The sequence below is a fragment of the Tripterygium wilfordii genome, chromosome 11 (genome assembly GCF_013401445.1).
Source record: "Tripterygium wilfordii isolate XIE 37 chromosome 11, ASM1340144v1, whole genome shotgun sequence".
NCBI classification, from domain to species: domain Eukaryota; kingdom Viridiplantae; phylum Streptophyta; class Magnoliopsida; order Celastrales; family Celastraceae; genus Tripterygium; species Tripterygium wilfordii.
In genome coordinates, this window is record NC_052242.1 from 12,309,120 (window position 1) to 12,442,876 (window position 133,757).

Below are 133,757 nucleotides of genomic sequence, written 5' to 3' on the forward strand. Positions count from 1 at the left end.
CGAGCAACTCTAAGCGGACAATATAATTGATTGTATGGGAATAGGAGGACCAAGAGTTTTTTGAGGTCAAATTTTGTATCGAAATTGAGGGAAAAGGATTTGCTGGAATGATTCCAGCAATTTCACCTCATCTCCACCATTGAATGCATTAGGTGTAGTGTTGCCAAATCAATGCATTGTTGTATTGGATGGTGGAGATGAGGTGAAATTGCTAGAATAATTCCAGCCCCTTATCCCGAAATTGAGTCACTTATTAAGGTCTATTCCAATATTCTATTGGGTCTTCCGTGCTTGAAACGGATTTAATTTGATCCCTTGATTTTTCTTCTTTGCGTTTTCAAGCGGGGTCTTAATGCGACAATTCTACGGGCTGCTTGTGACTTGTGAGATGCGAATACTCAAGAAATTGTTCAGAAGATGCCTATAAATATGACTGGATAACCTCCAGTTTCTACAGACAAACAAGAACCAGAATGAGTTTTCTCACTTCACTTGGCTTCTTCCTCTCTATTTTCCTTCCTCTCACTTCTGCAACCTTACTATTCCAGGTATTTCATGAACAAAACACAAGAAACAAGCCTGCTCTGTTAGCTATAAATGCAGGAACTTTGCATAATTTGTTAATTCAACTGCTGCAATATTTTTCTTGACAGGGTTTCAATTGGGAATCAGCTAACAAGGCTGGAGGATGGTACAATTCACTGAAGAGCACAATTCCTGATCTGGCTAATGCTGGAATCACCCATGTCTGGCTTCCTCCTGCCTCCCAGTCAGCTGCACCCCAAGGATATTTGCCTGGAAGGCTATACGATCTGGATGCCTCCAAGTATGGATCGGAGGCGGAGCTAAAATCGCTGATCGGGGCATTCCATGCGAAGGGTATCAAAGTGGTAGCTGACATAGTTATAAACCACAGAACTGCTGAGAAAAAAGATGGCAGAGGAATTTGGTGCATATTTGAAGGTGGAACTCCGGACGACCGTCTTGACTGGGGTCCATCCTTCATTTGCAAGGATGACACTGCCTATTCTGATGGAACAGGAAATCTTGACTCTGGAGAAGGCTATGATGCCGCACCAGACATCGACCATCTCAATCCGAGAGTGCAGAGGGAGCTGTCAGATTGGATGAACTGGTTGAAATCCGAAATCGGATTCGATGGATGGAGATTTGATTTTGTTAAAGGGTATGCACCAAGTATTCTCAAGTTCTATGTGCAACAAACTAAGCCAGATTTCGCAGTTGGGGAGAATTGGAATGCAGACAGAGAAGCCTTGAAAGATTGGGTGAGTGCTGCTGGTGGGGTGGTTACAGCATTCGATTTCGCCACGAAAGGGATTCTTCAAGCTGCCGTGCAAGGCGAGTTACAGCGGTTGAAGGACCAAAACGGGAAACCTTCAGGACTCATTGGCATTTTACCTCAAAATGCTGTGACTTTCATTGACAATCATGATACTGGTTCTACTCAAAAAATTTGGCCATTCCCATCAGACAAAGTCATGCAGGGTTATGCATACATTCTCACACATCCTGGTACTCCGACCGTAGTAAGTAACTTTGCCGTAATGGTTACTCAGATTGTGACTACTTTTATATATGTCTAGACTGAGACATAAATTATTGAAATGTTTTGTTTATTTTTTGGCAGTTTTATGATCACTTCTTTGACTGGGGATTGAAGGAAGAGATTAGTAAATTGACTGCAATCAGGAAGAACAATGGGATTAGTAGCACAAGCACTGTGAAAATCTTGGCAGCTGAATCTGACCTTTATGTGGCAGCCATTGATGACAAGATCATGATGAAGATTGGGCCAAAGATGGATCTTGGAAACCTTATTCCTTCAACCTTCCAGGTTGCTACTTCTGGAAATAATTACGCTGTATGGGTGAAAAAATGAAGAACATCAATTCTTCTTCTATGAATTGTATAATAATCTCGCAAAGCCCTTCTTGAAATAAAATAAGAGATGATTAATTTACGCTTGCATAGAACATATAACCACCTAGTCTGCTAAAAAACGACATCGTTTGAACAGTGTACGGCGTCGTATTTGCCAAAAAAACTTTTAACATTCTAAACGGCCCGCAAGAGAGTCGTGCACGATAACTAGAAGCAGTTGATGGCAACGGTCAAATATAGCGCCAGAGGCAGGGGATTATGAGCTTAGCCTCCACGATCCGTCTCTCCTACTTCCACTCTTCGCTGAAATCTTACATTGAAAGGCAAGACTCAAAATCTGCACTGCTTCTTTTGCGCCAGTTTTTGCAGTCCACCGTGAAACCAAATGACTTCACGTTCTCTTTACTTCTTAAATCCTATGCGTCATCTTCCTCGGCTTTGAATCCGATAATTGCGAAAATAGAAGTCAATCAAACCCGAAACCACTTGGTTAAATCGGGTATTGATCAGTTCGTGTATGTGAGCACTGCTCTGCTCGACTTGTACATGAAACTGGGATGCGTGGAAAGTGCACGGGGAGTGTTCGGCGAGATGCCACAAAGAGATGTTGTGTCGTGGAATGCTTTGCTTTGTGGGTACTCGCGAAATGGGTATGATATTGATGCCTTGGATCTCTTTGTTCAAATGCTTAGGGAGGGTTTGGCTCCTCAGATTACCACATTGGTTGGCTTGATTCCTTCTTGTGGGAGGTGTGATAATTTGTTTCCAGGAATGTGCATTCATGGAATGGGGATTAAGGCTGGCATTGATTTTGATTCTCAAGTAAAGAATGCACTAACTTCGATGTATGCTAAATGTGGGGACTTGGGAGCCGCAAAACTCTTGTTCGAAGAGATGGAGGAGAAAACTGTTGTTTCTTGGAATACCATGATTGGTGCCTATGGCCAAAATGGTTTCTTTGATGAGGCTTTGCTTATGTTCAAGCGGATGCTGGAGGAAAGTTTTGAAGTAAATTCTGTTACAGTACTGAATCTTCTGTCAACAAGTAATTGTGCAGAACTAATTCACTGTTATGTGATTAAATCTGGACTTAACAATGATGTTTTTGTAATTACTTCGTTAGTCTGTGTGTATGCAAAATGTGGGGATACAGTATCTGCAGAACTGCTTAATATGTTGTCGCCACATGATAATTTGGTATCCTTGACTGCAATTATCTCCAGCTACGGTGAGAAAGGAAATATAGGTTTGGTAGTGGAGTATTTTTCTCGAGTTCAGAAGTCGGGCTTGAAAATGGATGCCATTGCTATGGTTAGTATCCTTCATGGGATTAAAGACCCTGCTCATTCAAATGTTGGGATTGCTTTTCATTGTTATGCAATAAAGAGTGGGTTGTGCATCAAAACTCTGGTTGCAAATGGCCTGATAAGCATGTACTCCAACTTCAATGACATAGATGCTGCTTTGTCTTTGTTCTATGAGATGCCTGAAAAACCTTTGATTACTTGGAACTCTGTTATCTCTGGCTGTGTGCAGGCTGGAATGGCCAGAGAGGCCATGGAGGTCTTCTGTCAGATGATGATGTTCGGACAATCTTCTGACTCCGTTACAATTGCTAGTTTACTGTCCGGTTGCTCTCAGCTTGCATACTTGCAGTTTGGGAAGAGACTTCATAGCTATGTCCTTAGACACGATCTGGAAACAGAAGATTTTGTAGAAACTTCGCTTATAGACATGTACACCAAGTGTGGCAGTATAGAGTGTGCTGAAAGGGTTTTCAAAAGCATAAACGAGCCATGTTTGGCTACATGGAACACAATGATCTCATGCTACAGCTTAAATGGGTTTGAACGTAAAGCTCTCACTTGTTACATTGAAATGCTGGAGCAGAGGATAGAACCTGATAAAATAACATTTCTGGGGGTGTTAGCTGCTTGCACTCATGGAGGTCTTGTTCATGAAGGGAAAACATGCTTCCAGGTCATGACAGAGCAAGTTGGATTGGTTCCAAATTTGCAACATTGTGCATGCATGGTTGGTCTTCTTGGTCGCGCAGGCTTATTTGAGGAGGCAATGTCCTTTATCCAGAATATGGACATTGAGCCTGATTCTGCTGTGTGGGGTGCTTTGTTGAATGCTTGCCGCATCCACCAAGAAATCAGGCTCGGGGAAAGTTTGGCCAAGAAGTTATATTTACTGGACTACAGAAATGGGGGCCTCTATGTGTTGATGTCAAATCTTTATGCAGCAACAGGGAGATGGGATGATGTAGAAAGGGTGAGGAAGATGATGAAAGGCACTGAAGGAGATGGATGTACCGGTGTTAGCCAAATTGAGGTGACTTCATTTTATGAAATAAATAGAACTTATACAGCAGTGACATGAACATTTTAGGTGAGATTTAGGTACCGTCTGTTGTCAAGTTGAACCCACTAATCCTCTGGCTTCGGGTATTTTCACGTTCATCTCAACTACTCAAATTTTCCGCTGGAGTTCTTCCTATTCGACTGTAAGTTTTCAGCCAATTTTCAGTTAGATTTGGGAATTAGTCAGCAATTAGTTGTATTACTTCCTTTGTAGTGTTAGTTCTTTCAGATAATTTAACCATTTGACAGTAAAATATATTATTGTAATATTGTCTTGGTAGCGACACTGTACATATAAGATTAATAAATTTAGTAATTTAGGTGTTTGTGTTCCCCAGGTACATGCTTGACAGGCTGAGAGATGCTCAAACGGGTGATAAACGGTATTTGTAGGTAACCGGTCAAACAAAACTACCACCTGCATTCAAAACCCTACAAACAGTGAAACGAAGCCAAAACTGATTTGGTGATCATGATATTGGAGAAACCTATACATAGGAGTGAAGGTATTATTTCACTGTACCTGGTGTCTATTAAGAAGGACGTCATATATGGTCTTGCTGCATTTGAAGATGCAAGGATGGTGATTGTAAGATGGAATACGTTGTGCAATTAAAGAACACTATAATTTGTTAATAATTATAGAGACAGGGGTAAAAGTTTGTTATTAGATGGTTTATTCCTAGGACCTGATTCTGATTAGCCAGCAAATACTCTCTCTCTCTCAGACACACACATACACATTTAATTTGGAATGTTTTCCTGAAGAAGTTTCGCCATTATTGCTCCTTGTCTAACTTGGTCTGTTCTTGGCTTAATGCATACTGATTTTTATTGCTGGCAGAGAACAGGAAGTGATGTGGTATATTGATTAGCATTAAATGCTTGATGGAAATTACGTCTGTAAGCGCATGGAATTTCATTTTCTTGAGAATCTTGTTTCCTGCTGTTCAGTTATATGGTAAACAAATAGTTTTATTTAATCATTTGACAAAAATTACTCCGTTTACCTGGCAATAGTTATATGCACTCTTTCTAGGGTCAGAAACATTCCTGCACAGCTTATTCCTCTTATGGCAGTCTCACATTTTCGTTGCATTCTGGTCGTTGTGCTTTCCTGCCATTACTTTGGAGTAGTAGTACAGTTTGTACCTGCAGTTGCTCGATTCTGAAAGAACGTTTTATCCATAAGTTTTGTCTAAACTCTATAGTGTGTTTTGATGGATCGAATACTTTTTTCTTTTCTTTTTTTCATCTTGATAAGTATAGAGATGAAAACCATCCTGGGTTTTGCAGATATCTTTTTTAGCCTGTCTTGTTTTTGAGGACAAATGTATCCCTATGGTTTCAAGTTATACATCATTTGTCCTCTGAAAAAAACTTGAAGACTAAATCAGTGTGAGGGAAAACCTTTTCTAATCTGTTGTGTTAACTTGTGTTGCAAAAAAAAAATACTCAGGCTACTGAAAATGGGAAGCAGGAGCGCCATTTGGTTGCAACTGTGGGCTAGTTTAGTTGATATGGAACTTCCAGCAGGTGAAGAATGGTTCTCCAGAGTACCATCGCAACCAGGAGGGCCAAAAAAGCTGCTACTACTAGCAGATAGTAGCCAAAAGAATATATAGAAAAATTTCCGACCTGCCGGATTCGAACCAGCGACCTAAGGATAACAGTTGACCACTACAGTCCTCCGCTCTACCAACTGAGCTAAGGTCGGTTTGCTGTTTGCTCCTCAGAATAATAAACTAATAATTTGACCGTAATATCTGTCGATATGTGTAATACAACTCCATATAGGTGTCATCTTTAATGTGGCGAACTTACGAGATGATCGCTATATGTCTTGCTTTCCCTACTTCAGGTTTTGAATCTTTTGATTGACCTAAAACATATAGAGAAAATAAGAATATTTATCACAAAATAACATTAACATAAAGCTTTTGGTCTAGAACAACACTGACAATAATATTCTTGTACCATCGCAATTCAGAACATGGAAAGAACTAGGAATAATCCCACACAAACAGGAACCTGCAAGGAGCCACAATTCCTTCTTAAAGCACTGTCATGGAGATTTTACAAGAGTTGAGATTAATATGGTACAAAACCTATATATACATCACAGGATCACTTTATTATGCCTCCTCCAAACCCACCCCAACACATTCCTTCCAGTGAGCAATAATAGAATTCAGACCACATATCATACATGAAATAATCACCAGCATTTACATTTCAATAAAATTCTGAGATCTCATCCACCACTGGAATGCTGAGAACAAATCCCAACAAAAAGACGTAAACTCACAAAAGATACATTATTGGCTTTATATGAAGAGTTATGACTTATTTGACTGTGCCCTTCTTCTGCCCAAAAACATAAAAATTCGAGGGAAAAATGATTTCTTCTTTTTCTTCAAGGCTCTCACTTCTGGGGAGGAATCATTTTCACTGTTACTTGTCTGAACATATGCATTTGGGCTCGGTGCATAAGTAGCAGTAGCATCTGCTGCCTGGTCAAAGCTCTTCGATTCTTTTTTCCCCTCAAAACTTGGTATTGGGCTCTTAATGGGGTTTGCAACTCCATGACCAGCTTCACTAGCCTTTCGTCGTTGCTCGTTCTCCGCCCTCCACTTCCTTAGTTCCTGCTCGACACCCAGCTTTCCTTCCTTGGCCTTCTCCGCTTTGTCCATTGCGTTTCTTAATGCTTCCTTTCTTGCAGCTATCTCCTGATTCACTTCTTCCAACTTCTCAGAGGTTTTCAACTCGGACTCCTTAGCCACCTCAATTTGCGACATGGCAGCTGCCACCCTCATGTTAGCCTGCTCCTCTGCCTCATGGGCACGTTTGCTGAGTTCATAGTATTCATCTAAAGAAAGCGTTACGCCTGTGGGTGAATCCACATCATTTGTGCTTTGGGCAGATTCACTTTCTTGCAATGCTTTGATAGCAGCTAAAGCCAACTTTTCTGAAGCCTTAGCAGCCTCTGTCTCCTTTTGGGCTGCAAGTAGTCTGCTTTCCATTGTACTTGCTCCAGCCTTTGCTTGCTCTGCCTCTTCCTTTGCCTTGCGCAGCTCCTCACGGGCTATTTGAGCTAGTGACTTGGCCTCATCAGCCTTCAGTGCAGCTTCCTGTAGCTTCTTTGGAAGCTCCACCATCTTTTCTCTGGCTTCTTTCTCCTTCATCTGCACTAAAGCAGTTTCGGACTTGGTTTTATCCAGCTCAGCTTCCAGTGATGCAACTGTCACTGATGCCATACCTTCTCTTTGCCTAATGGTGGCAATAGCTGACTTTTCACTTTCTAGTTCTGTTTGTAGTGACACGGCAGCTACCTTGAGGATATCTACTTCAGCAGTTGCTTTCTCAATTTTAAGTTTCACTTCTTCAAGTTCTTTCTTCGCTGAAGCAACTGCCGCTTGTATATCAGTGTGAGTTTTCTTCTCCAGTCCTTCTGTCTCATCTTTTGAGTGCCCTTCATCACCTTCTTCATTCAACTTTGACTCCATATAAGCTGCTAGTTCAGCTTTTAAATCAAGAAGCAAGGCTGAAGCAGTGTCTAATTTTGTTTTGAGATCCTTGGATGAAAGAATCTGCTGGTTAAGTCTTTGGAGTTCCTCTTCTGCCTGCTTCAACTCCTTCTCCCAGTGAAGGGCATCTTGTTCTCTGGCCAGGGCAGCTCCTATTCTTTGTTCTTCTGCCTCCAGATGGGTAGCATGTGCAGACTCCAGGGTCTCTTTTGTGGCAATCAGCTCAATGGTAAGTTCTTCTACTGTCCTCTCAACCTCTTTTGATGCAGAAATGGCCTCTTCAGCTTTTTTCATTGCGACATCTTTCTCAATCACCAAAGAAGCATATTCCTTTCGCAGTGAGTCCAGTTCGTTTTTGACCGATGTTAGCTCTGAAACTGCAGAAGCATACCTGGCTTTGGCAACCTCAAGCTGTGCTTTTGCTGCAACACTAGCATCATCAGCAATCCCTTGTTCCATTTCTTCCACCCTGAGCTTAGCAAGTTCAGAGTCTTGTTTTGCTTGATGCTCTTCTGTCTGCACCCTCTCCAGGTTCAGCTTTAGTTCTTCGATAAGCCTCTTCGTGCTATCCAGCTCCTGAAGAACTTGTCGTTTTGACTCTTCAGCAGCCTCGGATCGTTTCTTATACTCAGGCATCTCCTCCTGCATTTGCTCAAGTTCTTCCTCCACAAGCTTGCGTCTCTGTACAGTCAGAAGAGAAATTCAAAGTCAGATTTTTAGAGAGTGAAGATGAAGATCTGCATTAATCATGTTCATGCAAAAGGACTCATTGAATACTTGAAATTTCGAGTGAAAAATGCAATGAAATAAAGTAAGATCTATTTGTAGGGAAAATCTGAACAGATGCTGTTATCATGAAGCAAATCCAGAGTAGATCAACTAATAACACTCCCTTGGACTGGTAATACTTGAGAGGCACCTTTCCTGCATGAAATTGAGTATCTATTCCCTTACTGGGTATGTTCCCTCTTGTTTCCCCTTTAATACCGTTCCTTTTCTTTCAAACGAAAAAGAAAAAGAAAAAGAAATTATCAATCCATCTTGAACTTTTCCATTTTCAGTTAAGTAAAAATTAAAGTAACCAATCAGAAAAAAAGATGAAGAAAGAAAGCAAAAGACATTATTGGCAACAATTTGCAATGATTATTTCCAGTAGCAAAAGGTGACATAAATTGCTCATCAGTTGAAGCAGTAAATCATTGCTTTTAAAAGCATATGTTTCACTGACTATACCCCTCACTAATGCAGCAACACCAAGACCAGCTACATACCATCATATCCACAACCAACAGCAACTCTGCTGTTGCAACTTCTACAGCAGAATACAGATGTTACCGCAAAACCCTATTATCAGGATTAACAAGACCATCGCAGCTCATGTAGACAACCACAGTACCTTTTTCTTTTTTGAACGCGAATACCACAGTGTCTTGTCCCCGAAACATTGATTCTCCTTTAACTACATCATGCTAGTGATATAATTTTTCATGTACTTCATCCAAGAAGTCCTTGTAAAAGATTAGCTTGATAAGAAGTCTCATATATGGTTCCGTATTTAACAACAGAAGAGAACTCACATGGAAACATTTCAGGTGCAACCTTTCCATTTTTCCAGAAGTATGTGGGTGGTGGGGAGATCTATGATCACAAACAAGAACTTTAAAGTACCAATAAATAGCTATTACATTGACATTTTTCTTAAGCAAAATGATTCAGAACCAGAAGAATATGTCAAACAATTTTCTCTCCCATCAATACTTCTCACCAGCCTCCCACAGCTTGATACATATATATGCCATCAGGATTGCCACCGTAATAGGCTTAGTTCCCATGCTAGAACTTTTGCTACCATCCTTACTTATCCAGAACTATTTTGAAAACCTATAATGAATTAATGATATCAAATTATCAATACCCAAGATTGCCACCAGCGCTATTCTACAGCCAATGTTCCATGGCACTTTAATATTTTCCATGATCGTAAAAACAAACAATGTGACAAAGCAGTTCCTTCTCATTTCACACCATACCACAAAGAACAGCATAGGAATCTAAATTAAAAAAAAAAGCTAAAAACGTAGCATTCCTTTGCATGCCACAACAAGAATGCGAGAAAGCAAAAGCATATATACGAGAATGAAGCATGAAATCTCCACCAAACGATGATCAAAGGATTCACCAATAAAATGCGCAAAATGATTTTACTAATAATGGAAAAGCAAATGTACCTCTACAGTTTGGAGCCTATGTGCTTTCCAATCTACAATTCCTCCAAACTTGGAAACTGCTTGTTTGACCGATTCAAAAGGAGCTGTTGTATCAATAAGACCTCTTTTCGCATCCATCTGTCTCACTTGTTTAGGAGAATCAATAGATTTTGGTGTACTGATACCGATACTTGCAACCTTATGGGGCAAACCAATGTCACTCGACTTCACTCTTACCTTAGGAGAGGAAGCAGAAGGTGTAGCCGTTTCACCAATGGTGGGGCTTCCAATAGAACAAGCATCTTGATTTGTGGTTCTGACGGCAATACCAGGAAGCTCGACATGTGGCAGAGCGAGCTCATCAGCTTCAACTCTTATGTCAGGAGAGGAAACAGAAGGAATATTCATGTCATCAATATTACCCTCAGGGATTTCACTGGAGGAATTCTCAGCGGCAGTAGTTTTTGAATCTTGCATTTGAGTGCCCTGATGATCTGTCAACATCCCATCAATGGTTGAAGTTGACACGGAACTTTCCTTTGCAATTTGATTTTGATCAACATCTAGATTGTTTGTGCCATCTTGTGAAGTTTCCTCAATAGAAAAATGACTTTCAGATACTACTTGTCCATTTGTAACAGGAATCAATGGAGCTTCACTATGGTCATCATGATGGGGAGATAGAGTAGTTTCTCGAGGATGCATCTCCCCAGCAATTGTCACATCCTCCATGCCAGGAAGTGGTTATCTGAATTGATGAATACAGAAACTACATTAGCAAAAAGCTGAATATGTCTCAATTGCTTAATTTTCAGACAAGCTAACATTTATACTTTGAGAATTTCTCGCCATAAATTTGAATGAAAAAGTCGGAAGTTTAGTTAAGGGAGCTCATTGTCTAGAATTAGGACTTTGAAACTGGAAGTTAAAAAGAGTATCTGAGATAGACGGGATGGCGCAGTAAGACAGATCCCGGAGTTCAAATTTCAAAACTATTTTTTGCTTCGTCATTCATCATGTCTTGGGATTAAACAATTCTTTGAAAGGAAAAGGCCTTTTTCAAATACTTTATGCCCTAGGTCGAAACGAAGATGGCTCAAGACAAATGCAGAGAAATCACACATTTTGCTTTTGAGTCAAAGCATAAGCCATGGAATAAAATGAACAAACAAACATAAAGCCAGATATTGAATGTGAGAGGGGGTTGTTCAGGCATTTGAATCCCTCATCTCTTGCGGAATGCATCTTTTAATTACAGTTACAAAACTATTATAGAATATTCACATCATGTAGGGGTTCAAAATTTTAAATATGGTCAAGTAAAACTTTCGTTAAGAAATTGCCAAGGAATCCATGCTCAAGGTCTGAACTGTCAAAGAATACATTACTCAGCAGCTTACTACTTAAAACTAATAATAGCACTGAGAGCAAAACCTATATTTCGTAAGGCAAACGATGGTCATATGGGATTTTTAATTTACAAACACAAGTCAGCTATTACAAATACTGATGAACACACTTCAATCCAAATGGCTATAGTATAATCTTCTATTTTAGCACTGAACGAATACATGTTAGAATGTTTAACCATTTAAATGCAGCAAACCCAACTTCAGTAAGTGATTTGAAAGATTTTCCAGCCTTATTAAAATTTAGTCAATGAACCAATGTTTCCTGAAAATAAAATTAATACCAGAAGCTGAAGATAATGTTCACAAATTAACCCCGAAGTTGAACAACAAAACATTGTGCATAATCTAGTCCTATTCATTTCAATTAAAATCAAATTCAAATAACAAAAATAATGAAAGATATAATTACATTGAAAATCATTTGGCTGAAATAGCCAATAATTCAGTTAACACCTTCTTCAGACCATATTGTCTCACGAATCCGAATTGCAGGTTTTTAGCATATGATTAAGAGAATTGGATGCCCATAATTTCCAATGGAACATTCCAGATAGTTCATTGCTGTATCAAAAGCAGTTAACCTCCTATGTACGCAGCTAAAGTAGAAAGCACAAACATTGTCATACCTATTGTAAATCCAAATCAGCTGTTTATGCTTTATACCCATACTTTATTGAGATTCCACATCCACTACAATTCCTAAATTCTAAACATCAATTCAAACATCAACAGAAATTCAAACCAACAAACTAAGCTTCTTTTACACAATCCACCCAAAATTTCAATCTCTCCAATCCATAATAAATCTTTAGAGTCAACGTTCATGGAATTTCAAATCCCAGAATACCCATCTACAGCCTTCCAAACCGAATTCTCAATACAGAGATGCATACCGAATGAAAACTCCAGAATTCAAGCACAGATTACATGGAAAACAAACTAATAGTAGGCATAATCACAAAACAAAACGAAAAAAGAAGAAGAAGAAGAGGAACGTACCCGGAGTAAAACCAGAAACAAGATTGAGAGACAGAGAGAGAAGAGGTGATTGGAAATCAATGAAGTCTGGAGAAACGGAGATTAATTCAAGATCAAAATTAGAAACTTAAAAATGGAGTAGGCTATATTTAGAAAAAATTAACGGACAGAAACACAACAACACGTGGAGCCTTACCTCATCAGACAGACTACTCCTAGATCCATCTATGCCCACCGTTTCTCTCCCTTGAGAATTATTGTTCTATTTTCTTGTCTCGATTTGCTTTTTTTATGGATGGGAAAAGAAAATCCGTTCACTGAATTTGTTACCGTGAGGACCCAGGAAGGAATAATATTAGGGAGTAGGGAGCGGAGTGGCCTGTCCTTCCTCCTTCCGTGTAATCCGTGAGCCGGAGCGTTATTGGCAGCTGGAGCTATCAAAACAAACTCGAAAAGTCAAACCATTGAAAGGTTAATTGTGTAATTTTGAAGGCCAACAGTGACGCGCAACTATTTGTCTATTTCTGTGCTTTACTGCTGACGTCCTTTAATTCTAGAAAGTTAAGGATCCTTCTTAAAACTATCAATTACGGGAATGACAAAGGAATTGGTTTGAGAGTGTGTTATGTTTTGATCTCGGGTGAGATGAGTTTTCTAAAATTGTGGGGAGTGGTTATATGACAAAAATATTTGGCACGATGAGAGAGGGTAAAATTGAATATTTTCATTAATATCAACTAATTTTTTGAAGAATTTACTTTTATAAAAATATAAATAGAATAATAAAATTGATTGATGCAAAATTTTTAAAAAAAATCTCGTATTTTGACATTAAAAATGCAATGATCTGTTTTCTATAGATTCAAATTCACCGTAGTATCAAAGGATATGATAATATAGTAACACACCACTCAACGAAACAAATTTTTATCCGAAAACGATCCGTTTGGGAGGGGTAAACTCATGTAGTAGGGGCACCACCATTCGCGTGTACTGTTATAAGGCCGCCATGCTTTCGAAAATGGTAAACTTTAGTCACACCTCTATATTTACTCAAGACACCCCGTCAATTGATTTTTATAAGGGATGGTCAACTTAAATTAATGTATTTTTAATAAACTTAAGGGTGTGACTAAAGTTTACCTTTGAAAATATCAGGGCCGTTGGATAAAGTGTTGCACTTGAGGCCAACTGGCTGGTCCATTGGACGTCGTGGCCCATTGGTCTATCAATTGGCAAGCCCATTAAAAGGCAGCCCAATTTTTATCAGGCCTTTAGGTCCATTGCTGAATGAATCTCTATTAAAGTCACATACTGTGATTTGTGAGAGAGACAGAGAAACAGAATGGTATATATTAATGGTTTGAATTAGTTGTAGAATTGATGTTAGTCAATTAAATTCTCTAACCACTTGTTAGAAGATAATATTTTATTTAAACCTAATTGTTTGAATTATTTACAAATCATAGTCAGGACAGAACAAGTCCCTACATCAACAAGAACATGAAGTTCTGGATTATATATATAATATTAGGTATACCTAACAAATATATTGCGCCAATTAGTTCAAATTTCTTTCATTGTCATCCATAATCCTTTCCTTGTACCTCATCATTTTCTTGAGTTGTAGATGTTGGCATCTTCCCTCCATTGATAGAGACCCACCATCACAAATATATTCACCAACCTAAGTTGGTTAGTGAAGCTTAAAATCTTCAATTTCAGAGGCAAAATCCTCTTCTGGTCACCAAAAACATGTGTTTCTACTCTCTCCCTAGTCAATTGGGTGAGGTGAAACATTTCTGGCATAATTCAGCCCGAGTGGTTTATCGGAAAAACCCTACTTTACTCACATTGAAAACGTATTTTCTGGGCCTAAGTACCAATAAAAACACCTCATGAAAAACAAATCTGTGAGAGTTTGTGGTCTACAACGGACAATATGTTTGAACTGAGAATATGAACGTAGAGGAGTCGCCATAAACCAAAAGCTTAGGCTCATTTTCATTTCCTACACGTTATTTATTTATTCCCAATTCTCTGAATTAATGGTGCATTCTACCTATTCACACATAAATTATACAGTACAAACATCCATGAAAGGACATTTCTATAGAGAAATTTTTAAAAAAAGGAAAATGAAAATAAAAACCAAAAAAATTCCATCACAAATTCTAGACTAGGTGTTTTCTTCTAGGATCAGTAATATTGATCTTCCAATGCTGATCGCTGAACCCCATAATTCTAGCCTTCCTTCTCTCCCAATTCAATGCAGTCTTCCTCTCTTTAGTCAATGCACAAAACCTCTGCAGCTTCTCATCCATGGAGTCATGAACCTTCCACCACCTCTCATGTGCCACATCACTAGCATACACATGTTGATCACTCACATCCCAATTACAATCATAGTCTCTGTAACACAACCATGGCTTCCAACCCAAGTAATGGATTGCATAAAGCTTTGGTGGGTCTGCCCCAAATAGCTGGTTCTTCACACTTGCCTCTGCAGTTGTATTAGCCCAAAAATTCTTAAGGAAGTTCATTCTTCTTGGCAATCTATGCCACCAAACAAATACTTCATTCAGAAAACCTTGGTCACCACCATTGTAGGACACTATGTGTTTCCTTTCATTCATCAGTATCTTGAATATGCATTTTGATGGTTCAATCACCATAACACCCGAGTTGAAGATCCAAATATCGTTCCCGGACGCTGACATTTGAGGGAAATGGAAGAGAATGTCGAGGTTTCGTAGAACAATTATGTCTGAGTCTATGAAGATGAGCTTGTCATAGTCTGTGAGCTGCCACAGTCTGAATTTACTGTAGTTATACTCATTGTATGAGTATTTCTCTGCTTTAGGGTTTCGGATCCTCTTAATAATTCGGATCTTCCACCCTGCTGCGGACAGGGCCTGGCGTTTTTCCTCGGAGATGGAGTTGTCCATGAGGAGGATAAGGTCACGCTTGGTCCCGGTTAGGAGGAGGCTCTGAGCCAGTGTAATTGCCCCACAGACATAGGCCTCAGAGGAGTGGATTACTGTTACATAAGCTTCTCGTTTGGGTGTCTTGGCAGGGGTTTTGATCTTGGAGAGATCATAAACTTCATCGATTCCTGTATATATCAATGTTATACTACCGTTATGTGAATGATATATATTAAATCCTTGTACTATGTTTATATAATATGAATGGTTGTTCTGACGGCTCGAGGTTTACGCTGTCCGAAGGGCATACTGGACTGAGTAGTTCCTCGGTCCCCAAAAAAAAAAGTTAAGAAACCAACAAAAAAACACCCATCAAAATCACAACTACCACACCATTGATGACTTTGCAATTAAGCAAAGCATATAATTAATTGTGTGATTGGAGTCAACTAGCAAGCTAATTACTTACCAAGACATCACCAACAGACCTAATTTAATTCTTCAAGAAATACAAGAAAATAAAATCTAGGAGTTTGGAAATTAAGGCATTACCTTGTCCCCAAAGAGGCAAAGACAACTTGCAAGAACCAGACGGCAGTGACACTTTCTGCTCCAACCTTGCCATGTCTGGCTGGTAGAACCACCAGTCACCTTCCCTTCTGACCAAGTCATCGCATCGGAACAGCTCCAACATTGGCCTGCATTTGCTAAGCATCACCACTTTTGTCCTCCAATTCCAATCCCTCTTCCCTTTCTTCACTGCCATGTTTGCCAGCACAAGATGAACTTGAAGCCTCAACACCTCCCTTGACCACCCTTCTTTTGAGTAATTACATGGCAATTTAGCCACTATCATGTCCATGCTTTCATAGGCTGCGAAGTCTGGCATTGGAATTTCAGGACAAGTTGAACCATCATCCTCTTCTTCCTCATCAATCCACTCTGGGAAAAGATCTTTCCATTCGAAAAACTCCGAAACCCATTCAAACTTGATGGGAATCACTTCTCCATGTGTTCTCCATTCACTTACATCTTCTTCTTCCATGTTCACCATCCCAATCTTTATTCTTTTCCCTATTTTGTCCATAAAGCTTGGCACCTCTAGCTTGATCACATTTCTCGTTGGCCTAATTGGTGGTTCCCCTTGAGTCTCCTCAAGAACAGCTTTCATTTTAAGACCCTTCTCCACCTAACAACACTCACAACCAGAAGCTTAATTAATCAATAACCAGATGGACAATCATAAGCTAACTTATTCATTTGAGCACATTCCAACAACAGAGTCGTGGAAGGATATATGATCAAGAACATGATATGCATTAATTATTACTGAGTAGGCTCACCTTACCTTGTGATTGCACTCCCGCAACGAGCATCTGACAATGGTTGCTGCATTTTCAAAATAGACTGAAGACGATGGCCGGAGAAGAAGAGAGGCATAGATGACAAGAAAGACAGCAAGGAAGAACAGGTTGATCTTGACAAACAAAGCTTTAGAAGGAGTGGCCTTCATCATCTTTTGAAGACTAAATCCCTCACCCATCTTTGCAGGTAGGAACTGCTACAGATATACCTCAAATAGGGGTTTCTGTAATATGTATCTCAACAACCTCTAGAGTCTAGACTCTAGTATACTTTTTGGAGCTTATTTATACTTGTTAATGATGACAACTAATTAGCATTTTTTAGGAAGGACTCGGCTATGGTGGTTAGAGAGTTTAGAGGGCGAAATTAGAGTAAACTAAACACAATGGAGACACAGGGCCATTCACCGAGCTCCATGTGTATTTTTTCCTGACTAAGAATTTCCTGACGGGCCAGAGCAGATGAAAGCTTTTCTTAATGTGTTTCCCATGCAGTTGGTGCCAATACTTTCACAAGAAAATATAATATTCAGTGGTATGATAGTCATATTATACGTTGACGTGGTGTACCAAGACCAATAACATTATGACATTTTATAAGAGGTTGATGTCAAATTAGAGTGATTGACGATGATTTTAAATTTAAATATTTCCACCTCTAACCACCCATGATTTGGCATCACAACTCATAAAATGTCACAATGTCATTAGTCTTGGTACGCCACATCAGCATGAGACGTTACATACCAAGACAACTAAATATTTTCTCAATACTTCTAGACTTCAAATTCAAAGACCCAATATGCCCTGTCACGTTTACGCTCACTCAGCTGTCTGAATGACATGTTGGGCTAAGTAATTCCTCGGTTACCGAAAAAAAATGTCCTTGCCATATGTTTACGCAAAAACTATCACCATTAAACGCCATTTTTTTAACCTGCCTACATAAATATTTCATTTTAATTCAATCAACTTACCTAATACGGATTCATGTGGAGTAGCAGAAGGTGTACATTGCACTTGGATAAAATGGTAAGAATAGGAGAAGTTGCTTACGCTATCTAGAAATTAAGCAAATAGGAATCTTGTTAATTAGGAGAAACAGCAAAGTATGCCTTCCAACCACTAAATGGTTGCGCCGTCAACTTCGTCAAATGTCGCTATTATTCGTTACACAATTGCGAGGCTCCACCAATTGCGTTCATCATTTTTTGCACTTGTTTAAATAAATCACAATTGCTAATATATACATACAGGCATATATATATATGTATGTATGTATGTGTATAGGTTTTAGGTTAAATATCAACTCAGCAAATGATTTCGTATCATGTTTAAAACGACCAATGCTGTGCAAACTGGTGAACAATCAAAAATTTCAAGCGATGTCAACAGGTGGATGATTAGACTAACTCCGAGCCTGCCAAGTATATTAGGCAAATGGGCTATTAGCCTACCATATCATCATGATTGGGTGAATAATTAGGTCTGATATTGCTTCAACCATATACCAGATTATATACTTCTATACATAACATAATACATGGTTGTTATGACACCTTAGAGTTTTGAACACGTTGAGACCTTCAACACGCTAAATTAACAAACATTAAAATTAATATATGTTCATAAAAACAGATAATACAAGATTGCATGTGCACCAATAATAAGGAAATAATGCAGCCACCGCACGTTAAATTAACAAACATTAAAATTAATATACCAATAATAAGGAAATAATGCAGCCACCAAGAAATATGATGCAGGAACTTTTGCAATAATGCCTTTTTTATGACTTTTTAGTCTTGGGAATTACCTAATCTTTTGGTGTACCAATCTGTCTTGGTATCTTGCTTGGTCTTGCGCAAAGGCAAGAAAGAGGAAATTGAAAAGCAGGGGCGGGGTCGGGGTTGGGGGCGGGGGCCGGAGCAGGCGGGAAGGGGTTGGTGGTGTGGGGGAAACCAACTTATGATGCATGATGCATGCCCATCCAAAGTGCACTCAGGCAGTTCCTTTGGATTGATGCTTATAGCATGCATAGTTGGAAACTATAAAATTTGTGCAAACTAGAACGGGCAATTTGATAATAACGATAGATGTAATATGATCACAGTAGATATCAATGCAACAACAACGCAATTACAAGAATTACCTCAACAATCACATTGTAATATTACATTTAATTGACATTGTTAGTTCTTCATAAATGATTATATCCATTGATTATATAATCCTTTATGAAGAACTAATAATAATTAAAAAACAGCTTGACATGGCATCAACATTTGCAAGCATGCTTTCAAAGTAAAATTCCCCTACTCATGTCCTAATGACACTTCACTAGCATCAAGGAAACCAAAAGTTCAGAATTAAAAGCTGCTTCCCAAAAAAACTGCTCATAACTTTTATTCCAGAAAATCAGGTAATCTAAAGAACACTATAAGAGAGACATTATCACACAAACAGAAGTTCATATGGAGTGCGTTTAAGATTCGACATCCAATAGAATGGAAGGTCACTTTTTCTTCTACATTTTCATTTTAAATATTCAAATATATATTTCTTGGAAGATTAAAGAGAGATTATACACTGATTATTTATCATTTTAATCTTAAATTACAAGGCATCCCTTCTCTGGATGATAAAGCTCTCACTGATCATAACTGCAAGAATAAAATTTTCCACCATAAGATCTTGTGAGAGAGTCAAACAAGGAGAAGTAGGAAACCTGAAGTGTGGGGATAGGGTGGCATGGAAGTCCACAGATGGCAAGCAGCGAGCAGTGAAGTTAGCAGCTTTCAGCTGATAAACAGTATAAGTCTTGTTAGCCATATTGATATGCATATAAAAATGGATAACCATTTAATGTTCCATGATTAGAAACAGCATGAGTCGATGTTATGACTCTACTTCCTGCAATGTAGCTAGCTGCCTGTTCCATCACAAGTCACAACCCCCTCCAACACCACATGGCAAGTTGAACCTAGAGATATGAAAACCATGTTCTCAGCTTTCTTCCCCACCATCCAACCCTCTTCTACTCTTCAATTTATGAATAAGTGGATACATGTCAACTAAATGGAATTATGGAAGAGGTCCATGATTCTGAGTAGCATAGGAGGATTTTGGAACAACATGATTGTCCAAGGACTATGTACAGGCGAACATGTGACCCAATGGTAGGACTATATTCAATTCCTGGAAACATCAAACATCATCTCCAATCTCCATATATTATGTGATGGTAAGATGAGAGTTTTTTACTATTATGATTTTCCAAAGTCCATTAGAAGAGGAAAGAAATATGAGATTCTCATAGTCAATGAACATGAGATTTAAGCGATAAAGGACCCACTATCAAGCAGAGATGCTTCGAGATCCAAAGATGAGGACACATGCTAAAAGATAAACTAAATCATATGTAATCTAAAACCAAAGAGCCACTAAAAGAATATACTTCAACACAGACTGATGAAAATGTGAATTATGAGTTGTATAGACATAGGAATAGTTCATGCATTTCAGAATTTCAGTAGACAGCAAGAGGACCAAGTTTGATGGCACGATGATGGTTTTGAAGCGAAATAAGTAATGAAGGCCAGTTGCATTTGTGGCCACAATTTTGATAGCCTGACGTTGCTTTTAAGACAGAAACATGCAAGTAAGGTTTCCAGCATAATGCTCACAGCTACTGATATGTGTAATCTATTACACACTCTCAAAACTTGGCAATCTTTCCCACTCAAATTAAAATCCTACACATGCAAAAACTGACCTCAGGTGCATTATTTATTTAGAGAGGATAAGGCAGAAAATGTAACGTAATTCCTTCAACCTTCAGCATATATACCTAAAGGATGTCAAGGAAGGATCTCAACATTATTGTACCAGATACAGAAATTGATAGCTGCACAAAATTGGGTCGTTACACAAGTGGAGAGTAATCACTATTTGGTTTACTATCTAACATCACAAATTTTAACAACTGAAATAGATAAATGCTCACTTTAATTGTAGATAATTTGCCACACATGTTGTAGATGCTGTTTCTTTATACGCAATCATGATTTTCTATCGCTTCTCTAGCATAAAACTACATCCGTTCACCAACATCTACCCAACAAAATAAAGAGAAGAAACATAATTTAACATTAATAAAGCACCAACGAGTCACCTGATCAAGAGCAATGGGCACAACTTTAGCCTGAAATGTCAGCTCTCTTCTACTGAGCCGAACCTAGGAACGCCGCATATCAACTTAAATCCACGAAACGATCAAATTGAAAGATATAATCACACCTAAAAGAACAAGTGCATTTAAATACTAACTTGAGCTAGAAAGGTATTGGTCCTTGGGCGTTCTCTTGTCGAAAGCAAAGTAAGCCAATCGATTTAGCTCCATTGGGATCAGATATGAGCACGAACTCATTATTGGAAGTCCTCACAGTGTACACAACACTGCCAGCGAATGTTCTGGCCAACTGATCGGAGAGGTGCCGGATGGAGGCGCCTGGTGGCGGCAATACTCTCGGCGAGTCGCCTTGTCTCGTCTAGTCGAGCGGTGAGTCCTGCGCCGAGTTGGAGGCATTGATTGTGATTGAGAATAGAGAAGGACAATTGAGGGCTTAATGGAATCCATAACGAAATGCTAGACGATGAAGCGAAATGACCCAACCACGATATATCATGAGAAATGTTGAATTGCGCGGACCAATTAGATTTGGACCATTTGGTGGCCCGATGGTAAAAGGCCTCAACTAGTATAAAAGCCAAGCCCAATTCCTTTCAGTTCCCAACAGCATGAAAACTGAAAAGCTTAACATCGGGCCCAGATTATGTAGTTTATTCACAAACCAGTAGTGGTACTCGTCCCAGCAATTGGGATCCCAGTGCAGCCCATCGCAGGGCATGGACAGCATTCAAAGTATATATGGAGCCTATGACATGCATTTTTTATTTTCGTTCATACACCACAGCAATTGAGAAACTGAATTCTGGAATCTTTTAATAAATGAAAGAGAGATACAATTCCTTTGATACAATCAAACAAATTGAGCAAGGGATACCGAGGTTAAGGAAACAAGATACTTTTTGGTCTACAGGAAAATGATCATTCAGCGGACTGGTCAAGCAACATTCTCCTATTGACAACATTAATCTTCAAAGTTAGCTCTATAAAGTGGACTGGTATGTAATGGGAATGATATGAAACATAAACTTAGTAATTCCCAATCTGTCATTATTCGGGGCGACTATACCAAAGCCTTCAACAAGCCCTTCTACAAGAGACAAGCTTAATTGCCATACTACTTCAGTCAAGAATGGGGGTAACTGCAAGAGCTCCTGATTTCTGACATCTTAGCAAACGAAGATCAAAATGAATGCTGAAGTTCATGCCACAATGGATTGAAATCACAGTTACCCCACTTAAGAAACTAAGGGAATTAATTAATACTTGAGAAAGCTTCGTCTTCTGATAGCGATCAACTTTGGGATAATTGTTAGTGTTTGCAAAATGCAAATACCGTCGTGAGCGCTAGCTAGTCACTTTCACTACTATGTCTATCTGAAAACAACAGAAAAATGAACAGACAGCAATAATTTAGGTACACAGAATTTTCAAGTAATTCACAAACGTGGGGGGTATAGAGAGGTGGCATACCTCCTGACGGTCTTCTTCCTTCCATTGCTTCTTTCTTCTCGTGGCAACTACAACATAGGAAAGGGCCATCCCATGGACGGAGCTTTGTTGAGTCAGATGACCCAGAATGTATTGAAATGCCCTCTCCAAATTTAAGCTCTGCTTGGCAGACTGCACACATTAACAACTTAAACATGTTGCATATTGGGTATTTTGCATCTAACCTGCATACCACACAAACAACCCATTTCAGGCGATAACGAAGTCTCACAATAAGTCTTTAAATGAAGGTAGACTGGTTCCCATTAAGGGAAGAATATCAAAGTGAAAATGCTTCAAGCACACAAAGCATGTTTATCAAAGGTTTTTTAGCCAGCAACGATCTTAGTAGCACAAACCTTTCTGAAAGCAATGCAGATCCTTCCTCAAATAATTCCTCTACTATGTCTGGCTCAATGTAATCTTTATCTACTTGAGAAGATGATTCGGAGGACTTTCTGCGAAACATGGACTTGAATACTCCTTTCCCTTGCTTCTTTGTTGGCGGAAAAGGCACAGGTGCCTTTTCTTGTGGTTGTACGTCAATGACAATGCATGTGGTATCATCTCTAAGTCCTTTAGCTTGTACAGCTTCCTGAGTATGTAACAAAGATTCAGAGAAAGTTTATTGAAAAATGGCGTATATTAAGCGCTGGAAAAAAAGGTGTTCCAGTTTAAGGCATCTGGTAAGTGTAGGACTTCTTAAACTGTTTTCATAGTTGACCAAACTAAAAGCAATTAAATAATTTATTAAGTAAAGTAGTTATTTGCATACTTTAACAATTTGTGCAGCAGCAGCTTCTGGTGGCATCCCACGACAACAATCAAGAGCCACTTCTGCTGATATTGCATCCCAGACACCATCACTTGAAATAATGAGTCTACCACCAGCTGAAGACAACTGCCAGAACAAATAATAATGTATTAACAAGAAATAAGTTTCAAAACACAAATGTTGGAATATTTCCGGCTATCATAAACGATGTTTAGACAATAAAACATAGGAAAATTTTAAGGCCACTGAAAGAACAGTCATCCTGTACAAATGGCTCCCCAAGCCCTCCAGCATCATGCAATTAGAAATCTAAGAAAAAGCTTTCCCTCTCTGCCCGAAGCAAAAATATGGAAGTTGATCCTCAACTTAGTTTCTTTTATGCTGAATGTAATATAATACCCACCTAAGCCCCCAATGACCTCAACTGTTTGAGATAAGATGGGAATCACGTTCACAACAATAGTCTGACTACCTAAGTCTAAATATACAGAAGTTCACTATAATGCAGAGGTATGAAGATAGAAGCATGAGTTGTTTACTGAAAGGTCCATAAGGAACTACATTACAGTCATGGAGTTTCATCAAACTTCCAGTTCCCAGCAAGTAAAAAGTTCAGTAGTTGTAATAGCACAAATACGTTCCTATGATAAACAAAATTATCTATTTGGCAACCATTAAAGTTTCCATTTTAGCATCTTATTTCTTGGCTTCAAAATATGAAATATAGAATATGCATCTCTCCCCCCAAAAAAAAATCTCAACACTCATGCCCCCACGAGTAAAGATTACAATGTGTTCAATTTAGCAAAGAGTTACCAAGAAATTGATGCTGGAGTCCACCAGCAATGCTCAGGCCCACAAGGAAAACTCGAAAAGGGAAAGGAGGAAGAAAATACATCGACATCAATGTACACATAAGAATTGTTAGAAACAAACCTTCACTTGCTTCACATAAGGAACAGAAACAATGAACTCGCCAACATCCCTATCCCCAATGGATCGTGAAAGGCACAAACCACCAGGCCAACATCTCAATGGACCAATCTACAAAAGAGTAGTTCTCATAAAACAAGCCCGCTTTGATCCATAAATAAAAGTAATGCAGTTCTCACAATAACTTGCACTAGATCCAAAGAGTAGTAACTGTCTATCATCATAAACAAGCAGATTCATATTTTTAGAATAACAATTTTAAGCTATAGGCTTTTACATGTTCTTTACAACTGTTATAATCAAACAGATCTGGATTCATGCATTAAAAAGAATGTCACCAATAGAACTAAGCTCTTCCATTCTATGTTAATGATGGCAGCAAAAAAAAGTTTGACAAGATGATGCAGAGGACAAACAGAAGAAAATTCAAGGATCATAGGATTCTAGATTCAAGGTTTATTTGGGACCTCAGAGTCTTTTCTTGCAAGTCTTGGGTCTCATTTATGTTTTCTTAAGTTTGTTTATTGTTAGTACTGGGTCTGATCTTAAATCAATAGTACATTCTAATGGAAAAGTTCGCAGAGAAAAAAGGTACCTCCGCACCACCTCCTGTATTAAGCCGACCAACCTCACCCCCACTTGCAGTAATACGATTCCTCCTGATAAAATTACAAAGAGTTAACAACTTGACAAAAAGTGACAATTCTCAAGTACGTGACCAAACATAATATCACTTACTCCTCTTCATCACATTCAAGTCTATGATCAGCTGACAGGTAATAAATATCGCCTTCAGCAGATTCTAGTATGCAACGGGAATCACCAACAGATGCAACAGTTATAATCCATCCTTCTATTATCATAAAGGTGACAGTTGTTCCTGATGTTCGAACTGAAATTAAGGATAGCAAATACTTAGAGTTTTGAATTGTACAACAAATACAAACGATAAAGGGATTATTACAATACATAAGACACAACAAAATGCACAATACATTTACTCTTCAAGTCTTCAACCCATCATCACTCTTCAAACTACACCACCACCATAACGTGCAAATAACACACAAGTAGAACATGTAGTGCACAATTTAAGCAGCAGATAAGAGAAAGAGAAACTCACAACTAGACATGCAAAAATGAGTAGATTTAATGTTGGGGTCGGGATATTTAGTAAGCTTGTATGCCAAAATTACTAATTCATCAATAAATAGAGCAGGAACTTATGGAATCGCAAAGCTGCCAGTGGCCATACAGTTGTTTGTCAATGTTATAACTTGATCAGACTAAATTTTGCATCAAAAACGTAATTACTCTTTAAATCAAATTCACTTTTGAATCTAGTTCCCTGAGAAATGATAGCTAAAACAAAAAATTTTTGCAAGCAAACATTCGTAAGTTTCTATTTGAATATGAAAGTTGAAACAACCCCATGGAAGTGAAGACGCTAGCTGCCTTACCCCAGCATCAGGAAGAAACTATTTATAGCATTAGGAAATGTGGAGACTAGGCAGCAATATAGCAACATTACCAATGCACAAAGATTCATTTTTGTTGAAATTCCTATATATCCTCTCAATAACCGAATGCACACAACAAATCCTGAAATAAGTATGAATTCACAGGAAATTTGGCCAGCACCTTTCTCCACGAAATCTTTATCCGTTTTTACGAAGCCTGCAACCAAAGCCCTAGGCAGGGCTGCCACCCATTCATCTCTGTTAAGATCAGGAGGAATAGCAGCTATAACATTATTTAGGAGATTCTCCTTCGAATAGATAGCAGCTGCAGACCCATTGTGCCCATCAAAAAGCTGCAAAATGTGGTATATTGAGAGTGCAATCAAATGAAATAAAAACTGAATTCCATTTTTCATACAAGCAGAAAATTAGGGAACTGGTGAAAAGTTTTAATTAGATAGAATGAAGTAATCATACATCATGAGTAGATTACTGGGAAATCGAATTATTGTATTATGCAAATGTATTTCCATCGATAAACCTCTCAAGAAACACCCTTCGAATCTTTACTTAAAATAAATATTGTGAAGAACAATGCACTTCTTGGCCAAGCAAAAAGTCCAGCTAGATAAGTGTATCTTGACATGACAAAAGACCTCCTGAGAGGAAAGGAAGTTCGTCTTTGCCATCAAATATACCTCATCAGCAGTATCTCAGATAACAACAACAATCCATTTGGAATCAAGTTATGCACTTATGCAAAAAGAATAATGTGGGTTTTCCATGAAAAGTTATTAAGCATGAACAAATTTCCCTTGTCACCATGTTTGACCAATAAAAACTACTGCACTGATGATCAATCCATCAAAAGGGGAAAAATGATGGTTTATTTATGTCTTTTGTACCCCTACACACAGAGACCAAAGTTCAATTATGTTAGAGATTCTGTTCTGTCCCCATGGCATATTTAAGGCATAAACGGTTGCAAACACACAATATGATCCAATAGTCAGATGGTATGTAACCCGGAAATTTTCTGATTAGTAGAGAAACAAAACATACCCCGAAAACTGAATATGTGCTGACTCCATCTCTTAACACCCTCTGACATTCTGTCTTAACCAAAGTGAAATCCTCCCCTTTCTTGCTTTGATTGGCCTGGCCATGGACAATCTCAGGCATCTCAATCTTCTCATTGGCTAATTCTCTCTTGAGCAACACAGAAAGTGGGACCGTGTGGTGCTCGCTCCTCGTTGACATTGTTTGTTCTCAGCCTCAAATACCACGATACCTCCTCCAAGAGATTGCGCCCAACCGTTCTAATAGTTCATCTCTTTGTCTATTACTCCGGTAATCCTGGAAAAAATATCAAAATCAAATCCAATCAAATCAAACCATTCCTTGAGGAATACACTTAATAACCATGTATTAGAAAATAAGTATAAGAGATCTGTAGATGTATTTTTTATAATAGAAAAATTATATCAAATTTTGTACGATCGAATAAACCAATCCGCGGCGGGTGATCAAACTAGACAGAATCAAAAATCAAGTCAATGTGGATTGTCAATCGTCTATAAAATTACCTAAAGCCATAACAAAAACCTAAATCCCGACGAATTGGATTCGGGAAATCGCAAAAAGCAGTGGAAATTAAATAGAGAGGTATTTACAGAGAGAGAAAGAGAATCTTGGCGGCAATGGAGATTACGCGCGAAGAAGAGAATGAGATGCGAAAGCGAATTCGTTAAATCGTCTCTGTGATCAAGAAACACGGCTCCCGTCGTCGTCCTGCAAAAATTCCATCGCTGAAACAGAAAGAACTCCTTACATTGACAATATAACGCAAATAAAGCCGTTTCTCTTCTCCAATTTTCTTCTCCAATTTTATTTTTTTGTTTTATTTTCGCTTAACGCCCACCCCGCGCTGACATGCCAAAAACGCACCGTCGCGCTCGGCCGTTTTCAAGGGGTCCACACAGTTAGTGGCGCGTTACTGACAGTTGGATGAGAACAGCCTGGCCCCACTAACACATGAAAAACACATACATATACGTGGTATTAGGGGTAGAAAAAAATGGCTCTAATCCGACAACAAGAAAGAAGTTTGTTTTTACCAAATATTTCTATGTGTATATTCAAATTTAGATTTAAAATCGGAACAAGTTATCAAATAAATCAGATAAGATTTTTATGTTTTCACCCGAATCCGATTTTAAATTGGATAAAAATTTTATATTTAAACCCAAATTTCGAATACATAATTTATGTCCAAATTTAATTTAATTGGAATCGGATAAATTCAATCATTTTAACAGGAGAGTGTTTTGTTACTCTTGCATGAGACCTACTTTCTCGGCGCCGGTTAAATGATGTAACGCGGATGAGCAATATAGCAGAATATAGAATGACAAGAGGGTGTCCAAATCAAACGGGTCTCCTACAGCCTACAGGACGGAGGGACATGCAAAAAGCAAAATTATGGATAATTAAACACATAATTAACGTTTTAAAGTCAATCATTAATTACAGAATAATTCCTTCGTTTATTACAAGTGCCAAGGGGTAGATACTAAGATAGGTCACAGCAGCCCACGACTATATTGCTCAAATTTTTTTATTTTTAAAAATTATATTTATATTTTGATCGGTTTAATGATTTCAACCACATTTTTTAAGCTCAATCAATAATTAAAAATAATTCGTTTGCGTATTACAAGTGTCGAGGGATTGATAGGTTACTGGCTCAATATTTTTTTTAGTTTTGAAAAATTATATAAAGAAAGAAAAATATGAATTCAAAAAGTACATGACACTTCTGAATAGTTAGACACAAACCAAAAATATTCTCCTATATTTTTGATATTGAATTTAATTTTTATTTTAATCAAAAAATATATGGTTGAATTTATAAAATCGATCAAAATAAAAATATAAATTTTCAAAATTTAAAAAGTAAAAAAAAACACAGCAACAACACTGTCAATGTCATGGGCCATGGGCCCACCATTCTGCAAAAAAGCGTTTATGAGACGTAACCATTTGACCTCGGCTTGGACGATCCCGTAAGTCTCGGGGTCAATTGATACCGAATATCTAGAAATCGAAGTTATTGGGCAGACTGCGCGTGAAAGTAGGGAGTAATTTATTTTAGTAAGCAGCAAGCAACCCATACAAATAATATAGAACAACATATGAAAGACCACGCAGAATTCGATCAATCAGACAACCACAATAATATGTGTATATATATAATTGTAAGAAATTAATGTGTCTTTAGGGCATTTGGGGTTGACAATAGAGAACCTAAAAAAATGCTAGCTGGGAAATGTCCATGTGTTCTTCTTCCACATCACAGCTCATCAAAAATTGGTCGGTCAGTCAAGTCGTTGCAGCCCACAAATTTAAAATACTTTAATAGTTTTAAGGCAAAAGGGTTATTTTTAATTCCTCAATTATTGTTCGAATTTCATTGTCGTCCCTTAATTTCTTTTTTGCTCTCTTTTTCATCCCCCAACTATGAAAAAATATCTCATTTGTCCCTCGAATAAATCCGGCGAAAGAAAAATCCAACGTGACATCCTATTGTTAGTCAGATCAAATTTCTCCGACGTGTCACGCAAGCATTTCCTGACCCCAATCTCACTTGAATGACGAAAATGGTACTTTCCAATAGTTGAGGGACCAAAATGGGAGGAAAAAAAGTTTAGGGACGAAAATGAAACTCGCCCCATTGCTGAGGAAAAAACCGTAACATGGGCTTTGGTATTATTTTTCGTATCTTCGAATGTATAATAAATAACTAACCCAAAAAAAATCAAGGACGATGTTCTCGAACCCCGCTTAGCTTTACTCATCCTAATATAAAATCTTGCGTCCGCCCCTTATCCCAACTATTAAATTGGATGCACATCATCCAAATGAATTCGTAGGTTTCACATGATGCACAAAAAATTCGTGTGTGAGTACAATTGAGCAGCTAGGACACCAGTTGCGGTACCTATCATCACTGATGAAAGGGTATCACCACCTTTGTTGGCTTTTTTGTCCCAAAAACAAGACTTAAAAACCAATAGTATGGCTGCTTCACGCCACTGGTTTCATGGTCTAGTACTCTTTTTGTGTTGGATTGCCAGGAAAGTCGTCGGCTTTAGGCTTTAAAATCAAATGAAAACTGAAAAGTCATGCCACATGCACATGCATATTATCAATTTATATGTCTTACCAAACTAAGTCACGAGCTGTAAGCCATTATGAGCAATTGCTATGTATAAAAAATCAACTAAGCATAAAGTCCCAAAGAGACAAAACAAAATACACTCGCGTACAATTGTTCCTTGTCTGATATAAACCATTATTTTCCCATCAACTACAGCCAAAATTGCATGATATTGTTATAACTAGACGTTGTATACCTGAATAGTGCCATACTGCTATTTTGCATACTAACAAAAGGAATGATTATACACAAAAAGGGGGGGGGGTGAGGAAAAAGAATACCAGGAAAAACATGATAGCTGCAAACTGTTCCAGAACAATGTTAAGAGACAAACAACAAGGTGAAGAGCAAAAACTACAATATCTGGTGAAGGCAATCATATCTGTGTCTCGTATATATGAGAGGTGCACCATCTTCCTGACACTTTCTAGGAATGTGACAGATAACTACATAGCATGCAACCTGGAAATCCATTATCCGTATAGAAGTAGCATCAATCGCCTAAAATGAACGAGACAGGTGATAATCTAATAGCAAGCTTGCAAGTGAATAAGAGAATTTCTGTATATACCAAAAAGATTGGTTTCAATTACAATTGCTCAAGGCCCAGAGTTGTTTGCTTGCTTAGGGGGGAGAATAATCTTGAATGCAAAAATTACATCCATACTAACCAAGACAATAGATTATTTGTTAAATATATATTGTTATTGATAAAGAGAGAATATATTTTAAAATTAAATATATATCCTTATATAGTAATAAGGGATTAGAACTTACAGTAGTCACCAAGCCTAGTGACGAATAAACTCGATCTCTTATGTTGCATCTTTGATACCAAAAACATTCGAAATCCATCATTCAACAACTAAAATGACCCATAATTTACTCTCGTTGGGGAACTTTCTTCCCGAGCATCTTCAAGAGACATCGGCCTCTGACATGTTTTGTAAGAAATTATTTCAGCAGACCCTAAACAGTTTCAGTAACTCAGTTCACAGTTCACACAGTACGAAGTTCCAGTTAATAGGGGTCTTATACAGCAAGAGTTAACAACAGACTTCCAAATAAAAAAGCACTTTCTTCCTCAGAATTTTATCAACCCCAAGCTCTTCAACCAAGGAAGCATCTCTTCCAGTCCTCCTTTCAAGCTTCTAGGTTTGTAATCCAGCTCTACTTCAGCCTTTCGGCAAGAATAGGCCCACTGGTGTCGTAAAACAGCCACGGTCTGTGAAATATACAACATAAGGAAGTCAAAATCCAATGAAAAATGAGGAAGAAAAACCAGACAATAGGACGCGTCATTGACTGAGAGCACTAAAGCAAACAAGTTTTTAACATGATTTCTAACAATGAGTACGAAACTGAGAAGAGGGGTAATTGCTTTACCCCCCGCCTGTCTGAAAGTATTAACCTTCAAAATGTTCACCATTGGCCAAAACAGTATCTTTTCTTTTTGCTAACAAGGCTTTCTATGGCTCTTTTGACTTTTGAGTATCAACTAGTTCTCAGTGCATGCATAAGAGGTCAATATGCTCATTGGATGGCCAAATTGTCTTGCATTCAGGCTTGATCAGTGAGATTAAAATTTCAGATTTATTTACACTTCAAATTGAACAAGACATGATGATTGGACAGTCAAATATTACGAGGATGATATTTTAATCCAAACAACAAATAACTGAAACTGAATAGCAGAAATCATCAAGCATACCGGTGGGCTGATAAGAGGCAGTGTTCCTGTAATTCTTGAAACTAAAACCAGAATCCATCCATAAACCGAAACAACCCATAAGGGGATGCTAAATTTTGGCTTTCCCGTTTTAGTGATTAAAGCAGCCAAATCAAAAACCTCCATGAATGATGCATTTTCTCCGGTGAGCAGATACCTTTCGCCAGTTTGACCCTTTTCCATTGCAGCAATGTGGCCTTGCACCACATCATCCACGTGACAAAATGAATACCTATCACTGCCATACCCAATGTATCCTGGTAATCGCCCGTTAAAGCGTTCAATCAACTGAGAGGCAAAAGAAAAAGAATATGAACATCAATAAGCTATTTTCACATATGCATTTCCGATATGCACGTCATATAAGAAGCTCATTAGCAAATACTAAATGATATAGAGCCTCGTCAAGATGCCAATCAATATTCTCATTTGACTTCAGAAAAGGCAATAAATATACTTGATCTGTAACCTTATAGTCACCATCACATAATGAAGTGCAACGATCACACCCTGATCTGTCTGTGCTATGAAATCACTATAGCAAAGGATATATTGGGTGGGCATTCAATTTCATGAGAACAGAAGTTTGATTAGGTTTTTCATTCAAATGAAGTTCCAACAAAACATCAACGTACATAATATATTCTCATGTCTCACTGAAAACTTATAGCTCATTTCCCGATCGGTATTGACCAACAGAAACATACATGTTCTTATCTCAATCACCAGTAAGTAACAGTTATCACAATCAAACTAAATTACAAACTTCAATCAACATTATTATAACAATTGCAGCCAAATCAAACATACCAAACGGGCTACCACATTACCGCTGGTGAGCTTGCCGGCACCATAGATAACCCCGGGATAAACTGACACTATTGGTACCCCTTCAGTCGCAGCCTGTAACGCTATTTTGTCAGCAGCAGCCTTGGACCTCTCGTACTCTGTACAGAAAAATCTCTCATGATGGACCTATCAAAGACAGAAGAGCCAATAAATTGGCAACCTCAATCGGTAAATGGAAAATAATTTCCACGAAAATGATATGCAGTCTTGTTAATGGTTATACATACTAGACTTTCATCGCCGATACATCCATCAGTGGATCCGAGTGCGAAAAACGACGACGTGTATATAATTTTCTCAATCGTCCCTGTCTCTCTGACTGCTTGCAAAACGTTCTTCAATCCATCAACGTTGACCTAGCAAAAATGATACCAATTAGCATTTCGCTAAACTAAAATGTTCGATTACTGGAATTTAAGGTCTGGCGCGTTTTTACTTGAAAGAATTTGGAAGGATCCGGAAGCCAGGGCTCGACGACGGCTGCAGCATGGAAGACAACATGACAGCCGTAGCAGGCGTCGAGAAGGGACCGGTAGTCGGTCACGTCACCGTAGGCGAGCTCGAAATCGCCGTTTCCGGATGGGGAAGGGAGCCCGGAGAGATCGCTGGCTGGTCGAACCAAGGCTCGTACCGAGTGGCCCTGCTGCAGGAGGGCATGGCAAAGTCTTCCTCCTAGGAAACCCGAAGCGCCAGTCATCAGGATCTTCATAGCTTCTCACTAGAGTTTGTAAAGTCAATGACGGTCGTCATTTTTACTTCATCTTCTTCGACCAAAAGCGCTGACATCTGCGCAAAAAAATTAAAAGACTGTCATGCCCTCCTGCAGCTTTCTGGTCCCGATTTGGCAAATTTCATGTTAGAATCATCTGTGTAACAATTTGATAATTAATTAATTCTCTTCAGTGGCGTCAGTTACCAACTCACTCTTCTACCACAAGTGAGGGGAAGGGATATCCTAAAATAAATTGATATGATCGCTGGTTGGCCTATTCGATGGAGATTGGACTAACCGGTGTGTAAGAGATTGGAACGGATAATTAATTGAGTGTGGGGTCACAGGGACGGGAAAAATACCGCGGACCATTCCTTGAGTGTGGTGTGAACTCCACAGGGTCGGAAAAAATCCCCACAGGTGCACACCATCCGCGGCATTCAGCTAGAATTAGGTTTTCATGTTTGTTGCAAACTGAAAGTAAATCCAGAGCTTATTTATGGGGTCTACAAACCAAGACAGTGAGACACTGGATTTCATGACTGCTTTTTTTTTTTTTATCAGTCAACCTTAGAAACTGACAAGGAATTCATCCATACAGCAACTGAAACAATTTATTTTAGTAGTTTAGTGAATTTACAGTCACAAATGCTTCTTATTTTTTTAGCTCCCTGATATCCAATGAACTCCATACCAAGTGCTTCTTCAGCAAAACCTATGTACACTCAAATGTTATCAGCAATAACCATGGCACCATCCAATATTCTCCCTCAGAACAGCACTCGACAAAGTTCTCTGAGATTCTTCATTCCTTTGCTTTGGCCACCCCATTGCTGTTCGTAACCCTTCGGAGCCATATAAGTACGCTACAAAAACAAAATACAGATTCCGAAAATTGAAAATCTGACCTCCATCAGATTTGGCAGTTGGCATTTTATAATCTTGAGCGGCGGATAGATTTGATAGGATTGAATGGTGCTTGCCTCTGGCTCCGTCGGAGTGTATGTAAGGAAGCTGAGGACCTTAAATCCCAACCTTCAACATTTTTAGGGACACAAACATCAAAAAGGATTTGACCTAGAACCCCATGCGCGTTAATGCTTGGTGGGCTAGGCAAATGAATTAGGCTTTCCTTGTGTTCATCTTGCACAAACCCAGCATCTCTACCATCATGATAATCCATTGAGCTAAAATGATCACTTGGTGCAAGATAAACTCCACGAAAGCTTTGGTCTGGACCCGCAGATGCTTTCCTTAGGTCACCTATTGGACCAGAAACCTCATCATCATGTGCCCCCTCTATTCCCATTCGTTCACCTTCAAGTCCACGTATTCTATGGGAATATACTGCTGCAGCCTTACCGAGAAGCTCGGTAACAGCAGCCTTGTAATCAATTGGATAAAGCCGGTAATGGCCTGTAATGAAATGCAATCACTTTAAAAATTAATATTTCGATAATAATACCGTTCAGAGAAGTAATTGAGACCAAAATTAGTTCTCTTGAAGACATGAACAGCAGGGACTACAATTCAGTTTTTACACATAAGAGAACAAACATTTGTTTTTGTGCTAGTTAAAATTTCTTACTAGGTTTTCCTCCCATATGGACTCTTTTGAGTCTGTGGCCCTTTCTTTGGGCCAAGTCTAACATCTGCGAAAGTACACCCTTTTCTTATATTATTATGATTTATGAAGAAGATAAAAAAACCGCATTCTATTTTATGCATGCTCAACAAAAAATATTATGAATTCTAAACTCTTTGCTTTTAAGATATCTCAAAATGTTACCTTGTGAAAGTGTGGAGAAACATGACTAAAATAGAATCCTTAAGTTAGAAACGTACCTACATGAGGAGAGCCATTCATTTTCACAAGTTTCACATCACCCCCAAGTTGTTGAAGTCGTTGAGCAAAATTACAAATGGTTTGATAAGGAGCAAGATCATCCGTTTCTGAGTATAAAATGAGGTATGGGGCCCCCATGCTCTGCATATCAAGGCCAGCGATTCAGAATGGCAGGAATAGATGTAAGAATTTCTCTTTTTTCAGAACTTACCACAGAGGAGTACAGGGTCTGCCAATACTCAGCACGTTGGGATTCAAACTTGCTGAGAAAGAGAGCATCAAGCCCATAAGCAATGCTGTTTGCTATCCATGATGCAAATTTTGGTGGATGAGACATTTTGAGAATGGTCGGGTGAACAGCAAAGCGGGAACCCAAGTCACTAGTAAAATCCACTGGAGAAGAATCATAAATATGACCAGAAATACAGTCCCTAACCAACCGGCAATCATCCTTCGCCAAAACAACGGAAGAACGAAAATGAAACATAGACAGAAACAGGATGAGTATGAGCGTAACATTTAAGATGAGACAACAATTTAGTAACGTTAGACCAAAAGAATTTTCCAGCAATAAAGGCAAAGAGAAAGCAGTGAAAATTTGTATCAGCACTACTAACTTGCCCCTTTTTAACGCATTAGTATCCTTCCATATTTCCTCACTTTTTTGAATCTACTTTACGAACCACTACCCTCCTCACAGCATCCACACAACACACAAACAGACCAAAAAAAACTAAAAAAGAAACACATGCAGTCATGCACACACAAACTGTGTAAGCATTATTTTCCCGTGATGCAAAGGAAAACAACTTACCAGATTCAGTTGTGGTTCACACTTTGCTTCAATTATCTGCAACAAGGAGGGAAAGGGAATTCCATAATATTCTTCTTTATACTTTTTCCACCAGTGGAAGAACATTTAATTATATATGCATAATATACAAAAATGCATTTATTTATATGCATATATATACAAAAAAACATATATTTATATATGGGCAATAAACGTTTACCATTGGCTAAATATATTACCTGAAGAACTTTGTACATGCAAGCTTTTGGACCACCAGAAAATGATGCAAAGACTATAGGGCAGGGCCTAACCTTAAGATCCTGAAAATCAAAAGACATAGAAACTATCCATCAAACTGCAACAAATATAGTCCAGAAAAAAGTTACATTTCAAAAAAATACAAAGAAAATGAGAAAGCCTGACAATGACTATCATCAAAGGAACAAATTACGTGGAGTCTAAATAGCAAAGACTATCATGTTTGATTCATTTTAAATGTCTTGCTCTCCATACTAAACATTCATGCAGTTTGAATGAAGAAAAATTCCATAACATCTATTAGTTGAGCAGTTTAAAGAGGAAAACTTCTCTACTTGTACTTAGACAACAATAATAGCACTGACCTCAACCAATTCATTAAGAACGTCAAATGCTAATTTGGCAGCCTTTTCAGGGAAAAACCTGCAAAGATTACAGAGGTAGAATATCAAGTCCAAAACCATGCACTCTCCATGGGTAAGCGTGAATGCATGTATATCAAAAGGGCACTAATAAAATGTATCTTTCATTTCTAAGGTACAAATTGCGTATGCAACCGGACAAGCAGCCATTTTGATGGATAAGAAAGTCTATTATCTAAGATTTCAGAAGATTTGAAAGCAAAATTAACAGCTTATGCCACTTAAAATATAAGCTTGAGAAAAACAAAACTATCTGCTTAAGTCAACCAATTGAAGCCTCATCTAGAGCAATATAGCAGTGATGACACATACTTGGCAACTACAACAAAGAAAAATTGTGGCAAGATCATGAAGATATTATTGTTTGAGAACAAAGACGATTGATTTATTTTTACAAATGAAGACAGTATATGTCTTAATCCCCTCTCTTTATGTGTGTTATTCTCAAATTATATACTTATATGCCTAGTAACTGAGGCTCACAAGGTGTAACTACAGAGAAAGCCAAGCTAGCCAAGCAAACAAGTTACAGAGCAATATCTAATAATATGCTTATACACATCTAAAAGAGCTCAAAATGAAACAATTGCCGAAAAATTCTCGGCATTAAGAGCATTTTAGCATAACCTTGCTTCTCCATAGCCCAATAATTTATTTATTTTTTGCAAGTTCGTAAGCGCAATAAAGCAAACGTTTACGTAACCGATCTTGCAAAATCCAGCCATACTGAATGAAACTCACAACAAATGACATCAACCCGATTTAAATCAAATCTTCTTTACATCAAAACACTCGATTCAGCAAAAGAAAACTTACGAGTTCAGAAATTCCGGGTGACAGACAAGCGAATTCCAACCCAAGGAGGAGTAGAGGTCAACGTAATTCCTCAAGTGCCTCTCCTGACTCGACATCCACGCGAAAACCACAACAATTCCCTCCCTGTTCCCTCCACCTTCCTTCCTCCCCCAGTAGTACCTACCCCCAAATCCCCACATTTCCCTCGCCTTTCTCTCCTTCCTCACAAACCCGATCCAGTAAAACGATTCCCAGTCCTCTGCTCACTTCTTCCGAGAGACTTTATCAATGGATTTTGCAAACAATCAACCGAATAGATTGCAGACGAGGTTCATACTTTTGTCGCTACCAAGATTGTCATGGATTGGATTAAGTAATAAGACGCTAAGCTCGAGACACCGGATCCGCTGCGGTCAATCACTCTACTTTCTCTGCCACAGACAAAACAAAAGCCTGCCACGTCTTGCCTTTACCAAATAAGGAACCAACCAATTCTTAAAAGTCCGAAACTACCCTTGATAATGATCTCGTGTCCTTGTTTGATTCGTCGAGTAATGCTAGAATTCTCTCTTCTTTTAAAAATGTTTTGTTGACGGGGTTGTAAATTTCTTGCCATGTAGTAATTTGGTTGTCCTTGTCATGCAAAGAGAGGAGTTCCATACATGGATGGGTGACAATGCAGAGAGTGATTGCTTAATAATTTGGCATATCCAGATTGTCTCATACTGATCTCCAATTCCCCGTGTTGTCTTGTTCATTTTCTCTTCTTTCTAGTCCGGGCTTAGTGGCTTACTACTTTCGAATTTGCGTGCCGGAACAACCCACCACCAACGAACGAACGTGTATAATGCTAACTAAACAACTACCAGCCGCCTTCCACTATTTCACGTGATTAATAAACTTTTTAAAAAGGAAAATAATAATATAAAACGAAAATGTTAAGAATCCCGATATTTTACTGTAGACGTATATCAATCATGTGAAATTGTGTGCGTAAATTTCAGCATTTCAAATAGTTGATAAAAAAACTATTGAGATCTGTAAAATTGCTGAATATAAATGTCAAAAACATCGTGCTAGATACCAGAATCAAAGTCCAACTACTGCAGACCTTGATATTCGATTATAAAGGTCAAAAACATCGTGTTAGATATCAGAAATGCTAAAGCATATAAGGTAAGAAGAGCATATCATCAGAACTGTTGTTAATTGAAGAACTCTTGGAGAAGCCAGCTTTGACTCATTCGAGGTTGTTGTTATTCCATGTCTTCTTTTGTCATGAAAATGCAATCTTGATGGCTTACCACTTCCGAATTTGCGTACCATAACAACCCACCACCAACGAACGTCTACAATGCTAACTAACAACTATCAGCACGCCTTCCACTACTTCACGTGATCAATAAACTCTTAAAAAGGGGGGAAAATACTATTAAAAATAAATGTTAAGAATCTCAGTGTTTTACAGATAGACACGCAAGACTCATGTGAAATTGTGTGCGTTCATATCAACATTTGAAATAGTTAATAAAAAAAAATATTGTGATCTGTAAGATTGCTAAACATGAAGGTCAAAAACATCGTGCTAGATATCAAAAACATCCCATTGCTCCAATCATGACTGTGTCCAACATCTGTTATTCCACATCAGTAAGATGTGTGGAATATCCCTTCTTTATAAGGGCAAGCCCACTTCTTTACAATCAACTACTTTTTTCTCAAGTTTTGATAAGTTGGGCTTAGCCCACTTGTTAGGTTTGGGAGAAACAAAGTCGTGCGGACCCGATATATCCACGGGAATCGGATAACCCAAAACGGACAATACAATTGATTGTATGAGAGTGTAGATTTACAACATCATCTTGGATTCACTCATTTTTCTCCATACACAACGCCAATAGTGAAGCGTTTTACACTTGCAAGGCGGAATAGAAGGCACTTCAAATGACACTGAGGGCTTGCCCGTTGAGGTGTTGGGGAGGGTTGGGTTCATCCCGAACACCTCCCAACCCTTGACTGTTTGAGGCGTTCGGGACCGTTGATACAAACACTTCCCAACACCTCCCAACACCCTAAACGGACAAGCCCTGAAAGGATACTCACTCTTATGACTAAACCATCTTGGGATCTCTTCGAACAATTTTTGTAAACTATGGTGTCTGAGAAAAAAAAAATTATGTCCAGAAACATGTAAAAATTCTTTAGTGTTTTTAAGACGAAATTTGCGCTCACTATTTTGCTACATGGTCAATGGCAAATCGTTCCCAAAATTAATTCTAAACACCTGGAGATTTATCGACAGCAATTTCAAAAAATCTCTCCTCAATCATTTTTCAGAAGAACCTTATGAGTTTATACACCAAGCACTTCAACGTGTACTCACTTCTTGTGAAGGGTTTTCCACTAAAAGAGAGAGTTGGGTTTCATTCCTAAAAGCCATGTAGTTACCTACACTTGTGGAAAAAGAATCAACACGTACGGGTCCAATGAAAACGTAGTTTTTGTTCTTAATTTCATCTCTCTCTCTCTCTCTCTCTCTCTCTGGCTTCTAGTACATCAATTTGATGGGCTAATTCTGAATCAAATAGAGCCATTAACGGAGCAACAAATATTTGGGTATATGTGGATTGCAACAATCAACACATGGAAGCTGAGGAAGCACTCTCACAAGGGCTTGAAGCTCTAAATCATCTTTGGCCTGCACTGAATGAGATTAGGACAGGGTTGTGGTTGACAAGGGCGGAAGTAACTTTGCATATTAGGGGGCGAAACTTTATGTGAGGGTTCGGGTGATATCACTTGTTAACATTCGATTTTACAATCAATGTTTGACAATTTTCATAGTTGAAAATGCTCTCTTTAAATTTGTTGTTGCCATAGACAAATGGTAGTGTTATTAGTTTATATACAAGTGGATACACCAAGTTATACCTTATCAAATGATAAACTCTTTTTGATTAATCTTTTATTGGGTTAAGATGGACGTGTATCATCATCATTGATTGAGTAATTCATCTTTTGGGTCTACTTATTCAGTTGTGCTTGTAGTTTATTAATATATTATTCTAGATTTAAATTATGTGACTAATATTTTCTTGTGTTAAGAGGGCATATATTGAGTAATTTAGATAATACAATTATATATATATAAACATAATTGATTATTAAAAAAATTTACTATTAAAATGAAAAATCCAAAAATTTCCCGTCACCAAAAGTTGTATTAACCCAAGTAATACATTACACTCTCTCACTTGTATAAAGGAAAGGGCATAACATGAACAGTAGTGCTAGGTACTCCATGAGAATCCAAATCTCTTAAATGAAATTTTAAAACGTTTTTAAGTCTCAAAATACATGTTAGTTTTTTTTAAAAAATTACATATTCAGAATCAACACATAAAACTCTTTATAACAAAATCCATTGTCGATGAGTTTTATATGGTAAATCTTAATTCCATTATTTTTTTCAATGAAATTTCTTAATTGCATTGTTTTTTCAATGAAATTTAAAAAACAAATGAATTCAGAACTAAAACAATGAATTATATACTGTGTTTTAAAAAAAATAGAATCTATATTAAAATAATAAATTTTGGATAATAAATTATGGGATAAAAGAGTGAAAATAAAATTATTTAATTAATTAAATCAATGAAATAAATATGTTGGGCTTTCATGGGTTACCAAATTGATGGACTACATGTCATTTTCGTAACAAAAATGCTTCAAGGCTTATTAATTAACTACTAAGTAGTCCATAGTAAGGACTAACTAGCATTACCAATCAAATGATTGCTAATCTCCGCTAGCGTATTTTAACAACAAATTGCGCACGTTAGCACCATCCTTCGAAATTAGCAATGATGGCAATTCATCCGCACACCCAATCATCTCGCTCATCTAAGGAAAGCGCACGTTAGCACGGACCTCGGCCTCTCAATCCCCTTACAATAACTGCATCGCGACGTGATGGTGCTACTGCTACCACGAGCGAGACATCAAGAACAAACAAACAGCAACAAACACACTTCACTGTTGCCTGCCTCGCAAGGCTCCTCCTCCGCATCTTCCACACAATCCAAATTCCACAAACTCGAATCGGGGAGCGAGCTCAGGGGTCGCCATCAGCGATCTGTTCGATCGATCTAATCGGAGAGAAGAAGAAGAGTTTTCTGGAGAAGTCGAGTGGATATGGTGTAATGAGGGAAGGGAGCAGGAGATGGCTAGGGGAGAGTGGGGATATCAAGCCAGAGGGAAATTGGGGTGTTCGTGTTCGTACATGAAAATCACTCTCTTTGTTTGCTTCATCAACATTGTTATTGCTCTCTACGTTCTTCGCTCTCTCTACGCCTCCATCTACGTTTACTCCGATAACGATTCCAAAAATGGTGCGGCGCCTAATACTTTTCTAATTTTTTTTTATCTTCTTTTATTTTCCATGTTGTTTTGATGCTTAGCTTGTTTGGAGAATTAATCTGATGATTTGAATTCTGTACAGTTGTAAAGTACACCCCAGATCAGATTAGGAAAATGGAAGAGTCAATTCAAATTCGAAGAGTCAAAGAACCGAAGCAGCTTGTTAAACTGGTAAGGCTCATGTGTGATTTTGAGTTTGGTTTGTTTTTTATTCGACTTTGTCTGGGTAATTGCATAAGTAGTTCTTGTTATTGTTGTTGTTGTTGTGGGGAAAAGCTGAAAGGGCTTAAAGAGGAGTTCTCTAGCCAATTACCTGTACCGACATTGTCACAAGCGGTAAAGGAGAGGATAACTGATGAAATTTTGCGGAGGTTAAGAAGCTTGAATGCTAATGCTAGTCTTAGTGATCAGGAAGGTGAGTTCACCATCATTGAATTCCATCTTAGTTCTGCTAATGTTGTTATATTATCTTACTGAATCTATATTGTTGTCCATGATGATCATATAATGACTTTATCATGGTTGCTATTACCTAAAAATGAGAACTTTTTAAATTAAGTTCAGCCACCAGACATCCGTGGAGAATTAAAGTAGCTCATTTGTTGATAATAACTTCGGTGCCAAAAATCTTGTAGTGTCTCTGCCATAGTCTGTTGAGTGTAGTTACTGGGGTAAAGTATGTGGAATGAAATGGCTAGGAATTAGGAACACAGGCGTGATGGAGAGAACAGGGCTCCTAGATTACATTGAGTGGAAAGCATGCCTATTTATATCATGATTAACATTTAACACACCTTTCATTGGCAGTTAAACTCGTACCTACAAATTAATAGATCAAATTTATCAATCTTTGACTTTTCCCTTTCAAATTAGCACAGTTAATATATGTGTCTTCTCCTGAGTCCTGATGGAAAGTGTTTTTTAAGGGAAATATACTCTCCAAGTACTGGGGCATGCCTTATATTTTCCGAGATGTCTAGTGATGTATATACTTTCCTGTAAAGTGATGTCAATTGAGCCATATATTTCTAAGTCTTCATTTATAAGTTTCCATATTTATTTATGGCAATATCTACCATCTCTTCACCTTTAGGTATTTAACAATGTTTCTCCTTCCGGCATCCATTACACTTTATGTCCTTGATTAGAATGGATAGAATTATGAATGAAAATACCAATGAAATATGGAAATGGGAAGTTAAGGCAAATGCCAGATAAAGATTCCTGCTTTTGGTTTTAAGTTTCGTGGAAAACCAAATAATATTTGAGACAGATTATGACAAGAATCATATACATTTCCACCAACTTATGTAATTCAACGGGAGAGGGAACCGATCACATCTGTTTCATTGTTGACACTCCTTCAATGAATAACAAGTATGATATCTTCTGGGAGGATGCTGGCATTCCAGAAGTTCATTGCAGAGCTGTGCAATAGTCCTCACTCCTCAGACAAGGACAAGAAGATAGAAAAAACATCATAAAAAAATATACTTCTCTCTTTGTAAATGAAAAAAAAACCCCTTCTATAAGGTTTACATCCACATCATTCTCAACTTTCACAGATTCACTTGTTTTAAGTATTGGAAGTTGGAAATAAAACTGAAAACCTGGTACTGGTGTCATCCTTTGTTATAGAGAATATGCCATTTGCTATGTTTTCTCAAATAAGTAAAATTATAACCTGAAAATTGGGTTGGCCTGGGTTTTTTGGTATGATATTACAAATCTCTTATCTATTAGGGCTTAACTTGATTCGATGGATTCTTGGTCAGTCCTTATCATTTGTAGTTGATTACTGGGGCAACCATGCATTCATCAGTACATGTCTAGTCGGAATAACTCAATTGTAATAGTTTTTGGCTACTTCTTGTTTCTCTTCATTTTCTTTCGAACTTTTCCAGTTTGGAGCCAAGGTGAGATTGTGAGGGATTTAGGATGAGAATGAAGTTGGATCTAATTCATCTAAAAAATGAAGTTTCTAAATTTCCAAATTCTTTTGGTATGATGCTGGTGCGAGTACTAAAGTTCTTGTCACTACCATAACTTTTTGCTGCTTAACTGCATAAAGTTTCTGCCTTAAATGTTGCTCACTGAGTATCCCTGCGAATTAGTAAATTAGCTTCATTATCCTAATATTATGTCTCTATCACAAACTTGCACACTTAATGTATTTCTCAGGAGAAATTAGCTGATAATCTTCAACTATTTGACTTTCCAAGTGATTCTGATAAAAAGTAACATCATGATGTGCACAAGGCTCCCACGGTGGAGCTAGAGTTTGGGAAGGGAGATACATGCAGTCTTATTCCCCACATCAGGGAGAGGCTGTTTTCGTGGTTTGAACTTGTGATCCCTAGGCGATTCCTAGGTTGTGGCAAAGCAACTTCACTATTAAGCAAGATTGGCCCCTTTTCAACATGTTTCTAATGTGTGAAAAATTTCAAGAGTGGGCTTTGTTTATGAATGAAATGAGTTATAGAAGGTAAATTTATTGTTGATGAAGCAAGGAAACTTGATGATTAAAGTGAAGTGCTTGAAGGGCTTGGCTGAGTATTTTCAAACTAGGATGAGGTCCATTGGGCACTTGATTGTATTAAGGTCAGGTGAAGATTCGCTGGCATTTATGGTCGGATCTTGGGGAAGCTAGGTTGCAGCACCATTTAAAACTTATGGTGCTATAATTTTCTGTAAGAAAAAGCGAAAAAGAGTTGGTTTCTTACAGGAAAGCACATGATTCACAAGTTCACTTGACTGCAATTCTTGGTCAGTTAGACTAACTCTTTATGATATGGTGCTCAGTTATCTCTATTGCGTTATTCGCTGTATGATTGACTTCTAAAATCGTACTTTTGTGTGTGAAATTGAAATTGATGGAAAACAGCCTTTCTATTGTATTGGATTCTGTAGATGCATGGTGACCCAAACCTTTTCGCAAAAGTGCTTTTGAACTTGCTATAGAGAATTTGAAACTAACTTGTAAGGAGTTGACACTTGGCCGGCCCCAAATTGTTTGCGATAAAGGTTTTGATGACGACGATGAATATATTCATCTTCGTTTCAACTGATATTATTTGATTGAAATTGAATGTAAAGCTCAGTTTTATCAATTACTTTATATCATATAAATGCTGAGCAATTCAGCTTAGATGTTTTGCCTAAGATTTGATATTCAGCATAATTACATGCACTTTTCAGCATGAAATTTGTGGACCTCAATGATACTGTCTAGGAAAAACTAAAGGAAATAACACCTGGTGTTTGAGGCCTGCAGGCGTGGTATCAGGGAAGGGCAGATGTACACATCCTTACCTAGCATTGCAAAGATAACGCTCCATAGAGGATGCTGTTTGTAGTCCCATAATTCTCCTTCATAAATTGTCAATTCTGTATGGGCTTGTTTAGATAGCTTAACACATAAATGAAGAAAAAGGAACAATTATTTCTCCTAGATTCACCAGAAATGAATCATTTTTTTTTTTTGTGGAGTGGCATTCATTGGGTGAGAAAATCATATGAGAGTAAGATAGTGGTTCTCAGCCCAACTTCAACTTGTAATGATTGAAATTCGTGTTCTTCCAGTCCTTTGTGTCTGTCCAATTTAGATTTTGAACTGTATCCTCTAGGCTTCTGCCTCGTGCATCATTGCTCCTGTGACTATATGCAATCTTTACTGCAGGGTGTAACCTTGGTGAGGTTAAAATTACAACATAAACACACACGCCTGGTATTTGCTCACCAAAACTGTTGCGCATGTTGTCTAAAGTGGAAAAGGGCAGGAGAGGGAGTTGCTGGTGTGATGTTTTAAGGAAAGGAGTTTGTCTCAATCATTTGTAAAGGAATTACATTCTTCTTATTTAAGATCCTAATTTATTATAAAAAATATTTAGAAAGTTAATACATTATTAAATTGAATAGGCAATTCTTGGTATTGCATCTCAAAACCTTCTGTGTTCCGCTGTGTTCAGTAAAAAGAATGCTTACGGCAAGAAGATGCAATCAGCGTTCAATTTATGTGAACCACTAAGTCCTAGCTTTGCTTTTCACTATAAAGCAGAGCATATATGGACTTGTACTCAGGTCCATTTGGTAGTTTGACTACATTTACAGATGACCATTCAATCTTATTCCATCGTTCTTATCGTTTGAAACGTGAGTGCTGTTTTAATTTCTTCATTTATTTGTTACATATCTAATATTTATTCTGTTGAGTTTTAATTTTGAAATGATGGTATTTGAGAAGTAATTTTCTACATGCCAGTCCAAAGCAATGTAGTCATTGCACGTGAAATAATGGCACATATGCAGAGTGTGGATAGTTGAGTTGACGACATTTTATCAAGAATGTATTTGTGTCCAAATTGTTGTAATGTTGTCTTCTTTATTTGTAGCCTCTGTCTTGCTGGTTAGCCTATGTCTTGCTGGTTATAATGTTAGAATTCCTGTGATATGCAGAAGCAGTTGAAAGCTGGCGCAAAGAAAAACTTCAAGAAGTTAAAAACTTGACCATTGGAAGGGAGGGACTGAATTCAACTATTCTGCAAGAGGAAGCTGGTATAATCTCCTTCATATGTTGTAGTTTTGTGATGTTTGAGCTAATGGTGTGTATGAAATCCTTCGCAAACCGCTGTACTAGATTCTATGGAGGTACTTTAAAAACTTACTACGTAGTGCTCACTGTTTTGAGTGACTAATGTGTAGGGATGCTTGTAAGAGCCTTGGAATCTGACTGGGCTGTTTTGTTAGAGGAAATTGGCCTCTGGATACCTGCTCAAATCATTCACCAGGAACATGATGATAAGCCTGAGGGCGCGGAAGAGTCTGGTAATTAATCAAGTCTTCATGTCAGTCAAAATGTTTTCCTATCTGCAGCCTTTCTTTTTCCTGTTGCCAAGGAGCTGGAGATGTCCAGTCACAGTAAGATAGGGTTATCCGTCTACAGTTTACTGATGCATACATTTTTCTTTCTGTTTCTAGAGGAAGAGATTTTACCTGGTAGACCCCTTCCTCCTGAATGTCATCCTGAGCTTCATACAGATTATGATGGTGTTGCTGTTAGATGGGGTCTCACTCACCATAAAGAAAGTGCAGCTGACTGCTGCCAAGCTTGCTTAGATCATACTAAGCGAGCGAAACCAGGTGATAAGAAATGCAATATATGGGTTTATTGCCCATCTGAGACTGGATGCCATTCTCCAGATATTTATGAGCACAAAAATCAAGAGTGCTGGCTGAAATATGTAAGCCTTGGCCTAACTTATTCATTGAGCTTCTGCATCCCTTCCCTGTATTATTATTATTATTATCTTTAATTATATTTTGTTTGCCACTTGTGATTGATTACCCATAGTGCCCTGAATGTCCACTCTGATTATCACATTTTTCATGTTCAAAATGCAGGCAGAGAAGCCTAGACTGAATTTTAAGGACAGATATCCAGAATCATATAGAAATGCCCATCCAAACGCACCAACGATTGTCCCTTGGGTCTCTGGTGTTACCAGTATGTGAAGGGATCGCCCTTACACCTGAGTATCTTTAAGTCTCAACTCTTAACATTTTTGTCGAACTTCTCTGACGTGAAGCTGGCTCTACCACAATCAGTATGAAGCGCTGCTTACATCATTGAATTTTGTCTTACGACGTTGTTTTGGTTTGGAGAAATAGAGGAAGGGGACGGGTGGGAGAATGATTTTCGAGTTTACTTTTTATTTACAGGTCAATTTTTGTAACACGCGATTGTGGTCATAAGCCCATGATTTGAAGTTGGGAAGCCTGTTGCTTAGGTAAGCCGACTTGCAAGACACGAGAAAAAAAGTGTACTTGTTAAACAGAGTATGTTGATTGTAATGGGATAGGGGAATTCTTTTAGTTGTAATGGAGATTTCTATCTAAGCACATTTGTCAACCCTCTTTTTTGAAAGAGGAGGTTGGTTTTCCTGTTTTTCTTTCCTTCTTTTGTTTGTTTAGTGTGTTGTAGGGAAAGGGTTTGGTGGTGTTTGAATGTTTGATGCATGTAGATGTTATTAGCATTGAACTGTTGCTCTTCACTACTGAGAAAATCTCACATTCTGGAGACATTTACACACTGCAGTCATAAGGGGAAAAAATTACTCAGATAATAAAAAAGAGAAGAAAAAAATTTTGGTTGGGATGGGGATTGACTGTGGTAATTGCTTACAAATGCGGGTCGCAAATTTTGACCCGATCTTAATTGTGGTCAGTGTGGTTCGATGGGCATGTTGTACTGGGGAATTATTGGTTACCAAAATTAATTTTTTTTTTAAAAAAAAAACCAGGAAAAATGAACCTGGGTTGTCCAAACAACCCGGGCGGGGGTATCATATTTTCACGATTGGGCTCGCTCCGGCTGAAAAAAGCCCAATCCAATTACACGCTTTAGCGAAGCAAACGAAGCCACTTTAAGATCGGCAGGCCCAGTGTGTCGTTCGCACTTCCAACAGTCGCAGGTCGCAGCCGCGTAGTGCATATATACACGATGATATCGTCGTAGACTAAATAAGGCGGCAGTGACATTGCCGGAGGCGAAGGTATCTCCAATTCGAACCACCCATTAACCAATTGGTAATTTCCCGAGTTTACTCTTTATCCTTATATGTCTTCGTTTCGTTGGCGAATCATACTCATGTTGCTTCTAGGGTTTTCTTTTCTTTGGGGGTCATATTACTTGTACATGTATAGGTGAATCAACTCGTTGTTTTAGTTTGTTCAACATTTTTTGATATGCTTTTCACAGGCTTTACTGTCCGCCTGATTGATTGTCGTAGTTTAGTCCCTTTGAAAAATAACTATCCTCTCTATGCTAGTATTGCACGGCACCTTTCGATTTATTGACCATATTTCTATGTTTTTGCTTAAATCTATCGATGATTGAGAAATGCAGACTGATTGTTTCTATGGGGTTTTGTGTTGGATGCTTTTTGGGATGTTCCACAAAATGTAAAATTATTTGAGTCCTGAAGGTTGCTAAAGGAGGTTGTCTCTGTAGCTGCTTATTTCCCTTTTCTCAATATGTTGATTACATAAGAGTGCAGACTGCAGAGTCTGCAGACTGTGTAGTATGTTGCAAAAACTAGATCATCATCATCATTATCATCCAAGTCTTAATGCAAATTGGCTACAAGTATGTGTAAGTGAAATTATGCATATCTAAATGAATCCATATTGCCTCTCTGGTGGTGTTTGTAGCATGAACAATTTATTTGTGTCAGATATCATACTGTTTTTTTGCTGTTTTTGAAGGGTTTTTATACAAGTAATTTAGTGATTGCCGTTAATTGCAGTGAGTCATTGTCATATCCAGTGCCCAACCATGCTTGTTAGTGAGAATTCCATACAGGAATCTTACTATGGCATTCTATCAGTAAGAGAAGATGCAAATTATGAAGAAATACGGGCAAGCTATCGATCTGCCATCCTTAATTTTCATCCTGATAAACTACAACAGAATTATGATAAATGTGACCCTAGCCATGATACTGGAGATAAATTTCTGAAGGTACAGAAGGCCTGGGAAGTCCTAAGCAATTCAGTTTCGCGTGCAGTCTATGATAATGAGTTGCAAGCTTCAAGAGAAGAAAATGAAGTCGCAGAAGATATAGATTTACAAGATATGTTGGTTGAAGTTACTGGAGAAGTTTTGGAACTCTTTTACCCATGTCGATGTGGTGATTATTTTAATATTGATTCTTTTGAGTTAGGTAAAATGGGATATACGTTGTTGCAGGATGGGAGTAGTGTTTCATTTCAGGCTACAGATGCTTTACCAGCATCACTTGTTCTTCCATGTGGTTCTTGTTCTCTGCAAGTTCGTCTGCTGATCGATGTGGATATAGAGGTTCCAACAGATGATAAGCCATGATTAAACATGATTGTGCAATTCACATTATTGATATGTAACTGCCACCATATGCTAATCAAACGAGGTTATGAAATTTGGCAACCTCTTTGATTTGTATTGCTTCTGATTGTAGTCTGATTTGATAATTTGCATTACATTTTTCTCTGTGCAAAGAATTTATAGATGTTAGGATTTTTTGCTACCTTGTGAACAAATCAGCTTTTTGTTTAGGTTCACTTGTTCAGACTTCAAACACTACATGTAAACAAATGAGCTTTTGGAAAGATCTACTACTATATATCAATATCTTTGTAGTCACGTGTTAGGTTTTGACTTAATTTACTATACTCTGGTTGGAAATTTTTGTGCACGTGGGGTTGACGGCCCTAGTTTAGGCCTATATCGGTATCCAAAGAGCAAGTTTATATGGTTTATTATTGGTAATTAAAAAAAAAGTCATGGAAAATAGCTGGTTGAGTGTTTATATTTCTTGTGATTCAGGGTTAATGACTCCATATGCTTGCTGTGTGCATCAGTACATCTAACTTTTTTAGGCCTACATTTCTTGAATGAGCAGTAATTTCTTTTCTCCATAATTGATTCGCGGTTACTTTTTTTCTCCTCTTTTGTTGGCTCCAAATAACGATTTCATTTCAAACAGCTAGAGATGCATGGCGCGGATTAGCTTTCCTGGTGGTTTCTTGTTTGCAGTATTAAATCTCATCAGTAGTAACTGTTGCAGGACTTAAACGTTCCCATGATATAATGACTGGAACAAGAAGATTTCTCTGAGAAAATAGTATATACAGGAAAGGCAAGAAGGAAAAGCAAAGAAATAAAACAAAAGGGGGACAAGAGTTCCCAACTGCCGCTGTGATGGGAACTCTTCCATATTTACTACATAAAGGTCTTAAGGTTTGGTATCATGTCCTATTTCTTCATAACTTCAATTTGAAGTATAAAGTAGAAGTGACAAGATTGGTACTAAGTACTAACCATGATAAATGAATTCCATTAATCGCCAAAAAAAGGTTTCTTCTTGTGATTGTAGGTGACAAATCACCACCAGAAGGCAATAAGGAATTGAAGTGGAATTCTTGTGCTGCCTTTTAACTTTGTCTTTACCCCAAAGGATTGAAAGGCCTGTATTTTCAATACGGTGCAAAGGCCTCCATCACACAAAGCAAGTCATTTTCAATATCATTTCAAGCAAAGAATTTATCAACAGTTGCTTATATTTCTATACCTCATAAAGCCATTCACTTGACTCCACTCTAACAATAGTCTTGAAGGAATGGGAGTCTTCTATCATGAAGAGCCTCCAAATCCTTCTCGGAGATGCAAGTTCCTCCGGGAAACTCTGAAGGACGCATTTTCCAATTGCAGCACCTTTGCTGGACGTCTCTCCACTTCAAACCCAGAGGAAGAAGAGGAGGACTGCCCAACAAGTGATTTCAATGATGATGAGGAAGTATTCACTTTCAACTCTCATTTTCTCTCTAGTTTTCTCTGACAATTGATTAGACCCTTTTCAGTTCTTTGTTGTACTGGTTCATTTCCTCAGGTGGTTCTTTCGGTGATTCGAAGCAGAGCCATGAAGAAGGTGAAATCTAAGCACTACTTTGCAACAGATAGCTTTAACTGGGTGTTCTCTCCAAAGACTGGAGAACTGTTCATAACACCCAAGACATTGCAGCAAAGCGAGGACACTGATAAAAATGATGAAAAAGAAGAATTCTTCTCTGTTGGCAGTTGCATCTCTTGCTGTTCAAGTTCTGTTGGTAAAGAAGCATTCCTCTCTGCCAGAAGCAACTTCTCTCGCTGTTCGAGCTTTAAGGGGTTTGACATCCCAGATCATCGGATTCGGAGGCACTCCATACTCCAAGAATTCTGTCACTGCGAAGGGTGGCCATTTGGTCTATGCAGGAAGGCTGTTTTACTTCCACCTCTACCCAAATCCCCTGCTGAATCTTGGTCATGGCGTAAGGGCACTAGGGTAGTCAAGATGCACTATGTTTAGTGCCTCTACAGGTTTCATTTCCAGTCCATAAAGGCAACAAAAAAGAGTAATGAATAAAGAGTTCAACAGTAAATTTTGTCCCCCTCTTTCAGAAGAATAGCTTTTCTTTTTCTTTTCTTTTTCCCAAGAAAAACCTCCCATAAGGAGCCAAACAAAGACAAAGCACATATAAAATCATCTTCCTGCCAATACCAAGTACCTGGTCTTGCACTGCTTACTTATGCACTATGGTTCCACATTCCTCCATTTACTATTGACAAAGAAGAGCGTTTATTCAACTACACACAACTCCAACAGAGATCGATCTTTGGGAGAGAATTATATAAGATATCTTAATTTCTACAACTAATCCGAATTATGATTCTGAAAACAAAAAAGGCCACAATGGATATATATCTTTTATACCTTCCCCCACTCAGCACCAAGGCCAGAGCAACACATCTTAAAGTAAATCATCGTTGCTCCCAATTCATTCTCAACGTTCTTCCGCAAATAATCCTCATCAGGTCAAAAAGCATCCAAATAGGCAGTACACCGACGAAAAACCGTGTGCAATGCATTAGAATAATCTGCCGGTTGTGGGTTTACATTCTATAGATCGAAGAACAAGACTAATAGCTTCAAGGAAATAGCGAGAAACAGAAAGATCACAAAAGTCATCAATTACATAAAATACCTCAGCAACTCGCTCCCATACCGTCATCAAGTTCCATTTTTGAGGATAGTACTAGTACCCACCAAATTCTTCAACTGCCCGAAAGACATTTGACAGCACCTCTTGGCCAGTATCTTTAGACAAAGCATATGTTGCATCATGAACAACAGCATTAGGGAGTCATCAATCCTTAAAATCATCTAATCCCCAAATCAGACAGTGTGTTCATATCTCAAAAACCATCACTCAATAAACTGATCTAAGCACGGTACTCAATTTCACATCCGATATCAATTACAAATCCGAATCAAAATATAAAGAGTAATAATCCACATAATCCTCAGTAGAGGAATTAGAGGAAAAAGAAAGTACCAGAAAGGATGCGGCTTGGAAGGATTGGGCTGTGAATGAAGCGAAAGAATAACCGTGGAAGAGGAATCGCGAAGCTGGGAATAGGCCTTTCCCCCTGGTAGCCGTTCCCGTTTTCATGGATAGGTAGGTAGTCCTTTATGCTGCCCGGCCCATAACTTGATGGGCCGACACACATCCACATACACAAAGACGAGCTTTTGCTTCAATAACATTTGTTACAAGCCTAGACCCAACCTACACTATCAGCCAGTTTGTCCGTTGTGTTTTGAGACTCGCACAGATTTATCCTCCAAGTCTATCCATAATGAACCTGAGGAGCCGGTCCAACCAAACGGAGGCACCTGGCCTCTTGAAAACCGTTGGCTCGTAGAAAGATAGAGTTGCCTCTCATGTAACTGACACTTGTCTACGTGAATTTCATTTTGATATGATAGTTGTACGTTCTAAACAATCAGTGGAATGTTTAATTTTAATATATTATATTTGGTTTTGAATAATTTTTTTAGATCAGCTTTATATTTATAAATATTATAATATTTATAAAGTAAAAAAATAAATAAAATAACAATCAAATAACAGTAGCTACAAAATGCTTCCCATATGATCTAGGGAAACTTTAAATGTGTTTCCAAATAATTGTAGCCATGGTTTTACAAAACCAACAGTAAACTTTGGCTGTGATTTCATAAAGATTTCATTATAACTACGGTCAAAATATTTATGTCAACAGTTATATAAATCGAATTTAAATGTGTTTCTAAATAATTGTAGACGCAGTTTTTTAAGCCACAGATCAATTTTAGCGGTGGTTTCACAAAGATTTCATTATAATTACGGTCAAAATATCTATACCAGCGGTTATATAAATCACGGGTAAAAGCTTTGAGTTGTTTCATAACCAGCGAATATCAAACTGCGGAAAAAAAATTCACCCGTGGTTAAAACCACAGTAGTGTTATCTGTTGTAGTGATTAGCCCTCCTTTCTTTCCTTCCTTCCCTGGCTATCATACGAGTCTTAGCATCAGTTCTTCTCCAAGCTTATTGACTTGCTCTCATCTCACACTCAATATGGATCATCAAACCAAATCAGATCCTATTGGGAAGAAGGCAACTGATCATTTCAGGAAATCAATGGTGGATAATTGGTGGAGTTTTGTCTGTCCTTTATAGAAAGGAAACGATGACCCGCTTATCAACCCATTTGTTGTGGGTCTCCAAGCTAGTCTTGCAGGGTTGGCTTGTGATAGAGTGCTTCTGTCTGTTGCAGAGAATGACCTACTGAGAGAGAGAGAGGGGTTGGCTTTACCATGAAAAGTTGAAGAAAAGTGGACGGGAAGGGGAAGTGAGGATTGTGGAGACGAAAGAAGTTGATCATGGCTTTCACATACTTGACCCATCTTGTGAGAAGGCTGAGACTCTCTTCAAGCGTTTGTCATCCTTCATTAACCATGGAAACGCTCCAGTTTCTGTTGTGTGATGAGATTGCGAGGGATGTTCATCTTGTAAAAAATCAAAGCTCTGCTTCTATATATCTGCATGTGGATCGAGAAAATAAGAGATGTCACCTTAACAAGTAGATTTTCAATGCTAAGTTTTGCTTTTCATGTGTCACCATTGATTGATGAACTTACGTAACATAATTCATGAATGAAGCATGCATCCTGGTAAACATCATTCTGCCTTTTGGGACCATATATATTATATTTGTATGCCGACGTGATTTTTTATTACAAACTAACATACCTCCAACTAAAGCTAAGCATACACTCATACCACCAGACAGTCGATCTGCCCATTCATTTTGGTGCTTCATTTGTCGAAAAGCTGATCCGCCAAGCTGCATATATATGCAGCTGCGCATCAAAGAAAAAGTGAGGCTGAGGCAATCTTTTTTCTTTTGGGCACTGTGGTTTAGTAATTTTTTAGAAAGACTCCTGAATTCTGCATTAAAAAGAAAAAAACTTGTGGACAGAGTATAACCAAACCATAAGTAACCCCCGCGGCCACGCCATTCTTTCATTTTATCCTGACACAGAGTCACTGGTGGTGTATTGCTATACTCAATGGTAATATCATCAATTATGCAGTGGCATGAGAATAGTATTAAGTTTAAATAAGGTGCAAAAATATGTTTTATGTTTTATTCTGATAAGAACAGCCTAATATGTTGTTGTGTTTCATGAAGTTCATAAAATTTAAAACACTACTCCATAAAGGATAAAAAGTTAAAATATATGGTTTTATTCTTCTCATCTTTATCCCCAAATATGACACATGCCTCTAGCACGTGATTCTTCTATGAACTCCATTGGAAGTTTCATCTACGCCCCTCATGACTTATTCGATAGTTCTATGACATTTTTTGTGATTTTTCATTCTGATTTTTATTATATTTGAGCTAGATTTGCTCATATTCACCATGGGACTTGTAGATCTTTGTTGTTTTCTTTCGATTTGTATTCACATCATTATTTTCGACAAATTCTGTGGTGATTTTTTTTTGTAGTTTTTTGGTTCTGGCTATGATGTTTTCGAAAGTGGGATATGTAGCTAACACGTTATTTGTTTCGATTAATTTGATATATGTCTTGTTAAATATTATTTGTTTTGTTAAAGTGTTATTTGTCAATGAAATATTATATATTTGAAGATCCAAAACAAATAACATATCAAAACAAATATAATATCAACATATTCAAAGCATATATAATATCTACAGATTCAGAATAAAAAAAAAGAGTACAAAAAAGCAATAAAAACATCAAAAAGTTTTGCACCTTGGTCTGTGGAGTTGATCGAGAGTGTTGATGGTCGTTGACGTTGGCCAGATCAAGCTCTCTTCCAAACGATGATCGTGGTTTCATAAAACTTTTTCGGCGACTCAAGTGAAATATACGGTCATAACGATTGGGCTTTGATCGGTCATAATGATTGGGCTTTGATCGGACTGACTTAGAACTTCATTTTGATGATTCATTTGTCGAAAACGATGGTTGGACGAGCAACTTCCATCTGTCGAAGTCAAGGAAGAAAGAGAGAGAAAATTAGGAAGAAGAAAGCAACATGTTTTTAATATTCACAAAGATATTTGGTAAGTTTATATGCTATCTTTTTTATAAAAAAATTATTTAAATTCCGTATTAGAATACAACTTTTAATTTTTACCCTTATGTGTAAAATAATCCCATTATATCAATTGTTAAAAAAGCTTACTATATGATTAAGGGAAACTTTTAAATCAATTGTTAAAAAAGCTTACTATATGATTAAGGGAAACTTTTAAATGTGTTTCCAAATAATGGTAGCCGTGGTTTAAAAACCATCGGTAAACTTTAGCGGCGGTTTCATTATAACTACCATCAAAATATTTATAGCAACGGTTACATAAACCACGGACAAAAACTTTTGAGTTGCTTTTATAACTAGCAGACATCCAACCGCGGAAAATTTTTCACCCTTGGTTAAAAGCTCTGTGTTATATCTGTAGCGATTGGCTCTCCTTTTCTTTCCTTCCCTGGCAATAATACAAGTCTCGGCATCCGTTCTGCTCCAGGCCTGTTAACTTGCTCTCATATCGCACTCAATATGGATCAACAAACCAAAGCAGAGGTAGCTCGAGATGTGTTCCCTTTCATTCAAGTACTGAAAGATGGAACCATCCGGAGACTGGTAGGAACTGAAGTTACTCCAGCAGGCTTCGACACTGAAACTGGTGTTCTGTCTAAAGATGTTGTGATAATCCGCAAAACAGGAGTCAAGGCCAGGCTTTATCGTCCTACTAGTTGCACCAACAAGCTCCCCCTGGTGGTTTACTTCCATGGCGGAGGCTTTTTCACATCGACCATCGCTGAGCCCAAGTATCACGACAGTCTCAACAAGATAGTAGCTGAGGCTAACATTTTACTGGTTTCCATTGATTACAGGTTGGCGCCAGAGAATCCTCTACCAGTTGCATATGAGGATTCATGGGCTGCACTTCAGTGGGTCGCTTCCCATGTTGATGGGGAAGGTGGAGGCGAGAATTGGATCAATGATTATGCTGATTTGGGGAAACTTTTCTTAGCAGGAGATAGTGCTGGTGCCAATATATCACACCACTTGGGCTTGAAGATCAAGGGGTCAGACCTGGATGCGAAGCTGAAAATACGGGGAATTATAATGATTCATCCTTATTTCTGGGGACAGGTTCCTATTGGGAAGGAGGCAACTGATCATTTCAGGAAATCAATGGTGGATAATTGGTGGAGTCTTGTTTGTCCTTCAGAGAAAGAAAACGACGACCCGCTTATCAACCCGTTTGTTGATGGGTCTCCAAGTCTTGCAGGGTTGGCTTGTGATAGAGTGCTTCTGTTTGTTGCAGAGAATGACATACTGAGAGATAGAGGTTGGCTTTACTATGAAAAGTTGAAGAAAAGTGGATGGGAAGGGAAAGTGGAGATTGTGGAGACAGAAGGAGTTGATCATGTTTTTCACATACTTGACCCATCTTGTGAGAAGGTTGAGACCCTCTTCAAGGGTTTGTCATCCTTCATTAACCATGGGAAAGCTCCCGTTGCTGTTGTGTGATGAGATTGCAAGGGTTGTCAATCTTGTCAAAAATCAAAGCTCTTCTTAGAAGCAGTGATCTGCATGTGGAGAAAATAAGAGAAGTCACCTTATCAAGTACATTTCTAATGCTAATTTTTACCTTTCATGTGTCACTATTGATTGATGCACTTAATTCATGTTTGAAGCACTCTAGTAAACATAATCTTGCCTTTAGGGATCGTATGTAAGCAAGCAACATTACGGAGCTCATCCCAACTTGTAGCCATCAAGTCCTTAATAAACTGATCACTCAATAAACCATCACTCAACAAACTGATCCAAGCACGGTACTCATCATATCCGAAATCAATTAGAAATCCTAATCGCAATATAAGAGTAATAATCCACATAATCCTCCGTAGAGGAATTAGACGAAGAAGAAAGGACCAGAAAGAAGAACCATGGAAGAAGAATGGCGAAGCTGCGTATTGATGGTGATCGTGGAGCTTGTGCTCGGAAATAGACGCCAAACGCGACGATGATCTGAAGGAGGCACGGTTACACTGTAATGGATAGTGTTAGTCGGTGTATGGGCTTAACCTATGGGCCTAGAGACTGAGCGAATTGGGCCACTTTCATAGGCTAGACCCAAATTACCCCGGACAAGTCGTGTAGTCTAGTCAAATAATCCCAATTCCCAACCAATTGAAGGAATGTGAACCTTTGTTGGCTGTCCAACCAGATTGACGGCATGTCTGGACCGTCTGGTGCCCTTAGCAGTTACAAACTTACAACTTAGAACCATATTTTAAAAAAATTTAAAATATAAAATAAAAAAGTGATTCCAACTGTTACATTTTATATTCATCTTGAAAATTACAAAAAAAAAATTTTAAAAATGTTTTTTAAATATTATCAGACGGTTATAGATAATACATACTTGTGATAATCAACTGACCTGACCCACGGTAAACCCTATCTTTAATAATGGACTATATGATAGTATTAAATAAGAGCAACAATTGCAGGTAATAGTAGAATCACTATTGCAGGTAATAGTAGAATCACTGAAGCAAAGACTACACATGACCGGAAAAGGATTTGCTGGAATTATTCCAGCAATTCCACCAGATCTACACCATTAAATGATGTGTGTAGATCTGGTGAAATTCTTGGAATAATTCCAACCCCCTATCCCCACATGACCAGAAGAAAAAAAGGTCTGAAGATGTAATGGTGAGATCACCGCCGCATCAACTTGCCTTTTACCTTATATTATGAGGCTGGTCAAGTTGAAATGTTGAATGCGACTTATAACCAAATATTATCTTGAAAGATTGATCTTCAAATTGGGTTTGACTATTTTGCATATATAACACAGACGTGCGAGGCATGATGTTGCTTCTTCATACTTTATTTCATCGAATGTCAAACCAAAATAAATATTTAGCAAAAAAACCTCAACGTTTTTGTGTTCACGGCAAGGCTGAATTGATTGCTCCTATACAAGTAACACTGAACAATCAGAAGAAATGAAAATCGTACCGTGCCGGTCGGACTATAAAATTGATGAACCGATCATCAATCCGATACAGTTCAGAAAAAATAACAATCACGTAAGAGACTCGATAAAACTGGTAAAGTCAGGCGATTTTTCATAAAAATCATTGAACCCTACCGACAAGACCAGATAATTTTTCAAAATATATATTTTTTCATTATTTACTATATAATATTAATTATTTATGATGTGAAACTTGATTTTTCAACTTCTTAGATTTTTTATGGATAATCATATGATATTATTTTTAACATGATTTTTAAAATTAATATATTTGTTTATTAAATTTGCAGTTCGACCAACAACCCACTAGTTGAACTAATAACCCATTCATTCTCCCGGATCGATATCTGGCATGGTTTTTATAACATTGAACTCAATCATGATCCAGTCTAAGTAAAAGGTTCGAAAGACTCCGGTAGTAAAACTTGGATGCTGCCATTTGTTTAACAAGAGGCATCTTTGCACCAGCACATTCCAATGCAATCAACCAGCCACCGCAAGAGTTTGCATGCACGACAAGCTCTTGTTTGGTTTGTGCAACTTATGCATAAAAAACTAGGGAATCCACTGATTGAATTGGTTTTGTGCAATAAAGTGACTACCTTTTGGTTTACAACATGCTTACATTATTGCTACGACCCAATGCTGGGAGGAAGGGTATGAGCTTGCCTTTTTTTAATGATGAACCTCGCAGCTACTATCCTTAGGAGGGGGAGGGGGGGGGGGGGAAGTTGTGCACTGAGGAGGCTATTAACAATAGGTAGATGTGACTGCTTTAATTCCTTGGTTGTTAAGCCTGAGAAGGACATAAAATCTAGTCAAATTGCTATACTGTATTACCGGCCAAATCAAAAAATATATATTCAAACAAAATCAAAAGATGATTGTCAACAAAGGCAAGCAAAGTTCCAGTAAGTAATAAAAGCATTTCTTTTGGTGGGTAGAGATTACAGAGTCTTCATGAGCTGTCCTTGTGTTGGGACTCTTTCCTTCCCCTCGCTATAATACAAGTCCTTGGCATCAGTTCTGCTCCAAGCTTATTGACTTGCTCTCATCTCGCACTCAATATGGATCATCAAACCAAATCAGAGGTAGCTCGAGTTGTGTTCCCTTACGTTGAAATACTGAAAGATGGAACTATCCGGAGACTGGCAGGAACTGAAGTTGCTCCAGCTGGCTACGATCCTGAGACTGGTGTTCTGTCTAAAGATGTTGTGATAATCCCCAAAACAGGAGTCAAGGCCAGGCTTTATCGTCCTACTAATTCCACCAACAAGCTCCCTCTGGTGGTTTACTTGCACGGCGGAGGGTTTTTCATATCGTCTATGGCCGATCCCAAGTACCACGACAGCCTCAACAAGATAGTAGCTGAAGCTAACATTTTATTGGTTTCCATTGATTACAGGTTGGCGCCAGAGAATCCTCTACCAGCTGCATATGAGGATTCATGGGCTGCACTTCAGTGGATCGCTTCCCATGTTGATGGGGAAGGTGGCGGCGAGAATTGGATCAACGATTATGCTGATTTGGGACAACTTTTCTTGGCTGGAGATAGTGCTGGTGCCAATATGTCACACCACTTCGGCTTGAAGATCAAGGGATCGGACCTGGATCAGAAGCTGAAAATACAGGGGATGGTAATGATCCATCCTTATTTCTGGGGACAGGCTCCTATTGGGAAGGAGGCAACTGATCATTTCAGGAAATCAATGGTGGATAGTTGGTGGAGTCTTGTTTGCCCTTCAGAGAAAGGAAATGATGACCCGCTTATCAACCCGTTTGTTGATGGGTCTCCAAGTCTTGCTGGCTTGGCTTGTGATAGAGTGCTTGTTGTTGTTGCAGAGAATGACATACTAAGAGATAGAGGTTGGCTTTACTATGAAAAGTTGAAGAAAAGTGGATGGGAAGGGAAAGTGGAGATTGAGGAGACAGAAGGAGTTGATCATGTTTTTCACATACTTGACCCATCTTGTGAGAAGGCTGACACTCTCTTCAAGCGTTTGTCATCCTTCATTAACCATGGGAAGGCTCCTGTTTCTGTTGTTTAATGAGATTGCAATGGTTGTTCATCTTCTCCAAAAATCAAAGCTCTGCTTCTGTATCTGCGAATGGAGAAAATAAGAGAAGTTACCTTAACAAGTAGATTTCCAATGCTAAGTTTTACTTTTCATGTGTCACTATTGATTGATGCACTTAATTCATGATTGAAGCACTCTTGTATACATCATCCTGCCTTTTGGGATCATATGCATGTATAAACAAACACTGAATGTTGAATAATGATCTTTGATCCAACCAAATTCGAGGGGTTAGCTTCAATTTTTATGCAATTAATGAAACAAGAGAAAAGTAGATATTTCCAACTAAAGGTAAGCCTACACTCACATGTCATCCACCAGACAGTCTGCTCATTAGTAAGTTTGCACTCACCTGGCCATCCTGCTCATTCATTTAGGAATGAGTATCAAATATTCAAAGGGACAACCCATCAGTCCAACAACTCAAATGGATGGACTATTCAGATGGCCAAGCATTCATGGTTTTTGGGTCAATCGAAGAGAAGGCATCAATCATAACTTTCCCTTTGACGAACTGGCATGGGATCAACCATCACTGCTTCAGACCTTCAAAACTCTTAATACAAACATAAGATGTCAGCAATTCTAAGGAAAACAACGGCGTGATTCAGAAGCCGAGCACAATGCAGACATTGAATTCGAAAATAAAATTTAAAACAACATATTAATGCCAAACGAAAAATCGAAACCCTAGGGACTTGTACTGCGAATTCTATGAAATTCCATGTTTCCGCAGAAATCAACAATTGGAATCCACCGAAAAGGCGACACATACGAAAGAAAAAGAAACAAAGATCGTAATTCCGAAAAAGAAGACATATTTCCATCAGCACCTGAACTTGAAAATTTTCATCCAAACAGGGGGGAAAGAGGGATCATCTGCATTGAGAAGGCTAATCTCTCCATGCCTGGAATCTTCTTGATAGTTTACCTCCTTGAATTCACGATAAGCAGATCAGAAAATCCTGATTTTATTTTAATGTCTTCTCAAGCTTTTCTTATTGAATTCTTCAATTATTACTATCATCTTTTCATTTCATTTCTTCCTAAACGAAGTCAACAAAATCATATCTTCCGCTCAAAAAGCCCAACTAAATCAAGTCTTCTGCTCCAAAAGCCCAAATAAAACCTTGGGCTTTGGTGCCTTCTTTGGGCCAGATCCGATCCCCAACTAATTCACTGTGGGTGCAGTCAAGGTTGTCTAAATCGATAATAACTTACTTCTACATAAATAATTAACATAATATAATATTCTATAAATAGTAAAAATTAAAATATGATTATTAAAAAAAATCACACTAAACCATGAATAAAAAAAACTCAAAAGATGAATCGTCTCTTGCATGAAGACTTATAGTTGGGACATCTTTTTAAATATACGGACAATTGGGAGTAAGAGCACTTTGGACAACTTAATTGTAAAAAGGTCATGGACATTTTTAAAATTGTAAAAAAGTGCAATTTAAGGGTAATGTAGTCATCTGACTTAAGATATTTTTTAGTTTATACCTACAATATCCTTCTTCTTCTTCTTTTTCTCCTTCTCCTTTCCACTATCCAACTCTAGTGTGTCCTCTCTTTCTCTCATTCTTCTCTACTAAAAGTTATCTTCTTCTTTCTCTCATTCTTCTTCTGGTTCTCGATCTGAATTTGTTCTTCGTTGCCTTCTTCTCTGTTTTTGGCCAAGTTTCTCCTCTCTTCATCGCCTTCTTCGTCGTTGCTCAATCTGGACTGCGTCGAGTTGCTCTGCTTCGTTTTTGACAGATCTGGACTATGCTTCGTTGTTCAATCTGGGCTGTGCTTCGTTTTTTTGCAGATCTGGACTCTGATTCATTTTTTGCAGAGATGTATCACTATAGTATCAATATAGTATCACCAACACCAAAAAACCACTAAAATGATACAATTAAACCAGTATGCATACTTCATCTTCCTAATTACTTTTCCTTTTTTGATTTTCTTTTCTTGGTTACCACTCTTGTTCGTTTTGGAAAAACATTTACAAGCGCAGAGATGTATCACTATAGTATCACGAACACAAAAAATTCATTAAAATGATACAATTGAACCAGTATACATACTTCTTCTTCCTAATTACTTTTCCTTTCTTGGTTTGTACATCTCTTGCTTGTTTTGGAAAAACATTTACAGCTGCAGAGATGTATCACTATAGTATCACCAACACCAAAAATCCACTAAAATGACATAATTGAACCAAAAAGACATGTAATGCAATCAAATTTACATTCTAACATTTATATCATCATTTTATGAGCAAAAGATATAAATTGAACACTAAATTGGATCTTCTATTTAAAAGTATCACTATTGTATCACAATTCGTGGAGAGAGAAAATCAAATTTGAGGTTATTTTGGTAAAAGATGATCCCCAGTGTATTTTTTTAAAAGGATGTTTTAGTGATTGCACTTTTTTACAATTAAGTATAATCTAGTGTACCGGCCTCCAAAAGTCCCTTTAATATATTATATAAGTAAGTTTGGGGGTTGGCTACATAAGTTTATAAAAACATCAACTACAATTCACCACGTTAATTACGATATTCTCATTTATACTCGTGTTCATATGTTTGGCAAAATTTTTATCCACATCAACCCTCCTCCTTTATCCGGGCTTGGGACCGGCTGCAGGTGCAGGCAGAGTTACCTGATAATTCTACTGACCAAAGTTACCCATGTGTTTATGTTTTGATTTGCATTGGTTACTAGTAGATTGTTTTCAAATGGACTGGTTTGGCAATGGTCAAGAAATATTGGTAAACAATGTGCTTGATTACGTGACCCGTTCTCCTTCCTTCCGACACTAGCTTCGATAAGGAATTGTTCATAGGCGAGTTTAATTTTAAACTTAAGAAGCTTTGTTTAGAAGTGTAAGCGGAATCATTTGAGGATACAACCAAAGGCTATCGATACACTCATAATTTAACAGGCAGGCGATGGGTTATGCATGATTGAATTGATCGGGTTATGTAGGGACAAGGTTCAAGTCTACCAATCTGTTAAGATGCCCCAACTGCATACATCACTGCACTTCCACTTGACATCTATTGTAATGATAAACGGCTCATCTTACCATGACATTTTCTTGAATTCTCAAAACTTCCGTCTCTCCATCCCTCACAGAAACAGAGACCCCATCGCTATCTCAGCTATGCTACCCGAGGCTCTAGGGAAGTCAAAATAGGCAAGCAACAGGGAATTTATTTATTTATTTCAAGGAGATCCACTTCTTTCAATAACTTATGCCTCAGAAATTTTCTTTTGTAGTCTCACTATGAGAATGACATAGAAAACAGCCAATATGGCTACTTCCGCAATGCTTAGTCGGTAGCGATTTAGGCGGATCGCAATGTATATGCCTCATATGATTTTCAGAACTTCATTAGTGTACTTTACATGGGCCAGAAATTGGGCTTATTGCACAAATGGTTGGGAGGTCCATTATGGCTCAAAAAATTATGGCTCGTGGGCATAGGTCCAGCCACTTGTTTAGAATCCTCTGCATATTGTAGTATTTGTCATTAATAAAATCAAATACTCTCAATAGAATTCGTCCATAGAATTTGTATTTTGTAGTGTATAACACACGCTGTATGTAAATCTCACAGAAGTTTGTACACTTTTAGGCACCTGATGACATCAGTTATTCATATATGTAAGCATTTTCTCAATGCAATTTCTTTGTTGCCCCCCTTAACCAAACATAATTGATTTCAGAGACATCCCTGATTCAGTCAGTAGCAAGTACAAAAATATGCATATGTTGAAAGTACAGTCTCATAATCTGATAGCTTTGTCAATAGATGATACCTGGGATAAGAGGACCTGGATGTTCTTCATTTGGATATGGAGCAATGACTGAGCTACAGCCTTTCAACAATGTTAGAGAATCACTCACTGTTTTGGTGATCAATGGCAAGTTCCAAATATAATATTCTTGGAATCACCAGCATGGATAGACTTTTCATATACAAATACCCCCATCCAACTATAACAGCAACATTCAAACTCTAGGCTCCCCACCATAGTAGGCTATGAACCTTTCATGCATGGAAAATGAAATTTAGTGATAGGGAACATAATCCAACTCAAATTTCCACTTCTATCTCTTAAATGAGTAAAGATTGAGTGAGTCAGGGCCGATCTACAACATTATTGCCACAGGCTCAGCAGCCCAATGTCATTGAAGCACATGACTGATGCCTCAGGTCCAAGGTCCAAAGTCAAGACTGAAGCAAACAATGTCCAAGACATTGAAGGCAAATTACCATGCACACCAGCAATGAGTATGTAATGTAGTCAGAAAGAGGAGGAAAAAGTGAGTGACGGATTGGAGGAGCAGAAACAAAAGTACAAATATCAAGAAACAATGCACAAGGAAATTTTAAGGCACTGGATTAGACTAGCTCAAAAGTCATGAAGATGACTAGCTAAATGATTTCGCAAATATTGAGGCAAAGAGTGTATTACTTCCCATATTTTCACTTTGACAATGAGTAAATCAACTTTGCACTTTTGCTTTGGCATCAATTAAAGTGACTTCTCAGAAACAGTGATTCATAGAGGAGTATCCAGATGCACCAAGTTAGGATACAGAAATTTGTCTCTCCTCATGGAATAATACTAGGGCTGTCAAAAAAAATCACGCAAACCCAACCGACCGATTGGTCGTTAGTATAAAATATATGTTAGTTAGAACCGACAGAAAACCCAAAAAAACCGACCAAACCGTCAATAACCGATCAAACCGTCTGTTAAATATATGTCAAAAAAAGGAATAAAAGCCGACTGAACCGACTGTTTGACATCCCCAAGTAATACCACAATAAGATCATTCACCAATGATTTTTTTAATCTGATGGTTCAGTATTGATGTCCCACAAAATTGGCTATATATTCTAGCAGAGCATTCACCCATTTCGTATCTTTGATAAGGGAGAATATCAATTCTGCTTTCACTTTGGCATCCACAAAGTGACCTCTTCGAATCACCAAATCAAGAAGTTGTCAGAATGCTTTTAATATTGAACATAAACCTCCCTTCATCTTCCTTGGGATACAGAACGAAAATACCGATTTTTGGTCAATTATAAAAAGCCAAGCTACCTCAAAAATATCAAGGTATCCTTCACTCCTTAAACCGGCATGGCTCTAAAAGTAAAAGTGTAAAACTGCAAGCAGTCATTAAATAGAAACGTTCAGATAAGCTGATATTGGAAAAAAGTAGTTAACATTTTTCTTTTTGAACAGCTTTGCAACTTGTCCAAGGTTGAGACACATTGGACCCATACATGTAGAGTAAACTCTGGATTCTAGCAGTCACCCACAAATGACTAGAATCGCCTGAAATCAAATGTGCTACAGGAGAGATTCAAACCAAGGATCTCCAAGTTTACCGATGGTACTAGATTCTTATTCTAAAACCACAAATTATGTAATTTTTTTTCCTCAAAAGAAGGGAAATTTAGAGACCCTAGATTGTGGCCAGAACATTTTATAAGGTAACTGCCGCAGAAAATTTTCTTTCATCATCAGAGAAAAGTTCACAACTTTTGGCCAGCCAAGACAACACTTTACTCTTTTTGTATTGTCCATCAACTCATTTAGGTGCACCACTGCACTCCTTCAAGAGACCAACCAACCAACAACCCCCATACTCTAACTGCCTCTAATTGCCTGCTCATGGACCAAATTTACGTATCTTACACCCAGTCCACCAAAAAAAATGTTTAAAGGTAAACACGCATGGATAGAGGACCTATCAAGAGATACACATCACTTTTCTCCAAAAATACTAATTCCACACACTCTGATATCAATTTGTTGCCCAATCGTGGGCTGCCACCAACTGTAAATGCCATACACCATCTATAACCCATAAAACTTTAAGCCACATGGTTCGGGACATTAATAGTAAAAAAGGCAAACAACTTCTTTGCCACAACCTCCACGAATGTTCTCTTACATCTACCACCAACTAAAACAGACACAATGACATCGTCAAATAAAAAAATTAAGGCTCTTAATTAAAAATGTAATCAAAACCGTAAATATTAATTTGCAGAAGTCATACCTGGTTTTTTTTACACCTCATGGACCTGGAACTTGAGGCAAGATCTAAACCTGATAAAGAAGCTTTAAGCACTCGGAGACTACACGGCGACGTTAATACATCTGAACAGACGTTTCAGTAGCTTGATGCAACCAAGAAGATATCATTGAAACAAGGATTTTATCTTTCAGCGTTTAATCTTTTCAAATTTTAAAAACTTTATTTCAAGAGTAAATCAGAGTCTGATGTCCGCATTATCCACACCATAAGGCGCGATTTGCACTCAATTCTCATTTGCCAAAAATATATATGAATAGAAGGAACAGCCAAAAGCCAATCTACCTGTCGTTATGAGCGGGTCAGGCCTAACTGGAAATCTTAAAGTTCTGAGAGACCCCAGCATCTCTTCTGATTCCGTCCTAGTACCTGCTTCTCAAGCCTGTTCAATACAAACTAACTTCGTTATTGAGTCTAGTTTGTTGGGCTGCCTGAAAATAGACAACCAACTTTGCAACTTACCTGATGGTGGATCTCTTGGACCCCTTTTCGTTTGCACCCTACTTGATGGTGGTTGTGTTCGTGGAGCAGAAAACCATAACTACGGGCTATGGCTTGATCTGATACTTCTGGATGAATAGAAAATGATAGAAAACAGTACAGAAATACATGGGCCCTGTAATCAATAAGTTCAAAAATTCCTTACCTTTGAAAAAAACAACAATATTATGAAACATTACATCTTTGCATACGAAGCTATAAGAAGTCTAGTTACAGGGAGTACTTGAGAAAAGGTGGTGACTTTCAGAATGCATGAATTTCAATGGGTATGCAGCCATGCAGGTGCCTAAATTCGCAGCCGTCTCTGTGTAGGCATGCATGCATGCAAATGACATGTACAAACAAGAATATTCTTATTTCCATGATTCATTTAACTAATACGTTCTCTTTATAAAATCCAAATGCAAACACAATCGTTACTGTGGCCTTACCAAAGTCGTACCTCTCATTCCTGCTGCGAGTGTGATAACATAGCAAATGGAGTTACCTGTTTCAACGGACATAAAGAGTTCCAGTACCATTAATTTAAAAGTAGTTCAATGGCCTTTTTCCTATATAGAGCCGAAAGGGGGTAAAAAAAGGTAAAAGATCTCAAATTGTGTTACACATAAGGCATCAAATTCATAAAGTCCTATATTCTTTCCCGAATGTAACAAAGAGGAGATTCAACAGAAAATTTCCTAACATAAAAGTGCAAAAGAAATCAGGATCTGCTTTTCCAAGTTACATGGGAGCAATACAATGTATAGACATAGATGTTAAAACTTTATGCACACATCAGTAAATCTCAATTTCTCTGTTGTGAATGACCTAGAAACATCAGAGATGGCAATAAAAGTTTATTGTACCTAGGTGAATTGAGGACGAACCGAAGGAACGGAGATATAATAGCATTTTTAATATTGGGAAGTATTAGGGAGTGCAATGAAGAGGAGCAAAAGAGTTCATGGAGGAGCATAATTCTTTGGGCATTGTGAGGAATAGGCTGTTTCTATGCTTTGTTTGAAGAACCTATGCTATTGAATGTTATAATTCATCGTCTTCTTCCAGTTCGTGAACGGATGCATCCACTTTCTTCATCAAAGGAAAAAAAAAAACGTCAACAGATTGAACCAAAAAAAATAGCAATTTCTCCAACATACCTTTAAGCTCTCTTGCATCATGACGAACAAAAGACCAGGATTATCTCTATGTATCAACTCTTTGGTTGCTTCAGAAGTCACATCTCTTGGAGTGAAGCCATTGCCACCTTGATCACAAGCACAATTTAGAAGGAGAATGATAACAAAGAGGAGGAATAAAAGACAATATATTGGGCAAGATGGAGAAAGCAACGTCCTCACCAAGGGTAAAGATGAGATCTATATTATGATTATCACTCCATCGCTGCAGCACATCCTTGATTTGCTCTCATCATCTGGGACTACTGTTATTGCAACTACCTTGCTCCCCCTAACTTCTCTGATGCGGAATTTATTACTGAAACTGCTTGAGGACCACTGCAGTTGAACATCAATTAACTTAGAGGCATAGATGCCCAAATATGAAGGAAAATAAATGTGGAAGAATATTTTAAGAAAAATCTAGAGATTTCTACCTATTTTTGGCAATTCCAACAAGGCATTAGCTGACCTTATAATTAAAAGCTGACTGCTGACCAGTACTCTCAGCAACCAATATGAGTCAAGACTAACATCAACAAAAAAAATTCAAATAGAAAATTAAGTCAAATGCTACGTACAAATATAACATGGTAACTTGCATAAAAGTAATTGTACCATCTTTTATTAACGGCACCAGGAGAGAAGAAAATCTCCTCAAGCTTAATGTCTTCTTTCTTGGTTTTCTCCTCTCTCTGAGCAGCTCTTTGCATGAACTATTAACAATTGTTTCTTTCAACAGGGTTCCGCATGTTCCAATAACCAGCCAGTAACAGCATGACCAGATTCACGATAAGCCAGAGTCTTGCGTTCCAGCTTGCTTACTCCCTGCTTCACAATCATATCAGAAATTGCTTGTACAGGTCACTGGATTTCACTTCTTCCACGGTTTCTGAGCTTCAACTTTATGAACATAATGAGTATGATTGGACACCAATTTTTGCGGCAGTGACCATCGACCTATCAATAAAATTACAGATATATTTCAATGAATATAACCTAGTTCTTCTTTTCCAGACCACCAATGATTCTATCTATAGCTGCCTCAAAAGAGTTCCATTGTCACCTGTGATCCTTCATCCCTTGCAGCAATTAAAGCAGCTTCATTACAAACATTTGCAATGTCTGCTCCAGCAAATCCAGGAGTCGGCGCAGCAAGTCTTTGTGAGTAATGTGATGGCTCATGATCAAGTTTGAGCTTCTTCAAGTAGATCTGAAGTATCTGTTCACGGCTTTTAATGTCAGGTTTATCAATGAAAATTTGGCGGTCAAAACGCCCTGGCCTCAACAAAGCTTTATCTAAAATGTCAGGCCTATTAGTGCCAACAAGAACAAGTACTCCTGAAGTTGTGCCAAAACCAACCATTTCTACCAGTAACTGATTTAAGGGAACTCTCACGGTCATCATTGGCACCTGAGAAGCCTCCATGGCCCCTTGCGCAATCAATTGCTTCAATCTCATCAATGAAAACTATACTGGGAGCACACTTTCTTGCTTCCTGAAACAAGTTCCTTTCCCTTGATGGTCCAACACCAACAAACATCTCCATGAAATCTGAACCAGATATAGATAGGAAAGACCTAAAAGGACATAACATAAAGTAAATAAACATAAATTAATTATGTCAATAATGCAATTCAGCCAACAGAAATACACCTGGATTAATCAAAACAATTTTGTGGTTGTTGGCAAGGGACAAAATACTGAATGAGGAGAGAGAGGGGGGTAGAATGGTGCAAGCAAGATTACAAAAACAGGGAACTGACCTTATTTATAGAATTTTTATCCACTTTTGTTACTTGTGCTTTTCCTATGTTGAATATTCCATGGCCGCTCTTTCCTCCACCGCCACCAACTCCTAATCCATCCAGCATTCACAGCCCTAAAGATTAAAAAAATCGAGACTAATAGTATGAACCACCTTATTCCCTTATACGAAAGCAATTCAGAGACATGTATAACAGGAACATAGTCATGAGGGTCTATCCCTAATGCTTCTTGAGCATCCTCCAACTTCTCCTCAAAAGATTCAACACTTCCAATATTGAAGGAGCATTTATACTGGGAAAACTCAAATAATTAGGTAAACGGTGGAACACTTTATTCTTAAGCATTCCATAAATCGATAGAAAGGCAGCAACACTCAACAAACTGAACCAGCACAAAAGGCCTATACTTGCAATGGATATCATCTACCACTTTGTGTAATGGAGCTAAGCCTCTATGGTCAAAGAAACTAAGCACACAAACACAGTGGTATCCTGAAACTATTAAGAGTGATACACTTACCTGTTCTTGTTCACGAAGACCAAAATAAACGGTGAGAACAATCATAACAAGTAGTACCGCAAGGAGCCATTCACAAACTACAAGATCTGCATTTGGATCCTTTTCTGAAATTGGGAAGAGAATTAACGATTAGAACACTGAAAAATTTCCAACCTCATTTACATGTTCTCCTACAGGACATGGCTGTTTCCCATCATAAATCCAAAAGGCATGCGCCAATGATCACCAAAAAAAGAAAAAAAAAGAAGATCAAAGAGAACATGAAATAAAACCCATTGACCAGATATTTTCTCTTCCAGCCAAAAATACTTATAGAGCTATAGTACACATTAGTATTATGGGGAAGACTATAAAAACTCATGGATTTCACTAGGTAGATTATAGACTTGGCATTCTCTGTTGGAATGTACCTAAAAATGGTGCAAGAAGAGTTTGTTTCTTCCATACTTTTTCTCACCAATGTGCTATAACAATATCTTCCAGTACTGAAAGAAATTATACTCCTTCATCAAAATATAGAAAGAGAGTATATTCTGGGATAAGAACACACTGCCAATTGTTTAAGCCTTCTTTATGCTCTATGATTCTCACTATCTCAGCAGTACCCTTGTACCTTCAATGCCAACTTCAAGTAGTTTGTGTCCACAAAATAAAATTCTATGATTTCGGCATTACCCTCTTTCCAATACTATAAAGCAAAATGCAGCCAGGGTAGCTGCAACACAACATCGGAACAAAAGGGCATTCCATGAGGGTGGTTGGAAACATCCAAACTATACGTAGCAATTTATGCTCTCTAAAGAACACGGAAAAGAATCCATAAAATCGTATTTAAAACTTCCACATTGACCTTTAAGCCATCGCAAACATTCAAGTTTCAGCCATTATCACATAGACGATGCATTTACAACAATCAAGATGAACACCAACAAGGTTTCCGGTTTCCCTAGTTTCATTCGAATCGATTTCAGCAGCACCAACTCTTTTTTCCAGATTTTACCACTAAAGCGTATTTATCAATGTCACATCCCTGGCAAACATAAACTTTTATGAGAATACAAGCTACAGCAATGAAGGACATGTTAATGAGCAGCCAACAGCTGTTTGAGTCATTAAAGTTTTCAGAGCCAGAGATAAAGGCATAAAAATTAAGAAAGCGCATTCTTAATTTTATTCGTTAGAAGTTCTGAGGTTAATTTCATCTTATAGTAAAATGCATGGTAAATACACAAGGTAACAGAAAGATCTTGCAGCAGTGTCTTCAAAAATTTTGTTCTATAGCCCCAGGCTACAACAAGGCTCCTTCAGAAGCATCATTAACTACAAAACAAGTACATGGTCCATTACCAAGACCTACAAGGCTGAAATCAAAAATTGATAGACAACTACATAAAATACTATGATTAAATAGGATACTGCACAACATCCATCATGTGCATGGTACTCTTTCAGTAAAGTGCTAAAATATGTTGCAAAAGGCAGCCAATAATTTGTAAAAGCCCCATATAGTCAATTAGTAAAGCTCTAACAAAAGCATTCTATATTTGCCTGAATCTAACAAGTGTGCAGGCGCATGTAGGCTGTAGTCGGTCAAAAAGGCAATCAGGTAATGACAAAGCCAGATAGATCTTCCGTGTTAGAAGTGCAAAAAAGACTTTAGGTCCAAAGACTATTTGAGGAATGACCATCATATGCACTGCCTCTATTGGATTGGAAAAAACCTGGGCAAGCTTTCACTTCAGCACCATCAAAAAATACTAGAGGACCAAAAAATAGTTATTAATATCTTGTTACTCCATGCAGTAGCAAGTATTCTCAAGTTATCAGCTGGGTATTTATTAAATACGCCCAGAAATGAAGTAAATGTTTCTCTCCTGTTTGCCTCATTGTATTCTTCAAATGTCAACCAAAAGGGCAAGGAATTACTAGGTAGTTAATCACTTGAACACTGACATTTTTTTCCATCATGTACTATAGGAATATACGGTCAGAGAATTATGCAGCCTAAAGCGCCTTCTCCGCTAGATTGCTTTCCTGTAAATTTTTTCTTTCTACAACTTTACAATTTGAAAAACTATGATGTGAACTCTTCAAAAGAGCAAATCTATTAAAAGGGATAAGATTCGAAAATAGGTGAAACTCCCAAAGGAATTGGCAGATCAGCCCCAACACAAACCCCATGCCAAAAGAACACACGTATGGCCACAAAATAGAACAAAAAAGGAACATGACCGGAAAAGGTATTAACATCTACCACTGGCCGTATATCAAGGCCTTTTCGAGCCTGCACGAATATTTGTACTTGCTTAGATTCAGCTAAAGCATCTTTAACTAGTTTGGTGTCCTCAACTTGAACAACAGCATTCGCACCATCAGGTATTGGTCCCGAGGTTTTGAAAAAGAAAAATCTGAAATGAGAGCAAAACGAGGTCAAAGAAAGTCAATAATAGGAATAAACAGACACCCACAAAGTATCCCCAGAAACATTAAACTCAACATAACATTTGATACTACTTTGTAGGGCAGTTCAGACAAGTAAATAAACCTGATGTCAATTGCAATTTTAAATTATATCCACCTTAACTCGTTTTTATTAAAACTCTGCCAACTAAAATGTGAAAACTTTTATAGAAAAGGTGGAATGCATCAGATGGAATATCTTGGAGCTTGCACTACTTCCCCAATCACTAGGCTATTTTTTTCAGTCATGAATTCTTTTTTCCCAAAACCATATTCATGTGCTAATGCTTCCTCAACTTTTGGGTAAAATACAAAGACAATCACTCGTATGGTTTAGTGGATTCAATAAAATATTTTCCCTTTTCGCTTTTGTAGGACCCAATAAATTGGTTTCAAGATCAAAAACTGTTTAGGATAACTGCAACTTCCAAATGCATTGTTGATTTCAATGCACGCATTCTCGTAGATCCTCAAAAAAAGAAATAAGCAAAGTCTGGACACATCAAATATTTTTCCCTTTTACTTCTATAGGCTCCTCTTATCACAGTATAACCACAAAAATTAGTTTCAATGGCAAAATATTTAACTTTCAATGCATGCCTTCCTACAATCTCCTATTTATAGGCTCCCATTGTCACAATATAACCAATAAATTGGTTTCAAGATGAAAATTGTTTAGGATATCTGCAACTTCCAATGCATTACTGCTTTCAATGCATGCTTTCTAACAACCTCTTATATGGTTTGATGGAACCGTTAAATATTTTGCCATTTTGCTTTTATAGGCTCCTCTTGTCACAATATAACCAAAAAATTGGTTTCAAGATAAAAACCGTTTAGGGTAACTGCAACTTCCAATGCATTGCTGCTTTCAATGCATGCTTTCTGACAATCTCTTATATAGTTTGGTGGACCCCTAAAATATTTTGCCATTTTGCTTTTATAGGCTCCTCGTGTCACAATATAACCAAAAAATTGGTTTCAATGGCAAAATATTTAACTTCCAATGCATGCCTTCCGACAATCTCTTATTTATAGGCTCTCATTGTCACAATATAACCAATAAATTGGTTTCAAGATAAAAACTATTTAGGGTAACTGCAACTTCCAATGCATTGCTGCTTTCAATGCATGCTTTCTGACAATCTCTTATATGGTTTGATGGACCCGTTAAATATTTTGCCATTTTGCTGTTATAGGCTCCTCTTGTCACAATATAACCAAAAGATTGGTTTCAATGGCAAAATATTTAACTTCCAATGCATGCCTTCCTACAATCTCTAATTTATAGGCTCCCATTGTCACGATATAACCAATAAATTGGTTTCAAGATAAAAATTGTTTAGTGTAACTGCAACTTACAATGCATTGCTGCTTTCAATGCATGCTTTCCGACAATCTCTTATATAGTTTGATGGACCCATTAAATATTTTGCCATTTTGTTTCTACAGGCTCCTCTTGTCACAATATAACCAAAAAATTGGTTTTAATGGCAAAATATTACTTTCAATGCATTGCTAATTTCAATGCATGCCTTCCGACAATCTCGTATTTATAGGCTCCCATTGTCACAACATGACCAATAAAATGGTTTCAAGATAAATACTGGTTAGGATAACTGCAACTTCCAATGCATGTATAGTTCAATGGACACGTTAAATATTTTGCCACTTTGCTTTTATAGGCTCCTCTTGTCACAACATAACCAAAAACATTGGTTTCAATGGCAAAATATTACTTCCAATGCATTGTTAATTTCAATGCATGCCTTCCGACAATCTCTTATTTATAGGCTCCCATTGTCACAATATGACTAGTAAATTGGTTTCAAGATAAAAACTGTTTAGGGTAACTGCAACTTCCAATGCATTGCTGCTTTCAATGCATGCATTCTGACAATTTCTTTTATAGTTTAGTTGACTCGTCAAATATTTTGCCCTTTCGCTTTTATAGGCTCCTCTTGTCACAATATAATCAATAAATTGGTTTCAAGGGCAAAATGTTTAACTTCCAACGCATTTCAAAGCATGCGTTATGAGAATCTCTTATATAACCAATAATTTGGTTTCAAGGGCGAAAACCGTTTAGTGCAACTACAACTTCCAATGCATTGCTTTCAGTGCAAGCATTCTAAAGCCAAGACCTTACTGATTAAACAACCTGTCAGGATTGATTGGAGATAAGTGGATTGATTGGAGATAAGTGGACCCAACTGACAATTTTCGCTCTGTTTCGTGATGAAGGATAACTGCAACTTTTATTTTGAGTTTGCCCATTTCACATTCAGACTCTAATTATAAATTAATCAAGGATTCACTTAACCTTTCATGAATATGGATGAAATATACTGTAAAACCATATGTACAGCAATAGCACGATACCTTAACATAATGGGTACAAGCACATTACAAGTTTGACAAACATCCGGTGCTTAAATATGCAACAGTTCCTGGAGTGACACTGACCTAATCCGTCGTTTTCAGGTCTTGACTCAAAAATCACGGGTTATTCCCCGGGCCCATCGAAGCAACAACCCCATAAGTCCATAACCATCCTGCGTCATGCAGATTTTTATTATACCAATTTGATCACCACTCCATAAGTGAGAATACTATCAAAGAAAAGGAAAATAATACTGAAAGCATGGCGAAGAATGAAAAGAAAACGGGTTTCGCTTTTAGGGTTTACCTCGACTGAAGCCAGGTAAGGAGGCAAAGGGTCAGGCGCACAAATATCCTCCTGAAAAACCATGCCGAGATCATCGTGGAGGGGCACCGTAACAAGCGGCAAACGCTGGGTCAGTCGCAGTACAATCTCGAGAGCATCGCCATCCCGGTAGTGCTAGGGTCGGGGTGATCGGCCTTAGAACCATATGAAACACGACCGATATAGATTATGGAGAGACCGACTTAGTAGCGTCCTGTGGACGCAAGCATAAGAAATCTAGGGTTCCACTTCGCTAAAACAAGAGCGAGTAGGGTAATGTAGCGTCAGGGGAAAGCCTTGTTAAACTTAAATAAACAAAAAAAATATGAAAGCGTTGTTTGGACCCGCCTCTTTTTAAAACCTCATTTCTCTTTTACGGAAGCGACAAAAAATTAAAATGCCCACGATTTGGACCAGTAAAAACAATTGGGCCCAAATCGAGCCTCACTTTTGATGAAGACAGAGATTATCATGGGCCAAGAATTATTAAAAGAATTGCACTTGCTTTACTATTACCCCATTAGTGAGAAGAGAGACCAGCAAAGGCAATGAAGAGAATTTTTTGTATCATCGGTTGCCGTGCCATTCATCGCTGGTTCTGGACAATATTTGCTGGGAATCCCCAACTGGGTCCGTAACTGAAGACATTTTCAGGAAGAAATAAAGACAACCTAAAGCAGCTCTCTTCTACTCTCCTGGAAGGAATCAGAGGAGAGATTCGGACTTTTTTTCTCCTTTCACTAGGTGAGTGGATTCAACAATGTTTCATTAAAAAAAAATTTAGATTTTAATTGGTTATTTTTTAATTTTATTATTGTGCCATTTGGGTTGAGAAAAATGGAGGGGAGATTGAATTGTGGGTTAAATGTGTGTAAAATTAACATTAATATTTCTAATGTTATATAAAACAAGAGTAATTTGATCTTTTTACTACAATTTTGTGTGTAGACTTATAATTTTTTGATGTACACTTATCATGTTCAAAAAGTGATGTAAAGATAATGTTTTTGTGATGTGTAGATAAAATTTCCCTTCACAAAATCATCTCTCTTTGATTCCGTTTAGGAAAATTTTATTTGCACACCACTAATATTTAAGTTTACACCACTTTTATTTTTATTTTTTAAAATAAATATCCTTATTTAGAATGACATATTAACCCTTGACTAAAAAAAATAAAAGTGAAAGAAATTAAATATAATAAAAGGAAAATAAAACTTGAGCCCATAATCAAAAAAGAAAGAATCTAAACCTTAAAATTGAATAGGGTTAGGGTTTGGTGTAAAAAAATCAATGCTTTAACTATTGTAAATTCCATATACGCGCTGCCATCACCATTGCCGTCTATCTCCGATCAAGTCTCTGTCGGATCCACGAAGCATCATGATCTTTGGCTTTTCCAATCCAATTCCGGGGGCTTTCTTCTAGACTAATCAAGCAAAGCCATTCAATCATATACAGCAGAGATTTTTTTAATTGTTATCAAGGGAAAAAGACAAAGAACTCTACTTTATCGGAAATTACTTGTCTGGCCTTGATTGAGAAATGATCACAATTTCCCTTGGTTGGAGAAAAGAATTGTGGGTTTTGTTTATTGGTGTAGAGTTAACAATTTCCAATATAATATTTTACTAGTCAAGGTCATTTTGATCTATTCATTAATTTTTTTTGTGTAGATTCATAAAATTTTGGTGTAAACTAATAATGTGAATTAAGTGGTGTAAACTCAATCTTTTAGTGGTGTGTAAATAAAATTTTCCTTCCGTTTAACTATACGCATAATTGGATCATATTTTCTCTGGGGTTTTCGAGAGCATGTGCGGCGTTGGGAGTGTTTTTACAAAAATATAAATTCTAAAAACTCATAAATTTAGAAATTATTTTATCAAAAATTTAGAGATGAATTTTTTTTTGGAAACGAGAAGGAGGATTCAAACTCATATCATGAAGGTGATACACACCATTTTGACAACTCTAACTAGTAACTTGGGTGTAAAAATGAATATTGACTTTTTCCTCACGTGGGCGGGTTTTCACTGCAAGCAGTCTCTGTCTCCGGAAATCTATCTATGAGCTTTAGAGTCTTTGTTAGAGCACCCACAGTGGGAGCTATATCTCACACTTGATACCCCACTTTTTGGAAAAGTTCAGCACTATACCCTCACAATGGGATCTTTTTACATACTTGATAAATAATGGTGTACAATGGAAATTTTAGAAAAACTTGAGAGTTCAAGTGTGAAGTAATTTTTCCAAAAGCCAATCAGAATGGGCCACCTGTCCTTGGTTGTTAAATACCCTAGATCAATACAGAGCATCGTCTTCGTATCACGCTCTTTTGCAAACGAACAACGAGACCAGTGTCACGAATTCAATTCTTCTTGCCTTCTTCATCAAGTGAGTAGCTTCGATTTCATTCTCTTTTTTTTACCCAAATCTGTATCTGAGACCCATATTAATATACTGTTGTTCTTCTTGGCAAAATACAGAGAAGATCGGGAGTGTTTCGATTCTAGCATCTTCTTCATCAATCGGTAAGATTTTTCATTTAAATTCTTGTTATGTACCAAATTAGTTGGATCTGAGACCTATCTTTCCCTAGGGATTCTTTAGTTTAGTTGGATTTGAGAGTGTTTTGTATTTTGGTTATAGTTGAGTGTTTCGATTCTTGTCTGACATGTTTAGATTTGTTGTTTTGAGCTTATTTTTGTTTTGTGTTTTGTGCTGATTTTTTTTTATTTATATAAGTGACGAAATTACAGTATCTCCATGTACTAAGGAATTCCTGAATCTTCATGTTATAATATCATTGTCCAAAGCTTTTGTGCTTGTAATTTGGATGGTTAGATACCACTAACGAAGTCTTAACAACTCAGTTTCTTTTGGGCAGTTGCTAATGGAGCTATCCTAAAGTTCCTAACCTAGAAAGACAGTAACCTTAAGTTTAGTGTGATATATATATATATATATATATATATATATATATATATATATATATATATATATATATATATATATCAGCATGTTCAAAAGTCCATAGTTGAAGCTATTTATTCAGATACTTGTCCTGTCATTTTCGTTAAAAGTTGGACATATTTCCTCTTTAATGCAATATGGTACTTCATTGTCATCGTATACATGTTTGTAAATTCAATTTTAGTAAGTATTCCTTTGACTTTGTACATTCAAGAACTTTCTTCTTTGCCCACCATTGAAATTATGAACAAATTGGTAGTTTTTTAACTGTGAACTCCATGTAAATATATTTCAAGAATCAATAATACTTTTATTCTTTTGTTTGCTAATGGGGTTTTCTGGTTTTGGGAACTGAAGTGTCATTCAAAGTGGTTGATCCAACTTACGAATTATCACCAACCAATGGTAGATTGCTAGGTGGGTGGGTTTAATGATTTTATATACTCTGCAACTGCAATGACTAATTTTGGTCTAGTTTTTACATTTTCTCTGTTTGGTAGAGAACTATTGATTGCAGGAAGGGGACAAGCAATGCACGTGTGGGGTATCAAGTGTTTTGTGTGGTATAGATTGGGTTGCATGATCTGCATTCTTTATTTGAGTTTATATATTTTGTTCATAGAACTCAGGGGAAAAATTTAGGTCCATGGATTTACTGACAGTTTAATTTATTGCACATTACAAAGAAAAAATCTCATTAGCAACACCAATTTTGGTGCTGCTATTGAGATTACTTTTACTCAGTTTTTTACTTGTCATTGCACCTGGTTACATCTGTTTAAATTGTTGAAGCAGTAGTTGAGATTGTGATTCATTTTCTTACTTGTTCATGTATACTTTTTCATGTCCATCTTACACAAACTCAAGGAATGGATCCCAATTCTCCCTCACACCACCATCATGCATCGATGAGCAATGATGTTGATGATGTCAGTCAGCAACCAAGGGTCAATCCAATACAATGGCCCACTGATTTGACATTCTCCCCGTCACAAATGAATGCCGCACAAGCAGCTGCCTTTGCATCATTCTTTCAGCAGCAATTTAGTGCTCAACAACATCCATCGGTCAACCTAATGCAAGCAAATGCAACGGGACAGTTTCAAGGACCTTCTGATTCTCGAATGCCCTCCTCACAAACCGGATCCCGATCAACACAGGGGTCCAATCGAAAATCTCCTAATTGGAAGGTGAATGAGGATGTCGCACTCTGTCAAGCATGGGTCAGAATTTCAGAAGACCCGATTATTGGAAATGGACAAGCTCATGATGCGTTCTGGTTTAGCATATGGACTGAATTCAAATTGCGGACGCCAGGGACAGAACGTGTTCAAAGAGCGTGCGAGAATAGATGGGCTGTCATTCAAGCAGATGTTTCAAAGTGGAGGGCCATCGTGAAGAGGGTTCAAAGAGTTAGGGCAAGTGGGACTAATCCAAATGACGAGGTAAAATTGTGGTTTTTTTTTTAATTTTACTACTAATTTATTCCATGTATGATCATTATAGTATTTTTGGTTTAGTACATACTTGATACTTTTTTATTTATATTTTTGCAGTGGGGAGCTGCCTTAATGGTCTTCAAAAAAGACCATGGAAGAGATTTCAAACTCATACATTGTTGGGAGATACTTCGCACATGCTCAAAATGGCATATTTCTACCGATGAGAAAGAGGCAAGGGATGTTGGCCGGGGCGGCAAAGGTGGCAATAATCGATCAAGGTTTTCGAACAGTTCTCATGGATTGCCAGTTCACAATGTCTCTGCATCATCCTCACTGGGGCTCGATGATTATCCCAATTCTTACAGCCCTACAATTGATCCTACCCGTGATCCCACACCAACATCTGAATCACCTGTTCACATGGTCGGAAACAATGATATGGTGCACATCAGTCGTGAGCCAGCCATCACTAGACCATTAGGGCGAAAAGCAGCAAAGGAGAAACGTCGTCGCAGCATAGGAATTGGATCTCAAGCGTCATCCGCTGCAAGTGAAAAGCTCTCAGCCACTGTGAATGCTTGGAGAGAATCATCAGAGAGTAGATTAGATTCACTTAAGCAAATTAGTGAGGAGCAAGCATTCCATGCGACAAAGATGGCTAAGTTGGATGCTCTAGAGAAAGCTCTCAAGATCACCACGCAGTTTGCGGATGCTGAGAAGGGGTTGTTGTCCATAGATTCAGATCTGAACAGAGATGAAATAATATCTAGGCAGCTGGCAAGGGTGAAAGATCTTGACGATTTAGACAAAGAGTTCAAAAGTAAGTGCTATTTTAAGTTTGTTCATTATATTTAATTTGTATGTCCAATTGCTATAGAGATATATGTCATTCCATGTCTGAATTACAGGGATTCGAGCATTAGAGTACTCGCCGAAAAGTGCTACAAGATTGCGTGAAGGGATGGAAGGGACGAATTTGGATCCAGTAAATCTTTACAACCGATTCAATGCATCAGATCCACCAGATGATGAACTTTAGAACAATTTGTCGAGCCACAATGTCGAATGGATTTATTTGAATGGAATACTTCATACTGTGAAGTATGAACTTGCATTTGATAATTCTGGGAATGTATAATAATGTGTACTTGCATTATCTTTCTTAAGATTGTTGGATTATGAGTGTGGAGGATTATGAGTTTGTTGAATTATTAGTTTACTGCATTACCTTGAATAATACTATTTATGAGTTTACTGCATTACCTTGAATGATACTATTTATGAATGATATTGTTTTATGAATGATACTGTTTTATGAATGATACTGTTTTATCAAAGATACTGTTTTATGAATGATATTGTTTTATAAAAGATACTGTTTTATGAATGATACTGTTTTATAAAAGATACTGTTTTATAAAAGATACTGTTTTATGAATGATATTGTTTTATGAATATACTGTTTTATGAAAGATACTGTTTTATGAATGATACTGTTTTATGAAAGATACTGTTTTATGAATGATATTGTTTTATGAATATACTGTTTTATGAAAGATACTGGTTTATGAATGATACTGTTTTATAAAAGATACTGTTTTATGAATGATACTGTTTTATGAACATACTGCTTTATGAAAGATACTGTTTTATGAAAGATATTGTTTATGCATGCAATTTGTTATTGTTATTGCTACTATTAATTAATTATATGCATGCACGGTTGTTCCAACAATAATTACATATGGGCAGTCTCTCCACCAAAATTATTCCAAAGATGGATCATAAGGTCATTTCGAAGCCTACCATTGACGGACCTATCACGAACTTGCTGCATGCGTGAAGATATGAAACATCCCAGCAGCCCTTCATCATGCTCAAGTAGGTCGGATGGCATTACTTCACCGAGAACAGGCTGCCATGGTTCGATATTCAAATGCCGCTCATCTTCGATGATCATATTATGAAGAATAATGCAACAGTTCATAATATTTGTGACAGTTTCTTCATCCCAAAATCGAACCGGACCCTGAGTTATTGCCCATTTTGATTGCAACACACCGAAAGCTCTTTCGACATCCTTTCTTGCCGCTTCTTGTTTTTTTGCAAAATGTTTCTCCATCTCATTTTTCGGGTGCTTGAGTGTTTGGACCAATGTGGCATAGTGAGGGTATATGCAATCAGTTAAGTAGTAGGGAATGTGATACATCCTTCCATTTACTTCGTACGGAATGTTTGGTGTTTGACATTGAATGAACCTGTCGAAAAGCGGCGAGTGGTCAAGAACGGATATATCATTGTACGATCCAGGCATACCGAAGAAAGAATGCCATATCCAAAGATCTTGAGATGCAACAGCCTCTAGCACCATTGTGGGCCTCCCATAGTGACCAACATACTGGCCATGCCAAGCAGTAGGACAATTTTTCCATTCCCAGTGCATACAATCTAAAGACCCGATCATCCCTGGAAACCCACGAGATTTATTCTCATCTATCAATCGAATCAGGTCTCGTTCATTGGGAGATCTTAGATATTGCTCAGAGTACATGTCAATGATTGTCCGACAAAAGATACGAACAGTCTCGGTTGCCGTTGTCTCCGCAATGCTAAGAGCTTCATCCTCACGGTCAATGGGATTTCCGTAAGCAAGAATGCGCAAGGCTGCTGTAATTTTTTGGATGGATGTAAAACCTGCCCTACCAGTGCAATCATATTTCAACTGAAAATAAGGTTCAACCACTTCTATGTCGGCTCGAATACGATGGAACAACTCCCTTCGCATTCGGAAGCGGCATCGAAACATGCGTTGTGGGTAAATGCAGTCCACAGCAAAGTACTTCTTGACAAGCTTGTTGTGCGCTTTGACACGATCACGATTTATGAATATGCGTCTAGAAACTCTAGATGGCTCGTTCTCCTCTAAATCTGTAATACCTTGCTCTATCATGTTAATGTCATCAATCTCTTGTTGTTGTAGAGCCAAAAATTGTTCCATAATTTGTTGTTGAAATTGCCAATTAGAAGGACCTGCCATTGATGTAGCAAAAGCTAGAGAGTGAAGAATGAGGATACAAGATGAATCAGAATGTCGTTGCTTTGGTTTATTGTTGTTGTTGAAATAGTGGGGGTAGCATTGAAAACAAAGGCCTCCATTCATTGAATTGCACTAATATAAGTACATTAATTCATAAATGATATATAGTTGAATGAGAAGTTGAATGAGAAGTTGAATGAGAAATTGGCTATTGAATGAGAAATTTCCAATTGAATGAGAATTTGATGTATTGAAATTTAATTTCACACATGCTAATAAATTCGTTGTAAATGAAACATTAAATTATTTATTTAATAATTTGAAGTATTTTATTCATATAAGAATTTATGAATTAATATAACATAATTTCATTATTATTATAGGAAATATAAAGGGAAAGTGGAGGTTGGTAGTTTGTGCTCAATGGTTTTTTTATTTTTATTATAGGAGCTATTGAGGGAAAGTGAATGTTGGTTGTTCTCAAGAAATGGTAAAGCTTGTACCATTGTGAGAGTCTATGAACTACACACTCCAAAAGACATTGAGTGCACAAATTTTGAGACAATATCAAGTGTGTATGAAAGACATCCATTGTGGATGCTCTTAGATTGACAATATATAATAGCAGATTTTTATTGACAAGCAATTATCATTATGCCATAAGCATACACACACATATGAATTCTCACATAAGGGTATAATATAAGGGTGTAAAATAAGGGTTTATGTTTACACCATTGATTTGAAATATGTGGGACAAAAAATAATAGACTCCATTTGTCATCTCACTACCCACATCATTAAAACGTAACTCTTATTTTACACATTTACATTAGATCATTATGTGAGAATTCCTCATAGAACACATGCCTCGTTGCCTCATTTTGATTTGAAAGTATTAATTATATATTAAAATTGGACTAATTAATATTAGTATAGATAGATCTATCTATGATCTTATCCGGAGATAAAAATCTACATGGGGGTTGAAACATACACATCATCATAGCTGGTTATTATATGGACAAAACTTATTGGAAAAGGTTGTGCGAATTCAAAGCCCCAACAACCTCTTAAGTTCATCTCTTCTTGACAAATTAACAAAGCTAAAAGAGTCAGCTTAATTAGTCGTTCATCCAATAATTACAACGCAAATTCCCCCAAATTCTATGCTTACAAAGATATCGTTATCCCTGCATAAAAAAATCAAAACAAATAAATGATCGATTTCATGGGTAGCTTGTGACCATAATAAAGTCCAGCCATCTTGAAAGACTTTCTTGGCAGGCATGATTAGGACACATGCAACTTGCCATGCAACTTGTAGATGCTAATAGAATTATATGGTTTAACTAATTGATACATGAAATTTGACTGTTTATTGTTGCTTTAATCTAGTTAGATAACATAATCATTAATCATTAATGAAGCATAATTATTTAATTATGTATCCTGTGTTGTTGAGGTATCTTCTAGTCAAACCAACCATTCTAATTACACTGACTTGCATGCCCTCAACCCTCGGCCGTAGCTCACACAAATCAATGTACTGTGTTAATTGAATCAAGGTCTTTTTAACGAATGTTCTAAGGACAATGATTAAAGATTCACTACAACATATCATGTGTGATGAATACTCTCTCATCTATTTTTTTTTAAAACTTAAAATATAAATTCGAATAACGTTTTTCTGAGTTCGAACTACATTTGTGTCATTCATTTGTGTGACCGACGGCCAATTCGGGCTATAAAGTTAGGTGCAACTTTAATTAGATTAAGCAGCCATCGCCCATCGGAGAGACCAAGGACTTGGTCAACTTTGGACAAGTTGAAAATTGAAACCCAAATGTCTATATAAATTTAACCCCTCGACTTCTTCCCCTCATAGTATCATCTACATACTTACGCTTAAGCCAACAACACAAACTCTGATCTTTTTGTGATCTTCTCTTGAATCATCAGCTGAAATGACAACTCCAGACCGCCTGGTAATGGAAAGCCCCAGATCACCTCTACAACCTCCAACTTATGGAGATCTAATCACTGTCCTCAGTATTGATGGAGGTGGAATAAGAGGAATCATACCTGGAGTCATCCTTGGATTCTTGGAATCTGAGCTTCAGGTACATATATAACTAGTCCCAAATTCATCTATATACACATACATGCATGCATGCTCTCTTCTCGGAAATAGTAAATATCCTAACAATTTGAGATAACTGAGATATCAGCGGCAGAAATTCTTATCATTATTGGTCTCTTTTTCATGCTAAGTTGCTCATGAAATTGACTAATATTGTGTTTTTGCGCAGAAATTAGATGGTGAAGATGCAAGGCTTGCAGATTATTTTGATGTGATCTCTGGAACAAGCACTGGTGGACTTGTGACTGCTATGCTAACAGCCCCTAACGACAAAAGCCGACCTTTATTTGCTGCAAAGGATATCAAGGAATTCTATCTTGATCACTGCCCCAAAATCTTCCCTCAAGATGGGTAAGAAACAATTACCTTATCCATTTACAAAAAAGTTACCAAATACCAATCATATGGGTGTATATTCTAAAAGTTACCAATCATATAGATATACTTGTTTCTGTATCAGTGTACCTTTTGGTTCTGCTGGAAAGCTAGTCAAATCTCTAACAGGTCCGAAATATGATGGAAAATATCTGCACAAGCTTGTCAAGGAAAAGTTGGGAGACATCAAATTGCACCAAGCCTTGACAAACATTGTGATCCCCACTTTCGACGTCAAGAGACTACAGCCAACCATCTTCACCTCCTATGAGGTACCCATTATATATATATCTTATCCTCATTTAAATTAAATTGTATGTATATATGTGAATGACAATAACCAAGAAATAAAAGACAACTAATTAAGTTTTGTATATTTAGGTAAAGAACAACTCAAACCCATTGAAAGATGCTCCTTTGGCGGATATATGCATTGCAACTTCAGCCGCTCCAACTTATCTTCCAGCGTATCGTTTCGACACCAAAGACTCCACCGGAAAAATTAGGGCATTCCATCTCATTGACGGTGGCGTTGCGGCTAACAATCCGGTACATATTTACAAAATTTCATTATATATATAAGGATAATTCTCATATGCGGACATCCCTATGAGTTATGGACATCTTTTTTTGTTTGTAAGTAGCAAAGGGGCCCGAAATAACGGGCATGTTTGTAGCAGTGGGGCTTGTAAACAATGGGCCTACTGTTGTTCACTTTTGCAGAGATACAATACAGCGGACATCTGTAATTTAAAGGGTTTAGGATGTCCGTATAAAAATAATGCTAATACACACACATATATATATATGCACAGGCTCACATATGGACGCCCATAATATGGGCGTCCATTTTTTTGCGTGTGCCAATAAGTTAGAAAACTGATTTTGTAGTGGAGCCCACTGGTTTCGGTCCCACTGTTGGGAGTGAAAAACAGACGTCCGTAAGTTTACGTATTACAGACTTAGTTACAATTTTAAGATTGTACATTAAGTTGTTGTTTTTTCCTTGATTTGCAGACATTGATTGCAATTAGTGAAGTAACAAAGGAAATCACAAAGGGCAACTCTGACTTATCCCACATAAAAGCAGCAGACTATGGTAGATTCCTAGTCATATCACTAGGAACCGGTGTAGCAAAGAGTGAAGAGAAGTATAATGCGGAAGAAGTAGCTGGTTGGGGTGTCATAAGCTGGCTAACTGCTCACGACTCAACGCCTTTAATCGATGTTTTCAGTGAAGCCAGTAGCGACCTCGTTGACTCCCACATGGCCACTGTCTTCCAAGCCATTCACCACAAAGAAAACTATCTCCGTATCCAGGACGATACGTTGACAGGAAACGTGTCGTCTGTGGACATTGCAACGAAGGAGAACTTGGAAGCTCTTGTCCAAGTTGGGGAGAAGCTGTTGAAGAAACCAGTGGGAAGGGTGAATTTAGAAACTGGCGTTCATGAGCCTGTTGGTGACGTTACTAATGAAGAGGCTCTAACAAAGTACGTATAGTTCATATACATATTGTGTTTTATTTAATTAATTGCAAAATTAGTTGTTTTCATGATTAATTGATTGTGGATTAATGCTAATTAATTTTATATTTAATTTGATTGGAATATTAGGTTGGCAAAAATACTCTCAAGGGAGAAGCAGCTTCGTGAGATAAGGTCTCCCAAAGGGAAGGTTGCCACATCTGAGTGAAACATGTCAAATTTTCTTGAATTTACTATTTTCCGGATCATTTGTTGAAATTTATTTTGTTACAAGTATATGTAATGACTCCATAATATTCTGTACTAATATAAGTTCATAATATAACATTATATTTTAAAGTTTTAAATTTAGATGAATGTCTAATTAATGTGTGTGTAATCCACAATTACACTGTTTGATGACCGACTCAAATATATTTATTTAAGGGAAATGTTATCAAGTGTCCTTAGGGCATTGGATAAATAACATAAAGGTGTTTCGGAGGTTGAAAAAACTTTATTGGAATCTGTATTTTAAGTTTTAAAAATCAGGTGAGAGAGTGTTTATCACGCATGGTATGCCATGGTGAATCCTTAACTATTGCCAACAAGATCCTTTATTTAATCCATAGTTACATTTGTTTAAACAATCTCTAACAAACAAGAGCATAGTTTTAAAAATTGTATCGTACATCAAACCATGTAGGTTCAAGGTTTTCGAGATTTAACCGATATGATAAAGGTTGAACCGTTGATACATAATACATAATAAATTAATATATTTAGATACATAGTATATACAATATCTATATGTATCAATATACATCAATTATGCAATTCATTAAATTATAGGTTTAAATTAGCCCATGTAATGTTCAGCCCACGAGCTACAATGAAAGTTGTCGTTGCCTGTTGGGGGTGCAAAGGCAAGTCTCTAAAATGTTAGCCCACGAGCTTCATGTATAGTTCAGATATTTGGGCCCAGCTCATGCCAAATCCGACCCATCACCATGTCCACATCACTCCTGCGTCATGCTGACCTCGTCACCATCATCTCCCATTCTCCATCTCTGCACCATCCCTCGTAGCTCCGGTGGTCCATGATTGGGCTAATCAAGTAAGATGAGTCATGAGAAATCTCCGAGATGGAAGCCGAGCATAAGATCTTAGTCTTTTAGTTCAGATGATGAGCGGAGATTAAGAGCCAAAGACATTCCCTCTTTGGCTTCCAGCAGCAAGAGGGAATGGTCTAACACTGTACACTTGCACTGAGGATGAGTTTCCACCGCCAATCTTCATCGTTGCCGCCATCTTCATCACGAACTCACGGTTCACGTTATATAATTATTACAAACATACCGGCGTCGCCGCCGATTGGCGGTTTTCGCTGTAGAACCGGTGGCCCATGACGGTATTTAAAACTATGGTTTGTTTTCTTAGATCGAGAGTGTGGATTTAAATCCTGATCATCAAGATATATTTAAAACTATTTTACAAGAGATAAAACACGAATTAAAAAAGGCCAATATCTCTTTGATCCGTCCAAAAAGTTGATGGGGTTCCATTCCAAATTCTTTTTAAGACTATTTACAACATTACACCAATTTCGTGTAATTTTTTAGGATGTGAGGAATATTTTGTAAGGATTATTAACATGCATGACATTAACAAAAATATTATTTATGAAATTTAAGTATGGCATGTCACTAACATATTTGGGATTAACGAAAAATTATTTTTCGAATTAAAATATAATGACATGTCACTCTACATGATATTAACATGATAGTGATAGGTTGATATCTTCGTCAAACACGAGCTGTCATACAATTAACAAATAGTCATGATGATTTGAGCTACTATTAATAATAAAATACAAGATTTTAAGAAATCAAAGCAGATGGTAGACTAATTATATTATATTTTAGTCTTTACTAATTATATTTTATTTTAGTAATCATTAATCAATCAATCAAAGAAGAAACTGGACTCACAGAATGTGCCAGCACTAATTATATTTTATTTTTTTTAATAAAAAATTGTCATGCAGCGATACCCATAAATACAAAAACCAAAATTAGCAGCAATAAATAAGAGTATAAGAAGAGATTACGCACATGAGATTGAGCCTATGCCCATCGCTGATCGCTTCAGTTCAGCCTACATGCTTTCTCGTGAGATCTATTTGCTTAATTCCCTGGGATCACTTCTGCCTATTTCACTGAAGACTCAATAGTGAAGACGAGTACGACTTACACGGTGTAGTTAATTTATGCTTTAGGATATTAGGGCTTTACTTACTTGTATGAGTATGAATTTGTATTGGTATGGGTAATGTGCTTGTATTTTTTTACCAAAATGATATATGTCCATAATTTTCTCATCCATAAACTTATATAATCTATGTGGCTAGCAAAAAAGGCATATCATGTAGATTAAAAAAATAAGCAAACTTTATTAAAAAAGCTACATATGCATGCCACATGTTTATGTAAGTTTATGGATATTTATTTTATGGATGTGTAGTGCTTCCGGTTTTTTTATTTATGATTATATATATATGAGGAATTCTCACATAAGGGTATAATTTATGGGTGTAAAATAAGGGTTACGTTTTAATGGTGTGAATGAATGAGATGACAAGTGGAGTCCACTATTTTGGGTCTCACATGTTTCAAATCAATGGTGTAAACTAACAAATCTCGTTAGTCTTCACGTTCAGACATCTATAAGTTATGGATGTCTGCTTTTGTTTGTAGCAATGGGATCTGAAACAATAGGTCTGTTTGTAGTAGTGGGGCCTGAAACATGGGCCTATTGTTGTTTACTTTTGCAGAGCTCCAATAAAACCGACGTCCGTAACTTAGGGTTTAGGACGTCCGTAACTTAGCCCATACTCCATATATAAGAGCAATTTTGGGATTGTACATTAAGTTGTGTTTTTTTTTTATGAATATTATTTGCACCCCATTTTTTACTAAATACACTCCATTAACCATTTAAAAACACATTAGAGTGAGGTATACTTAATAAAAAATGAAGTGCAAATAATGTTCATCTTTTTTTCCCTTGCATTAGTGAAGTGACAGAGGAAATCACAAAGGGAAACTCCGACTTGTCCCACATAAAAGCAATAGGTTACGGTAGATTCCTTGTGTATATCACTTGGAACCGGTGCACCAAAGTGTGAAGAGAAGTAGTATGATGCGGAAGAAGTAGCTGGTTGGGGTGTCATGAGCTGGCTAACTACTCATAATTCAACTTCCTTTAATCAATGTTTTCTGTGAAGCCAGTAGCGACCTCGTTGACTCCCACATGGCCAGGGGCGGAGTTAAAAATTTTCGTGAGGGGGTCAAAAGTTGAAGGGGGTTCGGGGGGTAGCGCCCCCGAATTTTTTTAAGGTTATTTACTCAAAAATTAACTAATTTCTCATTGATTATATAGCAAAATTAAAGTGAAAAACAAAAACTTCACAGAATGTATAAAGTCCACGTATTTACAAAGATCCTGACCTCATCTGCTCCTTAGTCCTTGGACCTCAATCCCCTTGAAGTCGCACTTCTAAAAAAGATAGAAATATGGGTCAAAGGAGAAGAATAAGTTTAAAAAAAGAAAGAAATGTTGGTAGGTTTAAAAAGAGAGAGAAATGTTGATAAAAGGAGAAGAGTGGGTACCCTGACCTCGTCTGCTCCTTAGTCCTTGGACCTCAATCCCTTCGAAGTCGCACTTTAAAAAAAGAAAGAAATATGGGTCAAAGGAGAAGAATAGGTTTAAAAAAGAAAGAAAAAGAAATGTTGGTAAGTTTAAAAAAAGAGAGAAACACTGGTAAAAGGAGAAGAGTGGGTTTAAAAAGAAAAAACAAAAGAAAGAAATGTTAAGAGTCAAGAATTGAACTGAGCACTATGATATAAAAGACGACAAGGGTTGCCATTAGACCAACTGGTAAAGTTCAACACGTGATGTACAAAATATATATAATAGCTAATTTGTTTTCCAAAATCCAGGGGGCCTAGCCCCCCTAGTCCCCAAATGGCTCCGCCCCTGCACATGGCAACTATCGTCCACGCCATTCACCACAAAGAAAACTATCTCCCTATCGATCCAGGATGATATGTTGACAGGAGACGTGTCGTTTGTGGACATTGCACAACGAAGGAGAACTTGGAAGCTCTTGTACAAGTTGGGGAGAAGTTGTTGAAGAAACCAGTGGCGAGGGTGAATTTAGAAACTGGTGTCCATGTGCCTGCTAGTCAAGTTACTAATGAAGAGGTTCTAACAAAGTACGTAAAGTTCATATACATATTGTGTTTTATTTAATTGATTGCAAAATTAGTTTTCATGATTAATTGATCGTAGATTAATGCTAATTAATTTTAAATTTAATTTGATTGCAATATTAGGTTGGCAAAAAAAATCTCAAGGAAGAAGCAGCTTCGTGAGACAAGGTCGCTCACGCAAAGTTGCCACATGATCCAAGTGATGTGTAATCTATAAAAAATCTCAATCCACTCAAATCAATAATATTATCCGCTTAGTTTACCGATTCACTATAGATACATTGAATCCACATAGCTTTATTTTTCCGAGCCATCGCCAACGGGTTTTAATCCTCAGTTATATTTGTGTTAAATATAAGTGTTTAAACATGAAATATTCAAATTTGATGCTATAGAGAATTTGTATAAAGAATTTGTTGGGAGTATAGTGAAAAATTGAATCTTTATTCTGCAGAATGATCCTACAACACTGCAGAATAGGGATAGAGATAAGAAAACTGATAAGATAAAAAAGACGAATTAAAAACTCCACAACGTGACATGAATTAACTTCAATACAAATTTATACAGACTGGCCATGACATGTATTGATGTATATCAACAGGTTTGTACAAAGCATATTCATGACAATGGTTTCGGATTGTGTGGAGAATAATACAAAGCATGGGCGGCTGCTGCTGCTGCAATACAGATTTATTCTTTCAATGCAATACTCACTTAAAAAAAAAAAATTGCGAGATCATATTGAATGTATATTATTTGGATTGATATTTTATCTCTAAGAAATGTGACCCATTTCATTGCACCCCTAAGTTTAGGTGGTTGTAATATACATTGAAAATAACTAGGGGTTTTTAATTTTTTCCTCATCTTGGAATCAATTATTGATATACATAAACTAACGAGAATCATTTTGGTTAGCAATCGATTGGGTTAGACATATGTGTATCCAAGGTTCAATCAATTATTTTATGTGGTTGTAATATGCATTGGAAATAACTAGGGTTTTTTTTTTCTTTCTCACATTGGAATCAATTATTGGCATACATTAAGAATTAATTTTTATGGAATCCATGAGGTATATGGTCATTGTCATGCATGACTCACGACCAATTTGTTCATATTGATGATCGACAACGGTTATATGCTAGATGTAATGCCCAAAATCATCTCGGCCAATCACTAAGCACTCCCAACGACTTATCTCTTTTGACCAGGCCCATGGCTACACGTATTTCAAAAATGTTAGGGATCTCAGTCATCTCAGTAGTAGATGTGTCATTATCTAGTTCAATCATCATGTTTTGTGGGCCTCTACAGTTACATCAATCAATAGACAAGATCCACTACTAGAATTACTGGGATCCCGGTAACATTTTTGCACATATTTATCGGAATGCTTCCCGATAGGCTGAGGCCCACTGTATGACAGCCCATTCCCTACATTAATTATGTTGGAAAATTAGAAAAAGTATGAGAACAAGATGAACACCAGAAAAAGAGAATAAAACTCTGATAATCTGAGACTTGAAATAGCAATGTCCTATAGATAAATTTGCACAATGCTATCAAGATTGGTTAGCAATTTTAATGGTGATTACCTAGTAGGATACAAAAGATAGCTTCATTAAAAGAAAACAATCACCTCTTTTTTAATCCTTGCGAACCATATATATTGTGTCTCTTCAAAGTACACATCTTTTTAATATAACCAGACATGACCTCTTGTTAAAAAAAAAAAAATGACCGTTTAAAACTGAAGCACGCAATGGTAACCGGTTTGAAACCAAAACGTAACTGTTCAACACAAATGAATAATTAACCAGTCACCAGGCATTATGCCCAACCTGGCCATAGGGTCTATCCAGTCGGCTTGACGATTCTTCATGTCGAACACATCCCTCACTGCCCCCTTTGTCGAAGATGAATCTACTTCGCCTCGATCGACCGTGACCTTACGTCGAACAAACGATAAACTTGCTTCAAGTCAACTCTTTGTCCCATCACCGATCTCGAAACTCATACATGTCAGACCACTGGCATAGCATTAAGTCCCTTGCGTGCCTCCTAAAAGTGTGTTTGGATTGAGAGATTTGGGCCTGGGGGGAAGGGAAGAGAAGGGAGGGGAGGGGGAGAGAAGGGAAGGGAGACTATTTTTCCCTCTCCCATGTTTGGATAGATAAAAAAAAAAGAAGGAAGAAAAATTTGTTTAATTTACTAATTTATCGTTATTTTTACGTTAAAATATTATGTAAAAGGGTAAAATATATATTTAACTTACAAATGACTTAATTAGTAATCATTTCCCCCCAAATGACTCAATTTTAGAGAGAAAGAATTTTAACAAAAATTTAATGAAATATTCGTTCCAAATCCCTCCCCTTAATTTTTAATAAACTATCCAAACAAGGAAATTGAAAGGAAACTCTCTTTCCATTACTTTCCCTTCCCTCCAAATCCCTCAATCCAAACACACTTTAAATGTTATTTTTTTTGACCGGCATCCCCTAGCCAAAGACTTAATTTCTGCATCAATTTCGTCCATCTACATCAATCTCAAACCCTCAACTTTGCTAACTTAACCATCAAAATTTTTTTGACGGGCAACCCCCTGCCAAAGACTTTTTGACTTCCCATTTAAGTTTTGCAAGGTTGTCGGTGGCCCTCTGATATAAATTTTTGATTGTGAAAAAGAACACTCACAAGAGATAATATTGAATGTATATTATTTGAATTGATATTTTATCTCTATGACTTGTGAGAGTTTTCATTGCACCCTACTATATTATAAGTTTTTTTTTTGAAACAGGGATTTGGGGAGAGAGTAGGATTCGAACCCACGACCTAAGGGTGGATGATCCTTTACATGCAATGTGATTGCCGTTCAACCAACGACTCACTTGTTACTTTATTTTAAATAGTTGTAATTAATATGCACTGAAAATATTAGGGTTTTGACATAAATTAAGAAATAATATTTATGGAAATCAATAAGGTAGCCAGGGTCATTATCATGCATGACTCACGCCCAAATTTTTTTAGCTCGAATATTAATGACAATAGTTATATGTCATTTAAGATTGAACTACTTCAAATATTTATTGACGATTTTGCCCTAATTATGGTTGGCGAATTGAATGTGTGTTGAAAATTATTTCTCCGACCAAATCAAACATATTCCAAAACAAATCCCATATATATCACCTTTTCTAATCTATGCTAACATTAAAAAAAAAAATCATTGTAATGGGTTTTCATTCTTTAATTTTCTTAATGTTATAATACTAATTGTTGTACGACGAATTTAGGACCATATATATAGAATATGGTACCACTTCTATGTGGCATTCTGACCACGGACCTCTTGTCTGATTATATAGGCTTATCGGTTTTATTTTCTGGCAGTTTTCAAATGCAACTAACGTGGAACATGTAATTTTATATTTTAGATGAAGACGCACTGAAGAAGAGTGAGTAATTCAAACTCAATGCGTATGTGTAAAATAAAAATAAAAATAATGCTCGAGACTCTTAAAATGCGACCCCCGATCAATGTGGAATATTGGATATTAAGTGAACCCTACATATGTGTTTTAATCGATGATTATTTTAATGTCACATAGATTTAGAGTAGAACGTGAGTCTTTCTTTTTTTTATGGATGTAGCATTACTCAATAAAAAACAAAGGGCTAAGGTTCATAATAAATGTTTTTGTCGTTCTCGAAGTACAAAACAGTCGAATTTTCAGACTAACCGACCATTGAGAGCCACAATATTGTGCTAGGTCAAAATTAATGTTGGATTACTTGTCCAATGTGTCATCATCATAGGCCCATATGGATTTATTTTCTTGGGTCATCTTCTAAGTATTTAGGTCTAAAAAACGCGTCATATGTGTGAGAGAAACTGGATATTTGGTTATATACCATTCAATTGAGTAATGTCAAATGTGAATCGCCCATATATTTTGTAACAAAAATGCACAAACTTGTTTGCATATATTTTCGTGGATTCTTCTGGTTAAGTAAGACAAAAAGAAATGTGTTTCATGTGTATTATATATATAGACTCTATGAAGAAAATAATAGTGAAGGAAAAGCAAAATTATTTGCTGACCATAACTGTTTCTTGATAATTCTAATCCAATAATACATATCTCTTTAGGCCCCAAAAATACGTCATATGTATGAAAGAGTTGTACATTTGATTATATATCACTCAATCTAATGTCTAATGATGCAATTCAGAGTGCATACCTCGTCTCAAGTAGATGGTTCATTTTATAGGTGTTGGAGAGCGTATATGTTGGGATTGTCTTATCTATATATTGGTTTGATTTCCTTATTGAGATTTGTGTAATATGAAGATTCATCTTGACCTTTTGATTTGAATTTGATCATCCTGGGTTGATGCTAAGAGATTCTCTGTGAGGTCTTCCCTCTTTGGGTAGAGTCTAGATAGTTGTTTCCTCAAATCATGCATGGTTGTTGGATTGAGATTACGTGACTATTGTGATTCTCAAATTTTACATTGCCTAAATTATTGGGTACATGAACACAATAATGTATGTGAATTTCTGTAAAAAAAAAGAAAAGAGTGACAAAAAAGAAACAACGTGTTTCGAAAGGTCAGAGACAACGTGTTTCACGTGTGTGTCTATAATAGTGAAAGAAAGCAACGTTAATTGTTGACCATAACTTTTTCTTGATAATAATAATCTAATATTTTTTTAAAATACTATTGAAAAATGTGTTCAGATGATATCGAACATTGAGCATACATATGTTTAACCCATTTAATTGTCAACCGAGTTACCTCTCTCATTAATGATTATAATCCAATAATTAATATCTCCTTATAGACGTGTATATCTTTTTTCCTTGTGATTCCTCACTTTTTTTTATTTTATTCTGGTGCTCATTATTTGTTGTCACAACACCAAAAAAACACCAAAAATGAAACTTTGTCATTTCCTTCTTACCCAAATAATTATAAATACTAATTAGGGAAATAATTGACTGCTTGATGTTACCTCCTTTTTTATATAATATTTATGTCACTTTAGATTGATAAAATATTATATATATAATCATTAATTATCAATAAAGTTTAGCTTTGCTCACAAAAAGAAAACAAAAAAAAAAAATCATTTGTTCATTTTTTTATTTATGGTACCGGTTTAAAATTTTTTCATTCACATGTTTTATATTTTGCATATTGTTGAAATAGGCTATCACAAAATTGGTTCACATAGGAGAATTGTTGTGTGTCTATATATATGTATGTATATTTCATTAATTTGAGTTTAACAAGTGACAACTACCCTTTTGGAACACAAATTAATTAGTCTCATTGTAAAAAAGAAGTACTGTGAGTAAATAAATAACACACGGATGGACAACTCATTGAAAATCCAAAATCTAGAGAGAGACCAAAAATTTCTATATAAACCCCCCTCAAGTCCCATGGCCATTGCACTCCACTCCTAAGTATTCATATAGTATAGCATCAACACACATACTCTTCTCTTTGTGATATATTATTTAATGGCATCTCACGGAGACATAATCACCATCCTTAGCATTGATGGAGGTGGAATCAAAGGAATCATACCAGGAATCGTCCTTGCCTTCTTGGAGTCTGAGATTCAGGTGTATATATATACATATATGCATAGTTTTGATGCATGCACATATATTTGTATGTATGTATGTATGTATGTATAATATGCTTGTGTTTGCTTGTGGATGTTGTGGTTATAATAAGAGGGAATCATATAGTTTTGGTTATATGTGTGTGTGTGTGTGCAGAAATTGGATGGGGAGGATGCAAGACTTGCAGACTATTTTGATGTGATAACTGGAACAAGTACTGGTGGACTTGTGACTGCTATGCTAACTGCCCCTAATGAGAAAAACCGACCTATGTTTGCTGCAAAGGATATCAAGGATTTCTATCTTGAAAACTGCCCTAAAATCTTCCCCCAAGACGGGTAAGAAAACATTAATCCACATGACATGTCTAATACCAACATGAATTAATATATCTAACTACTCTATACATATATATATATATAATTGTTATGTATCAGTGGATTCTTTGGCAATTCAGCAAGAACTGTCAAATCTCTAACGGGCCCGAAATATGATGGCAAATATCTACACGAGATTATCAAGGAAAAATTAGGAGACGTTAAATTACACCAGACCTTGACAAATGTTGTTATTCCGGCTTTTGACATCAAGATTTTGCAGCCAGCCATCTTCTCTACCTTCCAGGTTTCGACAGTACTTTACATTTCCATAAGTTTAGTCAGTATTGGATCTTAATTGATTGTGATATTAACTATCTCTTAACAGGTGAAAAACGACGCGTACCCATTGAAAGATGCTCTTCTATCAGATATATGCATCGCAACCTCAGCTGCTCCCACTTATCTTCCCGCGTATTATTTCAAAACCCAAGACTCCAACGGAGGGGAGAAGGAATACAATCTTGTTGATGGTGGTGTTGCTGCTAACAATCCGGTATTCTTTTGTATATTTCCCCCTTCTTTTTGGTTACGTGGAATTTATTGGACAATTGTCTGGTAAATCCCAGGTCACATTGAAGACAACAACAGTTCGCACACGCTCGGATGAGCAACAACTCATCTTGCAAATTGCGATAATGAAAATACCCATATGACTTGAACTCACGACCTCCCGGTTATTGTGGTCAAGTTCACCATCTCCACCAACGACTGATTTTTTTTTTTTAATATTTCCCTCTAATTTGGAATATATATTTAAAACTTCCTAATTTTGCTAGCTATGATTTGCAGACTTTGATTGCTATTAGTGAAATAACAAAGGAAATAACAAAGGGAAATGCTCAATTGAAGCACGTAGCAGCAACCGATTATGGTCAATTCCTAGTGGTATCATTAGGAACTGGAACAGCAAGGAATGAAGAGAAGTACAATGCCCAAGAGGCAGCTCATTGGGGCATAATAAGTTGGTTGACTGCTTACGATTCAAGTCCTTTGATCGAAATTTTTGGTGAATCTAGCAGCGACCTCGTTGACTATCACGTTTCCACCATATTCCAAGCCAAACACAACAAAGAAGGTTATCTTCGCATTCAGGTACATATAAAACACATATAAATAAATGTACATACATACATATATATATCCAAATTATATGAATACTCAGTGATCTTTTTTTTAAATTTTTTTTAATGTAATGTAGGAGGATGATTTAAAAGGAGATACGACTCAGATGGACCTTGCAACCAAAGAAAACTTGAATAATCTTGTAAAGATTGGTGAAAAGCTGTTGAAGAAAACAGTGACAAGGGTCAATATTGAGACTGGTGAACAAGAACCTGTTGGTCAGATTACTAATGAAGAGGCTCTCAAAATGTATGTACATAATTAAATACCGCAGTCTTATGGATCCCAGCGTTTTTTTGTCTTAGATATCCCAAATATTGAGATGGACGCACACGATTTTATATGGATCATGTGAGGCATGTAGGGCTCATGATTTTCACATGGATCATGTGCGTCCATCCCAGTTATTTCCATCTCAACATTCATGAGAAAAAAAAAAACTGGGATCCTTAAGATTTTTGAATTAATTAATTGCTTTGTCGTTAACATCTTCATGTTTAATTAATGTAGGGTGGCAAAGTTGCTGTCAAGGGAGAAGCAACTTCGTGACATAAGGAAGCCGACTGCCACAGTCGCAAATTCCAAGTGAAGATCAGCAATATTATCATCACAAGCTAGCCACTACTCTTTGTTTGAGTAATAAGCTTTGGTTAATTTCGAAAATAAAAGCTGTCTTTCATGCTTCTGTGTTGAATAAATTTGGCTACCTTCAAGTATGTTATTTGATGTAAGAGTTTGTTTTGCTGAATAAAAGTACTTTTTTATTTAATTTACTGGAGCAATGGTGTAACTTATCTTCTACTTATTATATTGTATTCCTTGCTCAATTATATATAAATAGTTTGAATGGTTTCAAAGTATACAGAATTCACAAGAATCACGAATAGCTCAGATGTCACTCATGTGTGTGGTATCTCATAGAGGTATCGAGTTCGAGCCTCCCTCATCCCCTTTTCATGTAATAAAAAAAAATATACATAATTGACACAAGCAAATCATGTTTATAAACAACAATTAATACTTATTAATTAACTAAAGTTCCAGCAGTACCACAGGTTTTCATAGGCCCATTAATATCAAATATAAAGGATTAATCTCTTTTTTTTTTTGGTAAGTAAGCTTAACTAGCCTAACTCATGATCCTAAATTCAAGTAAGATTTTTGTTGGGTGAATTAAGATGAATTAGACGGTCATGATTTGAAGATTTGCTGGGTGGTACACCCACATGGCAAATGAGGACAAAGTGAATTAATGGCTAAAGATATTGTCGGCAACCAGCTTCGACTTGATTTCAATCCATTTGAATTTGAAGCCACTGAAATGTGGTTATTAACACATTTCATTGGTGACCAGGACGTGTGGGTTTTGGATCGCGGGAGGTTCAGTGTTGGAAAAATACTGACTCGACCTGTAAATATTGTTATTAATCTGATGGCTAAAAAAATAATTTTCTTTTTATCTCTCAGCACATATTACAATTAGAAGAGAAAAAAAATCTATAGTCATCTTCTCTTTCCATCCCTTTCTCTTCTCCTCCTTCACTTTATCTTCTTCTTCCTCAATTCTAGATTCTTCCTTCCCCAGAAGCTGCTCTCCGACCTCACCCTCCTTGACCAAGAAGCTCGACGGAGAGGCCTGTTGGACCAAGACTTAGTGTCTAGTCAACATTGTGTTTTTGATGATTGTGTATGATTGTATACTAAAATGTGTGTGAGCATGCTTGACTTGAACATATCCTAAAATGCTAGAAAACATGCTTAAATGGTTATTTGGTTAATTGTTTAATAACTTAATTGTGCATATACACTTAAATGAAGGCTTATGCATATCTCTATGTGAATTTGATATCTATATATTTTTGAGATAGTGCTGGAAATTCAGTTTTGAAAACAAACATACATGGACTAAGTTAGGACATTAATCTTCTAATGATCATAATTTATCTTAACCAACTTAGGTCCAAATGACTTAAAACTTGAACCACATGCACATAAAGGTCTAATATATGTTCTAGGACTATAATCATGATAAATTAAGTGCATCACATATATATTTGGTCATATGCTTAAATTCCGCCAAAACTAGGTTTTACCTAATTTTGTGCATATGTGTTATTTGTGAACGTGGTGAACCAAATGAACTCCGATTTAAATGAAATTTCGTGTGCATCTTAGTTTCATCACTATGAACATATTTGACTTAGTAAAGTTCAAGAGAAAAGGTCATTTACACTGAGTTTGCAAAATGACATTGAATTTACACTTAGAATTTATCGGTTTCACTATTAGTGACCTAATTGCTTGGTTGAGTGACCAAACGATTTCCAATTGTTATGAAATTTTACATGGACATTCTAATACATATAAAATGATTTATCATGCAGTAATATGAATTTTCTGGGTTGTTTTTCTAATGTAATTAACCTATGCGCTCCATATGAAGCTCTTTGAGCTTACATGCAATTGGGGAGTTCTACCTCCTATTTCCTTGTAGGTTAATCATCATTGTGGTCTCATATGACTCAGAATTTAGTATGCTCAAGTGAATTGAAGTCCGGTTTTCGAGTATGAGCTTGGATCTCTATAAAACCAAGAAAAACCTATGTTCATCAACCTTCCACTAAGGCATTTTGATTGATGATTGGAACTAGCCTTAGGGCTGTATAATATGGATATATTGGTGCTGCCAAATTCAGAGTTTGAAGTCAAGATTGGAGGGACATGTTTGGTCACGTGAAGGATCTCTTGTCTTCATCAAACAAGATCTTGCACATGCTTCCTTTATTGAGGTCAATGATAAGATTTTTGTGAGAAGACAATTGATGAAGCTAAAGGACAAATGCAATGGTTGAAATTTGTAAGAGATGAGAAAGTATATTTTACAACTAGACAAGACTTAGATTATGAAGATATTCTTGAAGACTACAAGCTCCAACGGTACACTAATCTATGGCCGAGATTGAATTGTTTTGAATTATGAATGGATCATATTACAACAAGACTTGAAGGGTTAAGATGATCATTTAAAGGTGAATCCAATGGTAGTGCATAAGACAACATTCTTGCTTGCAATTTTTGACTTAAAAGAAGATCTTACTTGATTTTTGGAGTCAAAGATGGCTGCAAGTTGCTACATATTTAAAAGGAAATTGTTGGAGATACCAATGCCAAGATTTGGTGCAAGTTTGATCAAATGGTCAAAGATGACAAAATTGTTGGAGATACCAAGGTCAAGATTTGGTGCAAGTTTAATCAAATGGTCAAAGATGGCTGCAAGTGCACATGACAACTCAAATCTTGCAAAGCTAGACTTGGAAAATAATGCAAGTGCAACGGCTACATATTGCAAGGTTGAGATTTAATGATCTATTCATTCAATGGCCAAGATTTGCACATGTAATTGAAGGTCGAGATATGAAGATGGAAAAAGATCCAATGGTGGAAATCACAAGAGCTTGGTAAATTATAAAGAGGGGTTCTTCCTCATTCCAACTTGGAGAAGCCAAAATTACATTGAAGAAATTCTTGCTCTCAAAGCTTTCAAGCTAGTTTGTGCCATTGAATCCAAGCTTCTACCCAAGCCACTCTAAAGGCTTCCTCACTATTTTGCTTTTGCAAAGAGGGAGTGCTTCTCATTTGGCTTCTTATTTTCAGATTCGAAAATCCTCATTATTCTTCATTTTCTATCCAACCCGTGAGGTGATATTGTGATTCTTGAGTGTTCCTCAACCCCATTTGCTTAGTGCAAACCTTGAGTGAACCATTTATACCGAACACTTGTAAAAGTCCCTTCATTGGGCAAAAACCTTGTTGAGGTTGAGTTTAAGGGAGTGCTTGAAACCCTTGGTTGTAAAGTTTGAAGATTGTCTTGAAATCTTCAGTTTTAAGGGTGACCTAAAAACCCTTGTGAGTTTTGTGGAGCTCTTGAGAAAACCACATCCTTAGTGGAGGTTGGAAAATCCTAGGTTGGTGAACCTAGGTAGTAGATGTAGGAGAAGAGTCTCCGAACTACTATAAATTGCTGTGTGGACTTTCTTGATTGCATTGCTTGCTTGTTGATTGATTAAGTGTTTTGATTGCAAAATTTTCTGAACGACTAGTCTGTCCGTGCACTGTTCACATAGCTAAACTTTGAATTTTAATCTGAATTTTTGATATAGTATTCATTAGGGTGTTGTGATACTGCATACCAAATTTCATTGAATTCTGACTTGATTTGCTAGGTGAAATTTGAGTTGTAAAATCTGTGCGTAGTGTGTTATTTGAAAAAAAATCTTTTTTTGCAATTCCTTGATTATTTGATAATTGATCATTCACCATATTGTATCACATCTTGCATTGAAATGAATATTGATTAGGATAATCATTAGAGTTCAAATTTGTGTGCTAATTGTTAATTGACATTGATTTCCTTTTAAATTATAAAAACAGATTCCTATTGAAATTTGGGGACACAATTCACCCCCCCTCTTGTGTTAAGTACGATCCATCAAGGCCTACGCCAATGTAGGGAATCCTTAATCAAAGTGCAGCTCGTTCTGTCTTTTGGTTAATCTGGCCAATCCGAGTCCTCAAGCTCAGTTTATTTTCTCTAAAGTCGGGTGATTGCCTATTAGAGCTCGTTCTATAGCTGGATTTAAAAAGTCTGTCAAACCCAGAGGTTTTTGTACTTCCTGGTTTCACAATGATGTTGGGTAGGGTATTTGCCCAGGTTTTTGTATTTGGCTCGAGGACATCCGAGGTCCTGGTTTTGTCTCTATTTTTTCTTGGCTGAAAATGTAATGTGGCTTTGCTCTGTTTGTCTAATGAATTAGGCACAATTTTTCGGGTTTGAAATTTGAAATCTCTTATGGGTTTAGTTCTTTTGGCCTTGGAGATTTTTGTTTGCAAAGGTTCTGTCTTTCTGCTGAGTCTCCTTAATTTTAGTCCTTTGTAAATGTCTTACATTTCTTCATCAATAAAATTTTCTCAGAAATATCAAAAAGAAAAAAAGGACAAGGTCCCATTGGTAAGAGACTAAAGGAGGCCATGAAAGCTAAGGGGAAGCAGGGGTGTAAGCGAACAGGGCTATTCGTGGGCCGCTCGAGGGCGGCCCGATAAGAGCTCGGCTCGAGCTCGTTTTTTTAAGGGCTAGGGCCGAGCTAGGGCTTGACTTTAGGGTTCGTTTAAGATTTAGAGCCGAGCTAGGGCTTTGAGAAGCTCGGCTCATAAGCTCTAGGGCTTTTTTATATAAATAATATTTATAAATTATATATATGTTTATATATATATATATGTATGTATGTATGTATATATGCGCGTGTGTGTTTATTCAAAATTATGTATATAAGTGTGTGCATGTGGTTATATATGTATGCGTGTGTGTTTATGTGTGTATCTATATATATGTATACGCTGTATGTAGTTATATATGTATGTGTGTGTGTTTATATATGCATGTGTGTCGTTTATATATATATATGCTTGCGTCAGTGACTGTAGTGTGTGTTTATATGTGCCTTGTGTTTATATGTATGCGTGTGTGTTTATATGTGAGTGTGTAGTGTAGTTTATTTAGTCCCACATCAGAAGATAACAATTTTGAATTCATAATTTTTCTATAAATGCAAGGCCCAGATCCCCTTCTCCAAATAGTGGTACGACTTTTATTGCATTTAGTGTAAACTGTTGGATGTGGGCTCGCGAGCCGAGCTCCAGCCCTGGGGCTTTTAATAGAGCCGGGCTAGGGCTCAGGTTTTGGGCTTGTTATTAAGCCTGGCCCGAGCCCGGACCCGGCTCAAAAGTTAAGGGCCGAGCCTGAGCACTCAAAAGCCCGGCTCGGCCCGGCCCTTTTACACCCCTAAGGGGAAGGAGGTCATATGGGAGAAGGTTAAATCGAAGAGGAATATTTGCACTGGGGGCCCAACTCCCTAGCGGAATTAAGCCAATGTACCAGGCCCCCGGTACTGGCCCCCAATGTGCCAATATATCAAGCCCTCAATGATTGAAATTTCTGGATCCTCCACTGTCCACTGCTGGACGATTGAGTAAATATTTATACTGAATGTGAAGATAATTTTCTTGGTGGTAAAGTGTTTGGAAAATGGTGGAAATGTGGTAGTCAACAAGATTGTATTCCCATTCCCATCGGTTGGAGTCCTCAATTTTGAAATAAAACGCGGGAAGATAAGTTGGAGCAGCTGAAGTTGTGATGCATATGTCCAAGAGACTAGAGTCTTTCAATGGGTTTGAGTTGTTCTTCACCTAAATATTCATGTATGTAAAATATTAACTCTTTATCAAAAATATATATATGTGCAAAGAATTTGTATTCTAATTAAGTTTAATTTAAATATAGCCATGATATACATATAAATAGTTACACATCATTGACATACACATGATAAACTTTCTTGCACAGGACTTCCGCAGTTGACGGGATAGGAAACATGCAAGATGTACGCAAACTTTATTCTCACAAAATATATGGAGAGACTGTTTTCGAAAATTCGTCCATATACGCATAATTATGCCATGTTCTTTGCTTGTTGACATTTAAATGTTGACTTTTCGTTTTATCACGTCATGAGAGGGCTTGGGTCACTTGTTTTTGAATGGTATGGAGAGTATGTTGTGAGTCATGTGAATACTTCAACTCATGACATCTTCATATTTTCTTCTTGATGTGTAATTTTTGGTTTCTTTAGTTTGTGTTCTTTTTATGGACTATGATCTTGGGATATACATATACCCAAGGTTTTTAAAACCGGATCGGTCATCAAATCGGAAAAGTCTTCGGTTTACGGTTCAAAGGTTCAACCGGGGTTCAAACCGGGTTCGAATCGGTTTTAACGTAACGAATTATTTATATATATATATTTATATTTTATGCATATAATATATAAGAAAACTTCATAAAAATACAATATATTCAAATAAAGTATCATTTTAAACAAAGATAGTCTCATAGCCTAGTGGTTAAAACTCTTTTTGATGAACAAAAGGTCATGAGTTCAAACCATACAAATAACAAAATTTAAAAATATTTTATTAACTTTAACAAATTAACCGAACCGGTCAAAACCGGCCCGGTTCTGACGGGTTCAACCGAAAACATCCCGGTTCTCAAATTACCGGTTCTGGCACCTCAACCGGACCGGACAAGTGGCCGGTCACCGGTCGGACCGGTCTGGTTTTCAAAACCTTGCATATACCCTGATAATTTGTACTATTTTTTTTTACATAGTTTTAACGAGTGCCCTAATTAAGAACACTTATTAAAGATTGACTACAACATATCACAATATGACACGTGTGATTAAGACTCTATCATTTATTTTTTTAAAACTTAAAATACATATTTTTTTACAGGTTCCAATACATTTTTTTTAATCCGTCCTAAGGTGACTCATTAATATTTTCGATGTGATACTCACTTATCAAAAAATAAATAAAAATTATCTTTAAGACGTGACCGTTTTCATGGCACCCCTTCTTTAGTTTAGGTAGTGGTAATAACAAGGGTCTTTTTTCCTCGTCTTGGAATCAATTATTGATATGCATTAAAAATTAATGTTATTAATGACAATTGTTATATGTCAGACCATATTGAATATGTGCTTCAAAACTGTATAGACCAGAATGCCATAAACATGGTTGGCATGTGTTTTGAAAATTCTTTCTCCGACCAAATCAAATGCATCACGTTTTTCTAATCCATATTGACAAAAAAAAAAAAATTGTGTTAGTTGAACTGGGTCTTCATTCATACATTTTCTCACATGGTAATTGTCGGATAAATATTACAGCATATTCACTAATGGGTAAAACATCTAAATCTAAGGTTGTATTTAAAGTATACTGATGCGTTTTATTTCCAGGCAGTTTTCAAATCCAATGAATGTGGAACATGCATGTAATTTGATATTTTAGATGATGACGTACTGATGAAGATAAAACAATAGAGGGGAATAAACGTTTTTATCATTCTCCAAGTCAAAAACAGCCGAATTTTCAGTCTAACCGACCATCGAGAGCCAAATTAATAGGTGAAAATTAATGTTGAAAGAATACTTGTCCAATGTGTCATCGTCATATATATGCTGCATATAATATATACACATGGTTAGGGGCGGAACCAATATAGGATATTAGGAGGGCGGAACTTTGTGCCCCCAAAATTGTTTTTGGGTTCTATATATATCGCATACCAATATTAAGATAAAAGTCAATGCTAGTGTGATTCCTTGGGCATGGGTGGTTCCGCCCATGCATATGGTACATGAAGCTACCTACAGACAGACAAAATCATTAGAAAATCTAGCCAAACATATCAAATAATATTATTTGCTTTTGAGCCATAGTCCCGCACGTATTTATTTTCTTTAGGTTGTTTTTTTCTGAGTATTTAGACCTAAAAAATGTGTAAATGCATGAGACGTTTAAGAGGATCGTTGAACTTTTGGTTATAGACTACCCAATTGGATTATGCTAATCCGATATGGAACTACAACTCTTCACAACAACCACTCCTTTAAAAAATAGTTTTTAGGCTAGTTACGAGTCATGGATTATGCATGGCAGGGTTTACGGACCCACTTATTTTTTTTATCGTAATTTAATGGATGTTTAATCACTGTCATGTAAATTTTTAATAAATATACACTAATTACCCATCCAATTATCATCTTTTTAGAATACGATATGGACAGAATGTCAAATATCAATCGCCCATATATTTTATAACAAAAATGTACAAACTTGTTTGCATATACTTGTTAGTATTTCGTGGATTCTTCTCTTTAAGTAGGACAAAAAGAAACAACTTGTTTCATGTGTGTGTCTATATATATATATACAGAAATTCTCCTATGTAGATCAAAAGTGTGGACCAAGTTTGTGGACTTGTTTTTCAACCATAGATGTGATGGGCCCCATAATAAATGTGTGGCCCCCACTTATGTTGTGATTGATTACAACCATTGGATTTTGGTCCACAAACTTGGTCCACACTTTTTGGTCCACATAGGAGAATTCCTGTATATATATATATATATATTCCTTCAAGAAAATAATATTGAAAGAAAGCAACATATTATAATATATATATATATGCACTTTGAATTGCTGACCATAACTTTTTCTTGATAATTCTAATCCAATAATTGATAGCTCCTTATATATTGTTCTGTGTATATCCTTTTTTTTCCTTCCTTATTGTGATTCCTCACAATAATTCCCAAAAAACTGAGAGCCTCAGGAGAAAGCATTTATTGATTTTATTGACTGAATACAAATGAAAGGGAATTCAAGCGAAAAGTACATCAAACATAATACGCAAAACCAACTACATTCGTTGGATGCATGGATGTTGTGGTTTCACTTGGATCTAGCAGCGTTGACTTTGGGTGACCTTATCTCACGAAGCTGCTTCTCTCTTGAGAGTAATTTTGCCAACCTATTAATCAATTAAAGAAGGAAATATTAATTAACATATATATATATATGATTAAAACTCAAAGTTAATTAGAATATATAATTAAGATTCGATCAATTAATCATGAGAATTAATGGTACGTACTTCTTAAGAGCCTCTTCGTTTGTAACCTGAGTTGCAGGTTCAGAGATACCAGTCTCAAGATTAACCCTAGACACTGGTTTCTTCAACAATTTCTCACCAACTTGTACAAGTGCCTCCAAGTTCTTATCTGTTGCAACGTCCACTGAAGACTCATCTCCTTTTAAAGTATCATCCTGAATTAAATAAATTTAATTAAATTCAACCATTAACAATTAGTCTTGTCAGAAAGGGCGCGGTAATTAACTGTGTTGAACTGAAAAAAAATTCATCCTAACCAACTCCTCCTTTGCCATTGGCGGATTCAGTATTATTTCACTAGAGCCCGTCTCCTCGGTGAAACTATTTAAAAACCCTAATGAACCATGCCCCTAGTACGGGCCCCAAGGACTAGAATTTCTAGATCCGCCACTATCCATTGCTGGATGATGAAATAAATATGTATACCTGAATGCGAAGATAATTTTCATGGTGGTGAAGGGCTTGGAAAATGGTCGAAATGTGGTAGTCAACGAGATCGCTACTGGCTTCACTGAAAATATTGATTAAAGGAGTTGAATTATCAGCAGTCAACCAACTTAAGACACCCCAACCAGCTGCTTCTTCTGCATCATACTTCTCTTCATTCTTGGCTCCACCAGTTCCTAATGATATAACCAGGAACCTACCATAATCTACTGGCTTTATGTGGCTCAAGTCAGTATTGCCTCTTGTGATTTCCTTTGTTACTTCACTGATCGCAACCAAAGCCTGCGAAAATAACCAAACAAAATTAGAATTAATTCCAATCGCTTAAGACAATAATGAAATTTATTCATATGTACCGGATTGTTAGCAGCGACACCACCATCAACAAGATTGTATTCCCTCTCCCCTCCATTGGAGTCCTGGGTTTTGAAATAATACGAGGGAAGATAAGTTGGAGCAGCTGAAGTTGCGATGCATATGTCCGAGAGACAAGCGTCCTTCAATGGGTTGGAGTTGTTCTTCACCTAAATATTCATGTACATAAAATATTTAAAAAACTTAAGCTTAATTTAAACAGAGCCACAATGTTGCGATAGAGATGTTGATCAAGTACCATGTAGCTGGAGAAGATGGTTGGTTGCAGTCTCTTGATGTCAAAAGTCGGAATAACAACATTTGTCAAGGTTTGGTGCAATTTTATATCTCCTAATTTTTCCTTGACAAGCTTGTGCAGATACTTGCCGTCGTATTTCGGTCCTGACAGAGATTTGACCAGTTTTCCAGCAGAACCAAACGGTACACTGATGAAAAAAGAAGAAGAGATATGTATACATATAAATAGTTAGATATCATTGAAATACACATATCATTGATGTCCAATGCATACATAGATATATAATTACTAAAAAAAATTCGTACACAAGACCCTTGCACTAGACCATATGTTCGCCTGTATGGATATATGTATCGTTAAATTTACTTACCCATCTTGGGGGAAGATTTTGGGGCAGTGATCAAGATAGAAATCCTTGATATCCTTAGCAGCAAACAAAGGGCGATTATTCTCATTGGGGGCCGTTAGCATCGCTGTCACAAGGCCACCGGTACTTGTTCCAGATATCACGTCAAAATAGTCTGCAAGTCTTGCATCCTCACCATCCAGTCTCTGCAAACACACACACAAACAATATGAAATATAACAATCAAACACAAGCACAAACACATATATGATGATCATTTTAATGCGTGCATGCATTAAAATGAATCATATATACCTGAAGCTCAGACTCCAAGAAGGCTAGGATGACTCCTGGTATGATTCCTCTAATTCCACCTCCATCAATGCTGAGGACAGTGATGATGTCTCCATAAGTTGGAGCCTGAAGGGGTGATTTAATGATCTCAACTGTTTTGATGGTTAGAGGAGTTGCCATTGATTTTGATAAGTAAAGATATCTAAAAGAGAAAGTCTGTTTTGTTTCTTGTTGTTGCTCAATCGTATGTGTGTGTTGATGGTACTAGATATGGGAGTTGAAGGGGGTTTATATAGAAATTTGGGTCTCCCTCTAAAATTTGAATTTTCAACAACTTGTAACAGAAATACATATATATATATATTTTATTTTTTTTCAGATTTTACCCGTGCAATTTTGACCAATTCCTTCTATTCTCTCTTCAATGACTGCCTTGAATATAGTATAAGCTCATTCTTATCTCTGCACTACAGTGACAGCCTCCACGGATCTCCACATATATATATATATATGTGTATATAAAACCCACTTCTTCTATTAACATAAAAAAAAATGTTTCCGATAAAGAAAGCATGTGAGACAAAGTCATGATTCAAAATAAATGAATGTTTGGAGTCAATGAAGCAAAGCAAAATCTGCATGGATTGCCAATTTTCCATTTCACATGGACAAAAGGGTATTTCAATTAATTTCCTTCTCCACACTATGCCTAAACAAAATTGTATAAACGGCATTGCAACAACAAACTAAAGTTACATTTTAACTAGATACTTGATGCCAAAATTCTAGTCCACAATACAAGAATTCCCTTACCTCACTTTATAAGCCATGCACCATCAAGTGGAGAAAATTTGGTGCCTATTCTCACAAAATATATGGAGAGATTGTTTTCGAAAATTCGCCCATATATGTATAATTATGCCATGTTCATTGCTTGTTGACATTTAAATGTTGACTTTTCATTTTATCACGTCATGAGAGGGCTCGGGTCACTTGTTTTTGAATGTTATGGAGATTATGTTGTGAGTCATGTGAGAGAAGAAATGAAGAACTGTAACTTAGTGAAGTTAAGACATGAACAGATAGGAAGACTTTTTTATTAATGCTACGAAGATTAATTACCATGGAGCTATTACAATTTATTTATATAAACTCTATTGCATTGAAGCTAAATAGCTAAGTATGAAAGTAAACAGAACAGATCCATTCCTCATCCATTGTTGAGCTTGACTGTTGATTCAGTAACCAATGATAAGAGCATATCAATTTGTTGAGAGACTGTTGAGGTATACGACCAGTAGAGCCTATCAGCAAGATATTCTTTGATTGAGATTGAGTCTATCACTTTGTTGTTGAGAGAGATGAACTTGTACCTGATTTATCACTTAGATTTGTAAGCATGTGAGGGATAATACTCTGCCTTATCACTCCAACTTCCTTATCTCTCCAAGTAGCCTCACATGCTATACGTTTCACAGATGAGTAAGCTATATGAGATTTGGACAATTCATTATCTGGATTGGACATCTCATTCTCATGTGTGAGTACTTCAACTCATGAGATGTTCATATTCTCTTCCTGATGTGTAATATTTGGTTTCTTTAGTTTGTGTTCTTTTTATGGACTATGATCTTGGGATATACATATACTCTCATAGTTTGTACTGATTTATTTTTACGTAGTTTTAACAAGTGCCCTAATTAAGAATACTTATTAAGGATTGACTACAACATATCACAATATGACACATGTGATTATGACTCTTATCACCTATTTTTTTAAAAACTTAAAATACATATTCTTTTCAAGTTCCAATACACTTTTTTTTATCCGCCCTAAGAACACTCATTAATATGTATCAATTATTGATATGCATTAAAAATTAATGTTTATGGATTTCCATGCATAACTCCCGACCAATATTTTTAGTTCGAATATTAATGACAATTGTTATATGTCAGACCATATTGAATATGTGCTTCAAAAATGTATCGACCAGAATGCCATAAACATGGTTGGCATGTGTTTTGAAAATTCTTTCACCGACCAAATCAAATGCATCACGTTTTTCTAATCCATATTGACAAGAAAAAAAAAATCGTGGTGTTAGTTGAACTGGGTCTTCATTCTTAATTAAAGTATACTTATAGGTTTTATTTTCAGGCAGTTTTCAAATCCAATGAATGTGGAACATGCACGTAATTTGATATTTTAGATGATGACGTACTGAAGATAAAACAATAGAGGGGGAGGGATCAAAATAAACGTTTTTATCATTCTCCAAGTCAAAAACAGCCGAATTTTCAGTCTAACCGGCCATCGAGAGCCGAATTACTAATTGAAAATTAATGTTGAAAGAATACTTGTCCAATGTGTCATCGTCATATATATGCTGCATATAATATATACACATGGTTACTGGCAGAACCAACATCGGATATTAGGATGGCGGAACTTTGTGCCCCAAAAATTTTCTTCGATTCTATATATATCACTTGTCAATATTAAGATAAAAGTCAATGCTAGTGTGGTTCCTTGGGCTTGGGTAGTTCCGCCATGCACATGTAAGATACATGAAGCTACCTACAGATAGACAAATTTTGAAGGTGACAAAACTGTTTTCAGGGACCATCGTCAGAAAATCCAGCCAAACATATCAAATAATATTATTTGCTTTGAGCCACAATCTCACACGTGTTTATTCTCTTAGGACGTTTTCCAAGTACTTAGACCTAGAAAATGCGTAAACGCATCAGACGTTTAAGAGGATCATTGAACTTTTGGTTATAGACTACCCAGTTGGATTCTGCTAATCTGATATGGAACTACAACTCTTCACAATAACTACTCCTTTAAAAAATAGTTTTTAGGCTAGTTATGAGTCATGGATTATGCATGGCATGGTTTACGGACCCACTTTTTTTTTTTATCATAATTTAATGGATGTTTAATCACTGTCATGTAAATTTTTAATAAATATACACTAATTAAGCCCATCCAATTATCATCTTTTTTAGAATACGATATGGACAGAATGTCAAATATACACACACACTTTGAATTGCTGACCATAATTTTTTCTTGATAATTCTAATCCAATAATTGATATCTCCTTATATATTGTTCTGTGTAGATCTTTTTGTTTTTCTTCCTTATTGTGATTCCTCACAATAATTCCCAAAAAACTGAGAGCCTCAGGAGAAAGCATTTATTGATTTTATTGAATGAATACAAATGAAAGGAAATTTAAGACAAAAGTACATCAAACCAAACATAATACGTAAAACCAACTACATTCGTTGGATGTATGGATGTTGTGGTTTCACTTGGATCTAGCAGCGTTGACTTTGGGTGACCTTATCTCACGAAGCTGCTTCTCTCTTGAGAGTAATTTTGCCAACCTATTAATCAATTAAAGAGGGAAATATTAATTAACATATATATATATGATTAAAACTCAAAGTTAATTAGAATATATAATTAAGATTCGATCAATTAATCATGAGAATTACTGGTACGTACTTCTTAAGAGCCTCTTCGTTTGTAACCTGAGTTGCAGGTTCAGAGATACCAGTCTCAAGATTAACCCTAGACACTGGTTTCTTCAACAATTTCTCACCAACTTGTACAAGTGCCTCCAAGTTCTTATCTGTTGCAACATCCACAGAAGACTCATCTCCTTTTAAAGTATCATCCTGAATTAAATAAATTTAATTAAATTCAACCATTAACAATTAGTCTTGTCAGAAAGGGCGCGGTAATTAACTGTGTTGAACTGAAAAAAAATTCATCCTAACCAACTCCTGCTCTGCCATTGGCGGATTCAGTATTATTTCACTAGAGCCCGTCTCCTCGGTGAAACTATTTAAAAACCCTAATGAACCATGCCCCTAGTACGGGCCCCAAGGACTAGAATTTCTAGATCCGCCACTATCCATTGCTGGATGATGAAATAAATATGTATACCTGAATGCGAAGATAATTCTCATGGTGGTGAAGGGCTTGGAAAATGGTCGAAATGTGGTAGTCAACGAGATCGCTACTGGCTTCACTGAAAATATTGATTAAAGGAGTTGAATTATCAGCAGTCAACCAACTTAAGACACCCCAACCAGCTGCTTCTTCTGCATCATACTTCTCTTCATTCTTGGCTCCACCAGTTCCTAATGATATAACCAGGAACCTACCATAATCTACTGGCTTTATGTGGCTCAAGTCAGTATTGCCTCTTGTGATTTCCTTTGTTACTTCGCTGATCGCAATCAAAGCCTGCGAAAATAACCAAACAAAATTAGAATCAATTCCAATCGCTTAAGACATAATGAAATTTATTCATATGTACCGGATTGTTAGCAGCGACACCACCATCAACAAGATTGTATTCCCTCTCCCCTCCATTGGAGTCCTGGGTTTTGAAATAATACGAGGGAAGATAAGTTGGAGCAGCTGAAGTTGCGATGCATATGTCCGAGAGACAAGCGTCTTTCAATGGGTTGGAGTTGTTCTTCACCTAAATATTCATGTACATAAAATATTTAAAAAACTCAAGCTTAATTTAAACAGAGCCATGATGTTGCGATAGAGATGTTGATCAAGTACCATGTAGCTGGAGAAGATGGTTGGTTGCAGTCTCTTGATGTCAAAAGTCGGAATAACAACATTTGTCAAAGTTTGGTGCAATTTTATGTCTCCTAATTTTTCCTTGACAAGCTTGTGCAGATACTTGCCGTCGTATTTCGGTCCGGACAGAGATTTGACCAGTTTTCCAGCAGAACCAAACGGTACACTGATGAAAAAAAGAGATATGTATACATATAAATAGTTAGATATCATTGAAATACACATATCATTGGTGTCTAATGCATACATAGATATAATTACTGACCCTCGCAGTAGACCATATGTTCTCCTGTATAGGTATATGTATCGTTAAATTTACTTACCCATCTTGGGGGAAGATTTTGGGGCAGTGATCAAGATAGAAATCCTTGATATCCTTAGCAGCAAACAAAGGGCGATTATTCTCATTGGGGGCCGTTAGCATCGCTGTCACAAGGCCACCGGTACTTGTTCCAGATATCACGTCAAAATAGTCTGCAAGTCTTGCATCCTCACCATCCAGTCTCTGCAAACACACACACAAACAATATGAAATATAACAATCAAACACAAGCACAAACACATATATGATGATCATTTTAATGCGTGCATGCATTAAAATGAATCATATATACCTGAAGCTCAGACTCCAAGAAGGCTAGGATGATTCCTGGTATGATTCCTCTAATTCCACCTCCATCAATGCTGAGGACAGTGATGATGTCTCCATAAGTTGGAGCCTGAAGGGGTGATTTAATGATCTCAACTGCCTGAGCATTGATGTCTCCAGTTTTGAGGGTTAGAGGAGTTGCCATTGATTTTGATAAGTAAAGATATCTAAAAGAGAAAGTATGTTTGTTTCTTGTTGTTGCTCAATCGTATGTGTGTGTTGATGGTACTAGACATGGGAGTTGATGGGGTTTATATAGAAATTTGGGTCTCCCTCTAAAATTTGAATTTTCAACAACTTGTAACAGAAATATATATTTTTTTTTCAGATTTTACCCGTGCAATTTTGACCAATTCCTTCTATTCTCTCTTCAATGGCTGCCTTGAATATAATATAAGCTCATTCTTATCTCTCCACCACAGTGAGAGTCTCCACGGATCTCCACATATATATATATACACACATACATATATGTGTTGGAATGTTAGGTTTGATTAGAAGATACCCTATCTCTCTCATAATTATAGAATTAGCATGTCAATATATGATCCCAATCAACATAAGTACATTAAAAGGATGTCCTCAACGAATGAATCAATCGCAAGCATTAGTAAAACCCACTTCTTCTATTGACATAAAAAAAATGTTTCCGATTAAGAAAGCATGTGAGACAAAGTCATGATTTGAAATAAATGAATGTTTGGAGTCAATGAAGCAAAGCAAAATCTACATGGATTGCCAATTTTCCATTCCACATAACGCGTGCGTGGAAAACTAATTTCTACCTATGAAATTAAAAACCGTAACAATAACTATATAATTAGGTAAAAGTTGTATGTATTGAACTAGAGAGTGATACATCTGTTATTGGGATGACTGCGATCCCATTTACTAGGATCTCTGTCACTTATGTCTTATATATTCTCTCGTGAGAACAATTTACATATTTTTTTTATTGAGAATTTCATTGGTAAGGATAAGTATATTCAAGATGATCACTATTTAATTTGGTCCATGAATTCTAAAAATTGGAACCATGAGAGGAAAAATTGTGCACTACTGACTAGTAGATAGCGATTGACTCTGCCTACCTCTTATTAATATGTGTTGCGTTCATTAAAAAAAAAAAAATTCTCTTGTGATGGAGGGAAAAATCTTGAGCAATAAAACTATCCCATAAGAACCCATCACCTACTACGTAATCCGCGTAGTACTGAATATTTGTATAATATCAGTTGCCCTTTTGTAGCACATGAGTGGTTTTAAGTTGCTTTCTATGTTAAAAAGATAATAATAAAACGAGTTTTCTTTTGTAACCGAAAACGACATCATATAAATTTGTCATTTGAACATTCAATATGTCATGAGTATAAAATCGGGGTTAGGTTCATGTGTACAGAAGTTTCTCACATGTCATCGGAGTAAATTGGACAAAAATTTAGTGTATAACACAATGTTATTGAATTACAAAACGAGTCCTATGATTGTAGAAAATGTATGTGTGTGGATAGCTACCTCTCTATATGTCAATATGTGTGTGTATATTATGTGTACGATAATGACATAATACCTACCATTTCCACATGACATAAAAATAGTAATTTGAACTAAAATATTAGATTAACGAAAATATATAAATGGTGACAAAATTTAGTATCTCATTAGTCATTAGTATTGGAGTTCCAAACTTACCCTTTACCTAAAAATCAAATTAAAATTAAATGTTGCTTCGTAGTAAAGTTTCAAAATTACTTCCTTAGCATAAAATAAATAAATCAAACTTGTATATTAATAAGAGCACTTTCAATGGTGTTATTTTTGCTGAGCCAACAAAAATGTATGAGATTTTGTGTTTTGTTGATGTGACTATATTGGAATATGTATTTTGCTGATGTGGTTGTATTGGGAGATGTGTTTTGCTGATGTGACTGTATTGAGATTTTGTGTTTTGGTATAGTTTTGTTGTGGACAACATGGAGGCATAGGATTTTGTTGGCCTCCATGTTGCGTGAGAATGAATAATGTATAGGAATTTATATTTTGCTTAAAAAGATAATAATAAAACGAGTTTTCTTTTGTAACCGAAAACGATATCGTACAAATTTGCCATTTGGACATCCAATATGTCATGGCTCTAAAATCGGGGTCAGGTCCACGTGTATAAAAGTTTCTCACATGGCGTCAGAGTAAATTATACTAAAATTTAGCGTGTAACACAATTTTATTGAATAATAAAACGAGTCGCATTCCTATTTTCTATGATTGTAGAAGATGTATGTGTGTGGATAGCTACCTCTCTATATGTCAATATCTGTGGGTATATTATGTGTACGATAATGACATAATACCTACCATTTCCACATGACATAAAAATAGTAATTTGAACTAAAATATTAGATTAACGAAAATATATAAATGGTGACAAAATTTCGTATCTCATTAGTCATTAGTATTGGAGTTCAAAACTTACCCTTTACCTAAAAATCAAATTAAAATTAAATGTTGCTTCGTAGTAAAGTTTCAAAATTACATCCTTAGCATAAAATAAATAAATTAAACGTGTATATTAATAAACTTTTTTTTGGTCATGAAAGGAGGCTGATCGATAGATGTTCTTTGCACGATTCCGAACAACAAATCAAAACACAGAATCCATACAAAATACCCTTCAATAAGACCATATTTTATGTCACAAAGGATTATAACAAGAAGTCTAAGAAATTATTTATTCATCTTTTAAATTCTTAGACAGGGTCCCACTGAACTTAGTACTTAAAGAGCTATGGTTGCGTGCATGATTGCATGGGCTTCTTACAGTCTCTACTGTGTTTAGCAGCAGCCCATGTGTTTCTGTCCATGATAATCTAATCTAGTTCTAACATTGTTTCGCAGCCCATGTGTTTTGTGTCCAATATCGGACTAATTAGTCTCTGTTTTAGTCATTACCACGAATAAATTAGATATGCCAAACGTAGAGATGTTCAGGTCAGCGCTAATGTGTTTTGTGTCCAATATCGGACTAATTAGTCTTTGTTTTAGTCATTACCACGACTAAGTTAGATATGCCAAACGCAGAGATGTTCATGTCAGCGCTAATGTGTTTTTTTTTTAACGAAAACGATATCATATGAATTTTTCTCTTGAACATTCTATATGAGTCATCAAACTCACACGCGCACAAAAATTTCTCATCTGACGAAAATGTAAGTTGAGCTCGTGGCCACAAATTTAACCCTAACTTAGAAATTAAATACAATACATAATATTTTTTTCCAAGTCAGAAATGAAGATCTACCAATCATTGTAAGACTTAACATGCTTTCAGTAGACGCAATTATAATTGGCCGGTCAACTATATATCGGTGTAGAATTACCTATATAACATCAAATATTGGATCAATTTCTGTTACTAAATCTTTGTTCTTAAAACCTTTAAGCGATTGCCAAGTTTTTTTTTTTTTTTTCAGGTAATTAACTTAAACCACATCTAATCTAGGTAAGATCAACCTCCTCCGTTTTTCTTTTTGGGTCTGAGTTAGAAAATATTTTTTGAAAACTTTAAATGTACTCCGTGTAGTTTTGGAAATTCGGCTTTTCTGTCCTTTGAAACCGGAAGGTATTGTGCGTTTTGGGTCTTGTGGGATGTGGGTAGACAAGTATTTAGAATTATTTTCATGGTTCATATATAGTATTAAAAGTAGGCCCAGTGATTTTGGAAATTAGAAAGTTAGGAAATTCCACCAATCTGCAAATGGGCTCATCTATGATATTGAATTAGAAAGCCCAAATTTATTGGATTGATTGTGTTCTGATCAATAAATTTAAACGGGGAACGAGCCTTTCTCTCGATCGGGGCTGCCATCGGGACGCTCAATAATTCCAAAGCGGAGACTATCGAGGTGGTTTTAATCAAGAGCTGTTGTGCATCTTACTCGACTGTGATGGAGTAATCAAGCTGCTCCTCATTCGGCAATGGAGCACCTGCCGGCAACATCTTGCTCGTGTCGTCGTCTCTGGGGCCGATCATTGTCACATTTGCGTTTGGGGGAGAGAGAGCAAGAAAAAAAAAATGTTGAATATTTTTATCTCAAATGTTGATTTCAGTATGTTACAGTTTACTATGAAATTACCTTTTCACTATAGCCCGTATGGTATTTTATGGAGTCTCGTTTACCTAGACCAATAAAATTGTAACGCTCGTCTCAAAAAAAATTCGGGGTGCAAATACTAATTATAGGAATGTCAATACTGTCACCCTCTAAAAAATTCACGTACAATTTTAAGATGGAGGTGCCAGCCCGTGGTGGTTGGCTTGGGTAAGAAGAGGATTACATTGATTCGAAAATAATTGTTCATATGTGCGTCACACTATAGTATATGAAATTTGAACCTCGTATGCATTTTTCCTATAAAAATGAAGCTGAGACTGGGACGAGACCGTCCATTCTATTGTTATTGAGTGCATTTGATAGTGTCTTCACGTCTAGCTTGAACACAAAGCGTTATGACGAAAAATTATTTGACTGAGTGGTGTTACTGTGTCACTGCACGCGGTGAGTTTGAAAATGAAATTACAAGGAGTTACTTTCACTCGCGACACAACATGATTGACCACTTTTTTTGTGTCAAAACATGATTTCACGATTTTGCTTAATGAACAAACAAAATTTTGGTACATGAAACCTTATTTAAGCGAAGAGTAAATTAAAAGAAACATATGATACGTAGAAATAATCATATATTCCTATACATAGCAATATAGCATATAGAGACTACATGTATGTATATATGGATGTGGCCGATTTGCACTTATGTTGACCTTGTCGTACGAAGCTTCTTCTCCCTTGAGAGTACTTTTGCAAACCTAATATTAATTAGTTAAAGAGGAAAAAAATTAATTAATATTCAAAAACTCAAAGTTAACTATAATATATATGATTTGATGATAAATCATGAAAATTAATTAATAATATATGCATGTTTCTGTACGTACATCTTAAGAGCATCTTCGTTTGTATCTTGAGTATCAGGTTCAGAGACACCAGTCTCGAGATTTTCCTTAGACACTCGTTTCTTTAACAATTTCTCACCAATCTGTACAAGTGCCTCTAAGTTCTTCTTTGTTGAAATGTCCACAGAAGCCTCATCTCTTTCTAAAGAGTAATCCTGTGTTAAATTAAATTGCCACTAATAATTAGTTAACTTATTCAGCTCTCCCATCGGATCTAACTTTTAGGAGGATATATAGTACATATTTCACATGACAATCTGTTATGATTTGTCCAACATCGCTTGATAACCTAAGTGGTGTGGGTTTATTAGAGAAAGTCCATACCCTCTCACTTGAATGTGGCCTTTTCTCTGCACTCAAATACTGTTAAGTGAGACGGCACAAAGAGAAACAAAGTCGTGCGAGCTTGATATATGCACGAGAATCAATAAATCCAAAACGGACAATGTCATTGAAGTAAGAGTAGGGTTAGGATTTTCAACACGAAGTTTAAAAATATGGCGACCGAAAAACGAGGTAGAGTTCATATGTACCTGAATGCGAAAATAATGCTTGTTTTTCTGTTTATTGGCTTGGAAAAGAGTGTAAAGGTGGTAGTCAACGAGGTCGCTACTGGATTCAGTGAAAAAGTTTATCAAAGGAGTTGAATTGCCAGCAGTCAACCAACTGAAGACACCCCAACCAGCTGCTTCTTTGGCGTCATGCTTGCCTCCTTCTTTGGCTTTACCAGTTCCTAATGATAAAACCAGGAACCTACTGTAATCTATGTGGCGCAACTCAGCATCATCGCCATTTGTGATATCTTCTATTACTTCATTGATAGCCACCAAAGTCTACAAAACAGTTGTGAGTAAATATCATTGAATTTTATGAATACATAGATATATGTATATATATAAAAATATATATACCGGGTTGTTAGCAGCAACACCACCGTCAACAAGATTGAATTCCCTCTCCCCTGCATCGGAGTCTTCGGTTTTAAACCAATGTGCGGGAAGATAAGTTGGAGCAGCTGAAGTTGCAATGCATATATCAGAGAGTAGAGCATCTTTCAATGGCTTTTTGTTGTTCTTCACCTGATCAATAGTAATTAATTATGTACATATATAATAATAATATCAAACTGTAGTATTAATGCTTGTAATACATGTATATATGCAGAGAGAATTCAGATTCTAAATTCAACTTAAATGAAGCATAGAGATGTTGATCAAGTACCTTATAGCTAGAGAAGATGGTTGGTTGAAGTCTCTTGATGTCAAAAGTTGGGATTACAATATTTGTCAAGGTCTGGCTCAATTTTGTCTCTCCCAATTTTTCCTTGAGAATCTTGTGCAGTTCTTCTCCGTTGTATTTGGGACCTCTTAAAGCTTTAAACAGTTTTCCAACCCAACCAAAAGGTACACTGATACAAAACAAATATGTTACTCAGAATTGCACGTATATATGATTGTTAAGAGTATCTGATGCGGATGGTCTAAGGTTACTTAGTTACCCGGTTTGGGGGAAGATTTTAGCAGAATTATCAAGATAGAATTTCTTGATTTCCTTAGCAGCAAACAAAGGGCGGTTTTTTTTGACGGGGTCAGGGGTAGTTAGCATAGCAGTCACTAGACCACCAGTACTTGTTCCAGATATCACATCAAAATAGTCTGCAAGTCTTGCATCCTCACCGTCCAGTTTCTGCACACACACACACACACACAAAATTAATATGATTATATAACAAGCAATAACTAGAGAGGAGAGAGCATGAATGCATGAAAAGTAGAGTGTGAATATATATATATATATACCTGAAGCTCATCCTCTAAGAAGGCTAGGATGACTGCAGGTATGATTCCTCTAATTCCACCTCCATCAATGCTGAGGATAGTGATTGTCTTCCCATCAGTTGGAGGTAGTAGAGGTGTTTGTTGGCATTTCATTGTATTGAGGGTTGGAGGAGTTGCCTTTGACTTCGATAAATATGTATGCGTTGCTGATGGTAAGTAGTTTCTCTGGCCTCTAGTGCATCTCATGGTTAAATATTCATGGAGCTAGGAGAATGAATCAAAATGCACTGTTAGCTAGGTTTAACAAGAAGAGTGTGTCGAAACAAATTCAGCATGATAACATTCGTGGTAGGTTTACCACAAAGAAAGCATGTGAAACGATCGAATTCATGATTCTTTTCACATGCCCAAGCTCTATCAACATCTTAGAAAACAAGCACATGCATGCATATGTATGTGTCTTACCAGACATCTCCCTAATCTTCATAAAGTGACCACAAAGAAAGCATGCATGTCATGAAACGAATTCATGATTCAAAATGAATGTATTTTTGGAATCCATGAAGGCAAAGAAAAATCAGTAGGGATTGCTGTTGGGTCTAAATTAACCTTACTAGCAAGTGTACTAGTCAGCGACTACAGCACAATGATAAGCAAGGGTCGAATCCACAGGGACGGTGTTATGTTTAATCCAAATGTATATTTGTATGTATATATGGACAATGCAATCAAAAGTAAAATTCAACTCAAGATTGTTTGGTTTGGTAATTAAACTAAAACAAGCAAAGAGCAAAGTGTTTTTGGTATTTTCTTAGAATTAGGATGCAACTAATGCAAATGAGATGATTTAACAAATATGAGATGAACACCAAGGCTTCGGAATCCCCCTTGGGAAATGACTTGGAATGACATAAATTCACACACATATTTGCTAATTCGGGCATAACGAATCCGTACCTAAGTCGGTTTTAGCGCACTTAAGTCGAATCTCCCTAAAATCGATTACTAGCCATCTTATTGGTCTAGGTCGGATATTCCTAAATACATTCTAGCCATCCTATTGGTCTAAACATGCATAGGAATTCATGAAGTTCTATGGAGATTAGGATTCATACAAATTGTCACCTAATTAAAGGGAGGCACGTTCATAATCAAGTGTTTCAAGAAGCATAATCTACTTGACATATTATTGTCTAAGCAAATTCTCCAAACAATTTCATCCAAAAAACCTAGGTGTTGGCCAAACACCACAAGCATGAAGAAATTGCAATCAAACATAGAAACACAAGATTTATACCCAAATCAACTCATATATATGTAAATCAAGTCATAAACAAAGTCATCAAACCCAAAACTTCAACCTAGCCTTGGCACAAGAGATTTAGTTACACATAATGAGAGAAAAACACAAAAGGAGAGATGAGAAAATCATGAATAAACCCAATTAGTTGAATAGATCCAAGTTGAGCTGAAGAATCTCTCCTCCTAGCTCCAAGAGTCGCCTTCCCCCTCTGGTTTCGCTCTCCAGAAAATCAGTTCTAGGTCTAAAAGTCCCCGCAGCTCGGACAAATCGCGACTTAAAACAACCCAGAAAATTGCTTTTTGCGCCTAGGCGCGTTGTTTTCACGCCTAGGCGCACCACGCCTAGGCACACGCCTGGGCGCACGCCTAGGCGAACACCTAGGCGCATGATTCAAATGACCATACCTTCTCCATATGACCTCCGATTTGCATGATTTTAGATTCTACGGAAAGCTTGAGATGTCTAGTTTCCAATGCCTTTTGTTGCGTTCAATTCCAATAACGTGACAGAAAGTTATGACTATTTGAACACACGAAGGTCGGTGAACATTTTCTTCAATTCAGCCCTTTTTCCGTCGCTTTTCATCCAAACCGCAATCAACCTATCAAAATACAAATCAACACATAAATACACTCATTATTTATCAAAAGAAAGCTTAAGAGGGGGATATTTCTACCAAAAACAATAGGTATTATCATACCTATCAATTGCCGATTTGCCATTCTACATAACGCGTATGTGGAAAACTAATTTCTACGTATGAAATTGAAAACAATAACAATAACTAGCTAGAATTAGCTAAAAGGTGTACGCATATTATCTTGTACGCCAATTTATGTTAAATAATGGCTCATACTAGAAGAATTACTTAATACTAATGGTACAGTCTTATTGATGTGGGTTGGTTATTTTTAGTATGGGGGTATAATTATATTTTCGGGTACCTAGGTAACTGGTATAAAATGGTTAAAACCCTAGCCGAATGTACTATTGAAATTCATATATTGAAAACAATCGTAGATTCTGTGGACATAGGTATATTGCCGAACCACGTAAATTTTGTGTTCTTCTTATGTTCACTTTGTTTCGATTGTTCTGTGTGATTGTTCGATTATCTGTGTGTGTTTGCGAGGGACTTGTTTTGCAACAATTTACATATTTTATTGTTGAGAACTTCGTTAGTAAAGATTCAAGATGATCACTATTTTGGTCTATGAATTCTGAAAATTGGAACCATGAAAGGAAAATTGCGCACTAATTAATAACTAGTAGCTAGCGATTTACTCTACCTATATACCTCTTATAAATATGTGTTGCTTTCATTCATTTTTTATTTTTTTTTTGGTCTTGTAATATATCAATGGAAACAAGTTGAACAAATTAAACAATATATCCCATAAGAATTCATCAACTACTTTCTATCAAAAAAAAAAATTCATCAACTACTAGGTAATCCGCGTAGTACTAAATATATGTATAATACCAGTTGCTCTTTTGCATCACATAATTAGTGGTTTTAAGTTGTTTTCGATGATTAATTATCTTTTCCATGTTCAACAATATAATAATAAAACGAGTTGCATTCTTATTTCCCATGATGGTAGAAAATGTGTGTGTGAATACATATCTTGTTGTGCTAAACAAACAATAGCATCAAATTGATTGACTAAACCAAATAATTCAACCTAGGTATACATAGAATCAACCAATAAACAATATCCATGTGAATCAAAGCAGTAAAGAGACAATACAAGCTATATACGAGGTTCGGCACACAAATGTCTACGTCCACGGGCAGTAAAGAACCAATTTCACTATATGGGGAAGTTTACAAATCAAGAAACTACCCAATACATGTAGAACAAACCCACTCTAGGTGTTATTTTAATTTGTTCCTATAAAGTCTCTCTACAAGAAAACCAATGGAGAAGACAACAAAGACAAGAAATTCACTTAACCACAAGACAATCGGAACCCTAAAAGCCACTCTCTTGCCTATCTATTGGATCTCTCCTCTCTCTCAAATGTTTCTCCTTTAAAAGTGCGCTCTCTCTGTTTCTCTCTAAATGGCAGTCTCAAGTTGATTCATATTTTCAAAACACTGTTAGTGTTGACTCATTCAAGTTGACCAATCAATTTGTATACATATATAATTCAAGTTGGCATTCCCAATGATTCACCAAAAAATTAGAACGAAGAAGCTGCGAGCCTCAAGTGAAAGCATATATTTATTGATTTTGCCGAATGAAAACGAACAAAATTTTGGTACATGAAACCTTGTTTAAGTGAAAAGTAAATTACATAGTACATATGATACGTAGAAGTAAGCATATATTCCATATGCTATATATATATATATATATATATATATATATATAGCATATAGGGAGTACATGTATGTATGAATGTACGTAGTTTCAGTCCTTGGATCCGGTTACTTGCACTTTTGTTGCCCTTGTCTTACGAAGCCTCGAGAGTTCTTTTGCAAACCTAATATTAATTAATTAAATAGGAAAAAATTAATTAATATTCAAAAACTCAAAGTTAAGTATAATAAATATCAGATTGATAAATCATGAAAATTAATTAACAACATATGCATGTTTCTGTACGTACTTCTTAAGAGTCTCTTCGTATGTAACCTGAGTAGCAAGTTCAGAGACACCAATCTCAAGATTAACCCTAGACATTGGTTTCTTCAACAATTCCTCCCCAACTTGTACAAGTGCCTCCAAGTTCTTCTTCGTTGCAATGTCCACAGAAGCCTCTTCTTTTTCCAAAGAGTAATCCTGCATTAAATTCATTATTTCCCACTACCAATTAGTCAACTTATTCTAAAACCCGAAACCGAACACCGATCCATTTGAATACCCCTAAAAAATACCGACCAAAAAACAACATAGAGTTTGTTAAGAACAAATATCCCATATCGGTTGGGTATGTCTCAACCGATGGGTTTCACTCTTACATGTCAATTAGACCTCTTCATGGGTTTAAGTGCTTGGGACAAGACTCAATTGCTGGACCCATGAGGAATAAACTCGTGAGGATAATTCAATGTATTCACGAGAATAACTTCTTTTTTTTGATAGGGTTCATATATACCTGAATGCGAAAATAACTTTTTTTCTGGTTAATGGCTTGGAAAAGAGTGTCAAGGTGGTAGTCAACAAGGTCGCTACTGGATTCAGTGAAGAAGTTGATCAAAGGAGTTGAATTGCCAGCAGTCAACCAACTGAAGACACCCCAACCAGCTGCTTCTTTGGCGTCATATTTGTCTTCATCTTTGGCTTCACCAGTTCCTAATGATAAAACCAGGAACCTACTGTAATCTATGTGGTGCAACTCGGCATTATCGCCTTTTGTCATTTCTTTTATTACTTCACTGATAGCCATCAAAGTCTACAAAACAATTATAATTCAGTGTATATATATATCATTAGAATCAATTCTAAATTGTTCAATATATAACTGAAGTTTGTGAATACATATATATGTGTGTATATATATATATACCGGGTTGTTAGCAACAACACCACCGTCGATAAGATTGAATTCCCTCTCCCCTCCATTGGAGTCGTTGGTTTTAAATTGATGCGGGGGAAGATAAGTTGGAGCAGCCGAAGTTGCAATGCATATATCAGAGAGTAGAGCATCTTTCAATGGGTTTGCGTTGTTCTTCACCTGATCAATCATGCATGTACATAATAATATCCAACTGTAGTCTTAATATATATTTTAATTCCTTGTAATACATGTATGCAGAGAATTCAGATTCTAAATTCAAATTAAACGAAGCGACGCTGCGATAGCTAGATATGTTGATCCAAGTACCATATAGCTAGAGAAGATGGTTGGTTGAAGTCTCTTGATGTCAAAAGTTGGGATTACAACATTTGTCAAGGTCTGGCTCAATTTTGTCTCTCCCAATTTTTCCTTGAGAATCTTGTGCAGTTCTTCTCCGTCGTATCTGGGACCTGTTAAAGCTTTAAACATTTTTCCAATACAACCAAAAGGTACACTGATACAAAACAAATATGTTACTCAGAATTCGCACGTATATATATGATTGTTAAGAATATCTTATGCGAATGGTCTAAGGTTACTTAGTTACCCGGTTTGGGGGAAGATTTTAGGTGAATTATCAAGATAGAATTTCTTGATATCCTTAGCAGCAAACAAAGGGCGGTTATTCTTCTCAGGATCAGGGGTAGTTAGCATAGCAGTCACGAGACCACCAGTACTTGTTCCAGATATCACATCAAAATAGTCTACCAATCTTGCATCCTTATTATTGTCCAGTGTCTGCACACACACACATAATTAATATGATTATATAACCATCAACAACTAGAGAGTATGCATGCATGAAAATTAGCTAATTACATATATATATATATACCTGAAGCTCATCCTCCAAGAAGGCTAGGATGACTGCAGGTATGATTCCTCTAATTCCACCTCCATCAATGCTGAGGATAGTGATTATCTCCCCATAAGTTGGAGGTTGTAGAGGTGTTTGTTGGCATTCCCTTGTTTTGAGGGTTGGAGTTGCCATTGATAATTTTGATAAGTACGTAAGAGATAAAAAAAAGAGAATAGTTGTTTGCTAGTTGATTTTGATAAATATGTATATGCATTGACGATGATTGAGGGAGGACTTATATAGACATTTTGGGTCTCACTCTAAGGTATAAATTTTCATCAAAAGAATAGAAAAAGACTTCACAAGTCTTTTTGTTTATGGTAAGTATATCACGAGTCCAATTTGACTCAAATCTTTTCTCCCCATTCTCTGGCCTGTAGTGCATGTCATATAGTCTACATAAACCAAGTTAAATATTCATGGACTCGAGCCCCACTGGACATTTGAGCAGAATGACTCCAGATTATTGGTAGGTCTGACTACAAGATACCCCTCTTTACCTACCACAATTAATTAAGAAAGCTTATGGTCATCATTCAAAATGAATAAATGCTTCGAGTCAATGATAAGCATTCAACACAACGCGTCCGTGGAAAACTAGTTTCTGTGGAAAAACGATGGAAAAACTAGCAGGCAGCAGCCTATGTCGAGTCCATTAAATTTTAGTCTTACTTGCACTTAGACCAAGCATCTGATTAGTCCATACAACCACCATCAAATTAGACAAGTCAACCGCGTCTTTAAAACCTACTAATCCATGCATGCTTACTTCTACTGTACTGCTCGTCAACGCAGCGAGCATAGTGACATTGGATTGCAGAACTCTACAAAGAACTGCAGACCAGCCATGGACCAAACTCACATTCTGTTTATGATAAGATACAAAGGAGATGAAGAGAGATCAGTAGTGTTTTGTGAATCAGGGCAGACAATATGCATCCAGAAAATTCAGCTCAATCGTCCAAGCCTCTCTTCTGTACTCTTCCAGTCATCCCTACGCCATCGACAATTACTCCCAATCATAAACAAGTCATGACAATTCCAAATGTATTCTCACACTCTAGTTAAAAGCCAAACCAAATAAATATATATTTGCAGTAAAAGGATGCAAATGTAGAATTACCAATAGCAATTAATCTATAGAAATTAATCAAAATAGAGTTAAACTCCAATCTTAATTTAAAATTGGCCAGCGCTGGCACAAACTGGCAAAATATGGTGATGGTAATAAAACCATAATAGAATAGAACAATTTTCCATGGACATATAGGGGTAAATACTACATTGGTTAAAAATGAGTAAAAATGTTGCTAGTTGCGTAGTTGCATATAACCAAACAACCTAAAACACAAGCAAAATGCTTTCCAATGGCAGACAAGGGATCAAACTTGCAAGCTCTCTCTTGATTGAATGTTGTCCAGATAACAAAAGACCTTGTCCCACAAAAGCTAGAGCAGTTACGGACTCCGTATGTGAATCTCTATTTCCTGTCCAAGTATTACACAAGATATTTAAACATAAGCCAAGTGTAAAATTTTGTTAAAAGGAAAAATTCATTGTGATTCTTCATGGAAAATGTTGAATCCAATTTACTGTGACATCTAAAAGAAGGCAAGCAGAATATGCTTACATATCGTTTGATGTCAAAATATAGATATCATAAGTCAGATGATTATTAGGATAGGTGTAAATTGTATTACTACCAAAATCTCATTTAAATTAAAAGATACAAAATCCCCATTGCATTGCGTCTCCGACAGAGACACAAAGAGGATAAGCTACGCAAGATGTGTCATTCTCTATCAGATGAAATATCAGCCAAAGAGATTCAGAGAAAAGTGTCTTGTTCTCATGCAAATTAAAACACCATAGAAAGAGATCAGCTTACTTCCCAGTCTTGGCTGTTGGGGCAATCAATCCTCTTTTCTCAAAGCTTTTGAACCGATCCCTTGCAAGGGTGCAACAGGCCTTCAAAAAAAAATTAGAAAAAGGGAGTTCATGTTTGAGTGAACCATTATGGTAAACAGAAGTTTGATGCTTAAGAGGAGATTTCTATAACATATGCTATCGGTTGCACCTTCAGCTTGCGGAGAGATCCAGTGATTTCTTCTGATAACAGGACTTGTTGAGGAGCTGACTGAAACCTGAGATGAAGGTTGCCATTTAATTCCGAAGTGCTCCGATATATACAAACTAGACTCTATTTCAAATATTTGAATTTCGTTTATGATTTTATTTTTTCTTTTGCCATCTACACTTTCTACACTATTAACCCACATAAACTTCTATTCAACCGCATAACTAACAGGAATAAAAGCCTTTCATAATATATAAAGATAGCACTGAGTATATTCCAATCTGTCACACAAAGCCATACTTGTGCTTTCCCAAGCGTGGGGGACGCGCCTTCAGTCTTTCCTGCTTAGCTATAACCCGGCGGACTTTTCTTTTATGCTTCTCCTCATCTTCTCTGGCTATCTCTTGAAGAATATGAGGCAAGCTGAAGGCAGGAAAACAAACCAATAGTAAGAATCAATTCCTCACTCAAACAAATGATAGAAGCAATAAACGACATACAAGTCAATCTCATTTAAAATCTCTTCCAACAAATAACGACTGCAATAAACATCTTACGATTCAATCTCTTTTGAAATTTCTTCCTTCTTATTTTCTTTAGCTTCTATTTTCTGTCGTTCTTTCCGTCTAGCTCTCCTATTTAGCTCAACTCGTGTAACCATCTTGGTTTTCTTTGCCGACCTGGAAGATAATATACAAATTCTATGAAGTCAGAAGAACAGTTTTATCATATAATAACTTGAGCCTCCATTATAATTCCAACAAATAGGAACGACAAGGCGAACATACAAATTGTGCCCAAAACAACTTGAATAATTTAAGGCATAACAAGCAGACAAGAAAAAAAATGGCCACTGTAATATTGTGTAGTAAAACAAGAACTCTCTATCATTCAAAGGTATTAGGCAGCCCCTCATAACTTATCATGGCATTAGAAAATTAACTGAAGTACTGAACGTAGTAACATATTCAACTTAAGTCAAACATACCTCTTCTCAAGTGCAATATCTTCGTTGTCGCTCTCCATATTTTTATCATCGTCACTCCCATCATCAGCATCAAGAAAGTACATCTAACATGACAGCAAACTATTTCAATTCACTAAAAAGTATCAAAGTTAAAAGTGTACGACTTCCAAGTAAATGATGAACATATCGAACAAAAGAGACTCACATCTTCTTCATCAATCTTCTCACCAGTAACAGTTAATGGAACCGGCTGAGGTCCCAACTCCTTTTTATAGACTTTCTGCATTTCCTCTGCAACAGCTTTAGCCAGTGAATCCTGAATTAAAAGATTGGAACATCGAATATTTCAATAATCAAAAGAGCTAGACAGGAAATACATGCAAGTATCAAATACCAAAAAAAAAAAACTACCTGATGACTTTCAAATGAAGGATTGAATGAGCATCCTGGAGGCTCCACTTCAACAGCTGGAATTGGTGTTGGTTTGGTTCTCTAACAAACATCATATTATCAATTAAGGCCCGAAAAGATTATTATGATTTGTGCAGCATCTTAAATTAAACTAAAAAGAACCATTTGAACAGTAAAGTCAATCATATAAACACATGTAGATCCTCGTAAACCATGACGTTATAAATACTGCCCAGCTAAATTTACTATCACTAGGATGTAAAAGATGCAGAAATTTTAGGGGATCACAAATGAACATATAGATCGCTGGCTAAGTCATCACCTTCTTCCCCTTGTTGTGACCTTCACCTGCAAGAGTGCAAAGTGAGGCTTGTGTTAATGAAAAATGTCATTCAAAACAGCTAACTCAAGAAAATACAAGAGTGGCAACATAATAGGATAATAGTACCTTCACCTTCCCATAAGTCAACCATGCCAGAAACAGAAACACAATTTTCCTGGAAAACAATAATGTAAGATAGTGCATCAACAATCCAATGCAACATCAAGCTTCCATTAAGAGTCATAAAACAGTTTCCAACCTTGGAAGCAACAACAGCTGCATCATTTGATGTTGGGACTTCTTTCTGCTTTTTCTTCAATTTCTTAGCATTCTTTAGTGAAGAAGGCACTGCTTGAACAAAGGGGTTCTTTTGAAGCACACTCTCACTGCGAAGCACTTTCTCCCTATGTTTCTCAATCTTTCTCTTCACTGACAGATCTGATCTCACAAAGGCAGATAAGTTTCAGTCACTTAATGACACTAGTAGATATACAAGGCTAATGATGGCAAAATAGGTAAATCCTATCCCTGAAATGCAATATAATAGTTGAGAGCCATTAACATCTGCAAACAATTTGTTTAATCAACAAGTACTTCAAACAAGTCATGCACGAAAATATCAAAAAGATTTAGCTTTCTATATGTATATGAACATACAACCAAATTCAAATTGTAACATTTTTTTTGTTTAACCAATATCTTATGTATACATATAAAAAATTAAAAACACATCATACTCTTCACATGGAAATATATTCAAATTGTAAGCTCGTAAGACATTCAACTCTTTTGACTAAGAAGAGCTCACAAGAAATTGCATAACCAAAAATTGACAGCTCCCTGTTTATAATTGATTCGCCCCTTTGAGTTTCTAGCATGAAAACTAAATATTACAAGTCAATTAGAGAACTGAAAATTACAAATCAACTTTTCAAACACCAAAACTAATAATTAAAAAAAAAAAGTAACAGTAGACACACAGAATGCCTAGACAGGAACATGTTTAGTTTTTTTCCCGGCGATTACCTTTAGACTTGTCGACGTAGAAGAGAGAGTCGCTGGGAAGATCGGTGAGGGAGCCACCGGAGAGCGCGTCTTTGGTGGATTTCTCGAAGAAGTCTTCGATTTCGGCAGTGCTTATGTTGGCTCTCCAAGCTTTCTTCCCCTTCCTTGAGCTCTTCGCTTTCTTTCCCATGGAAGCTACCTGAAGATCGTGACGAAAAGCTTGAGAGAGACCGAGAGGAGTTGCGCGGCAGAGGCTTGTAGCAGCGGGCGGGAGGGCTTGCGTGGCAGAGGCTTGGGATGAAAACTCAAGCAGCAGGAGGGTTAAGGCGAGGCTTGGGGTAAAAGTGGGCTATTTGCCCGTTCATTTGGATGAGCCCATCACGTATTGCATTATTTGGGTTGGGATGAAGGTGGGCTTGGGCTTTTAGCTATGGGCCCTTTTGGATGAGCATTTACACCAACTTTTATACTAATATCTAGTATAAATGTTCGAGGCTTGCCAAACAATAATTTTACGATACATACCGCGAGGCATTTTATTATAACATTTCTACTACTTTTTGAAATGCTCCATTTGAGAACAATTTCACATTTTTTACCTAACTTTTTTCAATCTTGCCCCATGTATATTAATGATTTACCACATATACCCTTGTATGAGGTCTTCCTTTTATTGCAGTTGAAGAAATGAGTACTTTTTGTGAATAGTATTATTAATAAAATCCTTCTCATTTAATTAATAAATAATCTATTAATTAAATTTAATTATCTTGGTAATTTATTAATTATTTTATAATTTATTATTATCTTCAATTAATTTAAATACATTTATTTATTTTATAAAATTTGTATGTTTGGATACGACTATACAACTAAAATGTATGTTACCCCTGCACGTAATTTATCCAATATGCTACACAACACAACAAATGTTAACAGTAAAAGTTCAACCAAACACCTATCCATCATTCAAGTAGCATATCTGCTACTAAAATTGTTCAGCATTTCTGCTACCACCATTCTGTTGGAATATCTGCTACTTTACAAATGCTCTACCAAACTAGCCCTATATATATGTAGACCCTAGGGTTTAAGGGTCGGACTCTTTCAAGCTCGGGCTTGATCCATCAAACATAACGGG

General features: G+C 36.8%; 21 protein-coding genes, 2 long non-coding RNA genes, 1 other non-coding gene and 1 pseudogene across 32 annotated transcripts; 10 read left to right on the forward strand and 15 right to left on the reverse strand.

Annotated features, from left to right (window-relative positions):
- Positions 1-391: 391 nt before the first annotated feature.
- Positions 392-1,989, forward strand: LOC120009399 (alpha-amylase-like). The gene is made up of 3 exons (XM_038859984.1): positions 392-548; positions 654-1,547; positions 1,649-1,989. The coding sequence occupies exons 1-3, from the start codon at positions 474-476 to the stop codon at positions 1,898-1,900; spliced, it is 1,221 nt and encodes a 406-aa protein (XP_038715912.1). The 5' UTR covers positions 392-473; the 3' UTR covers positions 1,901-1,989.
- A 52-nt stretch (positions 1,990-2,041) lies between these two features.
- LOC120009398 (pentatricopeptide repeat-containing protein At2g04860) lies at positions 2,042-5,118 on the forward strand. The gene is made up of 2 exons (XM_038859983.1): positions 2,042-4,411; positions 4,607-5,118. Exon 1 carries the CDS (start codon positions 2,161-2,163, stop codon positions 4,285-4,287), a length of 2,127 nt encoding a protein of 708 aa, XP_038715911.1. The 5' UTR covers positions 2,042-2,160; the 3' UTR covers positions 4,288-4,411; positions 4,607-5,118.
- A 782-nt stretch (positions 5,119-5,900) lies between these two features.
- On the reverse strand, positions 5,901-5,985 carry TRNAY-GUA. Its single transcript is given in 2 exon segments — positions 5,901-5,936; positions 5,949-5,985. It is a non-coding gene; the product is annotated as a tRNA-Tyr (tRNA).
- Positions 5,986-6,278: 293 nt separating this feature from the next.
- On the reverse strand, positions 6,279-12,795 carry LOC120008949 (protein WEAK CHLOROPLAST MOVEMENT UNDER BLUE LIGHT 1-like). Its single transcript, XM_038859348.1, has 4 exons — positions 12,589-12,795; positions 12,414-12,479; positions 10,024-10,750; positions 6,279-8,476 (listed from the first exon to the last, which is right to left on the reverse strand). Exons 3-4 carry the CDS (start codon positions 10,732-10,734, stop codon positions 6,608-6,610), a joined length of 2,580 nt encoding a protein of 859 aa, XP_038715276.1. The 5' UTR covers positions 10,735-10,750; positions 12,414-12,479; positions 12,589-12,795; the 3' UTR covers positions 6,279-6,607.
- Positions 12,796-14,374: 1,579 nt separating this feature from the next.
- Positions 14,375-18,399, reverse strand: LOC120008950 (UDP-glucuronate:xylan alpha-glucuronosyltransferase 2). 2 transcript variants are annotated; one of them, XM_038859349.1, is made up of 3 exons: positions 16,668-18,399; positions 15,872-16,508; positions 14,375-15,507 (listed from the first exon to the last, which is right to left on the reverse strand). In XM_038859349.1, the coding sequence occupies exons 1-3, from the start codon at positions 16,860-16,862 to the stop codon at positions 14,567-14,569; spliced, it is 1,773 nt and encodes a 590-aa protein (XP_038715277.1). In that variant the 5' UTR covers positions 16,863-18,399; the 3' UTR covers positions 14,375-14,566. The 2 variants fall into 2 exon arrangements, with proteins under 2 accessions (XP_038715277.1, XP_038715278.1); XM_038859350.1 differs by having other exon boundaries at positions 16,663-16,842.
- Positions 18,400-19,188: 789 nt separating this feature from the next.
- LOC120008897 lies at positions 19,189-21,315 on the reverse strand. 2 transcript variants are annotated; one of them, XR_005470551.1, is made up of 2 exons: positions 20,858-21,315; positions 19,189-19,666 (listed from the first exon to the last, which is right to left on the reverse strand). It is a non-coding gene; the product is annotated as an uncharacterized LOC120008897 (long non-coding RNA). The 2 variants fall into 2 exon arrangements; XR_005470552.1 differs by having other exon boundaries at positions 19,189-19,485; positions 20,858-21,314.
- A 347-nt stretch (positions 21,316-21,662) lies between these two features.
- On the reverse strand, positions 21,663-27,425 carry LOC120009975 (probable protein phosphatase 2C 12). The gene is made up of 10 exons (XM_038860714.1): positions 27,205-27,425; positions 26,594-26,887; positions 25,713-25,884; positions 24,810-24,963; positions 24,667-24,730; positions 24,075-24,182; positions 23,139-23,264; positions 22,723-22,958; positions 22,346-22,548; positions 21,663-22,249 (listed from the first exon to the last, which is right to left on the reverse strand). The coding sequence occupies exons 2-10, from the start codon at positions 26,789-26,791 to the stop codon at positions 22,224-22,226; spliced, it is 1,287 nt and encodes a 428-aa protein (XP_038716642.1). The 5' UTR covers positions 26,792-26,887; positions 27,205-27,425; the 3' UTR covers positions 21,663-22,223.
- A 3,011-nt stretch (positions 27,426-30,436) lies between these two features.
- Positions 30,437-33,307, reverse strand: LOC120009004 (putative dihydroflavonol 4-reductase). The gene is made up of 5 exons (XM_038859426.1): positions 32,765-33,307; positions 32,556-32,684; positions 32,290-32,454; positions 31,462-31,767; positions 30,437-30,975 (listed from the first exon to the last, which is right to left on the reverse strand). The coding sequence occupies exons 1-5, from the start codon at positions 33,035-33,037 to the stop codon at positions 30,835-30,837; spliced, it is 1,014 nt and encodes a 337-aa protein (XP_038715354.1). The 5' UTR covers positions 33,038-33,307; the 3' UTR covers positions 30,437-30,834.
- A 263-nt stretch (positions 33,308-33,570) lies between these two features.
- Positions 33,571-37,585, reverse strand: LOC120009003. Its single transcript, XM_038859423.1, has 7 exons — positions 37,176-37,585; positions 36,303-36,360; positions 35,919-35,999; positions 35,701-35,736; positions 35,098-35,337; positions 34,886-35,027; positions 33,571-34,456 (listed from the first exon to the last, which is right to left on the reverse strand). Exons 1-7 carry the CDS (start codon positions 37,352-37,354, stop codon positions 33,975-33,977), a joined length of 1,218 nt encoding a protein of 405 aa, XP_038715351.1. The 5' UTR covers positions 37,355-37,585; the 3' UTR covers positions 33,571-33,974.
- Positions 37,586-40,948: 3,363 nt separating this feature from the next.
- LOC120009005 lies at positions 40,949-47,525 on the forward strand. Its single transcript, XM_038859427.1, has 7 exons — positions 40,949-41,545; positions 41,656-41,744; positions 41,850-41,988; positions 46,029-46,127; positions 46,275-46,397; positions 46,551-46,813; positions 46,974-47,525. The coding sequence occupies exons 1-7, from the start codon at positions 41,377-41,379 to the stop codon at positions 47,082-47,084; spliced, it is 993 nt and encodes a 330-aa protein (XP_038715355.1). The 5' UTR covers positions 40,949-41,376; the 3' UTR covers positions 47,085-47,525.
- A 459-nt stretch (positions 47,526-47,984) lies between these two features.
- On the forward strand, positions 47,985-49,607 carry LOC120009573 (DPH4 homolog). Of its 2 annotated transcripts, none has more exons than XM_038860217.1 (2): positions 47,985-48,124; positions 48,878-49,607. In XM_038860217.1, exon 2 carries the CDS (start codon positions 48,907-48,909, stop codon positions 49,453-49,455), a length of 549 nt encoding a protein of 182 aa, XP_038716145.1. In that variant the 5' UTR covers positions 47,985-48,124; positions 48,878-48,906; the 3' UTR covers positions 49,456-49,607. The 2 variants fall into 2 exon arrangements, with proteins under 2 accessions (XP_038716145.1, XP_038716144.1); XM_038860216.1 differs by having other exon boundaries at positions 48,001-48,158.
- A 567-nt stretch (positions 49,608-50,174) lies between these two features.
- Positions 50,175-51,679, forward strand: LOC120009572. 2 transcript variants are annotated; one of them, XM_038860215.1, is made up of 3 exons: positions 50,175-50,349; positions 50,486-50,905; positions 50,999-51,679. In XM_038860215.1, the coding sequence occupies exons 2-3, from the start codon at positions 50,729-50,731 to the stop codon at positions 51,452-51,454; spliced, it is 633 nt and encodes a 210-aa protein (XP_038716143.1). In that variant the 5' UTR covers positions 50,175-50,349; positions 50,486-50,728; the 3' UTR covers positions 51,455-51,679. The 2 variants fall into 2 exon arrangements, with proteins under 2 accessions (XP_038716143.1, XP_038716142.1); XM_038860214.1 differs by having other exon boundaries at positions 50,175-50,905.
- Positions 51,680-55,991: 4,312 nt separating this feature from the next.
- Positions 55,992-57,243, forward strand: LOC120009041 (probable carboxylesterase 2). The gene has a single exon (XM_038859484.1). It carries the CDS (start codon positions 56,068-56,070, stop codon positions 57,046-57,048), a length of 981 nt encoding a protein of 326 aa, XP_038715412.1. The 5' UTR covers positions 55,992-56,067; the 3' UTR covers positions 57,049-57,243.
- Positions 57,244-59,414: 2,171 nt separating this feature from the next.
- On the forward strand, positions 59,415-60,868 carry LOC120009816 (probable carboxylesterase 2). The gene has a single exon (XM_038860526.1). The coding sequence runs from the start codon at positions 59,641-59,643 to the stop codon at positions 60,619-60,621; it is 981 nt and encodes a 326-aa protein (XP_038716454.1). The 5' UTR covers positions 59,415-59,640; the 3' UTR covers positions 60,622-60,868.
- Positions 60,869-65,409: 4,541 nt separating this feature from the next.
- LOC120008506 lies at positions 65,410-68,467 on the reverse strand. 3 transcript variants are annotated; one of them, XR_005470525.1, is made up of 5 exons: positions 68,423-68,467; positions 67,723-67,767; positions 67,495-67,584; positions 67,242-67,395; positions 65,410-67,161 (listed from the first exon to the last, which is right to left on the reverse strand). It is a non-coding gene; the product is annotated as an uncharacterized LOC120008506 (long non-coding RNA). The 3 variants fall into 3 exon arrangements; XR_005470524.1 differs by having other exon boundaries at positions 67,712-67,767; XR_005470523.1 differs by having other exon boundaries at positions 67,242-67,767.
- A 198-nt stretch (positions 68,468-68,665) lies between these two features.
- On the reverse strand, positions 68,666-72,418 carry LOC120008815 (annotated as a pseudogene).
- A 392-nt stretch (positions 72,419-72,810) lies between these two features.
- Positions 72,811-75,663, reverse strand: LOC120008463. Its single transcript, XM_038858785.1, has 2 exons — positions 75,573-75,663; positions 72,811-73,138 (listed from the first exon to the last, which is right to left on the reverse strand). Exons 1-2 carry the CDS (start codon positions 75,578-75,580, stop codon positions 72,838-72,840), a joined length of 309 nt encoding a protein of 102 aa, XP_038714713.1. The 5' UTR covers positions 75,581-75,663; the 3' UTR covers positions 72,811-72,837.
- Positions 75,664-78,008: 2,345 nt separating this feature from the next.
- LOC120009560 (glutathione S-transferase T3-like) lies at positions 78,009-81,574 on the forward strand. 2 transcript variants are annotated; one of them, XM_038860197.1, is made up of 6 exons: positions 78,009-78,294; positions 78,387-78,431; positions 79,741-80,318; positions 80,430-81,135; positions 81,224-81,343; positions 81,377-81,574. In XM_038860197.1, exons 3-6 carry the CDS (start codon positions 79,743-79,745, stop codon positions 81,451-81,453), a joined length of 1,479 nt encoding a protein of 492 aa, XP_038716125.1. In that variant the 5' UTR covers positions 78,009-78,294; positions 78,387-78,431; positions 79,741-79,742; the 3' UTR covers positions 81,454-81,574. The 2 variants fall into 2 exon arrangements, with proteins under 2 accessions (XP_038716125.1, XP_038716126.1); XM_038860198.1 differs by having other exon boundaries at positions 81,224-81,340; positions 81,374-81,574.
- Positions 81,575-82,053: 479 nt separating this feature from the next.
- Positions 82,054-83,352, reverse strand: LOC120008816 (putative nuclease HARBI1). The gene has a single exon (XM_038859180.1). It carries the CDS (start codon positions 83,350-83,352, stop codon positions 82,054-82,056), a length of 1,299 nt encoding a protein of 432 aa, XP_038715108.1.
- A 1,876-nt stretch (positions 83,353-85,228) lies between these two features.
- On the forward strand, positions 85,229-87,721 carry LOC120008399 (patatin-like protein 2). Its single transcript, XM_038858702.1, has 6 exons — positions 85,229-85,475; positions 85,665-85,846; positions 85,956-86,142; positions 86,252-86,419; positions 86,888-87,363; positions 87,487-87,721. Exons 1-6 carry the CDS (start codon positions 85,320-85,322, stop codon positions 87,563-87,565), a joined length of 1,248 nt encoding a protein of 415 aa, XP_038714630.1. The 5' UTR covers positions 85,229-85,319; the 3' UTR covers positions 87,566-87,721.
- A 9,396-nt stretch (positions 87,722-97,117) lies between these two features.
- LOC120009831 (patatin-like protein 2) lies at positions 97,118-99,585 on the forward strand. Its single transcript, XM_038860544.1, has 7 exons — positions 97,118-97,265; positions 97,425-97,606; positions 97,706-97,892; positions 97,974-98,141; positions 98,438-98,740; positions 98,847-99,019; positions 99,281-99,585. The coding sequence occupies exons 1-7, from the start codon at positions 97,161-97,163 to the stop codon at positions 99,357-99,359; spliced, it is 1,197 nt and encodes a 398-aa protein (XP_038716472.1). The 5' UTR covers positions 97,118-97,160; the 3' UTR covers positions 99,360-99,585.
- Positions 99,586-107,984: 8,399 nt separating this feature from the next.
- LOC120008438 (patatin-like protein 2) lies at positions 107,985-115,692 on the reverse strand. 2 transcript variants are annotated; one of them, XM_038858757.1, is made up of 8 exons: positions 115,408-115,664; positions 110,069-110,194; positions 109,778-109,959; positions 109,408-109,594; positions 109,151-109,318; positions 108,774-109,076; positions 108,330-108,502; positions 107,985-108,206 (listed from the first exon to the last, which is right to left on the reverse strand). In XM_038858757.1, exons 1-8 carry the CDS (start codon positions 115,459-115,461, stop codon positions 108,128-108,130), a joined length of 1,272 nt encoding a protein of 423 aa, XP_038714685.1. In that variant the 5' UTR covers positions 115,462-115,664; the 3' UTR covers positions 107,985-108,127. The 2 variants fall into 2 exon arrangements, with proteins under 2 accessions (XP_038714685.1, XP_038714686.1); XM_038858758.1 differs by lacking the exons at positions 107,985-108,206; positions 108,330-108,502; positions 108,774-109,076; ... (2 more) ...; positions 109,778-109,959; positions 110,069-110,194 and adding exons at positions 113,139-113,448; positions 113,570-113,742; positions 114,014-114,316; ... (1 more) ...; positions 114,647-114,833; positions 114,991-115,172 and having other exon boundaries at positions 115,282-115,692.
- A 4,330-nt stretch (positions 115,693-120,022) lies between these two features.
- On the reverse strand, positions 120,023-122,763 carry LOC120009873 (patatin-like protein 2). Its single transcript, XM_038860603.1, has 7 exons — positions 122,127-122,763; positions 121,826-122,013; positions 121,549-121,735; positions 121,239-121,406; positions 120,861-121,160; positions 120,310-120,482; positions 120,023-120,180 (listed from the first exon to the last, which is right to left on the reverse strand). The coding sequence occupies exons 1-7, from the start codon at positions 122,349-122,351 to the stop codon at positions 120,126-120,128; spliced, it is 1,296 nt and encodes a 431-aa protein (XP_038716531.1). The 5' UTR covers positions 122,352-122,763; the 3' UTR covers positions 120,023-120,125.
- Positions 122,764-125,645: 2,882 nt separating this feature from the next.
- LOC120009871 (patatin-like protein 2) lies at positions 125,646-128,047 on the reverse strand. The gene is made up of 7 exons (XM_038860601.1): positions 127,811-128,047; positions 127,523-127,713; positions 127,243-127,429; positions 126,925-127,092; positions 126,514-126,810; positions 126,025-126,197; positions 125,646-125,898 (listed from the first exon to the last, which is right to left on the reverse strand). The coding sequence occupies exons 1-7, from the start codon at positions 127,964-127,966 to the stop codon at positions 125,826-125,828; spliced, it is 1,245 nt and encodes a 414-aa protein (XP_038716529.1). The 5' UTR covers positions 127,967-128,047; the 3' UTR covers positions 125,646-125,825.
- A 901-nt stretch (positions 128,048-128,948) lies between these two features.
- LOC120009872 (ribosome biogenesis protein NOP53) lies at positions 128,949-132,946 on the reverse strand. The gene is made up of 12 exons (XM_038860602.1): positions 132,638-132,946; positions 131,871-132,049; positions 131,738-131,786; positions 131,612-131,637; positions 131,290-131,370; positions 131,084-131,194; positions 130,900-130,982; positions 130,469-130,591; positions 130,212-130,334; positions 129,912-129,978; positions 129,723-129,802; positions 128,949-129,321 (listed from the first exon to the last, which is right to left on the reverse strand). Exons 1-12 carry the CDS (start codon positions 132,804-132,806, stop codon positions 129,315-129,317), a joined length of 1,098 nt encoding a protein of 365 aa, XP_038716530.1. The 5' UTR covers positions 132,807-132,946; the 3' UTR covers positions 128,949-129,314.
- Between the last annotated feature and the right edge of the window lie 811 nt (positions 132,947-133,757).

What these genes read in the sequence shown, in the direction of transcription:
- LOC120009873 (XM_038860603.1), bottom strand. Translation starts at nt 122,351, where the DNA reads ATGAGATGCACTAGAGGCCAGAGAAACTACTTACCATCAGCAACGCAT. An exon ending in TCTTAGAGGATGAGCTTCAG is followed by an intron (nt 122,014 to 122,126) that starts GTATATATATAT and finishes GTGTGTGTGCAG; the next exon opens with AAACTGGACGGTGAGGATGC. An exon ending in AAAATCTTCCCCCAAACCGG is followed by an intron (nt 121,736 to 121,825) that starts GTAACTAAGTAA and finishes GTTTTGTATCAG; the next exon opens with TGTACCTTTTGGTTGGGTTG.
- LOC120009573 (XM_038860217.1), top strand. Translation starts at nt 48,907, where the DNA reads ATGCTTGTTAGTGAGAATTCCATACAGGAATCTTACTATGGCATTCTA.
- LOC120008949 (XM_038859348.1), bottom strand. Translation starts at nt 10,734, where the DNA reads ATGGAGGATGTGACAATTGCTGGGGAGATGCATCCTCGAGAAACTACT. An exon ending in ATAGGCTCCAAACTGTAGAG is followed by an intron (nt 8,477 to 10,023) that starts GTACATTTGCTT and finishes CTGACTGTACAG; the next exon opens with AGACGCAAGCTTGTGGAGGA.
- LOC120008816 (XM_038859180.1), bottom strand. Translation starts at nt 83,352, where the DNA reads ATGGCAGGTCCTTCTAATTGGCAATTTCAACAACAAATTATGGAACAA.
- LOC120008950 (XM_038859349.1), bottom strand. Translation starts at nt 16,862, where the DNA reads ATGGGTGAGGGATTTAGTCTTCAAAAGATGATGAAGGCCACTCCTTCT. An exon ending in TGCGGGAGTGCAATCACAAG is followed by an intron (nt 16,509 to 16,667) that starts GTAAGGTGAGCC and finishes GAGTGTTGTTAG; the next exon opens with GTGGAGAAGGGTCTTAAAAT. An exon ending in TTTGCCTCTTTGGGGACAAG is followed by an intron (nt 15,508 to 15,871) that starts GTAATGCCTTAA and finishes TGATATATACAG; the next exon opens with GAATCGATGAAGTTTATGAT.
- LOC120009975 (XM_038860714.1), bottom strand. Translation starts at nt 26,791, where the DNA reads ATGTCAACGAGGAGCGAGCACCACACGGTCCCACTTTCTGTGTTGCTC. An exon ending in CTTGAATGTGATGAAGAGGA is followed by an intron (nt 24,731 to 24,809) that starts GTAAGTGATATT and finishes TAATTTTATCAG; the next exon opens with GAGGAATCGTATTACTGCAA. An exon ending in CTTATGTGAAGCAAGTGAAG is followed by an intron (nt 23,265 to 24,074) that starts GTTTGTTTCTAA and finishes TTGTTCTGGCAG; the next exon opens with TTGTCTTCAGCTGGTGGTAG.
- LOC120009004 (XM_038859426.1), bottom strand. Translation starts at nt 33,037, where the DNA reads ATGAAGATCCTGATGACTGGCGCTTCGGGTTTCCTAGGAGGAAGACTT. An exon ending in ATCCTTCCAAATTCTTTCAA is followed by an intron (nt 32,685 to 32,764) that starts GTAAAAACGCGC and finishes CATTTTTGCTAG; the next exon opens with GTCAACGTTGATGGATTGAA. An exon ending in GTAATGTGGTAGCCCGTTTG is followed by an intron (nt 31,768 to 32,289) that starts GTATGTTTGATT and finishes TTTGCCTCTCAG; the next exon opens with TTGATTGAACGCTTTAACGG.
- LOC120009831 (XM_038860544.1), top strand. Translation starts at nt 97,161, where the DNA reads ATGGCATCTCACGGAGACATAATCACCATCCTTAGCATTGATGGAGGT. An exon ending in TCTTGGAGTCTGAGATTCAG is followed by an intron (nt 97,266 to 97,424) that starts GTGTATATATAT and finishes GTGTGTGTGCAG; the next exon opens with AAATTGGATGGGGAGGATGC. An exon ending in AAAATCTTCCCCCAAGACGG is followed by an intron (nt 97,607 to 97,705) that starts GTAAGAAAACAT and finishes GTTATGTATCAG; the next exon opens with TGGATTCTTTGGCAATTCAG.
- LOC120009572 (XM_038860214.1), top strand. Translation starts at nt 50,729, where the DNA reads ATGGGAGTCTTCTATCATGAAGAGCCTCCAAATCCTTCTCGGAGATGC. An exon ending in ATTTCAATGATGATGAGGAA is followed by an intron (nt 50,906 to 50,998) that starts GTATTCACTTTC and finishes TCATTTCCTCAG; the next exon opens with GTGGTTCTTTCGGTGATTCG.
- LOC120009872 (XM_038860602.1), bottom strand. Translation starts at nt 132,806, where the DNA reads ATGGGAAAGAAAGCGAAGAGCTCAAGGAAGGGGAAGAAAGCTTGGAGA. An exon ending in CTACGTCGACAAGTCTAAAG is followed by an intron (nt 132,050 to 132,637) that starts GTAATCGCCGGG and finishes TTGTGAGATCAG; the next exon opens with ATCTGTCAGTGAAGAGAAAG. An exon ending in ATTTCAAAAGAGATTGAATC is followed by an intron (nt 130,335 to 130,468) that starts GTAAGATGTTTA and finishes TCCTGCCTTCAG; the next exon opens with CTTGCCTCATATTCTTCAAG.
- LOC120009005 (XM_038859427.1), top strand. Translation starts at nt 41,377, where the DNA reads ATGGCTAGGGGAGAGTGGGGATATCAAGCCAGAGGGAAATTGGGGTGT. An exon ending in TATTCTGCAAGAGGAAGCTG is followed by an intron (nt 46,128 to 46,274) that starts GTATAATCTCCT and finishes ACTAATGTGTAG; the next exon opens with GGATGCTTGTAAGAGCCTTG. An exon ending in TGAGGGCGCGGAAGAGTCTG is followed by an intron (nt 46,398 to 46,550) that starts GTAATTAATCAA and finishes TTCTGTTTCTAG; the next exon opens with AGGAAGAGATTTTACCTGGT.
- LOC120009398 (XM_038859983.1), top strand. Translation starts at nt 2,161, where the DNA reads ATGAGCTTAGCCTCCACGATCCGTCTCTCCTACTTCCACTCTTCGCTG.
- LOC120008438 (XM_038858757.1), bottom strand. Translation starts at nt 115,461, where the DNA reads ATGGCAACTCCTCTAACCCTCAAAACTGGAGACATCAATGCTCAGGCA. An exon ending in AAAATCTTCCCCCAAGATGG is followed by an intron (nt 109,595 to 109,777) that starts GTAAGTAAATTT and finishes TTTTTTCATCAG; the next exon opens with TGTACCGTTTGGTTCTGCTG. An exon ending in CCATCTTCTCCAGCTACATG is followed by an intron (nt 109,319 to 109,407) that starts GTACTTGATCAA and finishes ATGAATATTTAG; the next exon opens with GTGAAGAACAACTCCAACCC.
- LOC120009816 (XM_038860526.1), top strand. Translation starts at nt 59,641, where the DNA reads ATGGATCATCAAACCAAATCAGAGGTAGCTCGAGTTGTGTTCCCTTAC.
- LOC120009003 (XM_038859423.1), bottom strand. Translation starts at nt 37,354, where the DNA reads ATGTGGGGATTTGGGGGTAGGTACTACTGGGGGAGGAAGGAAGGTGGA. An exon ending in TTCTTAATGAATTGGTTGAG is followed by an intron (nt 36,000 to 36,302) that starts GTCAGTGCTATT and finishes TTTGATTTTCAG; the next exon opens with GATCTTAAGGTTAGGCCCTG. An exon ending in GAATGGCTCTCCTCATGTAG is followed by an intron (nt 34,457 to 34,885) that starts GTACGTTTCTAA and finishes ATTTCATTACAG; the next exon opens with GCCATTACCGGCTTTATCCA.
- LOC120009871 (XM_038860601.1), bottom strand. Translation starts at nt 127,966, where the DNA reads ATGGCAACTCCAACCCTCAAAACAAGGGAATGCCAACAAACACCTCTA. An exon ending in AAAATCTTCCCCCAAACCGG is followed by an intron (nt 127,430 to 127,522) that starts GTAACTAAGTAA and finishes GTTTTGTATCAG; the next exon opens with TGTACCTTTTGGTTGTATTG. An exon ending in TACGAAGAGACTCTTAAGAA is followed by an intron (nt 125,899 to 126,024) that starts GTACGTACAGAA and finishes AATTAATATTAG; the next exon opens with GTTTGCAAAAGAACTCTCGA.
- LOC120009560 (XM_038860197.1), top strand. Translation starts at nt 79,743, where the DNA reads ATGGATCCCAATTCTCCCTCACACCACCATCATGCATCGATGAGCAAT. An exon ending in GGACTAATCCAAATGACGAG is followed by an intron (nt 80,319 to 80,429) that starts GTAAAATTGTGG and finishes ATATTTTTGCAG; the next exon opens with TGGGGAGCTGCCTTAATGGT. An exon ending in TGCATCAGATCCACCAGATG is followed by an intron (nt 81,344 to 81,376) that starts ATGAACTTTAGA and finishes CGAGCCACAATG; the next exon opens with TCGAATGGATTTATTTGAAT.
- LOC120008399 (XM_038858702.1), top strand. Translation starts at nt 85,320, where the DNA reads ATGACAACTCCAGACCGCCTGGTAATGGAAAGCCCCAGATCACCTCTA. An exon ending in TCTTGGAATCTGAGCTTCAG is followed by an intron (nt 85,476 to 85,664) that starts GTACATATATAA and finishes GTTTTTGCGCAG; the next exon opens with AAATTAGATGGTGAAGATGC. An exon ending in CCATCTTCACCTCCTATGAG is followed by an intron (nt 86,143 to 86,251) that starts GTACCCATTATA and finishes TTGTATATTTAG; the next exon opens with GTAAAGAACAACTCAAACCC.
- LOC120009399 (XM_038859984.1), top strand. Translation starts at nt 474, where the DNA reads ATGAGTTTTCTCACTTCACTTGGCTTCTTCCTCTCTATTTTCCTTCCT. An exon ending in CTGCAACCTTACTATTCCAG is followed by an intron (nt 549 to 653) that starts GTATTTCATGAA and finishes TTTTCTTGACAG; the next exon opens with GGTTTCAATTGGGAATCAGC. An exon ending in ATCCTGGTACTCCGACCGTA is followed by an intron (nt 1,548 to 1,648) that starts GTAAGTAACTTT and finishes ATTTTTTGGCAG; the next exon opens with TTTTATGATCACTTCTTTGA.
- LOC120009041 (XM_038859484.1), top strand. Translation starts at nt 56,068, where the DNA reads ATGGATCAACAAACCAAAGCAGAGGTAGCTCGAGATGTGTTCCCTTTC.